Here is a 117,060-nt window from a genome sequence, read left to right on the forward strand (position 1 = left end):
CATCATGAGGCTTCAGAGCCAACACTGCATTGAAATGAATGGGAATAGCTCCCACCCCTCAGAGCTATTGTTTCAAGTGTCTGCAGACTCAGGCAGACATCACTGAATTGGTTTTTACTTGGTTCCTGTTTAAACAGTTACGTCTGCAACTAACGGCTAGGCTTAGGGTCTGAATCTCACCAAGAGAAATGTATCAAGTAAATATATTTTATGCCACTCAAGTGGTGTACAGGAGCCTTACATATACACCCACTTTAAAAGCCCTTGACAGTGTCAGAGCACAGTCTCAATGAGAATCAGACAAAACATCTTTTTATAATGAAAGCTTAGATTGTGAACTACATGCGCCAGGGAAAAACACCAGGTCATTGAGCCACCACGAACTGGCCCGGTCTAACTCCTGGACAAAACCTTCAATAATATGCGACAGAGAACTGCCCCAGGAAGGCTCTATACGATCATTTCAATTTCTGTAAGTCACTTGCTTGTACTCCGTTGTGTCCTTTTCTTCCTTTGCCTCCTTCCCTTGATGCTGTTTTTTCTCTGATGATGCCTTAACAAATGACAGGGGGCCAAAGAACATGGGGCAGATTTTTGAATGTTGATCACCCAACATACTGAGTTCTTGGATATCTGGTTGCGATTGGAGGTGGGGGGCTCATTGGAAAAGTCTGGCTTTAAGGTCACAAGCAGGGTGGGTGGATAGTAGAAATAAAAGGATTTAGGAACAGTTGTTGGATTTGTTGCCCTAGACTCCATGTCCGGTTCCCTGCACTTGCCATTGAGATTCATAGGGGAGAACACCTTGACGCAGAGAAAGCACCTGTACAAACCCCTACGCATGGCAGAATTTCACTTGGCAATGCAAACATCACAGAGGGCTCACGCCCACATCTATCCTGTCTCCTGCCCTCATCTGTCCTGCCTGGTGAACTGTCCTGCCCCTTTACCTCTGAAAACCTCATTTGCCATCTGAAAATGGCAGCTGGCTCCTGGCACAAGCCACAGAGCCCACCTCCGTCCCATGACAGATCTGAATAATGAAAATGTTCACTTGGGCAAAATTCACCAGCTTATTCATAGATTCATAGAAATTTAGGTCAGAAGGGACCATTATGATCATCTAGTCTGATCTCCTGCACAATGCAGGCCACAGAGACAGTAGTTCCAGGACAAGTAACCTGGTTAGTGTTCTCAGTTGACCAGAGGTAGACATGGACAATACATGCCTGTAAAGATACAAATCGACGGCTCCCTGCAGAGGTAGACATGCCCTGTAACATGGATTCTTACAGGAAAAGAACTGGCCATCATTGCAGATTCTGGTCTATTTTTCTCTGCATTTTCACCATGTCTGCAGGCAGATAAAACAGAACTTAAAACTGAGAAATTGCTCCATTTTTGTCCGGATGTGAGGGGAATAGCCACACACTGATTCCCCCAGATATAGCTTGCAACTCCCTTCCTTTCTTGCAGAACTTCTTGGGAACCATCTTACAGTCAGAGAGTTAAGGCCCGATCACTGACTATGACCCTCTGTATGTCACAGGCTACCAGCCCCACCCAGCACCTGCACACTAACCCAATTATGTAACAGATTATTTAAAATGCATTTCACCAATATTAAAACACTTGTGTTATTATTGGTTCATGTAAAACTTTATGTTTGGTTTGCTACCTAATTGATTGTTGGTTTATAATGAAAAACCATTTAAAATTCAAGCATGATGACTTGTCACTGCATTTAATGCAGAAAACCCTTAAAATAAAACTGAAATAATCTATGGGTTTTACAGAAGTATATAGGCAACCTCCTACCCCCATACTCAATACTGCACTGCTCACAGTCTGCCTCCAGGTACCTTTCCATGCATCCCTGATAATATTGCTGTGGCTGTTTCTGTGGGTCACCTTGGCGGCTGCTCAAACTGCTGATTTAGTCTGAGATGGTACTTCATCCTCCCATCCCTCTCTCCCTTGCGCTCCCAAATACTGAGCAGAATACAACATGCTGCTGTAATAGTCAGAACGGTTTCTCTGGCTGCTTCCAAGCTAGTTCACAAGACGTGCCACCTGCCTGTCAAATGGCCCACTGCACACTCCACTACCTCTCTGCAGCTACAGTTCCTTCCTTCCATCCAAGCAGCCTGTGAATGGCTTCATTAACCAGGGAAGCCAAGGACAAGCTGGGTCTCACAGGATAACGGGAGCAATGTCATGCAGACAACTGTCTTTACTCCTTTAATGTAAACTGAGCTGAGTTCTGAAAGACCCTAGCATTGTGGACCCTTCCAGACCACCCAGCATTTATGTCTCTGAACCTGCCACGGTGTTCAGCCACCCCGTGGAGCTATGGACAAACACCCCTCTGCCTGTGAATTCTGCACCCTGACTGGGGGGCAACACTAGGTACGTGAGTTCCAATCAACTGCCCCAAACCAGTTTGGGAATCCAATCCATACAAAGCCATCAATAATCTTCTGAGCATGGGCTGGGTTTAGAATGCAGTGACAGCTCCCGTTCCATGGCATGACGCACCTGCAGTCAATCTCCCTGGGCCAAATTGGTTGGCTCCACACCCGTGGCCAGCTGCCAGATGGCCACGAGCGAGCTGCTTCTCCACAAGCATGAGGCCCCACGTGCTGCTACCCTGCCACTTCCGCTCCAGGCTCCGCACCACACAAATCTCCAAAGGGAGCCCTCCCCAACTGGAAATTCTCTTCCACTGCTGCTCACCCAGGTCTGCAGAACAGTCCTTCCCACAAATCCACGTCAGCACTGCATGGCGGGAAGCTGCTCCTGTGCCAAGTGGATGGTGTCCTCCGTTTCTGCATTGCCCTTGGCCCGTTTCCTCCGTCACTGAAGACCGTCCTGCTGCTGGAGGAGCTGCTGTCGCTGACACATTATCGGCTCAAGGATGGGGCAGGTGAAGGCCATCTCTCAATTAATCCAACTTCGAGTCCTGAAATACTGTCCAATCAGCCTCTGTGTTTGCTACCATAGTGCAGAGGATCATTTCTGGGTCCATGCAGGCCAACCACAACTGGAAAATGGTGCCGCCCCCTCCCCACCCCTACCCCAAGAGGAAGTATGAGTCAGAAACTTGGGATTTTTTCAAAAGTTTAAACCCTCAGTGTGCAGCCAGAGAAATCCCTCGCCATGCCCAGCACGGAACCAGCCTGCCTGGGCATGGCGAGGCTGGTGACAAGCTGTGACTATTCCTCTCTCCTGTCTTTCCTTTCTCTATGCCCTTCCTCCCCAGCTAGAACCCCACTTAACAGAATCATAGAATATCAGGGTTGGTCATCTAATCCAATCCCCTGCTCAAAGCAGGACCAATCCCCAACTAAATCATCCCAGCCAGGGCTTTGTCAAGCCTGACCTTAAAAACTTCTAAGGAAGGAGATTGCACCACCTCCCTAGGTAACGCATTCCAGTGTTTCACCACCCTCCTAGTGAAAAAGTTTTTCCTAATATCCAACCTAAACCTCCCCCGCTGCAACTTGAATATACATGGATAGAGCCCTGCATGGCTACAAAGTTTGTATCCGCATCCGATCTGCGAGCTGCAACCATGGGCTGTGGATACAAAGCGGATATCCACGGATTGCAGGGCTCTATACGTGGAAATAACCAAGCTAGCCAATTCTTCCCCAGTGTCGTTTGCTTGTAGGTTGTAGCCATCTCCTTGTGACTTCAGACTGTTCCTCCTGCCAGGCAGAGTGTCTCTTTTCTGTAAAAACAACGAGGAGTCCTTGTGGCACCTTAGAGACTAATAAATTTATTTGGGCATGCTCTTTTCTGTGTTTGTACAGCACCAGGCACAATGGGGCCCATTCTGAATGGAGCCTCTGGGTGCTACCATCATATCAGTATTTCATACCACAACTACTGCCACTAGATCTGCTAAGCAAACCTTGTCTTTGGCTTTAACTGCCTTTCTCTCTGCTCTTAATAAACCTGGTTTGTATTAGATTACTGCTACCTGGGTGATTTCATGCAGACCTCCCTCCAGAGAAGAGGGCTCCACCATGGGGTTCTGGTCCATGGCTAGGACTTCTAGGCACTAGAATAATACAAATAAATAAATACATAATCATGATCACTAAGGGCAGGTTCTGAAGGATAAAGCCAGTCTGGAACCTCCATCCCTCACTCTCAAGGGACATGGCCAGAGGGGTCCTGTCACCAGGAGCTGGAAGGGGTGATCACCAGGGACCAAGACCAAGTACCAAGCAGGAGCCCAGAGCTGCGGGGAGCGGTGTACAGGTAAACAAGGCCGAAGTATTTCCAGCCTCCCTCATCCAGCCGTTCGAAGGCGCCACGGCAGGGTTTGTGAAGATTACAGATTTGCCTAGGCACTGTTGCCTTTGTGCCTTCCTTAAACATTATGATGAAGGGCTGCAGTTTAATAGCTTGTCCAAGTGTTTGCTCTCTCTGTTTGCAAAGCAACCTGTATCAGAGGCACAAGCAGATAGAGAAGTGAATGTGAAACAGAACAGTACACACATCACCTCGACAGAGTGGCCGCTTCTTGTTTATTGACTGGTAGATTTTTTTTATACACGTGTGTGTGCGTGGGCACGTGTGCGCATGTCTTTGCATATGCCCATGTGTGAGCATGCCCCTGTGTGTGTGTGGTGTATACAGCTCTCTGCTTGTGTACTGTGACATTAGGAGTCAGCTTTTCCAAAAAGCTAAGGACACTGGGTATTGAGCTCTGGTAAAAACTGGTCGTAGTGGGAACTGTTGGGACTGAGTGCTGCTGGAAATTTGGCCTGAGGGTTTCTGTATTTGGTGACACTTGTCTGTGTGTGTGTAAATGTGTCTCTCTACAAAGGTGTGGCTGCATGAATGTGTGTATCTGTGTGCTTGCCTCTGAGTGCGTGTAAGTGTGACTTTGTATATCTGCACTTGTGTGTGTGTCTCTTTCAGGGTGTGAATTTGTGTGTGTGTACATGAGTGAGTTTAAATGTGCTCAGGGGGTGTATGTGCATTGACTCCCGCAGAAGGTATGTTTGTATGATCATGGACACATCCACAGGCACAGACTTTCCAATGTGCCATGGGGTGCTCAAGCCCGGCTCTGCCCCAGGCCCCGCCCCCACTCCACTCCTTCCCCCAAATCCCCATGCCGCCTCTTCCCACCCCCTCCCTGAAACATGCTGCATCCTCGCTCCTGCCCCCTCCTCCCCCAGAGCCTCCTGCAGGCCATGAAACAGCTGACTGTGGCAGGCGGGATGCACAGGGGAGGAGGGGGAGGTGCCGATTGGCAGGATGCACTGTGTGGGGTGGGAGGGAGGGCTGATAGGGGGCACGGACGGTGCATGCTCAGCACTCACCATTTTTCCCCATGGGTGCTCCAGCCCCAGAGCATGCACGGAGTCAGTACCAATAGAGACACCGTACTTCTTCATTCCCGGTTTTACCTTGGTCTGAGATCTTCCTCTGTAAGTTTGCTGCTATATAAAACCAGCAGCCACTGACAGTGCTAAGTGGGGCTCTTCTTAGCTGAACCCGTCACAACAAGGTACTTTTGGAAGTGTTCTTAGTCCCATGATGGGCCTGCTGGGCTCTGCAGTAGCTGCATTTCAGTGCTGTTATGTGTAAATATTACTCACATTGTGACTGTGCTGATGGACTGTACAAATGTCAAGTACAGAGCTGCCTCCTCGCCTGTTTCTTCCTTAATTCCTGTGCATTTATAGATTAGATTGTAAATTAGCAGGCCTCATGCCTTCTGTAACAGACATGACAATATTCTGCAACCTCCTGGACAAACCTTGTTGAATAAAGTGTAAGGATTTTAGGAGTCCATTCATAGAATCATAGAATATCAGGGTTGGAAGAGACCTCAGGAGGTCATCTAGTCCAACCCCCTGCTCAAAGCAGGACCAATCCCCAACTAAATCATCCCAGCCAGGGCTTTGTCAAGCCTGACCTTAAAAACCTCAAAGGAAGGAGATTCCACCACCTCCCTAGGTAACCCATTCCAGTGTTTCAATTCACCACCCTCCCAGTGAAATAGTTTTTCCTAATATCCAACCTAAACCTCCCCCACTGCAACTTGAGACCATTACTCCTCGTTCTGTCATCTGCTACCACTGAGAACAGTCAAGATCCATCCTCTTTGGAACCCCCTTTCAGATAGCTGAAAGCAGCTATCAAATCCCCCCTCATTCTTCTCTTCCGCAGACTAAACAATCCCAGCTCCCTCAGCCTCTCCTCATAAGTCATGTGGTCTAGTCCCCTAATCATTTTTGTTGCCCTCTGCTGGACGCTTTCCCATTTTTCCACATCCTTCTTGTAGTGTGGGGCCCAAAACTGGACACAGTACTCCAGATGAGGCCTCACCAATGTTGAATAGAGGTGAATGATCACATCTCTCGATCTGCTGGCAATGCCCCTACAGATACATCCCAAAATGCCATTGGCCTTCTTGGCAACAAGGGCACACTGTTGACTCATATCCAGCTTCTCATCCACTGTAACCCCTAGGTCCTTTTCTCCAGAACTGCTGCCTAGCCACTCGGTCCCTAGTCTATAGCAGTGCATTGGATTCTTCTGTCCTAAGTGCAGGACTCTGCACTTGTCCTTGTTGAACCTCATCAGATTTCTTTTGGCCCAATCCTCTAATTTGTCTAGGTTCCTCTGTATCCTATCCCTACCCTTCAGTGTATCTATCACTCCTCCCAGTTTAGTGTAATCTGCAAACTTGCTGAGGGTGCAATCCACACCATCCTCCAGATCATTTATGAAGATATTGAACAAAACCAGCCGCAGGACCGACCCTTGGGGCACTCCACTTGATACTGGCTGCCAGCTAGACATGGAGCCATTGATCACTACCTGTTGAGCCCAACGATCTAGCCAGCTTTCTCTCCACCTTATAGTCCATTCATCCAGCCCATACTTCTTTAACTTGCTGGCAAGAATACTGTGGGAGACCGTGTCAAAAGCTTTGCTAAAGTCAAGGAACAACACGTCCACTGCTTTCCCCTCATCCACAGAGCCAGTTATCTCGTCATAGAAGGCAATTAGGTTAGTCAGGCATGACTTGCCCTTGGTGAATCCATGCTGACTGTTCCTGATCATTTTCCTCTCCTCTAAGTGCTTCAAAATTGATTCTTTGAGGACCTGCTTCATGATTTTTCCAGGGACTGAGTTGAAGCTGACTGGCCTGTAGTTCCCAGGATCCTCCTTCGTCCCTTTTTTAAAGATGGGCACTACATTAGCCTTTTTCCAGTCATCCGGGACCTCCCCCGATTGCCATGAGTTTTCAAAGATAATGGTCACTGGCGCTGCAATCACATCCACCAAGTCCTTTAGCACTCTCAGATATAGCACATCCAGCCCCATGGACTTGTGCTCGTCCAGCTTTTCTAAATAGTCCCAAACCACTTCTTTCTCCACAGAGGGCTGGTCACCTCCTCCCCATGCTGTGCTGTCCAGTGCAGTAGTCTGGGAGCTGACCTTGTTCATGAAGACAAAGGCAAAAAAAGCACTGAGTATATTAGCTTTTTTCCACATCCTCTGTCACTAGGTTGCCTCCCTCATTCAGTAAGGGGCCCACACTTTCCTTGACTTTCTTCTTGTTACTAACATACCTGAAGAAACCCTTCTTGTTACTCTTTGTCTGAGAAAAGCAAGTGTTTCTGTACTCTTGAGGGGTTGTACGGAACTCCATGGAAGAGCCCTCCAGGAAGGAAGAACAGTGTGCGGTTGTTAAGACAATTCACTCTGGTCCTTTCAACTCCAGAGAGCTCTCACCACCTGGAAAAAGGCTCACATCTACTGGTTCAAACTGGGTTCTCCAGGGACCAACAGACAAAGAAAGGACTTTTGGTTAAATAGCCTGAGTTAATACTAACTTGGGGCCTGCTTTCTGATCCAGCAAACAGAGGAGGGGCAATCCTCAGCAGCTGTGATGAACTTGTGACCACAGGAAGAATCCCTTGAAAGACTAATCACCAACCAGAGCCCTTACTGGAGTTGGGGGTGATCTCTGGTAAGATATTTAGCATGTATAAAGGTTCTTTTGTTGTTTTTAATGTTTTCCTGTAATGCTTTTACCTACAGAACAAACGTGCTTGCTTAGAAACAGCTGTGCAGTTAGGTAACTACCATCTCTGAAGAGAGAAGCAAAGCAGGCCTGCTTAGGCAGTCTGGCTTGCTGGAGATGTCACACTATAGCCAGAGGACTGTGCAGCCCAGAAATATCCCAGTCAGGATGAAGAGAGATGCAGGTCTCCACCCAGAAAGTGATGGCTGAGGAACCAGGAGCCTAGAGTGGGTGCCCTTGCTGGGCCATAAAGGGGGAATACAAGTACAGATGCCCTGAACTGTGACCTGAACCTGTGACCTGATGCCCTGAACCTTCCTCTCACTGTTTTTATTTATAGGCTTCTTCCATGATTCAGTCCCCTGAATGCCTCACACACATTAAATAGTTTTACAACACCCTATGCCAAATAAGGCAATATTATTGTCCCCATTTTACAAATGGGGCAGCTAAGGCAGTCCCAGAGAGATGGGCGCTCCATAAACGCTAAAGGCATGGAAGGATCGAAAGCTGATTATGTGGGCCTGCTGAATGGAACAGTGGCCGTTCTGCACATCAGAGAGGTCAGCAGCCCTGGTCTTTGGGGTGGGTTATGTGCCTTGGCAGAGATGGAGGGAGGATGCTGGTTATGGCAGCCACTGCCCGGTTAGAGTTTCCAGAATAAGGGAGCATGGTGCATCAGGAAGGAAGGGGATGAGGAGGCCCACACGCAGGGTATGTCTACACTACAGACATTACGGGGGCACAGCTCTGGGGCTGTAGTGTAGACACTTGCTAGGAGGGGGTTTGCCCTCCCTGACTTTAATCCACCCCCTCTAGAGGCAGGATCTAAGTTGATGGAAACATTCTCCGATGAACAGAGAGGTGGCTGCAGCAGGGCCTAGGTCAGCTGAACGGCCTCGCAGGGGTGGAACTGGTCACGGCCCTGAGCCGCATAACTAGGCTGCCCTAAGTTTTAGGTGTAGACCAGGCCTTGGTGGCCCAGGGGCCTGTTGCTGGCTCTTTCTGCTCAGCCCACTGTCTTCTCCGGCCTGCTAGAAACTCCCCCCTTGCCAGACAAAGGGCAGAGGCTCCCCCTCTGCCATGCCAGGGAAGCAGGCTGGGGCTGTCAGAGCCTTTCCCCAACCAGGGCTGTGGGGAGCTTCTTTCCTGGGGACCTGCTGACCCTGCAGCGGGGGTCTCTAGGAGCAGAGCAAAGGGTCAGGCCTGGGCTATGCACAGGCTTGTCTCAGGGCCCATGGAGCTTGGCCCCCATGAACAGGCTGAGGCTCCCCCAGAGGAGCCGCCCGTGGCCGCCCCCGCTCAGGAGCCGGCTAGAGCCAGGCCTCGCGGAGCCTCAGCCCGCTGCTCCCCCGGCTCGGGGCGGCACTGTGCGCTGCAGGGACCCCCGACGGCCCGGGGCCAGCGAGCGGGGCATGTCCCGGCGGCTCCCCGGCCAGCCCGGCGCTACCAGGCGGGACCTGCCCGGGTGGGGCGGGGCGGGGCGCGGGCGGCAGGTGAGCAGCCGCCCCCGGGAACACCCGGCTCCCGCCCCGCCCCGCCGGTTTAAAGAGCCGCGGGAGCCGCAGCCGCCGGCTGCTCAGCGCCATGAAGAGCAGCGCCCGGCCGGCACCATGCGCTCCCGGACCCTGCTGGCCGCCCTGTGCCTCTCGCTGCTGCCCGTCTCCGCCGCCTACTTCGGGTCAGCCCTGCCCGCGGTCCCGTCCCGTCCGCTCCCTGCGCCAGCGGTGGGGTCCGGCTCCCTGGGTGGGACGGGTCGGGTTCGGTGCGCTCCGCTGGGCTCCGCGGGTACATGGCACCGCTGGGACGCCGGAGAGTTCCCGGCTGGGCTAGCAGTAGCCAAGCCGCTGCTGGGGGAGGCAGCCGGCGGGGCTCTGGGGTGCCCCATCCCCGGGCTTGTCAGCTCCCTGAACAGAACCTGGCCGCCTGTGTGGTCAGCGCCGAGCACCCTGCAGCCTCCGGTTCGCCGCAGCGGAACTGTTCCGTGATCATTCCTCCGGCTAGCCTGGTGTCTGTCGCTGTGGGAAAGACTCGTGTGCGCGGTGGGAAGCGGTGACAGTTCCTTGGTGGTGCGGTTAAATCCAGGAACAGGCGTTCAAAGGGTCTGGGTCTCCTCTCTCTTTCCTTGGGGGTGAGGAGGCTGTTGGGGGGTGGAAGGGAATTTGTCCTGCAATACTGTCCTTGGGGGAAGGCAAAGGCTGTTCCTGGGTCTTTAGCAAAGGAAAGTGTGAAAGAACAGTTGTTGTAGGTTGTGGCTTTTCTTGTGAAGTCCCTTGTTCAGAGCTGCGTGTTCAAAAGGGGCCTGAATCCTTCTCACGGTTGAAATCCAAAAGGCAGCAGTTCAGAGGGCTCCTCTGCCCAGCTGGACAAAGTGTCCCCAAAGCACAGTCAGGTTCTTAACTAAGGCAGTGGAGTGAAAGTGGAGGGAATCTGGATGCCCTTGACCTCTGACTTTGCTGGCGGATGACATCCATGGAGGTTTGCCTAGTCTGAGTAGGGGCGTCCATAGCGGGCGACTGGCTTTGGAGGTAGGAGACCGGGAAATGCAAGGGGAATGGCTGCCTCAGCCCAAGTCGCGCTATCTGGGACAATATCAGAGCTGTATGTGTGTGTCAGCCCCTGAACTGAGCCTCCCGAATCACCACCCCCAAAATAAAGACTTTTTTCTATATTGATTTTTAAAGATGCCTGCATTAGTTTTAGAACATGCTAGAGAAATGGAATTTCTCCAATAGAAAAAAGTGGATTATTTCTTTTTAATTTGCCCTGCTTGGTTCTGGGGAAACATTTCCAGGCAACTGTACAAATTACTTTGCCAATAAGATGTTCCTTTCTATGGCCTTGATCCTGCAAAAACCTATGCCCATGACCTCTGACTGAGCAGTCCTGTTGACTTCAGTGGGGCTGTTTTCAGTGCATCCAGTTACTTATGTGCAGAAGTCTTTGCAAAATCTTTTATTTGCAGGTAGGGTGACCAGACAGCAAGTGTGGAAAAAATCGGGACAGGGTGTGGGGTAATAGGAGCCTATATAAGACAAAGCCCCAAATATTGGGACTGCCCCTATAAAATCGGGACATCTGGTCACCCTATTTGCAGGTAGGCGATTCCAGCGTATACCTGTCTATTGTTTTACAGAACATAGCACTCTTAGTACATGTGGTTTATTATGAATGTTTGTGAGATGCAGGAAGATGAATACATTTGAACATTGCGATAACTGTCACTAAAATCCTGAGCCAGATCACCAGCTGAGGAAGTTATGGTAACTCTATTGAAGTCAATGGAGCTACTCTGACTTGCACCAGCTGAAGATCTGATTCACTGTCTAGGCTCTATCATGCAAACACATACATGAGTAGTCCCAATGAAGAGAATACTTGCACGCATAAAGACAGGTTTCAGAGTAGCAGCCGTGTTAGTCTGTATTCGCAAAAAGAAAAGGAGGACTTGTGGCTCACGAAAGTTTATCCTCAAATAAATTGGTTAGTCTCTAAGGTGCCACTAGTCCTCCTTTTCTTTTTGCATGCATAAAGTTACTCATGTCTGCAGGATTGGGGCCTAGGTCACGTTCATTTAACACTTCTTAAAACACTGATTTGGCTACAATTATTTCTTTAAAGAGTTTAAAGGATTCCTTAAATCAGATGGATTTTTAAGTTTGATTAAAGATGTGATCTACATGATTGTTTCACTTTGCTCAGGGGAATATCCCATATATACTAGCACTTGGCAATTGAATATACATCTAAGCACATACCTTGTACAGAGCTAGGAAGTGGTAGCTGCTGTTTGGATTTCTAGTTACAGGAAGTATGTATTGCCGAGTATACAAAGCAAAAATTAAATATTCTCCTATTTCCTTAACACAAAACAAATATTGAATATTACTCTCGGTGGATTCAGTTGTTTGAGCAACATGAATGATCCCTGGCCTCTTAACAATGACCCTGTGGCTAGTGGAATGCCTGTCTAACCTGCCTTGTATTGCCCTGAAATGAAAAACTAGGGGCTGATCTTAGCCATTCTCTCTGTTCCATGTTTGAGGCTGGAATTTTCCTGCTTTGTTGCATTTTGTCCTTGAGGCATAAGCTTTTTTGCAGTGGCACGTGGGGACTTCTTGCTCCTTAACATGGAGCATTTAATTGAAAAGAGAACCTTAAAAAGAATAAAAAAATAAATTGAAGCTGAAGTAACAACTGCATTATTTTGGGCAGTTGAAGAAAGCCTACCATCATTCAACCCTACCATCATTCATAAGAATGGGACGATATTTCCAGGTGCTGGTTGGGGAGATGGATTATTAGGGAACTATAATATTTTAGTGGTGTAGGCAGGAAATGTTAAAATGAGACTCAGCTGTGACAGATACAATCTAAATTGCAATGTGGCTTAATGCGGGGGCGGGTGGTCTTTAACCATCTGTTCCAGTGTTTTGCTGAATAGGGATGGACTTAAGCCGTGTGGTAGCGAGGTGGGAAATGCGTTCCTGCACTTTTGACCTCATGCACTGTATGTGCGAGGTCATGCCTCATGGAGGATGCCATTTTGAACAGAAATGCACTGTGGGGGGGGGGGGGGGAGTGGAGTACTGGCACTTAAAATGAGGGCTACATCCGTGCTTAAATGATTTGTTGAATTGGGGCCTTGGAAAAGGATAACGCAGAAAGAGACCTGATGAACAGCAAATGAGGAGTTTGCACAGTGACGCTTCATTGAAAAGGGCCCTTGTGTGCAGTCCAAAGCAACCCAGAAGTCTCTGGTCCAAAAGTAGCGTTAGGCCAGGTCTACACTACAAACTTACATGGGTGTAACTACGTCACTCACCACACCCTGAGCGGTGCAGTTCTACCAACCTAACCCCTGGTGGAGATGGCGCTGTCTCGGTAGGAGAGCGTCTCCCATCAACCTAGCTGCCACCTCTCTGAGGTGGATTAACTACACTGAAGGGAGAAGCTTGCCTGTTGCTGCAGGAGCGTTTTCACTAACGCTGCAGCATTGTACATGTAGACACGTACTAGGAGGAGCTCTACAGTGTTGAGATAACGGCACCTCTAATGCCGTGTCGGGTTCTGGCTCTGTCAATATCAGAGTGAGGTAAGAATTCTTCAGACAAGCACAACAATGACTAAGACTAGGGAAAGATGATGATTGTCTACAAGTATTAGGGTGGGCAGGTGCCTGGTTTTTGACCAGAAAGTCCAGTTGAAAAGGGGACCAGACACCCAAAGTCTGGTTACTGCATGCAGGGGAGGCGCCGGACCATCACCCGCATGAGTCCCTGCTCAGCCAGGGCTGCCTCCTACCTGGTGGCTCCAGCTCCCAGCCCCAGCTCTGCAGGCGAGTCCCTCCTGACCCAGAGTGGAGAGGGAGAAAGCAGTGAGCGAATGGGGCCTTGGGGGAAGAGACGGAGAGATTTCGGCACTCCTGCTGGAGTGTCTGCTTTTTAAATGTTACCACGTTAGCAACCCTAACAAGTCTATGAAGCAGGAGAATTGTTCAGGATGATCCAAGGCTGCATAACTAGAAATATAATCTTAACAGAGATAATTGTTGTGCAGCTCTTGGGTGAACTCACGCCCAGGGCCACCATTAGACTCACTGGGGCCTAGGGCAGAAACTGAGGCGTGGGTCCCCACCCTGCCTGAGCTGGAGCCCTGCCACCTGGGGCGGAAGCCCTGCTGCCCATAACTTAGCTTTGCGGGGGCCCCTGTGGTGTGGGGCCCCAGACAATTGCCCTGCCTGCTCCCCCACGAACGCTGGCCCTGCTCACAACCAACTGGCACCCAGTATGCTCAGCTCTTTGAAAATCATGTGGGTTGGGTCTCCGTGTATGGAGCAGTTGGCAGGGCTGGGGCTAGAGAATAATAAACTCAGACTTACATTTAAGAAGGGAAAGAGGAGTAGATCAAATGCAGTGTGGCTAAGCTAACACTCCTAGTGCATGTTGGAACTTCCTGACTCATTAAATACCTGATCTTGCAACCTTAATTATAAGTTAGTGAAAGTTTTTTGCAATTAATTTCCTAGAGTTCGTAGGAAAAGAGAAATGAGCTGTGTGGCACAGTATGTAGCAATGAAACGGGTGCAGGGCATCTGTGGGAACACGACTTCTGCAGCAGGGAGAACTGCACTGAAACTCTCCAAAGAAAAGCTATGTGGAGAGGTGGCTCCCTTGCTGTGAACCTCCCAGCAGTGATGCTCGGAGAGCTCAGCTCCCCCACTTTCCCGAAGCCTGAACGCTACCCTAACCCTACCCCTTTTCCACACTGTGGCCATTAGTTCCTCTAGTAGCACCCCTGTTTCCCCCAATATGTACAGCACACATTTGACAGCCCTCTCCTTGCTCATGGTGTCCTCCCATCCACACCCACTTCCCCTGCAACAGCTGCTCTCCTCAGGTGCGTCTTGCCTTCCCCTGCCTCCTCCCTTCAGCCACTGCTCTGTCCCTTCTATGCTGTGCCCCCGAGACCCCTTCTCCCGTGACTGCTGCACAGGTGGGATGCTGGTGCTGAGCTACGGCTCTTCTGGTCCTGGCTGGTGAGGGCTCTCGGCCACCCAGATCCCCCTCTAGCATACTCCACAGCACTAGGGTGCAGGAGGTACTGGGAAGCTCAGAGCTCCCTCCAGGGCTAAGAGGGCAGTGGCAGGGAGGCTCTGAAGGGCCCACTGGAGCAAGGACTTGGTCACCAGGCAGTGGTGTGAGGGAACTGTACAGGGCCAGGGGAAGGAGCCCCAGAACAGCTGGGTTGCAGGAGGGGCTGGGAGATGGTGGATGGGGTGATAATTGAATTTGGGGGTGGGGGTGTCTCAATTCCTTTGGAGGAGGAGGGAGCGGGATGAGAACTGATATGGGGACATGGCCTCAGGGCGAGGGAGTGGTTTGGAATTCTATTGAATCGTGGGCAGGGTACTGAGGCTTGACTTTGGGAAGGAGCAGGATTGCTGCAATGAATGGCCGGAGCAGGGGAGTACAGATTGAACTGATGGGGAGGATTGGGGGCGTAGATCAGAGAACGGTAGGGAGGTGTAATAGGGTGAATTGTGCGTGGTCAGAGATTGAGGGAAGAGGGGCAACATGAAGACACTGGACTGGGGAGGACTGCAAAATGGGGCTGGGGAAAGTGATGACTGGGTGCTAGGCAGATGTGCGCTAGGGAGGCTTTGAGGGGAATGAGGAGGATCTTGAGGAAGGGAAGGTAATGGGGGAGTGATGATGTGAGAAGGAGAGCAGTGGGGCGGATATGTTTGCAGATCTGTCACTCTGGAAGTACAAGCAGGTATTTGGGGCCTTGTGTGTGCACTGCATTGGTAATTCAATATAATTTGCCAGTGGCAAGTTACTCTGCTGTGGAATTCCAGAGAAACACCGACTGGAATTGCTGCTTTGAAACACTTCTCAATCTCCTGAAATGTGGGAATTGCACCTGGCACTCCAGAATGTCCTGCAGCACAGGCCCCTGGGCCTCTCCCCTCTCACTCCCCACTTAATGTTTTTGGGTGACTCTGCAGTTTTTTGAAAGTTTCCCCTTTTTGTCTGGCTTGTTCCAGACCTGGGCAAACTCTGAACCTGTGAAACTCACAAATAGGAGTGGTTGAGAGAATTGCGAACACGTGGGATCTTTTTTCTCTTTGCCATGCATTATTCAGATGCAGGCTAGACTCGCTGCTGTACGAGGAGCAATTGGCTTTTTTAGCCTCCGCATTCATCTTGGTGATCAAAACTTCCAGTGCCTCTTGGCGCCCAGTAATTCTGCAGTGAATGGGCTACTGCAAATGTGGACTATGGGCCAGTTTGTCTGTGGTGCCTCACAAGTACATGTCAGGAGCTGCTTCAGCGCTTCTCTGTAACCTCTCCCAAGAGTAAAATCCTGACCTATGCAGGGAGCACTGAGGTACCCTGGAGTTTCACTCTGTGCTGATACACAGCTTCTCTGCCTGTCCTCCTCACTCCGTGGCCTCTGGAGATGTTGGATCTTTTGTATGGCAAAGCTCCAGTCATGTTCCCACTGAGGTTAATGGGACTTGTGCATTGATTTCAATGGCAGCAGAATTTGGCCTTTAACTTGGTTTGTGCTTGTCTTTCCTTTTGGAAATGTCACATGACAAAAGCTCTCCTCTAGCCCAAGCCGGCCTAAGGTTTTGTGGGGGTCTTGTTTGCCTTACACCACACAGGGACTTAAGAATGTTTGTTACCTACATTGCACCCTGGAGGAGGTAGGTCCTGGGGTAGTGTTGGGGGTGAGTGAGAATAGCAGTCCTCTTTCAAGCTTTCCTTATAGATTTTAAGGCAAGAAGGGACTATCCTGATCATCTAATCTGCCCTCCTGCACATTTTAGGCCACAGAAACTCACCCACTCCCTCCAGTAACTTAGCCAGAGGTTATGGGTCTATTGCAGAAGTCCTCAAATCATGACTTCAAGTTACAGAGAATCTACCATTTTACACTAGTTTAAACCTGCAAGTGACCTGTGGCCCATGCTGCTGAGGAAGGTGAAACACCCCAGGGTCTCTGCCAATCTGATCTAGGGGAAAATTCCTTCCCAACTGCAAATCTGGCTATCAGTTAGACCCTGAGCATTCAGCAAGACTCACCAGCCAGACACCTGGGAAAGAATTCTCCATAGTAACTCAGAGCTCTCCCCATCTAGTGTCCCATCTCTGGCCATTGGGGATATTTGCTACTAGCACTTGCAGATCAGCTATGTTCCATTGTTGGCAGTCTCATCACCCCATCCCCTCCATCAACTTACCAAACTCAGTCTTGAAGCCAGTTAGATTTTTTGCTCCCACTGCTCCACTTAGAAGGTTGTTCCAGAATTTCACTCCTCTAATGGTTAGTGAACTTCATCTTCTGCCTCCCTGGTATTTATCCCTCTGATGTATTTATAGAGAGCATTCATAGCTCCCCGCAGCCTTCTTTTGGTTAGGCTAAACAAGCCAAGTTCTTTAAGTCTTGTCTTTCCATTCCTCTGCTCATCCTAGTAGCCCTTCTCTGCATCTGTTCCAGTTTGAATTCATCTTTCTTGAACACGGGGGACCAGCGCTGCACACAGTGTTCCAGATGTGCTCTCACCAGTGCCTTGTATAATGGCACTAACACTTTATTATCTCTCCTTGAAATACCTCGCCTGATGCATCCTAGGATCGCATGAGCCTTTTTCATGGCCACGTCACACTGGCAGCTCAGTCATCCTGCGATCAGCCCATGCACCCAGGTCTTTCTCCTCCTAGGTCGCTTCCAACTAATGAGTCCCCAGCTCATAGTAAAAATTCTTGTTAGTCCCTAAATGCATGACTTTGAACGATTACATTTCATCCCATTTCTATTGCTCCAGTTTACAAGGTTGTGCAGATTATGTATGAGATTCCAGTCCTCTTCCCTATTGACAATATCTCCCAACTTTGTCATCTGTAAATTTTATTAGCACATTCCCGCTTTCTGTGCCAATGTCACTAATAAAAATGTTAAATAAGATTGGTCCCATGACCAAACACAGAGAATCCACTAGTAATCTGCCCCCAGCCTGACAGTTCACCTTTCAGTATGACCCACTATAATCTCCCCTTTTAACCAGTTCCTTAGCCACCTTTCAATTCTCACATTAATCCCCATCTTCTCCAATTTAGCTCATAATTTCCCACGTGGAACTCTATCAAATGCCTTACTGAAATCCAGGTAGATTAGATCCACTGCGTTTCCTCTGTCTAAAAAAAGTTATCTTCTCAAAAAAAGTGCAGCAGACCAACCTGATCTATCTACCTTTTGTAAAACCATGTTGTATTTTATCCCAATTGCCATTTATCTCTGTCCTTAACTGCTTTCTCTTTCAAAATTTGTTCCAAGACCTTGCATACAATTGAGGGCAAACTAATTGTAGTGTGACCTCAGTTGTATGTATGCCTGCAGTTTCCTTGATCACTTCCACCCCTCGTTTCTTAAAAATAGGTACTATGTTAGCAATTCTCCAGTCATAGGGTATGTCCCCTGAGTTTATAGATTCATTAAAAATCCTTGCTATTGAGCTTGCAATTTCATGTGACAGAACATAAGAACGGCCATACTGGGTCAGACCAAAGGTCCATCCAACCCAGTGTCCTGTCTTCTGACCATGGCGAATGCCAGGTGCCCCAGAGCGAATGAACAGAACAGGCAACCACCAAGTGATCCATCCCCCGTCGCCCATTCCCAGCTTCTGGCAAACAGAGGCTAGGTTCACCATCCCTGCCCATCCTGGCTCATAGCCATTGATGGACCTATCCTCCATGAATTTATCTAGTTCTTTCTATGCCCACCCCCCACCCTACTTTAGTCTGATTAAGCTGTTTGAGTTTGACTTCCACCTCTGATGTGGTAATTTCTACTTCCATGTCCTCATTTCCATTAGCCACCCTGCTACTATCCCTAAGCTCCTCATTGCCTTTATTAAAAAGTGAAGCAAAGTATTTGTTGAGGTGTTGGGCCATGCCGAGATTATCTTTAATCTCCACCCCATCCTCAGTGCTTAGCGGTCCCACTTCTATCCTTGATTTCTTTTTATTTATATGGCTAAAGAACCTTTTACTGTTGGTTTTAATTGCCTTTGCAAGGCCCAACTCTGCTTGGCTTTTGGCAGTTCTCACTTTTCATAGAATCAATCATAGAATCATAGAATATCAGGGTTGGAAGGGACCTCAGGAGGTCATCTAGTCCAACCCCCTGCTCAAAGCAGGACCAATCCCCAATTAAATCATCCCAGCCAGGGCTTTGTCAAGCCTGACCTTAAAAACTTCTAAGGAAGGAGATTCCACCACCTCCCTAGGTAACGCATTCCAGTGTTTCACCACCCTCCTAGTGAAAAAGTTTTTCCTAATATCCAACCTAAACCTCCCCCACTGCAACTTGAGACCATTACTCCTTGTCCTGTCCTCTTCCACCACTGAGAATAGTCTAGAGCCATCCTCTCTGGAACCACCTCTCAGGTAGTTGAAAGAAGCTATCAAACCCCCCTCATTCTTCTCTTCTGCAGACTAAACAATCCCAGTTCCCTCAGCCTCTCCTCATAACTCATGTGTTCCAGACCCCTAATCATTTTTGTTGCTCTTCGCTGGACTCTCTCCAATTTATCCACATCCTTCTTGTAGTGTGGGGCCCAAAACTGGACACAGTACTCCAGATGAGGCTTCACCAATGTCGAATAGAGGGGGACGATCACGTCCCTCGATCTGCTCGCTATGCCCCTACTTATACATCCCAAAATGCCATTGGCCTTCTTGGCAACAAGGGCACACTGCTGACTCATATCCAGCTTCTCGTCCACTGTCACCCCTAGGTCCTTTTCCGCAGAACTGCTGCCTAGCCATTCGGTCCCTAGTCTGTAGCTGTGCATTGGGTTCTTCTGTCCTAAGTGCAGGACCCTGCACTTATCCTTATTGAACCTCATCAGATTTCTTTTGGCCCAATCCTCCAATTTGTCTAGGTCCCTCTGTATCCTATCCCTGCCCTCCAGCGTATCTACCACTCCTCCCAGTTTAGTATCATCCACAAATTTGCTGAGAGTGCAATCCACACCATCCTCCAGATCATTTATGAAGATATTGAACAAAACCGGCCCCAGAACCGACCCCTGGGGCACTCCACTTGACACCAGCTGCCAACTAGACATGGAGCCATTGATCACTACCCGTTGAGCCTGACAATCTAGCCAACTTTCTACCCACCTCCAAGAGGTAGTTTTCCTTGCTGATCCAGCCCATCTTCCATTCCTTGTAGGCTTTCTGCTTTCTCTTCATCACCTGTGTGAGATGCTTGGTCTGCAACCCTTCTCTGAGGGTTTTTCCCCCCTCTTGTTTGGGATGCAGGCTTCAGACAGCTTCTGCAACTTTGACTTAATAATTCCAAGCCTCCTCCACATTCAGTCCTTGTTCTTCAGTACAGTCCACTTTCCTAACTAATTCCCTTAAGTTTTTAGAGTTTTCCCTTTTAAAATCAAGGACCCTCATTATGGATCTATTTTTTTTTAATCCTTCCATTTAGTTTAAATTGAATTAGTTCACAATCACTCGAACCAAGGTTGTCCCCTTCAAGAAATATTATGGGGTCCTCACTACTTACCAATACCAAATCTACAATCACATCACCCTATGTTGGTTTGGTGCATATTTGGTAAAGAAATCTGTTGGCTATTGCATCCAGGAAAATCTTGGGCCCTGCCATTGTTAGTAGCACTTGTCTTCCAATCTATATCAGCAAATTAGTCTCCCATAATCACACAATTCCCAGTAGGATTTATTTAATTAAAAACACTAGAGGTCTCTGTCCATACCCAGATTGGATCATAGGGTCTGTAGCACACCCCAAGCTCTATCCCAGGGGAGCCTCTGGTAGCTTTCTTCCTCAAAGTAATTTTGACCCAAACACGCTTTTTTTATCCATTCAATCACTTCTAATTTTCTTAAGTCTCCCTCAACACTACTATACAATGCTACTCCATCACCTTTCCCTTTTTTGTCTTCCCTGAACAGCCCATACCCTTCAGTCCCTGTGCGCCAGTCTTGACTCCTATTCCACCCTGTTTCTGTTCTCCCTAGAATATCTGGTTTCGTTTCCTGCACCAGTAGCTCTAGCTCCTCTGTTTTCTTACCCAGGCTCCTTGACCTGGTGAACAAACATCCGAGTTGTTTCTGCTTGGCTTCACCTAGGTTTCCTCACCCAGCTGGGAAGTCATTCTACTGCCAGTAGCTCCTATCTGACTGTTAGCATCATTGGTATAGGCACTATCTTTCCTCTTAATGTCCATTCTCCTACTCCCTGCTGTTGCTTTCTCCATTTCTGTATTCTCTATTTTTTTTTTTTTATTTTCTTCCTAGTCAATGTTAGAATCAGGTATGGAGATTACTTGATCATCTCCCCTGAGTTCCTAGTTTTTAATCCGTTGTGCTAACCTCTATCCCAGAAGACTTTCCCTCCCTACTCAGGTGGAATACATCCCATTTGAACAGTCCTCTGTTGTGAATGAGGATCGCACAGGTGCTTAAATGTTGAACTTTGACTCTTAACTGCCAGTGTAGGTTCCGAAGTCCTTTTGTTGTACCTCTAGACCTTGGTGACTCTAAACATTAGCACTGAAATACTGACAGCTTCGAGAAGTACCTGTGCCAGTCCCAGAGCAGTAAGCTCTGGCCTTCATTATTCTGAGGTTCTGTGTACGCTCTTGGATCTGGCCTTTTAGGGGGCACCTTTAAATCAAGATTATATGGGCATTAGATTGTGGCTCCTCTTATGAAAGGAGTTTGTACCAGTTGTAATGATTGGGACTGCTGAGTGTGGAGTGCCCTATGCCCCTGAGATGCCAGTACTGTGCCAGATGTACTGTGACTCAGAGGCAAACACTGTAGGTGATTCAGGAGCTAGGCCTTGTGGGTTCTGTTAGGTGCTCAGGATATTTTACGAGGGCTGGTAGGAAAGGTTGCAAATACCCTGGGTACAGAAGCTGAAATAGTTCTGGTTGAAGTGAGCAATAGAGGTTCCTGTTTGGGTCCCTGGGGAAGTCCCATCCAGTGTCAGGGTCCTTCAGGCCTAGGGCTGGGAGTTTTTAGTCAAGCCAATAGGAGACTGAGGGTTTCCAAGCCAGGCTCGGTTAGCATCTCTGCCTGGCTTCTTCCCCAGCCATTGCTGCTCCCCCATAAGTCCCACACAGACCTTCATCCAGTGGTAATGTGCGAGAGTCACAGCCTGTTCCACACACACCTTCTGCATGGGGCTTTTCTGCAGCTCCTGGCTTGCCATGCGGCTGCTGCTTCACCGCTCGCCCACCTACCCACCCAAGCCTGGGCATTTCCTGGTTCAGGACCCTTCCTCTTACCTGGCCTGGGGAAGTGCAGTGGGGAAGGGGCTGATAGGAATTGTTCTTAGCAGATCCATAATACAGGCTCACAAGGGCAGTGGGTAAAGACATAGGCACTGCAGATCCATTGCGTATGGCCCCAGCTTATGGAATATATATATATATTTTTAATGAAAGTTTAGTCCTCGTGACTGGTAAGAAAAGCTTGAAAACATGACCTGAGTATAATTGATATGATGACCTCTTTCAGAGCATGCAAGGAGCCTGAAACAACAGCACCTGGGGCCGTGAAGTGCCCTGTATGTTTCTCTGGGTGTTAATGTCAAGCCCCACTGCTCTGGGGAGTCAGGCCAACGCCACCTCAACAGAGCACTCTGGCAGGAGGCCCTACCCAAGCGCATGCTTGGCAGCAAGCGGGTACATACCGTGGGTCACTGCTTCTACCATTCTTGCCTTTTGAGGGTAGAGAGGGAACCCTTGCTGATATTTCCCTGTTGCTGCTCTTGGAAGGATAAGGAGCCCTATGCCACTGCTCTCTCAAATAGGGGGCAGAATGGCAGGGGGCCCTATGTTGTGATGTACGTAGGGTCCTGAATTTCCTTATTCGTCCTGGGCTCCTTGGCCAAAACTCCCTTTCTCGGTGTTGTGTTTTTCTGTGCACTGGTTGGCTGTTAGCCACACCCCAGAGGCAGCTGCATTTGAGTGGGAAGTACGTATGTAACATGGAAAGCCCTTTGAGGTAAAACATATAACGTTGTGGCTCCTCTGCTTTGACCTTTCTTGTGATTCTTGCTTATGCAGAACTCTTTCTGGGAGGAGTGGGGGAAGGAAGGAGAACTCTTCCTAAGAGATTTAAAGACCTTGATGAGCCACCTGGAACTTGGGGAGCCAATTCTCTACCCTGCCCCTGTTGCATGAAACGAACCAACAAATCCTGACTAGAACTGAATTGCTGAAGTTAGACCTTCTCCCCCCCCCCCCGTTTATATTATTAAATAACCAGAGCCATTTAGAAAAGTCATGGTGACGACTACATAGCATTGAACTTCCGGAAGGTAGTACCCAGATTTTCCTGCTGCAAAAGCTTGGGCCTTTGCTAAATAAGAATCTCAATGAGCAGTGAGGGGACTATGACATATGTGGTTCTGTGCCCAATGGGTGGCATCGGTGGTACACTACCACAATGGCAGTTCTATATAGCCTACCATATAGTGTCTGCTTGCTGATTCATGTAAACCATCTGGAAGATCATCATCTGATAGGGTCTAACCAGCACAGATTTTGAAAAGGGAAATTGTGTTGCTAATCTTTTAATTTTTTTTGTCAATATAGTAGTAGGTCAACCAGTTCTCCTTTATCCATCTTATTTAGACTTTCAAATGGTCTTTTGACAGAATCCTGTATGAGAGGTAGTAGCAGCCATTATGGTCATGGATCAAAAATTGGCTGATAGGTGAGATACAGTACAATTACATGGGCAATTTTCATCAACATAAGAACAGAGGGAGACCGGAAATAATTAAAAGATGGCAAGTTCAAAACAGATGAAAGGAAATATCTCCAAGCAATGTGTAATTAGACTGTGGAACTCCCTGCCACAGGAAGCAATTGAGGCCAAGAATGTAGCAAGATTAAAAAAGATTAGACACTTGTATGGATAACAAGAATATGCAGAGTTACAATAGTTAATGCTAACAAGCTTTTGAAGAGCTATAAAACTTCATGCTTCAGGGCTGGAAACCAATCTCTAACTATAGGGGTTAGTAGGAGACCTAATATGGGCAGGTGGGAGTGGATTATCCCAGATCTGCCTAATAAAGGTTTCTTGTACTTTGCCATTGTCAGAGACAGGATACTGGCCTAGATGGACCACGGGTCTGATCCAGTCTGGCAGTTCCCGTTTTCACTGGCTCCTCCTGAGACAGGCAGTTGTAGGTACTGAACTCAGCTGGCACTACTATGTCTGTGTATAAACTGATGCTGCTCGACTGTCCTGTTGCAACATTTTCACAAATGAATACCGTTCATGACGTGCTCATCTCCTATAAAATCTGAAAAATCATACCTTAACAATGGGACCAATCTTAATGCAGGTCAGGGAAATGGCACCACTGGCTTGACTTTGCATGTAGCTGTGCAGAAGTGGCCTTGAGACTCTGACAAACTCCCCTGCATGTAAAAAGAAAAGGAGGACGACGGGCACCTTAGAGACTAACCAATTTATTTGAGTATAAGCAGAAATCCTCATGAGAAAAGCAGTCCTAGTAAGAGGTGATTCCCCCCTGCACCCAGAAAACTGAAATTTGGAGACTTCTCTAAAGCTCCCTTTAACCCTTTTGTAGCTGGCCAGACCAAGGGTTGGTCCCATAAGTTATTGAACATGCTTCATGCCTGCTGATGTCAGCAGGGATGGAGATCACTTGGCACCTCACAGGATCAGGCTCTCGTTTAAAAAAAAATCTCTTGTAGCTGGAATGTGCCTGGAAAGAAATTAAAGCAAATTGATGCATTTAACAAAGTGCTCAGACAGACAAGCAGAGAAACGGAGTTGAGATCTTTCTTGTTTTTCAAAATTGTTAACAGATGTGAATTAGTGTGAAGATCTTTGCTTTTTGCTGTATGATCTGGTCTTCGATTATAAATAGGTCTGCCAAGCAATTAAAGGTTTCAGAGTAACAGCCGTGTTAGTCTGTATTCGCAAAAAGAAAAGGAGTACTTGTGGCACCTTAGAGACTAACCAATTTATTAGAGCATAAGCTTTCGTGAGCTACAGCTCACTTCCTCAGATGCATATCGTGGAAACTGCAGCAGACTTTATATACACACAGAGACCATGGAACAATACCTCCTCCCACCCACTGTCCTGCTGGTAATAGCTTATCTAAAGTGATCATCAGGTGGGCCATTTCCAGCACAAATCCAGGTTTTCTCACCCTCCACCCCCCCCACACAAATTCACTCTCCTGCTGGTGATAGCCCATCCAAAGTGACAACTCTTTACACAATGTGCATGACAATCAAGTTGGGCTATTTCCTGCACAAATCCAGGTTTTCTCACAGGAAATAGCCCAACTTGATTGTCATGCACATTGTGTAATTTCCTGTGAGAACTCCTTTTCTTCAAGCAATTAAAAAAACTAATCGTGATGAATAGTGTGATTAATCACACTGTTAAACAATAATAGAATACCACTTATTTAAATATTTTTGGATTTTTTCTACATTTTCAAATATATTGATTTCAGTTACAACACAGAATACAAAATGTACAGTGCTCACTTTATATTTCTTTTTTGATTACAAGTATTTGCCCTCTAAAAAGCAACAAAAATAGTATTTTTCAATTCACCTAATACAAGTACTGTAGTGCAACTCTTTAAATGAAAGTTGAACATACAAATGTAGAATAAAGTATGAAAAAACTGCATTCAAAAATAAAACCATGTAAAACTTTAGAGCCTACAAAGTCCACTCAGTCCTACTTCTTGTTCAGTCAATTGCTCAGGCAAACAAGTTTGTTTACATTTGCAGATCATGCAGCCCCCTTCTTGTTTACAATGCCACCTGAAAGTGAGAACAGGCACTCTCCTAGCACTGTTGTAGCCGGTGTAGCAAGATATTTATGTGCCAGATGCACTAAAGATTCATATATCCCTTCATGCTTCAACCACCATTCCAGGGAATATGCATCCATGCTGATGACAGGTTCTGCTCGATAACAACACACAGCAGCGTGGCCCAATGCATGTTCACTTTCATTATCTGAATCAGATGCCACCAGCAGAAGGTTTGTTGAGGCTGATTCCCCACTCTGGCACTTCGAGAGCAGATGGTGGGGGCCCGCAAGGATTTTAAAAATTAATACTGGCCACTCCAGGCTGGTATTAAACTCCCAAGGTCACAGCTTCTCTCTGACCTTGGATGGGTAGATGCTGCCACTATCCAAATGCAAAAAAAAACCCTTTGAACTCTCCTGTATAATAGTTTTCAGAGTAACAGCCGTGTTAGTCTGTATTCACAAAAAGAAAAGGAGTACTTGTGGCACCTTAGAGACTAACCAATTTATTTGAGCATAAGCTTTCGTGAGCTACAGCTCACTTCATCGGATGCTCAAATAAATTGGTTAGTCTCTAAGGTGCCACAAGTACTCCTTTTCTTTCTGTATAATAGTGTGACCCAGGAACCTCTTAATCCTAACTGGCAAGGGGCTGCATAGGGGTTACAGGAGTCTCCCATCTCTAGTATTTATGGTCTTGCTTACCAAAAGAGTCATGTGAGATCTTGAATAAAAGCTTGTCACATCAATATCCTTGTGAAATGTATGTATTGATACTATGGAAGGAGTTGTGTGTATTTAGTGAAGATATGTTCTTAACATCTGTGTTTGAAGGACTGGTCATCAGAACAGGTGGAAGACAGGCCTTCTGTCAGATGAGATGTTGATCCATCTGTCTGTTTACATGTAAATTGAGTAGTGGCTCATTTGCACTGGGTCTCCCATCACCCGTCTGAACTGAATGCAAATGAAGGTTTGTGGAGACTTCAGAAAGAAACTAACAGGAAGGGGAAAAACAGCAGGGGAGAGAACCCTATCTGGAGGTGTGGAGCAAGCCCTTGATTTACTATATTTGGGAGGCAAGAAAGATACTCTACCACCTTTTGCTGAGTAAGTAAAAGGATCGTGACCTTGCTTCATGAAAAAGGGGTCTCAGTCGGGCTTGGTTGAAAAGCTGGTGTGGACTTTGGGTGACAGAAGCTCCTTTAGATAGAAGGATAACATGTTAGTTAAGTTTAGTCCCTAGAAAGCATATTATGATTTTGTTTTATATGTAACCATTTGTTTCTAATATTGTTACCCACCATCTTTTGAATATCTGTTCTTTGATACTCTTGCCTATATTTATAGTGACAATAGGAGTAAGTGCTGTGGTGTGAAGCAAAGTGGTGGTACTGAGTTGACTCTGACAAGTTGGTGTGTACTGTTCCTCTGGGAACAGCAGACCTGGTAATTCTGTGAGCATTCAGGGCTCTGGGGTTGATCACCACCGGGAATGCTCCAGAGGCTATAGGGCTGGTGTGCGCCTGTTGGTACCTGTACAGAGAGAACAAGGCCTGGCAGGTCAGGCTTGTCCTGCCAGATGCTGGTGATTTCAGGGAGCTGACCCACACCAGGCACAGACAAGACTGCTTCATGCTAAGGGCAGGTGGTGGTGAGGAGTGTCTCAATGCTGGGTACCCTTGAGGAGCGTCACACTTGAGCCTTAGGATTTCCCTGAATTAATCCCTCTTTGAACTGCCAGTATCTTTTTTTAGAAAAACACCCAATCGTGGTTTTAAAATTTCCAGTGATGAAGGATCCACCACAGCTCTTGGTAAAATGCTCAATGGCTTATTACCCTCACTGTTAAGATGGTTTTTAAATTTTTTTTAAATTTTTATTTCTAGTCTGAATTTTCTAGCTTCAACTTCTAGCAGTTGGATCTTGTTATACTTTTTGTCTGCTAGATTGAAGAAACCTTTATCAAATTTCTGTTCCCCATCTAGGAATTTATGGACTGTTAGTCACCCCTTAACCTTTTTGAGAAGCTAAATGGATTGAGCTCCTGGAATCTGTCACTACAAGGCATGTTTATTCCTAAGGCTCTTCTCTGACCCCCCCAATTTATCAACATCCTTCTTGAATTGTGGTCGCCAGAACTGATACAATATTCCCTCAGCAGTCACATCAGTGCAAAATAGTTGCTGTAACCTCTCTACTCTTGATACTTCCAAGGACTGTTACACTTTTGGCCACCACAACCCACTGGGAGCTAATGTTCAGCTAATTATCCCCCATGAACTTCAAGTGTTTTTCAGGGTCACTGCTCCCAGGGTAGAGTCCCCCATCCTGCAAACATGGCCTACATTCTTTGTTCCTAGGTGTATGACCTTTACATTTGGGTATATCGAAACACACATGGTTTGCTTACACCAAGTGACCCAGATCGCTCTGAGTCCCTTTATTATTTATCACTCCCTCAATCTGTCATCTGTAAACTTGATTGGTAATTTCTTTTTTCTTCCAGATCTCTGATTAAAATATTAAATAGCGTAGGGCCAAGAACTGATCCCTGCAGTTAAGGTCAAAAGTCTCCACTAATTTTGGGTGCCCAATTTGAGACACTTGGGACCTGATTTTATATAGCTCTTTATATATTCAAAGCACTGTTCCCACTGTCTCTTCAGCTCAGCACCCCACAGTGTCAAGACCTGTAGAGTTCTACTGAGTGTTTTGAAACCTCCTCTTCCCAGACCTCACCATTGTCTTGGGGGAGTCCCTGTGGAGTGGGGCACTCCCCCTTGCCATGTAGGGTTGTGTTTGACTTGCTGCTAAAGAAGGGAGACCTCCATGACCTGAGGAATTGGTGCCTAGTAATGCTACTTGGTATGGACTATACGGTTCATCATGTCTCCCAGCATGGATTTCAGCTGCAGACATGATCTATCCCAACCAGACCTATGATGTCCTGGACAGACTATTTTTGACAACTTGTGTCAAGTCCAGGACCTTCTCCATCCGGTGTGTAGGGATGGTCCTTCAGCCAGGGGAAGGAATTTGACAGGGTGGATGGCAGGTATCTCATGGTCACTCTGTGGGTGTTTTGGGTTCACTCCTCATTTTGTGGGGTTCCTCCAGGTGCCATATGCCTCTGCAGAGTGTCTTCAAATTCAACTGGGCCCTGACTGAATCTGTCACCTTTGCTTATGGAGTGTGTCAGGGCTGCCCTCTGGCTGTTGTCGCTAAGCCCTTCCTCTGTCTTTTGTAAGAGACTGATGGGGTTGTAACTCAGCAACCTGGCTATGAGTGACCTGTTGCTATATGCCAATAAGCTGCTGCTCATGGCTCAGGTCTGGATGGACCTGGTGCATTTGGAGGCCTACTAAGCCATCTGTTTGGTTTTCTGGCCTCCATCTGGGTCAAGAGCTCTGGCCTGATGGTCAGCAACGGGGGCAGGTGGGTTCCCTCCTACCCACAATCCACACCATCCAAAGGGATATAGGTCCATTGTTTTCTCTGAGAATCTACCACTTTGCCACTGACCCTTCTCCATTAGTCAGTTGGACAGACTTGGAGGCCAGGGTGTCTGTCTGATTTTATGTGTGGCTGCTCTGGTGCCTTTTCCCTTCAAGGGGAGTGCTGGTAATCAACCAGCTAGTCCTGCCCATGGTCTGGTACTGGTTCGGTGCCCTGGCCAGCCTCCAGAGAAAGGTCTTTGTGTTCTTCTGGCCAGGAAAGCAGTGGGTCTTTGTGGGTATCCTGAGTGTGTCTCTGGGAGAGGTTGGACAGGGCCTGGTTTGCATTCACAGCCAGGTCCATATGTTTCCCCTCTAGGCCCTGCAGAGACTTCTTTATAGTGCTTGTAGTCTGGCATGGAGCCAGTAAGGGCCCGACTGCCATTGCCTCCTTCAAGGGTTGCAGTAAGACTGTCAGCAATTTTATCTCCCTCCAAAAGGTCTCCTCTGAGACTTCTTTGAGCTGCTGGTCTTCTACCAGGACCTCCTCAGGTCCTGGAAATTGGCATAGGTCTGTTGTAGCTGCTGAGGGTGTAGGCTCCTTGCTGAACTTGCTGCATAATCCACATCTCATGGCGCAGGTGGCAGCCCCTTCATGCACTGGAGGTTGGTCCCAGCTGGTGTTTCCAGAGTCCAGCCTCCCACTATGCTCTGTGGGACTGAGTGGAGTGTGTGGTGCTTGCTCAGTGCATGGGATTGCCCATCCCTTGTCTCTCCACACCATGTTCTCCTGGAGGTGAAGGCTGCCTTCTCCCTGCTTCTCTTGATTATCCAGGGAGGATGGTCTCTGCCTGCCTTGGCCCTCTGAAACTTGATGTCAGACTTCTGCCCTGTGATTTTTTTTTCCCCCTGCCCTCAGCTGCCTCCAGCACACTGCCCAGTTGGGTTTGCTGAGATCCAGCCTGTCCACCTATGAGCCACGTTACAAAAACAGCTGTACATGCTTGTGCTCCAAAGCATACATTTTTGTCCCTAGTGTCCTGTCTTGATACTAAGTGGCAGATCCTCCTCCCACTTGTGGATGGCAAGGGCACTCAGAGGGTGTCAAGGTTCCTCCCCCACTCTGAACTCTAGGGTACAGATGTGGGGACCTGCATGAAAACCTCCTAAGCTTACTTTTACCAGCTTAGGTTAAAACTTCCCCAAGGTACAAATTAATTTTATCCTTTGTCCTTGGAATAACCACTGCCACCACCAAACTCTAACTGGGTTTACTGGGAAATGTAGTTTGGACACGTCTTTTCCCCCCAAAATCGTCCCAATCCTTGCACCCCACTTCCGGGGAAAGGTTTGGTAAAAATCCTCACCAATTTGCATAGGTGACCACAGACCCAAACCCTTGGATCTGAGAACAATGAAAAAGCATTCAGTTTTCTTACAAGAAGACTATTAATAGAAATAGAAGTAAATAGGAGTAAAGGAATCATTCCTGTAAAATCAGGATGGTAGGTACCTTACAGGGTAATTAGATTCAAAACATAGAGAATCCCTCTAGGCAAAACCTTAAGTTACAAAAAAGACACACAGACAGAAATAGTCATTCTATTCAGCACAATTCTTTTCTCAGCCATTTAAAGAAATCATAATCTAACACACACCTAGCTAGATTACTTACTAAAGTTCTAAGACTCCATTCCTGGTCTATCCCCAGCAAAAGCAGCATATAGACAAACACCTTTGTTTCTTTCCCTCCTCCCAGCTTTTGAAAGTATCTTGTCTCCTCATTGGTCATTTTGGTCAGGTGCCAGCGAGGTTACCTTTAGCTTCTTAACCCTTTACAGGTGAGAGGATTTTTCCTCTGGCCAGGAGGGATTTTAAAGGGGTTTACCCTTCCCTTTACACTTATGACAGAGGGTCAACCTCTAGCCCACCTTTGTTCCACAGCCCGCTGGGGACATAGGTTGGTACTACCTTCACAGAGCCATGAGCATAGGGAGGGGAGAGGTTGGCATTGTTTGACAGATACAGAATGTTCCTGCAATATCTTTAGGAGATCTTCTTGAATTAAGTTTAAGTATCTGTGGAGTCCATTGTATTAAATGTAAAGGGTCTGTATTAGGTGCCTGGATGATCCAAAGACTTTACTGAGCATTGTGGCAGACAGAAGTGAACTTATGGCACAATATGCATGAAATGGATTTCCTGGCAAAACCCAACCCTTTGAAACTACAACCTAAGGAGAGGGTGATTGTATTCTGATTACCTATTCCTAGGGTCCCACGATCAAAGTCCCAAATTGTATAAAAAGCGACTCTGATTCATGGGGATGCTTGTTCTGAGCTAACAGCTGTTATGAACTTGTACCCACAGAAAACCTCCCAAGTGGGGTTTGAAGGACTGATCATCTGCCAGTCCCTTTGTTGGAGTTGGGATGATCTTGGTAAGCTGATTAGCATGTATGAAGGTTTTTATTGTTTTTAATGTTCTCCCTGTAATGCTTTTACCTTAAAAATAGACATGCTTGCTTAGAAAGGGCTTTGTGGTGACTTCAGGCAGCTTTGCCTTCTCCTCAGAGGCAATAAACTGCCCGCAGGTTAGGTCATCTGATTTAGAATCATAGCGTTAGAAGGGACTGCAAGGGTCATCTAGTCTAACCCCCAGCCAAGATGCAGGATTTGTGTGACTTGCTAGGAAACTCTGTGTAGGCAGGGAATTGTGCAGTCTGGAAAAACCTCAGTCAGGAGGGAGAGACTCCTCTGTTTGCCAGAAACTGAGAATGGGCAAGAGGGGATGGATCACTTGATTACCTGTTCTGTTCATTCCCTCTGAAGCACCTGGCATTGGCCACTGTTGGAAGACAGGACACTGGGCTAGATGGACCCTTGGTCTGACCCAGTATGGCCCTTCTTATATTTGAGAGATGAAGGCTGAGGAGCAGGTGTCCTAGAGTGAGTGTCCTTGCTGGGCCACAGAGGGGGAATACAGGTGCAGTTGCCCTGAACTGTGACAATGTTTACACAATCTCTCCCCCCGCCCCGTCGCCCCCCAACACTTCCTTCTTTGACAAGAGAGGGCTGGCGCATTTGCAGTGTGCCAGGTTGCACCCTCCTGAGCCTTATGAGTCCCGATTTTGATCCGTTGACTCCTCTTCCTGTTCATTAGTCTACCCCTGTAATCAACTGCATTCTGGGTTCATTTTTGTTGTGGGTGGGTCTAGGCCCATTTCTACCTAAAATTCAAAAAGGCCTGAATGAGGCATTGTCCTGGCGGGGGGAAGGTGACCATTTAATTACTCTAATACTACATATGCACAAGCGGGCCAAATTAAGGTTCTACAGTCAAATCTTAATTCTGGCACTTCCTAACTTTAAGCGCAGCACTAATAAGCAACCTTAATGGTCATTTAACATAGCTTTTTGTGTGCAACTTACTAGGCTTTTTGAAAAAGCAAACAGAAAAAACAAATTGTATCATGTGGCATCATATTGACGCCTGCATGAGCCAACGGCGGGGTTGGAACCTTTTATCCATCTAACAGACCTCAGTCACTTTTTCATAGATTCCAAGGCTAGAAAGGACCATTGTGTTAATCTCGTCTGACCTCCTGAATGACACAGACCAGAGAACTGCTGTGAAATATTTCCTACAGCAGATCTTCTAGAAGAACATTCTATCTTGACTTTAAAAATGGTCAGTGATGGAGCTAAAGGAGTAACTGATAGTAGTAGGTTGTCCTACATGGACCAGCACTAGAGGGGGATGAGTCCTATGCTTTGCTAGTAGGTTTCATAGATGTGCTGACAGCAGAGGAATGGTGACTCAGGAATCTTGGGTTTTATTCCAGACACTGGAGGGGATTGTGTCCTAGAGGGCACAGATGCTTCTGCCAAAAACTTGATACATTTTGCACAATCCTATCCATCCTATCCTAGTCCTGTGTCTTTCTCACCCCTGGCTCTTTGTCCCAGTGTTCATTCCTCAGGCTTCTCATTCCAGGGGAATCTTTGAATAGGAGTAGAGAGTTGATTTTACCTCTGTGTGACACTAGTACAATCACTGTTGGAATACAATGTCCATTTCTCATGTCAACAATTCAAGAAGGATGTTGAAAAATTGGAGAGGGTTCAGAGAAGAGCCACAAGAATGATTAAAGGATTAGAAAACCTGCCTTATAATAATAGACTCAATTAACTCAATCTGTTTAACAAATAGAAGGTTAAGGGGTGGCTTGATTAGTCTGTTAGTACCTACATGGGGAACAAATATTTAATAAAGGGCTGTTTAGACTAGCAGAGAAAGGGATAACACAATCCAATGGCTTGAAGTTGAAGCTAGACAAATTTGGGCTGGAAATAAGGTATACATATTTAACAGTGAGTGTAATTAACCATTAGAACAACTTAACAAGGGAGATGGAGGATACTTCATCACTCATAATTTTTTTAATCATGATTGGATGTTTCTCTAAAGGATTTGCTGCTGTAGGAATTGTTTTGGGGCAGTTATCTGGCCTGTACTAGACAAGAGGTCAGACTAGATGATTTCAATGGTCCCTCTTGGTCTTGGAATCTATTAATCAATCCCCTGTCCAGCTAATTCCCATTCCCAGCTCCTCACCAGAGTTCAGTGCCCTTATCCCCTTCCCTCTCCAGAGTCTGTTCTCTCCCCACACTCCAGTCCCAGTTTCACCAGGCTCCTCCCAATCTACTCCTTTCACTCCCTTCCCTGCATCCTGCCCAGGTTGACTTTTTTGTTCTCTGCATTTGGATCTGGTGACTTCGTCCCTCATGCTGGCTGGATGCCATCTGGGACCTCATTCTGAGCACAGCTCTGCTCTGATGTCCATGTCCATCCCCGTCCTGGCCCACAGCGACAATTGCAGGGAAATCTGGCTTCCCCCTGTAGCTTTGGCATATGCAGATGCCCTAAACAGGGAGCATGCACAGTCCACTCAAAAGTGAGAGCTGTGAAGAGGTGAAGCATGCTCTGTGGGGATCACATATGTGCAGCTTGGCTTGGACCAGGAGCTGTGAGGGGCTAGAGCATGCCCGATGAGGATTGATTCTTCAGAGATTTTACCTGTCAAACTCTAACAAGTCTCCAGTGAGCATGTACAAACAAATATTACAACAAAAAGACTTTAAAAACAGACTTCAATGAGAGACTGCTGAATTGGAACTAATTTGCAAACTGGATACAATTAACTTAGGCTTGAATAGAGACTGTGAGTGGATGGGTCATTACACAAAGTAAAACTATTTCCCCATGTTTATTCCCCACCTCCCACTGTTCCTCAGACATTCTTGTCAACTGCTGGAAATGGCCCACCTTGATTATCACTACAAAAGGTCCCCCCCCCCCGCTGGTATTAGCTCATCTTAAGTGATCACTCTCCTTACAATATGTATGGTAACACCCATTGTTTCATGTTCTCTGTGTATATAAATCTCCCCACTGTATTTTCCACTGAATGCATCCGATGAAGTGAGCTGTAGCTCATGAAAGCTTATGCTCCAATAAATTTGTTAGTCTCTAAGGTGCCACAAGTCTTCCTTTTCTTTTTGCGAATACAGACTAACACGGCTGCTACTCTGAAAGAAGATACTCATTCATCAATCAGGCATCATTAGGCTGCTGTCTGTCAAACCCTGGAGGTGGGACTTTTCATGGTCTGTGTCTGCAGAGGGTTGTGGGAAGTGGACTGCAAGCTTGTTAGAGTAACTTCCAGGTGGCAGCCTGGAGATGTCAGCTTCCTGGCAGCTCTACAAGCCTGGACTCTTGATGAGCAGGGCCTTACATGATCACTCTGACAGCCTGGATTTGTCAGGATGAGCTGCATGGAAGGCTTCCATGATGTCAGGGGCATGGATTTGGGATGCAGCCTCCCAGAATTGCTTTCCTGGGCCGTAACCTGCCCATTCAATAAGGTACCAGAGACCACATCTGATTTTCGAGTCAAGTATCTCATTGACCTTGTACTCCTCATGTCCTTAGACCTGTACTCGGGGGTGGGGTGGTTGAGCCTGGTGGGAGAAAGGGTTGTCAATGTAAGGTTTTAACAAGCATACATGAAACACTGGGGTAATGTTAGTCTCTAAGGTGCCACAAGTACTGCCCCAAAACAATTCCTACAGCAGCAAATCCTTTAGAGAAACATCCAATCATGATTTAAAAAATTATGAGTGATGAAGTATCCTCCATCTCCCTTGTTAAGTTGTTCAACTTAAGTTGTTCTAACAGTTATCTGTCTACAGCCAAGCTCTACGATACAACTGCATTTGCTCTAACGCCTCAGACAGAGACAGACACCTAAAAGATCTCTGTCAAGCGTTCTTACAACTACAATACCCACCTGCTGAAGTGAAGAAACAGATTGACAGATCCAGAAGTTACCTACTACAGGACAGGCTTAACAAAAAATAACAGAACGCCACTAGCCATCACCTTCAGTCCCCAACTAAAACCTCTCGATCAAGGATCTACAACCTATCCTGAAGGACGACCCATCACTCTCACAGATCTTGGGAGACAGGCCAGTCCTTGCTTACAGACAGCCCCCCAACCTGAAGCAAATACTCACCAGCAACCACACACCACACAACAGAACCGCTAACCCAGGAATCTATCCTTGCAACAAAGCCTGTTGCCAACTGTGTCCACATATCTATTCAGGGGACACCATCATAGTGTGGCTGATGTGATTATGCACTATCAGAGGCTCATTCCCCTGCACATCTACCCATGTGGTATATGCCATCATGTGCCAGCAATGTCCCTCTGCCATGTACATTGGCCAAACTGGGCAGTCTCTATGTAAAAGAATAAATGGACAGGAATCAGACATCAAGAATTATAACATTCAAAAACCAGTCGAAGAACACTTCAATCTCTTTGGTCACTCGATTACAGACCTAAAAGTGGCAATTCTTCAACAAAAAAACTTCAAAACCAGACTCCGAGAGACTGCTGAATTGGAATTAATTTGCAAACTGGATACAAATAACTTAAGCTTGAATAAAGACTCGGAGTGGATGGGTCATTACACAAAGTAAAACTATTTCCCCATGTTTATTCTCCCCCCCCCCCCGAACTGTTCCTCAGATGTTCTTGACAACTGCTGGAAATGGCCCACTTTGATTATCACTACAAAAGGTTTCTCCCCCTCACCCCACCCACTCTCCTGCTGGTAATAGCTCACCTTACCTGATCGCTGTTGTTACAGTGTGTATGGTAACACCCATTGTTTCATGTTCTCTATGTATATAAATCTCCCCACTGTATTTTCCACTGAATGCATCCAATGAAGTGAACTGTAGCTCAGGAAAGCTTATGCTCAAATAAATTTTAGTCTCTAAGGTGCCACAAGTACTCCTTTGCTTTTTGAGAATACAGACTAACACGGCTGCTACTCTGAAAGCTAAATCACTTAGGTGCTTCTGAACATTTTACCCAGGAGTGTATTTTATGACACTGCCTCACCTAGATCTGACAGTGCCTGGATCTAGACTGTTCTCAGTGGTGGCAGATGACAGAACAAGGAGCAATGGTCTCAAGTTGCAGTGGGGGAGGTCTAGGTTGGATATTAGGAAAATCTTTTTCACTAGGAGGGTGATGAAACACTGGAATGCATTACCATGGAGGTGGTGGAATCTCCTTCCTTAGAAGTTTTTAAGGTCAGGCTTGACTAAGCCCTGGCTGGGATGATTTAGTTGGGGACTGGCCCTGCTTTGAGCAGGGGGTTGGACTAGATGACCTCCTGAGGTCCCTCCCAACCCTGATATTCTAAGACTCTATGATAACTGGAGCCCTAAGGGATGGCAGTGTCACTGTATGATAGGAGCAGAACAATTATTTACTCCTAGGGGAATTGTGCACCACTGTGTGCGCGCAGAATTCATGTTCCCCACAGATTTATTTGCTTCCCGGTAGAAAGATGATTTTCTGAAGGGGAATCAAAGGGAAGCCACAAGTGTGGTCATGTGCCTCTCCCCAGCAATGAGGGTACATCATTTTGGGCACCTGGAACAGCTGGCGGAGAGGTAAATCACTGCAGAGGGTGTTGGGGTGGGTGGGGGGGGAAGGCAGGGCTGGGGATGCCCTGGCCAGTGGCTCCTACTGTGTGCCAGGCTCAGCTGCTAGCCCCAGCTGGACAGGGGCGGACGGGACTTGCTCTTCCATTGAAAGGAGTGGCCTGGACCAGGTCAGACCCACCCCCAGAAACCTCCCCCGGCCGCAGGAAGCCAAACCACACTGTCCCCCATTGCTCCTCAGCAACTAGGGAAGGGGGTCACTGTATGGGGAGCTGCTCCACTGTCCATCCAATCCCTGTGCATCTGGACCCCCACATACCCAGACCTCCCCACACCTGAACCCATGCCCCACTGAGCCTTACCTCTTGAAGTTGGACCCCCCCCACTGAACCCCAACCCCCTTCACCCAGACCCCCACCAACACCTGGACTCCTCTGCTAAGCCCCCAGACTCAGCGTTAAGCCCCATTCCACCTCACCCAGATTCCCCTACTGAGCCCCAACCAACTTCACCTGGACCCCCCTGCAGAGGGGCAAAATCCCATTGCCCCTGTACCTGGAACCCTGCAACAAGTGCCTGTGCAGGGGAAATCCACACATACACACCCAGACTCTCCACTGAGCCACCTGTACCCAGATTGCCCCACCGAGAACCCTCTCACCCCACACCTGGATCCCCCCCTCACACTTTGGTCCTGCCAGGCTGAGCCTGCCTGCCCACACCTGGTTTGCCTGGCATGGAGGGGCAGGGCCCTGGGGTTTTTCTAGGGCAAACCCAGCCCTTGTGCTGTGTCAGGGTTGGGTACAGCCTCCCCATCAAGTCAGCATCCTGGGAGGGGCAGAGGGGGATGGCTGGAGGCTGATCTCCCACCTCAGTACAGCCAGTGGCCTGTGCTCCCCACTACTATGCTGGAGCCTCCACATTTATTTATTGACAAAATTTGCAGAATTTTAAAACTGCAGAACTTTTAATTGTTTGGCGCAGAATGCCCTCAGGAGTGACCATTTCAGGCTGAGCTAAACTGTGTGAGGTCAGGTCTGGAGCTCAGGAGCTCCAGACAAAGCCTGCACCTGCTAAATAAGATCAACTTTGCCAACAGAGCCAAACTCCAGGAAGGGGATAACTCAGATGATAACAGAATAGGTGCCTGTCATTGCCCTGTGTGCCATTTTCCTTTGTGGTAAAGCTTATCAAGAAGGTTGTGTTGATCCTATTCTTCCAGTATCTGGATGCCTCTTGTCAAACTGGTGCAGAGACTGCTGTGATGGCAGGTGATCTCCTGGCAACAGATCAAGAACCTTTATTGGTATAGTTGGGTCTATCAGCTGCCTCTCCAACACCACTGATCATGACACAAGGCACATCCTGGACACCTGCCATATCTGCTGATTCCCTACAGACCTCTGCAATAGCTGGTGGTGCTGCTTTGAGCAGGAGATCTCTTCCAACCCCAGTCTTCTCTGGTTCTATGATAGCTGGTGCTGCTGCTTTTAAGTGGCTTGGTTCTTGTATCTCCGGAGATCCCAGAGGACCACAAGGATTCTGTAGGATTTCACCTTGTCCTCAATGTTTTATATAATGCTATTAGGAAAGGCCAGTGAGAGAGCATGGACTGTGGCATCTCCAGTATGCTAGTGGCCTACCTGTTTCTACCTCTTCTGATCCAGACACTGAATCTGAGTGACCTTCCCAACTTCTTACAGAGATTGGAGTGTTGGTAAGAATGGTCTGGCGGGAGCTCAACTCAGGTAAACCAGATGATGATGGGCTGGGGAATGCAATTGGAAGGAACAGACCTAATTAAATAGCTTTATTAGTAATTGAGGCTGCAGCTCAATTACTTCTGTGGTCCATTCATATTAGCCTCACAGGAGTCTGGTAAGATTCCCAACTATCGCTGAGTTAGAGGTCCTAGCCAAAGGAAAACCATGGCTCCATTATGCAGGATACTGCACAAACACGTAGTGGGAGACCGTCCTCTCCCAGAGAGTTCACAATCTAAATAGACAAAAATGGGTAAAGGAAGGACCGCTGTTCCCATCTCACAGCAGAGGCACAGAGTGCGGAAGAGATTCACCCAAGGTCTCAGACGGAGTCTGTGGCAGAGCCAGGTCTTAAGTCTAGTTCTCCTGACTCTCAGAATGATCGTGGCTGTAAGGCACAGGTCTCTCTCTAAAGGTCTTCTCTTTTTGGTAGAGCCCTTGGCACCATGAGCCAGGCTTTTGTCACTTCAGGGCTAGATTACAGTAAGGTGCCTGTCTGGGGGGTGGAGGAGAGGGTGCATTAAAGCATGCAGAAACTGGAGCTGCTCATTTAAGTGGCATGTCCTGTTTCCGTCTCTCCTCTCCACCCACCCACCCCACCCCCAGCCCCCGGTGCATATTACACAGGTGCTCTAATCTGCCTGTGGGTTTTTGGCTGGTTATAGGTGGTGGTGGTGACCTATAAAAGCCCCAGATGAGCTAGAACCTGCCTGAGACCAGTGCTCTCTCTACTCCTTCCTGCCATAGCTAAGCTCTGGGGCTCCTCTGGTATACACAAAAGGGAGCTGCCAGCAGAATGTTCTCCGGGAGGCCTCTTGGCTCTGGAATCCACTCCCCAAACCTTCCCCGCCTAAAATTTCCAGAATGTCCTGAGAGTCAACACTTAGGATAATGCTTCCTCTGAAGAGGGCAGCTGAGGAAGGGAATGCAGATTGAGGGACAATGCACAGGGAAAGTGGGGGCTCCTAGAGCTGCATGGTTATTTGTTTATTGCCATGTCTTGTGGGCCTGCTGTTTTCCTTCTCTGGTTAAGGGATTGTCTATAACTGGAGGCATCCAGAGAGTAGTACCATAAATCCCACACCCCACAAGTCTGTCTAGTCACAGGGAGCTATGGATGCCCAGCATCTCTGGAAACGAGGCCCTGAAGAATTTGCTGATCTCCAGAGCAGTGCTCAAGTCCTATGGACTTAAGTGGAGTTACTCACATGCTTCAGTGTGTTGCTCTACCAGAGCCTAAATGGACAAATCTGGGCACTGTTGACCTCTGAAGGTGGAATCAGTAGCGTAACCGGGGGGGAGCGACCACTCCCCCTCTGAGCACAAGTGGCGCCTTTGTAATTTATAGGCGCCTTTTTTAATTTTTACTGACCCGGTGGCGCCCCGGGTCTTTGGCGGCAGGGGCCTTGAGGCGCTCCAGCTCGGGTGGAATCAGTCTGGCTGAAGAGCAAGGGATCATGCTGCACCCTAATAGCTGGAGCAGGAGCAATAAGCTATGGTAACACTTGAAGAGTCTGCATTAGCTCATGAAGTATTGGGGCAGGGCTGGGAGCTGTTTGGTGGTTAGAGCTGTGTGACTAACTGGCTTATTTCCCAAGCTGGCAGTTCCAAAACATTGAAAAAGAGTCTGTTTCCATTACAAATTGTACTGACACTTGTTTTTCAATCTTCAACCATTGGTCTAGTGGTTGGGACATTCACCTGGGAGGTGGGAGACTGAGGTTTGAATCTCCACTCTGGAGCAGTGACTTAAACACAGGTTTCCCTCTTCTGGGTGAGTGCCCCAACCACTGGGATCCTGGCTCAGAGAATCATAGAATATCAGGGTTGGAAAGGACCTCAGGAGGTCATATAGTCCAACCCCCTGCTCAAAAGCAGGACCCATCCCCAATTAAATCATCCCAGCCAGGGCTTTGTCAAGCCTGACCTTAAAAACTTCTAAGGAAGGAGATTCCACCACCTCCCTAGGCAACGCATTCCAGTGTTTCACCACCCTTCTAGTGAAAAAGTTTTTCCTAATATCCAACCTAAACCTCCCCCACTGCAACTTGAGACCATTACTCCTTGTCCTGTCCTCTTCCACCACTGAGAATAGTCTAGAACCATCCTCTCTGGAACCACCTCTCAGGTAGTTGAAAGCAGCTATCAAATCCCCCCTCATTCTTCTCTTCTGCAGACTAAACAATCCCAGCTCCCTCAGCCTCTCCTCATAACTCATGTGTTCCAGACCCCTAATCGTTTTTGTTGCCCTTCGCTGGACTCTTTCCAATTTATCCACATCCTTCTTGTAGTGTGGGGCCCAAAACTGGACACAGTACTCCAGATGAGGCCTCACCAATGTCGAATAGAGGGGGACGATCACGTCCCTCGATCTGCTTGCTATGCCCCTACTTATACATCCCAAAATACCATTGGCCTTCTTGGCAACAAGGGCACACTGCTGACTCATATCCAGCTTCTCGTCCACTGTCACCCCTAGGTCCTTTTCCGCAGAACTGCTGCCTAGCCATTCGGTCCCTAGTCTGTAGCTGTGCATTGGGTTCTTCCGTCCTAAGTGCAGGACCCTGCACTTATCCTTATTGAAGCTCATCAGATTTCTTTTGGCCCAATCCTCCAATTTGTCTAGGTCCCTCTGTATCCTATCCCTGCCCTCCAGCGTATCTACCACTCCTCCCAGTTTAGTATCATCCGCAAATTTGCTGAGAGTGCAATCCACACCATCCTCCAGATCATTTATGAAGATATTGAACAATACTGGCCCCAGGACCAACCCCTGTGGCACTCCACTTGACACCAGCTGCCAACTAGACATGGAGCCATTGATCACTACCCGTTGAGCCTGACAATCTAGCCAACTTTCTATCCACCTTATAGTGCATTCATCAAGTCCGTACTTCTTTAACTTGCTGACAAGAATACTGTGGGAGACCCTGTCAAAAGCTTTGCTAAAGTCAAGATACAATACATCCACTGCTTTCCCTTCATCCACAGAACCAGTAATCTCATCATAGAAGGCGATTAGATTAGTCAGGCATGACCTTCCCTTAGTGAATCCATGCTGGCTGTTCCTGATCACTTTCCTCTCATGTAAGTGCTTCAGGATTGATTCTTTGAGGACCTGCTCCATGGTTTTTCCAGGGACTGAGGTGAGGCTGACTGGCCTGTAGTTCCCAGGATCCTCCTTCTTCCCTTTTTTAAAGATTGGCACTACATTAGCCTTTTTCCAGTCATCCGGGACTTCCCCCATTCACCACGAGTTTTCAAAGATAATGGCCAATGGCTCTGCAATCACAGCCACCAATTCCTTTAGCACTCTCGGATGCAACTCGTCCGGCCCCATGGACTTGTGCACGTCCAGCTCTTCTAAATAGTCCCTAACCACCTTTTTCTCCACAGAGGGCTGGCCATCTATTCCCCATGTTGTGATGCCCAGGGCAGCAGTCTGGGAGCTGACCTTGTTAGTGAAGACAGAGGCAAAAAAAGCATTGAGTACATTAGCTTTTTCCACATCCTCTGTCACTAGGTTGCCTCCCTCATTCATTAAGGGGCCCACACATTCCTTGGCTTTCTTCTTGTTGCCAACATACCTGAAGAAACCCTTCTTGTTACTCTTGACATCTCTTGCTAGCTGCAGCTCCAGGTGCGATTAGGCCCTCCTGATAACATTCCTACATGCCCGAGCAATATTTTTATACTCTTCCCTCGTCATATGTCCAACCTTCCAGTTCTACTGTGTCCCAGAAATTCTTATCTATGTACCTCTGTCTCCCTGAGCTCCTCCAGTTCAGCCACTCTGGTCTCCAAAGCCCGTACTTGGTCTCTGAGGGCCAGGAGCTCTTTGCACTGAATGCACACATATGACATCTGCCCATAGGGCAGGTAATACATACTGCATTGGGTGTAATAACCTGGATAGCCCCATTCTGTTGCTGGACTTCTGCATTATCTTTTTACTCCTGAAGCTCATTCCTTTTTTGTTCTTTGGCTTTTATGAAGGGGTGTTTTTGGCTTTAAGTGTAAAGAATCATAGGTGTATCCAGCCCCCCCCCCCCCGCACACGCGCACACATACTCCCTGTATAAAATACTTCAGCAGTTGTTGGGCCACAGAGAAAATTAGTGATTTGATGCTATAGCCTGGGGGTAGCGCTCTTGTCTGGGAGGCAGAGGTTGCCTCGTTTCCAGTCCCTGCTCCAATGAACATTCTCTGGAGTAGGGACTTGAACCCAGGTCCCTCCTTCTCAGGTAAGTGCTTAAACCACTGCTCTAAAGGCTATAAGGTGGGGGGGACACCCCCATCCTCCTGTCAGTTGAGCCTGAATAATCAAAATGTTTGCAGTGGAGTTGTAGCTGTGTTGGTCGGGACAGAAGATCTAGACTCCCTCATAAATTTCTACGGCTTCTAGAGTTTCATGGATGGGTGGTGGTGGTTGAACACTCTTAACAACTCCAGCTTCCTGGACACCATGCTCAGCTTCGAGAATGGAACCTTACAGACAACTATATACCAGAAACCCACCGATCACCACACTTACCTCTACAGATCCAGCAAGTACCCCAGACACACCAAAAAAAAGTTATCTACAGTCAGACACTCGGATACCACAGAACTTGTTCCAAACTTAAAGTCCAGGATACACATCTTGACACACTTAAAACCACCTTCACCAAACAAGGGCACTCCACCAGAGAAGTAGAGACCACACGCCTCCTGTTTTCACTTGCCACACTGAACTGGACCCCATATAGGGTATTGTCAAACAATTCACAACCCATATTTGATGGGGACCACATCCTGAAAGACATTCTTCCCAAGCCCCCTTGACTTCTTTGCAAACAACCCAACCCAGTCTCACCAAGCTCATCATCAGGAACCAAGCTCCCCTCATACCAGGACCCACCAACTCAGTGGCACCAGGTCCTGGCAGAACAACATATGTAAAACTTGCAGACATCTCTCCACTTCTACGATGACCAACACCCCCCACACTATACACTTCAAGATTCATGGGTTCTACACGTGCCTATCACATAGGGTGTACCTCATCCAAAGCCCAAAATGCCCCCATAACTATGTGGGTGAAACCAGACCATCACTATGCTCTCAAGTGAACTTACACGGAAAAATAATGCAAAAACTTCATCTTACCTGTGGGCAAACACATCTCAAAAAGCAATCACTCCATATGTGATCTTCCAATATTTGTCCTCCAGGGAAACCTGCGCAACACCTTCAAAAGGTGAGGCTGGGCACTTAAATTCGTAACTCTGCTAGGCCAGGTCAACGCTAGGAAATCAGGTTGGTATAACTGTCGCTCGGGGTGTGAAAAGTCCACCACTCTGAGTGACGCAGCTACACCAGTCTAAGCCGTGGAGTAGACAATGGTATGTGGACGGGAGGGCGTCTCGCGTGGACACAGCTACCACCTCTTGGGGAGGCAGAGTCCCGATGCGATGGGAGGAGCCCTCCTGTCGGCATCGGCAGCGTCTTCACGGAAGTGCTACAGCTGTGCCGTTGCGGCATTTTAAGTGTAGACCTGTCCCGAGACACCAAAATCCATGGACTTAACAGGGACACAGGTTTTATGGCTCATTACAGCCATTTGTAACACGCCACCCTTCCTGCTCCCCTCAAGTGCTCGTTTCAAACCCTTTATGCACAACAGTCTAACTTAGAATTGTCCACTTCATTGCAAGCGACCACCTCCCACGTGTATTACAAATTGGGAGAGATTAAGTGAAAAGTGTATTTACTCAGACACTAGAAAATTAGGTTGGCATAACTAGATCCCTCAGGGGTGTAAAAAATCCACACCCCCGAGGGGTGTAGTTAAGCTGACCTAAATTCCCATGTAGACAGTGCTATGTGGATGGAAGAAGTCTTCTGTAGACCTTGGGCATATTTACACTACACAATTATGTCAACCTATGTTACCTCCGCATACATCTGTCACAATCGTCATGTCACTCGTGCATGTGCACATCCTCACCAGGAACGCCTGTATCGATGCAGAATGCATTGCACTGGGAGTAGGTTTCCCACTGTGCAACTGTCACCATCCAGTGCAGGGTGTTTTGGGTAACTTTTGCATTGCCCGATGAGGCCAAAATGAGTTGCTTAATGGTGACTGGGCGCATGGGGTCAAGTTCCCATAGTGCAGTGTTCTCCATCCTATAATTTCATCTGCATCAGATAATATTTTGGGCCTTCTTTTCAACATCCCCTGCAAACCCACATGTCCCTCCTCACTGTCCATCATCTCTGAGAGAAGCATGGAGCCTGCCTAGCTCTGCGCTATCGTTCTGAGTATTGCAAGTACAGGGTCCATGACTCTGCACTATTTGCTACTCCTGCGGGAATTCTGCACCAAAAAAAAATTCTGTGCACAATATTTTAAAATTCTGCAAATTTTATTTATCACAATAACCCCACATAATCACACCAGTTTCAATTATTTTGATAAATTATTTCAAAATACCTGTCAGCAAGTATGTTTGCCTGTATTGTTACAGACAGACAGACACAAAAATTCCCTCAGGAGTAGAGTTAAAGAACCCCTACGACAATCCAGTTCCTTCTTCTCTGCCCTCTCCACTGTGGGGCCCAGCCATGGGGCCTCCCCTAGCTGATACACTACCCCCTCCCCTTGCCCCAGCCGAGCCCAGCGTTGGGACCTCCCCCCAGCCCAGACACCCACCCGTCTACCCCTCAGAGTCCAAGGCTCCAGAGGGAGAAACAGCCTGATGCTTGGTCATAGAATCATAGAATATCAGGGTTGGAAGGGACCTCAGGAGATCATCTAGTCCAACCCCCTGCTCAAAGCAGGACCAATCCCCAATTTTTGCCCCAGATCCCTAAATGGCCCCCTCAAGGATTGAACTCACAACCCTGGGTTTAGCAGGCCAATGCTCAAACCACTGAGCTATCCCTCCCCCCCCAAGTGTGGAGTGGCTTGTGTGGAGTTTCCTACACATCACTGCCTCCTTCCCTCTGAGCGTGCCAGGAACTGCAGCTGCTGGGAACCCTCCTGCTCCCTCCTCCAGCAGTGTCTTCTATAGGCTCCACTGAGTCCAGCGGCCCCTGGTGGTGGCCAGCAGCATTGCAGCCTGTTTCTGTAAAGGAAAAGAAATTCTGCATGCACAACCTTAATTTCTGCAAAATTCTGCATTGTCTGGGAGTAATTTGAAGAGATGCAAGAGGAGCTGCAGGGAACATGAAGATTCCTTGAAGCCACTTTGCTGGGGGAACTAGAAAGAAATAATTCAAGGTTGCTGGTGGCAGTGACGGAGTAGCTGGAGATGGTGAAGCGCCATTTCTGGAGCTGAGAAATAAACACCGACTGGTGCAATCCCATCGTAATGCAGGTTCAGGATGATGGGAGATGTCTGATGCACTTTTAGATGTGCAAGGCCATGTTCCTGGATCTGTGTGCTGAAACTCACCTCACTCCTGTGGTGGAGGAACACAAAAATGAGAGCCATGCTGACAGTTGAGAAGCAAGTGGCAATTGCGCTGTGAAAACTTGCCATGCCACATAGCTATTGGTCAGTCAGGAATCAATTTGGAGTCGGAAAGTCCACCACAGGGGCTGTTGTCAAGCAAGCGTGCAGGGCCATTAATCACCTCCTGCTATGCAGGACTGTGACTCTGGGCAATGTGCAGGACATAATGTATGGTTTTGCAGCAATGGGCTTCCTGAACTGCAGTGGGATGATAGCTGGCACACACATCCCTATTTTAACACCCTTCGCAGAGTAGATCAATAGAAAGGGCTACTTTTCTATGGTAATACGTGCAGTGGTTGATGTCGGTAAAGCATACCTGGTGATCCATGCGGGCTGGTCAAGGAAGGTGCATGAGCATGCATTTTGAAGAACACAGGACTGTTCAGAAAGCAGCAAGCAGGGACTTTCTTTCCTGACCAGCGGATTACCATTGAGAATGCTGAAATCCCAATAGTGAGCCTGGGAGACCCAGTCTATCCCTTGCTCCCCTGGCTCATGAAATCCTTTGTGCTGTCATGGTGGCCAGTCTAGGAGTTTTTCACCTTCGGCTCAAAAGGTACAGACTGACAGCTGAATGTGCCTTTGGTGGTTTGAAAGGTCGCTGGTGTTTTTTACTTACAAGATTGGACCTCAGTGGAGGGGGGGAATCGCAATGGTTATAGCTGCCGGCTGTGTCTTGCATAATATCTGTGAAGCAAAGGGGGAAAACTTGCTGCAAGGGTGGAGGTGGAGCAGATCTCTGCTGAATTTGAATAGCCAGATACAAGGGCTATTAGAAGAGCTTAGCGTAGAATGTGATGGTTCAATGAAGCATTGAAAGAACATTTTAATAGTGAGCCAGAGTGGTTGTAGTGTGCTGAACTTGGCCTTGCAATTTTGCAGCCTGGTATGATTCTTGCAGTGATTGCTGTGTATGTAGGAATAGAACAGTGCCAATGCACCTATTAATACTGTCTGTGCACGACGTTGTAGGTTCTCGAACAAAATGAAATAGGAAATTTGTGCATGTCAGACCTGCTCAGCATCAGGCAGCATATGTTGTGAACTAACAATGATGACTCTTGATCCAAAAATAGAAATTTATTCAGTAACATGAACCAGGCAATTTAAAAAAAACATTTAAAATTTAGTTTATTAAGGGAACAGAATGTTTGAAGGGGAAAGAACACACATTTCCATTTCAGGTACACATACACCAACAGTATCTTTCACAGGTCAGTGTATGTGAAGCTGTGATTGTTTTTAATGTCGTCCCCCAGGGTGGAGTGGAAGGGGTAATCCAGTGAGCCCTGATGCCATGTGGAATGTTGAGGGCGGGGTGTAAGGAGGTCCCTCTATTGAGATCTCTGTGTGCTCCAGAGAGAGGCAAGTACAGGATTGTTGAACCTGCAGGTCTATCAGAGTCTACAGCAGCTGTTTGTCTGAGAAGCCCTATTATGTCCTGGTGCATCTCCCTCTCCTTTTTTCCTGCTTGGAATCCTGGGTCTTTCTCCTCTCCACTCTTTCCTTCTCCATGCTGTCTTCCAGGATGATCCTCCAGGCTCTGGTCTCATCCCCTGATGCAGCACAGGCTTGCAGGATCTCTTGGAACATGTCATCCTGAGTACTCTTCTTTCTCCTCCTCTAGTTCCAACATTCCGCGGGTGTGGAGGGGGAGACCCTGGAGACCACAATGGCAGCAGCCGTAGATACAACACAGAGAGGTACTGTTGTCAGTGTAGTCATGATGGAAATAGAAGAACTCACTCCTCTTGATTCCCCAGAAGTTGTAGGCACTAAGTTCTCACTTTTCGTTGGGATAAATACAGCACCAGCCATGGTGAGTATGGCCCTCGGGAGTGGGGGGGCAGTTGTGTAGAGCAGTGGCAATGAATACTGGCACTGTTTTCCACAGTCAGTGGTGACTTTAGCTGATATCTCACTCCTGAGGGTAACGGGCAGAGAGAGCACAGCTGTTGCTGGGGTCCTTTTGCTGCCCTGGCCCATAGGCTGCTAGCCTGCTGAAGTAATCACTGAGTGGCATGAGAAAGTATCCTCCCATGGCAGAAGAAATAAGGCAACCTGTGATGCTGTATGATTGAATATGTCCATCTATGTTGTTGATATTGCCACTATTCTACAATTGCAAAAAACCTGGTACAGAGCATGTCATGGACACAAACTAGGGAAATGCAACCTAGATGGAGCTACTGTAAGGTAGGGGCAAAACTGTTTGGAAAACCATTTCTAGAGAGTAGTTACCAGTGGTTCAGTCATGCTGGAAGGGCATAACAAATGGGGTCCCGCAGGGATCGGTTCTGTGTCCAGTTCTGTTCAACATCTTCATCAATGATATAGATAATGGCATATAAACTTATACAGTTTGCAGATGATACCAAGCTGGGGTTGCAAGTGCTTTGCAGGATAGGATTAAAATTCAAAATGATCTGGACAAACTGGAGAAATGGCCTGAAGTAAATAGGATGAAATAAGGACAAATGCAAAGTACTCCACTTAGGAAGGAACAATCAGTTGCACACCTACAAAATGGGAAGTGACTGTCTAGGAAGGAGTACTACAGAAAGGGATCTGGGGATCATAGTGGATCACAAGCTAAATATGAGTCAACAATGTAACACTGTTGCAAAAAACAAAAAAAAATCCTTCTGGGATGTATTAGCAGGACTGTTGTAAGCAAGACACAAGAAGTAATTCTTCCGCTGTTCTTCGTGCTGATTAGGCCTCGACTGGAGTATTGTGTCCAGTTGTGGGTGCCACCTATTGGGAAGGATGTGGACAAATTGGAGAGAGTCTGGAGAAGAGTGACAAAAATGATTAAAGGTCTAGAAAACATGACTTATGAGGGAAGATTGAAAAAATTGGGTTTGTTTAGTCTGGAAAAGAGAAGACTGAGAGGGGACATACTTTTTCAAGTACATAAAAGGTGGTTGTTATAAGGAGGGAGAAAAATTGTTCTTAACATCTGAGGATAGGACAAGAAGCAATGGGCTTAAATTGCAGCAAGGGGGGTTTAGGTTGGACATTAGGGAAAAAAAAAACCTTCAAATCACCAGGGTGGTGAAGCACTGGAATAAATTGCCTAGGGAGGTTGTGGAATCTCCATCATTGGGGATTTTTAAGAGCACGTTAAAACACCTGTCAGGGATGGTCTAGATAATACTTAGTCCTGCCTTGAGTGTAGGGGACTGGGCTAGATGACCTCTCGAGGTCCCTTCCAGTTCTGAGTCTATTAAAGGTGTAAATGGAAAAGTTATGATTGATTATCCTGTTTATATGCATGCATCATCTTTGTATCTAAAGTTATGAATATTTGCTATGTACTGGTGGCATGCCTGGGTTGTATTCCTGGCTAATGCCCACCAAGTAACATTTACATTAAGACTAGACAGCTGTGTGTTGATGGCCCATCCAGGACACTTAGTTCTCACAATGGGCCATAGAAGAAACTCATTCTGCCCAGATAGCTCTTCCTGTGGACACCTCAGCAAGAATATGGGTAATGGCTGCCGCTAAGAGTCCTCAAACTATGTAAGAACATGTGATATGCTATGCTCATGTGACCCTGGACTCCATCTTGAGTTAATAACTTTCTACAGACTGGACTGGGAGCTTTGTTTGAAACAGTAAATTTCTGGGAACATGGCAAAGGATATAGAAGACCCCTGAGATCACCATTTTGCCTCTTTCCTGCCCTGAGTATCTGGACTGTGGATTTACAACCAAAAGGAGCATTTTGAACTATGGACTGAGGGTCTTCCAATCTTTTGGAAGCTACCAGAGAGACTTTACTATCCAGCAATCTATACCATCACTGCTACTGGAATAAAGGTAGCACAACCGGAAATAAGGACTTTGCAATTATTTGTATGTATATGATCTATTAACCATTATTAACTCTTTTTTTCTTTTATTATTAAACCTTTAGCTTTTACTTAAGGATTGGAAACAGCGTGATTATTGGGTAAGACCTGAATTGTATATTGACTTGACTATGTGGCTGATCTCTTGGGATTAGAAGAACCCTATGTTTGATTAAATTGGTTTTCAGTAACCACTCATCAGTCTAGGATCTGGGTGGTGAGACAAAGGCTGGACAGCCTAAGGAGACTGCATCTTTGGCTGCCTGTTAACCAGGGTGGTGAAACAGAAGTTTACTTTTGTTACTGGCTTGGTATAATCTAATGAGAGAATAACCACCTGTTTGGGGTGAGCCTGTCCTATTTCTCAGCAGTTTGTCCTGAATTTGGCATCTTCAGCTGTGACCCACTGAGGCACAGTGACTCAGCCCTCCCCAGAAACCTTCAGCAGAGGATTGCAGAGCAGCTCCATGAAAGTTTCGTCAAGATCTCTATGGCAGATTCACAGGACATCCCGCTGCACTAATTCTAGCGGGGAATGAAAAGCAGATAGCAACTCCACCTCTTGCTTGTTTCACTACCTCTTCTACCACAAGTCTAAATGAGTAAATCAACAGATGTCCGGCTATTCTGGGGGTTCCATCCCTGTAATGTCAAAGCAAACCGTGTACTTACCAGATGCGCCTTCCCCTGCATCAGGCTTGCCTATGCTCAACTGGCTGGACTCCGGTGGAGTCAAATACATGCCCTGGCTTGCTGTGCTACTGGATCCCCGGTCATTTGTCCCCCACACTCCTCCTCCTCCTTGCTGTTCACAGGAGGGGGCTGTGACTCTGGTTCCTCTGAAGTATTCACAGAGCTCTTGGGGGTGATGGTGGGGTCTCTGCCAAAGACAGCTTTCAGCTTTTTGTAAAACCAGCAGGATTGTGACTCTGTACCTGATCGATTGTTGGCCTCCCTGGCTTTCTGGTCTGCCTACCACAGCTCATTGACTTTCATGTGGCGCAGCCATTCCTGCGGGATCCTTTCTCTGGCATCCCCTGAGCAATCTGCTCATAGATGTCCACATTTCTACAGACGGGTCGGAGCTGGGTCTGCACGACCTCTTCTCCCCACAGGCCCGGGAGATCCAATACCTCTTGTTTCAGAGTAGCAGCCATGTTGGTCTGTATTCGCAAAAAGAACAGGAGGACTAGTCTCTAAGGTGCCACTAGTACTCCTTTCCTGTTTGCGAATACCTCTTGTGTATTCCCAGTAGGAGTGTGTCTGCAGTGTGTAGTTGGCCTGGTCAGCTGGGCAGTTACACACACAAAATGGAGATGCTTGGTGTGCTCACCAAGCCAGACAACTATGAAAAGGAATTTCAAAAGTTTTCAGGGCTCTAAAGGGGAGGGGCGGTTCATGTCCACATGACTCCTGGGCAGTGGAGTTCACAACAGTGACCAGAGCCATCAGGGTGGGGCCTGGAGGACGTTTCCTGAAGGCCAGTAACCTTCGACCTACGTAATGCAGTGTCTTTGCTAGCACTGCGTCATTTTAACTACATACACCATGACTCTGCTGCTTGGGAAGGCGGAGGTGTTATGCCCATGTAGTGGGGCACTGACACTGGCAGGAGTGACATTAAGTGTAGACCCATCCACAGCTCAGCTGACATACACTGCCTTGCATTAGCCTAACCGTGCCGTGCAGACCGGCCCTAACTAGCCTTCTGTTGCCAGAAGTGATGTCTACACAGCAGCTGCACCAGTGTAGTGTTTCCAGTGTAGACAAGCCCTCTGTTTCTTGTCCCAGACCTGGAGAGGAGTGTATCTCTTCCACCAGCAGAAGTTGGTCTAGTAAAAGATATTACCTGACCCACCTTGTCTCTAATCAAAATGTGCCAGTCTGATAATGTTGTAAATGTTTTTTTCAAAAAAAAATATAGTTGGCTGAAACAATTTGGCAAAATTAACCCAAATTTGTTGACCCAAATCAGCATGTTTTGGTAAAAAAGTTTACTCTGAGAGATGTCGCCAGCTGTATTGATGATTTGGTTTAGTTCTCTGCAAGGCCTGTATTTGTCCTGATAAACATGGCTGCAAAGTCCATAGGACAGTGTTGTGGGATTGTAACAAACTCCCCATAACCTCAGCCGTGCAGAACGCAATGCCATCCACAGCCTCAGAAACAACTCTGACATCATAATCAAAAAGACTGACAAAGGAGGTGCTGTCGTCGCCATGAATAGGTTGGAATATGAACAAGAGGCTGCAAGGCAGCTCTCCAACACCACTTTCTACAAGCCATTACCCTCTGATCCCACTGAGGGTTACCAAAAGAAACTACACCATTTGCTCAAGAAACTCCCTGAAAAAGCACAAGAACAAATCCGTACAGATACACCTCTGGAACCCCAACCTGGGGCATTCTATCTGCTACCCAAGATCCATAAACCTGGAAATCTTGGACACCCCATCATCTCAGGCATTGGCACCCTGACAGCAGGATTGTCTGGCTATGTAGACTCCCTCCTCAGGCCCTACGCTACCAGCACTCCCAGCTATCTTCGAGACACCACTGACTTCCTGAGGAAACTACAATCCATCGGTGACCTTCGTGAAAACACCATCCTGGCCACTATGGATGTAGAAGCCCTCTACACCAACATTCCACACAAAGATGGACTACAAGCCATCAGGAACACTATCCCCGATAATGTCATGGCAAACCTGGTGGCTGAACTTTGACTTTGTCCTTACCCATAACTATTTCACATTTGGGGACAATGGAGACCTTCAAGTCAGTGGCACTGCTATGGGTACCCGCATGGCCCCACAGTATGCCAACATTTTTACGGCTGACTTAGAACAACGCTTCCTCAGCTCTCGTCCCCTAACGCCCCTACTCTACTTGTGCTACATTGATGACATCTTCATCATCTGGACCCATGGAAAAGAAGCCCTTGAGGAATTCCACCATGATTTCAACAATTTCCATCCCACCATCGACCTCAGCCTGGACCAGTCCACACAAGAGATCCACTTCCTGGACACTACGGTGTTAATAAGCGACTGTCACATAAACACCACCCTATACCAGAAACCTACTGACCACTATTCCTACCTACATGCATCCAGCTTTCATCCAGACCACACCACACGATCCATTGTCTACAGCCAAGCTCTACGATACAACCGCATTTGCTCCAACCCCTCAGACAGAGACAAACACCTACAAGATCTCTGTCAAGCATTCTTACAACTACAATACTCACCTGCGGAAGTGAAGAAACAGACTGACAGAGCCAGAAGAGTACCCAGAAGTTACCTACTACAGGACAGGCTCAACAAAGAAAATAACAGGATGCCACTAGCCATCACCTTCAGTCCCCAACTAAAACCTCTCGATCAAGGATCTACAACCTATCCTGAAGGACGACCCATCACTCTCACAGATCTTGGGAGACAGGCTAGTCCTTGCTTACAGACAGCCCCCCAACCTCTAGCAAATACTCATCAGCAACCACACACCACACACAACAGAACCGCTAACCCAGGAACCTATCCTTGCAACAAAGCCCATTGCCAACTGTGTCCACATATCTATTCAGGGGACACCATCATAGGGCCTAATCACATCAGCCACACTATCAGAGGCTCATTCACCTGCACATCTACCCATGTGATATATGCCATCATGTGCCAGCAATGCCCCTCTGCCATGTACATTGGCCAAACTGGTCAGTCTCTATGTAAAAGAATAAATGGACACAAATCAGATGTCAAGAATTATAACATTCAAAAACCCATCGGAGAACACTTCAATCTCTCTGGTCACTCGATTACAGACCTAAAAGTGGCAATTCTTCAACAAAAAAACTTCAAAACCAGACTCCAACGAGAGACTGCTGAATTGGAATTAATTTGCAAACTGGACACCATTAAATTAGGCTTGAATAAAGACTGGGAGTGGATGGGTCATTACACAAAGTAAAACTATTTCCCCATGTTTATTCCCCCCGCCCCCACCAAACTGTTCCTCAGACGTTCTTGACAACTGCTGGCCCACTTTGATTATCACTACAAAAGGTGTCCCCTCCCCCCCCACTCTCCTGCTGGTAATAGCTCACCTTACCTGATCGCTCTCGTTACAGTGCGTATGGTAACACCCATTGTTTCATGTTCTCTATGTATATAAATCTCCCCACTGTATTTTCCACTGAATGCATCTGATGAAGTGATCTGTAGCTCACAAAAGCTCATGCTCAAATAAATTTGTTAGTCTCTAAAGTGCCACAAGTCCTCCTTTTCTTTTTGCAAACTCCTTTCATGTGGCTGTTCCATTGCATAGAAACAGCTGGGAGCTAGCTGTGATCTTGGGAGATCTAGGGTCAGTTTCCTGCTCTGGCACAGGCTTCCTGTGTGACTTTTAAAAAGGAAGAGCCAGGGAACTATAGACCCATCAGCCTGACCTTGGTACCTGGGAAGCTCCTAGAGCAATGTACAAAACATTCAATTTACGAATACCTGGATGATGGAGTCCTCATGTATTTACTGTGAACAAAGCAGCTTGATTTCTTTCTTTACAAGGTAACCGGTTTGGTGGTTGGGGGAATGTGGTAGACATAATATACCTGGGCTTTGTCATGTGGGATTGTGTCAAAAGCCATGCTATTCTCCTAAGAAAGCTGGAGAAATGGGGGCTTGGTAGAACTATCATTAAGGGGATAGATCATTGGTTTAACAACCACAAAGAAAGAGTAACTATTAATGGAATTATGTCAGATTGGAGAGAGGTCTCAAGTGGAGTTCCACAGAGTTCGGTTCTGGGTCTGGTGGTGTTTAACATCTTTATTAATGACCTGGATGTAGGACTAGAGAATATACTGATCAAAGTCACAGATCACACAAAGCTAGGGGGAGTTGGAGGACAGAGCGAAAATTCAAAGGTATCTTGATAAATTGGAGAACTAAGCTATAGACGACAAAATGAAATTCAACAAAGATAAATGTAAGGTGCTACACTAAAGGAAGAAAAAACAAATGCACAAAGACAGAATGGGGGAAAACAGGCTTGGCAGCAGCACCGCTGAGAAGGATCTGGGAGTTGTGGTGGATCACAACCTCAACATAAGTCAACAATGTGATGCTGTTGCAAAAAATAGCAAATGCATGCTATGCCTCTGTTAATGCAACCTAAAAGTGCAAGTCATGGAAGCTGATAGTTCTGCTCTACTCAGTGCTGGTTAGGCCTCAGCTGGAGTACTGTGTCCAATTTTGGTTATAAATGTATAGAAAGGATGTAGAGAAACTGGAAAGGATCCAGAGGTGAGTGACAAAGATGATCAGAGGGGTGGAATGCAGCCATATGAGCAAAGGCTGAAGGAACGGGGTATGTTGAGTTCGGAAACAAGGAGATTAAGCGGGGAAATGATAGCCACCCTCAGATATTAGGCTGCTGTAAAAAAGATGGAGAAAAGTTGTTCTCTGTTGCCACAGAGGGCAGGACAAGAGGCAATGGGTTCAAACTGCAGCAGAGCAGATTTAGATTAAATTTCAGGAAAAACTCCCTCCCTGTAAGAACTATAGGACAATGGAACAGATACCTTGGGAGGTCGTGGAAGTTCCTTCACTGGAGCTTTTCAGAAGGAGGCTGGATCTGCCTTGGCTGGTTTAGATACAACAAATCATGCATCTTGGCAAGGGGTTAGACCAGATGAGCCTTGTGGTCCCTTCTAGCCCTGTGGTTCTATGACCTTGAACAAGTTGCTTAGACTCTGCCTCCATTTCCCATCTGAAAATGGGGAGAACAGCACTGCCCTGCCTCGCAGGGCGTTGGGTGGACAAATCATTAAAGCATAGGCCACATGTACAACTTAGGTCTGCCTAGCTCCATTGCTCAGGGCTGTGGGAGATGTCATGCCCTTTGCAACATGGTTAGTTTGACCTAGCCCACATTGTAGATGCTGCTAGGTCCGGGGCAGTTTTACTACAAGGGTGGAAAGCCCCTTCTGTCGCTCTTGTGTGTACAGTGGTGCAGCTGACATACCCTGAGACTGTGAGGTGCTCAGGTCCTGTGGGGAATAGGGGCCAGATACGCACCATAGTCAGTCAGACCAATGGTCCTTGCAGTCCAATAGCCTCTCAGATGCTTTGGAGGAAGATGTAAAAGCTGAATTAATGAATAGCTATGCAGTAACGTGTCCATGGGGGATGCTTACTCTTAACCCCTGGCTTGTGCCCTAAATCATGAAGGTTGATATCCCTCTACTGTGTCTATCCTAGCTGGGATAATTCAGGAAGATATTCCTATAGATCTAATCCCTTTTTAAAAAAAAAAAACTTAATGAGATCTTTGACTTGGCATGTTGTGGCAATGAGTTCCACAGGTTAACACAGCTCTGTGCTTGTGCTGAGCCAGAACCTGATGGTGGGGATGGGGGGTGGATACCCATAGTACTCACTGTTCTGGAATTCCCACTGTTTGTGTCAGTAATCTTGGAGTATATGCAGGGTCTCCTCTGTCGGGGAAACGCGTGCACCTGGCCAGATAGTCTGCTCGGCAAAGGCAAAGCTTGCTGAGGGACCCTGCTGCAGGAAGGAGCGTGGGTGACTGTGTAAAGATGAGAATGCTCTCTCCCTAGGCTGCTGCTGAGAAAGACCTTTGGGTTTGATAGACTGGAAACTTACCAGTTTCCCAGCCCAGTTTAATGATTAACTAGTGTCTCCCTCTGGCTGCCAGAGAGAGCTCTGGGCCATGATTGAGAAGGAGTGTTCCATGTTTACTCCTGAAACTCCTCATCCATCAGCAGATGCTATCATTCCCCTGCCTGAGTCCATGCTGCTGAGGCTGCTGCACAGCTTGCTAGTTTCTGTGGACACACCTCATGGCTTAGATCCTGCTGTGCAGCCCCCAAGGGTGAGCCCAGCAGCTGCTCGCTTGGCTGATGTTGAGTGACCTTGCAGAGGCTTGGTCTGGGAATTGGTGAGATGTAGCAGGGTGTGTGCTCTGGGGGCAGGAGCGGAGAGGGAAGCTCGGACTGACCGGCCGTGTACAATGATTCTGGAATCTCCAAGGGTTAATGTCGGCTGGAGATACTTGTTGGGACTCCAGGTATTTATAAAGCACTCGCTGCCCTTATTGGCAGACTCTGAGAGACCCTGGAACTCTCCCCTGGGCTCGTTAGCAGGGTCCGGACAGCCCTTAGCCATAGTCTCTTCTTTCATGCTGGCCATATCCTATCGCAGCACTGTAGAGGTTTACAAATGGCCTCTGTCAATGTGATCAATATGCCTATGAGTAAGTACAGTCACATGAATTGTGACATGTAGCAACCTGCCACATCCTCGTGCAGTAACCGGTCTATGAGCATGTAGACAAACAGTGTGTGATTGTGAAAATGCTGGGTATGCCAAACACAGGTCCTTGAGCTAGGGTTGCCAACCCTCCAGGATTGTCCTGGCATATCCAGGAATTAAAGATCAATGTGATATACTGTAATCTCCAGGAATACATCCAACCAAAATTGGCAATCCTAACTTGAGCTGCAGGCTTGATGCATAACCTGATGCATTAGAGGGCTGTGAGGAAGCTTCCCTGTTGGTGCTCTGCAGTGGGTGATGATGGGTGTGTTATGGGGGTGTGTATCTTCTGTTTACTCTGCAGCATCAGGCCATTGGCCCATCAGGGCCTGTACTGGCCTTAATCAGTTCTGGAGATGGCACACCAGATCTGATGAGCCAGTGGCTTGAGCTGCAGTGGCCTGGGGAGCTGGGTGAATCATTTTTACCTGAAAAATGCATTTTCAGTGGACTCGAAACAATTTGTGAATCTGATGTGAGTTTGCCAAAAAGTGTTGGTTAAACATGTCAGGGAAGTGGGCACCATTCCCAAACTAGAGAAGAAAATGTGGGGCTGCCTTCTTACTTACAGCTCTTACCCTAGTGCTGGGACATTCACCCAGGACGGAAAAGACCCAGATTCAATTTGCCTCCTGTCTGATGCGGAGATGGCATCTGAACTTGTTTCCCACATTGCAGGAAAGTGCCCGAACCTCTGGGCTGTTGGCTATTCTGGGGCAGGTTCTCTGTCTCTCCTGCTGAAGCTGTATAAAACACTTGACTGGTCATTGGGCCAGAGAGAGCGGAGCTGACTCTTCAGTCAGGGCACGCTCGTGGGGGTGGGGAGACCCATTTTCATATGCCTGCTCCAGTGACCCTTGCATTATTTATCTGCAGTGGAACTGCTTCAACAGGAGAGTGAGAGGCACACACCAGTGTACCTCTTAGCCCAGTAGATAGGCCACTTCCGTGCAACATGCGAGGCCTAAGTCCAAATTCCTTCTCCACATCAGACATGGGGGAATTGAACCGGGATCTTCCATGGTCCAGGTGAGTGCTTGAACCATTGGGCTAAAGATTATAAGGTGGTTGGTGATGTCACTTCCTCTTCTGGCTGTTTTGTGACTCTAGCCCTTTGCTTTTATGTGAATAAGTGCCCAAAAATCAAACGAATCTGTTAATTTCTGGTTGAACAAAATGGTTGACATTTGTCAACCATTCTGATTCGCCAGCGTCGCATTTGGTTCCACCCAAACCAATTATTTTTAATTATTATTTTTAGTTTTTAGATCAGTTCTTCACCAGCTCTACTGGCCAGTTCTCTGAGCTGGTAACTGAGCCACGTTCTCACTGACAGCTTTCGGAAGCTCCCTCCAGTCAGTCCGTTGGCCACGGTCCATGGGCTCACCTCTCTCCCTTTCTCCCCTCTCAGCCTGACCGGGAAGGAAGGTCTGACCCATCTTCCCTCACTGGGCCCCTCCACGAACCCTGCCCAGGGGAAGGCACACCTGAAGCAGTGTGACTTGCTCAAGCTGTCCCGTAAGCAGAAAAGGCTCTGCCAGCGGGAGCCAGGGCTGGCGGAGACCCTGCGGGATGCCATCCGGCTCAGCGTCATGGAGTGCCAATACCAGTTCCTCAGTGAGCGCTGGAACTGCAGCCTGGACGGACGGACCAGCCTCTTGAAGCGAGGTACGCAGCAGCCGCTGGCCTCTGGTACAGAATCCCATTTAGGGCAGTAGCTGGGCCTCAGCAGGGCAGGGAACCAGGCTTTAGCTTAGAGAGCGTGAGTCTTTCCTGGGACTGGCGAGCTGGCGAGAGGGCAGGGATGATGCTCTTTCCCACAGAACAGGCAGTGACCAGGCCACTGAGTTTCAGCCCACTCTCTAGGTCCATTCCACCCTTGGCCCCTCTGCTGAGGACAGCTATTGTACTGTGGATTTCTGACCCCTGGGAGCAGGACTGAGACTAGAGTCCTTTCATGCAGGCTACTGAACAGACCACCTGAGAGGAGCCGTCAAGAGCAGCTGCTAACCGGGCTGGCTTTGAACCAGTCACTGCGGGGTGAAAGGTCCCTTAAACTCTGAGATCAGACCCTGAATCTTTACCTTAAGAGTGTGTGTGTGTGAGTGTGCGTGTGCTCATTGCCTACCCAAATGGTGACTTGATCACACACCACAGGTACTGAGACGAGAAGATTCCTGACAGCCAAGGACTCTTTAAACGAGCAGAAAAGGGCAGAACAAAATCCAATGTCTGAAAGCTAAAGCTGGAAAATTCAGACTAGCCCTAAGGTGCCAGTTGTTCCGGGGGAGGAATTAACCACTGGATTTGCGTACCTGGAGATGTGGTGGATTCTGTCACTTGGAGTCTTTAAATCAAGAGTGGAGGCCTCTTTCAGAAAGATCTGCTCCAGCTCAACCAGAAGCTGAGCGGGATGCAGGAATTAGTGGGGCAGGTCTCCGGCCTGTGGTCTGCAGAACGTCAGACTAGGTGATCATAATGGCCCCTGCTGACCTTAGAATTGAAGAGGGATTCTCCTTCCTGCTCTGGCAATATAATGGATTTCTGCCTTCCCACCCCCAGAATGCAAGAACTGAGTAACACCGGTGCATGCTGTCATGAGGCCCTCTTTGAAAGGGGCGTGTGCATGTCTGGGACAGGGGCGGGGCCTTAGCAGATGCCTTGGCAGTAATTCTGTATAGTGCTGCTGCCCGCAGGTAGCTAGGCTTGGGTTGCCTAGGTTCCCCAGGGATCACATCAGCCTAGAATTAAACAACCGCAAAGGTGGCTTAAAATCGCATTGCCTCCCTCTGTCCCTGGGCTCTGAGGGCTGAGCCGCTGCTCTAAGAACCAGAACGTCAGCCTGCCCTATGAACATACAGGACCAAACCTGGCCTTGGCATAAGTGGGTGCAAGCCGTGACATTTTGGCTGCTCACTCTAGCATAGAGCTTGCTGCATGGTTTGTAAATGTGCATAATGTGGCAAATAGGATGCTTAATCACTCCAAGCTGGGTAGTGATCAATGGCTCCATGTCTAGTTGGCAGCCGGTGTCAAGTGGAGTGCCCCAGGGGTCGGTCCTGGGGCCGGTTTTGTTCAATATCTTCATAAATGATCTGGAGGATGGTGTGGATTGCTCTCTCAGCAAATTTGCGGATGATACTAAACTAGGAGGAGTGGTAGATACACTGGAGGGCAGGGATAGGATGCAGAGGGACCTAGACAAATTGGAGGATTGGGCCAAAAGAAATCTGATGAGGTTCAATAAGGATAAGTGCAGGGTCCTGCACTTAGGACGGAAGAACCCAATGCATAGCTACAGACTAGGGACCGAATGGCTAGGCAGCAGTTCTGCGGAAAAGGACCTAGGGGTGACAGTGGACGAGAAGCTGGATATGAGTCAGCAGTGTGCCCTTGTTGCCAAGAAGGCCAGTGGCATTTTGGGATGTATAAGTAGGGGCATAGCGAGCAGATCGAGGGACGTGATCGTCCCCCTCTATTCGACATTGGTGAGGCCTCATCTGAAGTACTGTGTCCAGTTTTGGGCCCCACACTACGAGAAGGATGTGGATAAATTGGAGAGAGTCCAGTGAAGGGCAACAAAAATGATTAGGGGTCTGGAACACATGACTTATGAGGAGAGGCTGAGGGAACTGGGATTGTTTAGTCTGCAGAAGAGAAGAATGAGGGGGGATTTGATAGCTGCTTTCAGCTACCTGAGAAGTGGTTCCAGAGAGGATGGTTCTAGACTATTCTCAGTGGTGAAAGAGGACAGGACAAGGAGTAATGGTCTCAAGTTGCAGTGGGGGAGGTTTAGGTTGGATATTAGGAAAAACTTTCACTAGGAGGGTGCTGAAACACTGGAATGCGTTACCTAGGGAGGTGGTGGAATCTCCTTCCTTAGAAGTTTTTAAGGTCAGGCTTGACAAAGCCCTGGCTGGGATGATTTAATTGGGGATAGGTCCTGCTTTGAGCAGGGGGTTGGACTAGATGACCTCCTGAGGTCCCTTCCAACCCTGATATTCTATGATCACTGGGCAGACAGATATCCTTGATTATAGATGATTTTATTCCTTGAAAAAGTTTTTATCTCAAAAGCATTCTACAAACACACATCAGCTTGACTATAGCTGAAATGCAACCACCTCTGGGGCAAAGCCTGGCAGAAATGGAACAGCTGCACAGTCATGCTATGGAATAATTTTGGACCGGAAGTGTGGAAGAATCCTATCTCCAAGTGAAACGACCAGAGGCCTTTAGGAGGCAGTATAATTAAGGAAAATGGGAATTGGGCACCAAGGTTAACACTCAGACTCACTGCAGGTGCCATGGAAGCTTTAGTGATCCCAAACAGTCAGGACTGCAGGTAAATTTAATCTACAAGGTAGCACTTCTGGCAACACCATCCCCTTTAGCACCCTCTGAGGTAGATTCATAGATTCTTAAGGCCAGAAGGAAGCACTGTGACCATCTAGTCTGACCTCCCACACAGCAAAAGGCCATAACACTTAACCCAGGGATTCCTGCCTCAAACCCATCACTTCTGGTCAAGCTAAAGCATCCTTTAGAAAGACATGCAGTCTTGATGTAAGACCCCAAGCAAAAGGAAATCCACCACATCCCAAGGCAAGTTGCTACAATAATTAATTAGCATACTTTACAAATAATATGAGCCTTATTTATAGTTAGAACTGGTCTGGTTTCAGCTTCCAGCCATTGGATCTTGTTCTGCCTTTGTCTGCTAGGAGGGTTGCCAACTTTCCAATGATACAAAACCGAACACGCTTGCCCTGCCCCTTCTCCAAGGCCCCACCCTGCTCGCTCCATCCCCTCTCCCTCTGTTGCTTGCTCTCCCCCACCCTCACTTTCACTGGGCTGGGGCAGTGGGTTGGCATGTGGGAGGGGTTGAGGGCTCTGGCTGGGGGGGCAGCTCTGGGCTAGGGCAGGGGGTTGGGGTGCAGGGAAGGTATGGGCTTCAGGGTGTAGGAAAGAGCTCAGAGCTGGAGCAGGGGGTTGGAGTGGGGGTGGTGGCTAGGGGTGAAGGCTCTGGGGTGGGCCCGGGGATGAGGGGTTTGGGGTCCAAGAGGCAACTCTGGGCTGGGGCAGGTGGTTGGGGTATGGGGTCCCAGCGGTGCTTACTATGGCTCCCAGGAATTGGCCATGTGCACGGGCCACATGCTGCCCCCATGCCCACAGGTGCCGCCTCCGCAGCTCCTATTGGTCATGGTTCCTGGCTAATGGGAACTGCAGAGCGGCACTAGGGGCGGGGGCAGCGTGTGGAGCCTCTGTGGCTGCCCATTGGCCTAGGGGCCACTAGGACCTGGTGGCTGCTTTTGGGAGCCACGTGGAACTAGGGCAGGCAGGGAGCCTGCCTTCGCCATGGGCCCCCGCTGCTCCACCAACTGGACTTTTAACAGCCCGGTTGATGGTGCTGACCGGAGCCAGCAGGATCCCTTTTTGACTGGGTGTTCCGGTCGAAAATTAGAAAACTATCTGCTAGATTAAAGAGCCTTCTGCTATCAGAAATCTTTCCCCAGGTAGGTACATGACTGCAATCAAGTTACTACTTTACCTTCTCTTGGCTATACTGAATACACCAAGCTGTTTTAGTCTCACTATAAGGCAGGTTTTCCAGACCTTAAATCATTCTTGTAGCTATTTTCTCATCCTATTCCAGTTTAACATTGTTTTTGCCCCATGGACACCAGAACTGGACAGACCAGTGATGGTCTCACTAATGCTATATGCCATGGTGCTAACCCCTTCATCTTATTCGATATTCCCATGCCTATGTTAAACATCCAAAGTTTGCATTCTCCCTAAGCCACAGCTCATATTCGGTTGGCTATCCACAATGACCCCTCATCCTCTTCCGAGTCACCTCTTTCCAGGATCTCATAAGGGTGACCTACATTCTTGGGTCCAAGATGTCTCACCTTGCATTTTCGCTGTATTAAAACACATTGTTCACGTAAGCCCGGCTCACCAAATGATATAGATTGCTCTGTAGAATGACCTATCCTCACCATTATTCATCATTCCACCAGTTTGAGTTGTCTGCATAGTTTACCAGCCATGATATTTGACTGTCTTCCAGATCACGAAGAAAATCTTGACTAGTAGTTGCTCAAGAACAGGTCGCTGTTGGATCTTACTAGAAACACCCATTTAGTTAGCCAGTTTTTAATCAATTTAATATATGCTGCATTGATATTCTTTTTTCTTTCAGAATGCAATGCAGGACTAAGTCCAATGTCTGCTTTTGTCAATTGAATTTGTAACTGCCTTAGAACTGTATCAAGTTTAATTAACAGGACCTATTTTCTATAAAAACATGCAGGTTATTAATTACGATGCCATTATTTATCCTTTACTAGTGCTGTGGGAGTCAGAGAGGTCTTATTTTGGTTCAATGGCAATTCTGAAAAATTGAAGAAAATTGTTTCAGGATGACTCGAAACTGTAATTTTTCAAAATGTTTGGCAAATTGAAAAGTTGAGAACTTTGTTTTGGGTCGAACAAGTATTGTTTCGATTTTGAGCATTTTTTACATTTAATTTTTAGAATAAAGGAAATTTCAGAACAGACCATTTTTATTGCAAATGAAATATTTTTTTGATTGGCAAAACAAAACACTTTGATTTTTTTTCCTGAAATTTACTGAGATTTTTTTTTCTTCAACCAAATCTGTTCAGTGAAATTGACACAGATTTGCAAAATGTTTCAGTGACCCTGAATCTGAATTTTTTTTTTCCGCTGAAAAGTTTTGGTCAAAAAATGTCATTCAACATTGTTCTTAAATTGTTCCTTCCAGCTGATTTGGCTCATAATTGTTTTCACTTTTGTGAAATTGGCCCTATTAAAGCACCAAGTATCTATATCCTGTTGTCTGGAATTTATTCTGCTTGCACATTATAAATGTGATCAAGCCATGATCATTTGTACCCCAGCTACCATTTAATTTTTAGTTCTGTGATCAGTTCCCCTTTATCTGTTAGGACAGTGGTGCTCAGCCTTATTACACAGTAGGGCCACATAAATCTAAGTACAACCTTGTGTGAGTCAAACAGATTCTACATATTTAAAGTCACCTGTATTGATTTATATTTTAAGTTCTGCTTGTTTCATATGTATTTAGAATCATAGAATCATAGAATATCAGGGTTGGAAGGGACCTCAGTAGGTCATCTAGTCCAACCCCCTGCTCAAAGCAGGACCGATCTCCAATTAAATCATCCCAGCCAGGGCTTTGTCAAGTCTGACCTTAAAAACGTCTAAGGAAGGAGATTCCACCACCACCTCCCTAGGTAACGCATTCCAGTGTTTCAGCACCCTCCTAGTGAAAAAGTTTTTCCTAATATCCAACCTAAACCTCCCCCACTACAACTTGAGACCATTACTCCTTGTTCTGTCATGTGCTACCACAGAGAACAGTCTAGAGCCATCCTCTTTGGAACCCCCTTTCAGGTAGTTGAAAGCAGCTATTAAATATTTAGATAGGTTGTTTCTATGTACAGTATTTTCTACTTAAAAACCAAAGAAATTGGTGCATAAAATGTGTGCCAGAATGATAGAAAATAGTGGCGGGGGTGGGGAAGAACATATAACCATCTCCCTAATCACAAAGAGTGCACTTTCTGAGTTAGTGACTCTATTGTGGCTTTGTTTTCTGTCTTACTATCTATCCCTTTGCTAGTGGTTCCTAACATTCTATTAGCTTTTTTGACCACTGCTTCAAATGGAGTAGATGGTTTTTAGGGAATTATCTATGATGACCCCAAGGCCATTCCTGAGTGGTAACAGCTAATTTAGACCTTATCATTTTGTACGTATAACTTGGATTGTTTTCCAATGTGCATTACTTTGCACTTATCAACATTGAACTTCATCTGCCATTTTGTTGCCCAGTCACCCAGTTTTGAGAGTTTCCTTTGTAACATTTTGCAGGTTGCTTTAAATTTATCTTGAGTAATTTTATATTGTCTGCAGGCTTTGCCACCTCACTGGTCACCCTGTTTTCCAGATCATTTATGAATATGTTGAAAAGCACAGGTCCCAGTACAGATCCTTGGGGGACCCTGCTATTTATGAAAATATGAAAACTGTGAAACTTTTCATAGTTTCTCCACTATGAAAACTGACCATTTATTCCTACCCTTTGTTTCCTTTCTTTTAACCAGCTACTGATCCATGATCAGACCTTTCCTTTTACACCATGACAGCTTACCTTGCTCAAGAACCTTTGGTGTATGATCTTGTCAAAGGTTTTCTGAAAATCCAAAAGCACTTATCAGTAGAATCACTACTGTCCACATGCTTGTTGACCCACTGCCATAATTCTAATAGATTGCTGAGGCATGATTTTTCTTTACAAAAGCCAAGCTGACCCTTTCCCAATATATCGTGTTCATCTGTGTGTCTGATAATTCTGTCCTTTACAGTAGTTTCAACCAGTTTGCGTGGTACTCAAGTTAAGCTTTTTTTTCCTGATTTGTTTGTTTTTTGTGTATTTTACTATTGGCTTTTCAAATTCTGTTTTAGTCTGCCAAATTAAACTTGGCTAGCCAAAGTTTATGGTCCTGTCTATTTTTCTCACTAGGATTTGGCTCCTAATTTTTAAAGGATTTCTTTTTGCCTCTAACTGCCTTGTTTACTCTGTTTAGCCAGGTAGCATTTTATTTTGGGGTGGGGGGGGTTCTGTTTCTTTGGGTTTTTTTTTTACACTTGGGATATACATTTAGTATATTAATAGTAAGGTATAGTAATATATTAGCTTCTATTATGGAGGGTTTTTAAAGTTTCCATGCAGCTTGCAGGCATTTCACTCTTGTGACTGTTTCTTGTAATTTCTGTTCAACAAATCTCATTTTTGTGGAGTTCCATTTTTGAAGTTCAGTGCTATTGTGGTGGATTTCTTTGGTATTTTACCCCCTACAAGGTTATTAAATTTAATTGCATTAAGGTCAGTATTACTGAGCAGTTCAGCTATATTCACCTCTTGGACCAGATCCTGTGTGCTGCTTAGAACTAAATCAAGAATTGCCTCTCCCCTTGTGGGCTCTAGGACTAGCCGCTCCAAGAAGCGGTCTTAATGGTATCCAGAAATTTTATCTCTGCATCCCATCCGGAGGTGACACATACCCAGTCAGCATTGGGATAGCTGAGATCCATCATTATTATTTGGTTTTTGCTTTTGTAATCTCCCTCAACACTTCTGAATCACCTAGTCAGGTGGTCGGTAGCATATTTCTATTGCTGTACTCTTCTTATTCAAGCATGGAATTTCTGGCCTTAGAGATTCTATGGTACAGTTTGATTAATTTAAGATTTATACTGTATTTCACTCTGTGCGTTCTTTCACACACAGTGCCACACCCCCACCAGCACAACCTACTAAATCATTCCTATATATTTTGCATCCTGGTATTACCGTGTCCCACTCATCATCATTCCACCATGTTTCTGTGAGGCCTATTACATCAATATCCTTATTTAATACCAGGCACTCCAGTTCACCCATCTGAGTATTTAGACATCTAGCATAGGTATAGAAGCACTTAGAAAATTTGTCAGTATTTAGTTGTCCGCCTTCATGTGGTGTAATTGAATTTGACTCTTTTTTGTTTGAATGGTTTCAGAGTAACAGCCGTGTTAGTCTGTATTCGCAAAAAGAAAACGAGTACTTGTGGCACCTTAGAGACTAACCAATTTATTTGAGCATGAGCTTTCGTGAGCTACAGCTCACGCTCAAATAAATTGGTTAGTCTCTAAGGTGCCACAAGTACTCGTTTTCTTTTTGTTTGAATGTTTCTTTTCAGTTCCTACCTGTACTTTATCAACTTCTATGCTATCCTCTTACTTGAATATAGAGCATCCCCTTTAATAAATCCTCCACTAATGGGTATGTCTGTCTGAACTGTGTGTTCTTCAGCACTTGCTGGCTTTCTCCAAACCCTTTAGTATAAAAACTCCTCTGACCTTTTTAATTTTACATACCAGCAATCTGGCTCTGTACTGGTTGAGGAAACGGGAATCTTGAGTAGGGAGTAGATGTTATTTCTGTATCTTGCTCTAATGTGACTGTAGCCAGTATATGTGTGCAGTTCTGGTGTCCACAATTAAAGAAGGAATTTGATACATTGGAGAGGGTTCAGAGAAGAGCCACAAGAACGATTAAAGGATTAGAAAACCTGCCTTCTAGTGATAAGCTCAATAGATTGAGCTCTGAGTCTAACAAAGAAACTTAAAGGGTGACTAAATTACAATCAGTGCCTACATAGGGAACAGTTATTTAATAATGGGCTGTTCAGTCTGGCAGAGAAAGCTCTAACCTGATCCAAGAGCTGGAAGTTGAAGCAAGCCAAATTCAGATGGGAAATAGAGTACATTTTTAATAGAATAATTTACCAAGGGTCATAGTGGATTTTCCATTGCTGACCATTTTAAAATCAAGATTGCATGATTTTCCTAAATATCTGCTCTGGGGAGTCTTCTGGGGAACTTCTCCAGCCTAGGTCATACAGGGGGTCAGACTAGATGATCAGTGGTCCTTTCTGGCCTTGGATTCTATGCATCTTCTAACCCAGCGTGTCCAGTGACTAACATTTTGCTCAGTTTCAGGAAATTCAGTGATGTCTAACTTCTTTTTATAAATGGATGTCTGTGATTTCTCTTATCCCCCAGGCTTCTAGAATCCATGTACAGGCACCTGAGGAACCTCTTTCCTTTCTGTCTCTTGACACCTGGGTTCTTTACATTCATGATACCCAGTGTCAGAGTTATGATTGTGTGTTTACCCCATTAGCACACTCCCTTCCTGTTGCTCGTTGCGCTAAGCTAGTCTGGAGCATGATAGTCTGTCACCCAGAAGATTGAGATGTAGGCCATCCAAACTGTACCATCCCTTCTCCCCATAGAATAGGGCCCAGTATTTCTTTGTGTGGATACAGCAGAGAGCCCAGTGATGTGTGTGAATGCCTGTTCCTCATTCCCAGCCCCTCTCAACCTTTCTATCTTGTGCAGGTTTGAAGGAAACTGCCTTCCTGTATGCAGTGTCCTCTGCAGCTCTTACCCACTCCCTGGCCAGGGCGTGCAGCGCTGGACGAATGGAGCGCTGCACCTGCGATGACTCTCCAGATCTGGAGAATCGTAAGGCCTGGCAATGGGGAGTGTGTGGCGACAACCTCAAATACAGCACCAAGTTCCTTAAAAAATTCCTGGGCCAGAAGAAAATTGGCAAAGACCTGCGGGCGAAGGTGGATATCCACAACACCAACGTGGGCATCAAGGTGAGGGGGCAGGGCACCTGGCCCAGAAAGGGTTCAGGGATCAGATGCAAACATCTTGACTTATCCTGCGCCATCATGTTTTCTACAGGGGAACTGGTGCAGTGAGGGAGAGAGGCCACTGCCCCTCTGACTAGTCAGAACTGCTTACCTGTGGCATAGGCCCTGTGCTACTGAGAGTTAACCAAAAATTCTCCTTTTTGCTCAGGTGGCAGGGGCCTGTGCTTATAGAGAGAAGTGATTTCTGTATGCCCACTGCTGTGAAACTGAGTGCCCCCTGTCAGCAGCATAGTGACAGCTGTGAAGTCTGTGTACGACTCTGCACTTGGTAAATCCGTCAGTGTTCATGTGGCCATTCAGGTTTTGAGTATGGCTAGAGATGCAGGGCTGGCAAGTGGTTAGAGAAAGGGGCTGGGAGTCAGGACTCCTGGCTTCAACCGCAGCTCAGCTGCTGCCTTGCTGTGACCTTGGGCCAGGCTTGTCATAGATTCATAGTTTAAGGCCAGATGGGACCATTAGATCATCCAGCCATCGCAGGCCATTAAACGTCACCCCTGTGCCAAGCCTAGTAACTTGCTTGACTAAAGCATCTTCTAGAAAGACCTCCAGGCTTGGTCTGGAGATGTTGAGATGAAGAATCCACCACTCCCCTTGGTAGCTCATTCCAGTTTTAATCACCCTCCCTGTTCAGTTTGGGCCTAACTTCTCATTCGGATTTGTCTGGCTTTGGCTTCCAGCCACTGGTTCTTGTTCTGCTTCTCTCCGCTAGATTCAAGTGTCCTTTAATACCTGTGCTTTCTCTCTGTGAAGATCCCTAGCTGCTGAATCAAGTCACCTCTCCCTTTCTTTTTGATTGAGCTCTGTCAGTTTCTCACTCTAATACATTTTCCACCCTTTGAAACATTTGTATGATGTCCCCTCTTGGTGCGCCTTAGTTTCCCTATCTGTAACACAGGACTGGCATCCCGCATGGAAGTGCTTTGAGATCCTCTGGAGGGGCAGCGTACAGTGTTATCTATACCGAGAGCTAGGCCCATGGTCCTGGCAAATACTAACTGGAGTTTCTTCCTCCTCAGGCCGTGAAGAATGGTCTCAAAACCACGTGCAAATGCCATGGTGTCTCAGGCTCTTGTGCCGTGAGGACCTGCTGGAAGCAGCTCTCCCCTTTCCACGAGACTGGCAGGATCCTCAAGCTGCGCTATGATGATGCTGTCAAGATCTTCAGTGCCACGAATGATGCTGTGGGGCACTCTGAGCTCGTGGGCACGCAGAGGCACAGCCACTCCCACAGCAGCCCAGCTACTCCACGCCCCACAGATCTGGTGTACGTGGAGGACTCTCCCAGCTTTTGCCGGCCCAGCAAATACTCGCTAGGCACTGCCGGAAGGACGTGCTCCCGGGAGGCCAGCTGTGACGGCCTGTGCTGCGGGCGAGGCTACAATACCCAGAGCCGGATGGTCACCTTCTCTTGCCATTGCCAAGTGCGGTGGTGCTGCTATGTGGAGTGCCAGCAGTGCATGCAGGAGGAGGTGATCTACAGCTGCAAGCAGTAGGGCCGGTGCAAGGAAAGCAATCCAAGCAAAGGGCACGAGTGAGCCAGGGCCCCTTTCTGAGGCAAGGCAGAGGCAGGCACTGCTGGCTGCAGGGCGCTCAGCAGGCTTCGCTCCGTCTCCCTCTGCACGCAGAGGGGCCATGGCGCAGGATATGCTGGATAGTCCCGTAAACCAGGGGTGCGAACAGTGTGCATTTTAATGTGGCTAAATGTCTACCGCTAGGAACAAAGAATATAGGCCATAAATACAGCCTGGGGGACTGTGTCCTGTGACACTCTTTCAGAGTCAGGAGTCATGGTGGATAATCCGCTGAACAGAAGCTCCCAGAGTGATTCTGTGGCCAAAAGAGCTAATGCGATTCTGGGATAAATGGGGGAATCTTGAGTAGGAATAGAGTTTATTTTTTCCTCATATTTGGCACTTGTGTGCCCACTGCTGTAATAATGTGTCCACTTCTGGGATCAACAGTTCAAGAAAGGTGTTGATAAATTGGAGCGGGTTCAGTGAAGAGCTACAAAAATTATTCGAGGATTAGAAAACATGATAAACAGATTAAGTCAGGCTCAAGGAGCTCAGAGAAGGTTCAGGGGGGACTTGATCAGTCTGTCAGTACCTACATGGGGAATAAATATTTAATAATGGGCTTTTCAATCCAGCAGATAAAGATGTAACACGACCCAATGGCTGGAAGTTGAAACTAGCCAAATTCATACTGGAAATAAAGCACACATTTTTAAGGGTGAGAGTAATTAACTAGTGGAACAGTTTACCAAAGGTTCTGGCATGGTGGATTCTCTATACCTGACTATTTTTAAATCCAAACTAGATGTTTCTCTGATATCTGCTCTAGGAATTATTTTGGGGCAGGTCTCTGGCCTGTGTTTCTCGCCCGGCAGAGCTGAGAATAGAACCCAGTCTCTTCACTCCTAGCCCACTGCCCTACCCCGCAGTTCTGCTTGGTGATTTTTAGATGTTAGCAAGATGCTGCTGTGGGGGGTTCCCCAGGCTGCAAGTGTTTAAATCTTCCACTTGAGAGGAGTCAAAACTGCAGCCTCAAATCCAAATCCCTGAGAAATTGGAGGGTCGGGGGAGAAAGAAAGTGGGTTTGAATTCTCCAATCTGAACTGGCCCCTGTGCAAGGGGGCTGCAGATGAGCTGAACTGGACAGAGTTTGGGTGCAGCTGAATTCTCCCAAGAGGCTGGCACCATCCTGGTGCTGTTAAATAGACCTGCTAGCCAGGGCTAGACCTCGAGCCCAATCGTCTAGTGTCTAACCTTGGTGTGCGTCCAAGTTGTAACATTCGTGCTGTGACATGTGAGGACACTCAAAGAGCTTGGCTTGTTTAGCCTAACCAACAGGAGGCTGAGGGGAGATCTGATCGCTCTCTATAAACACATTAGAGGGACAAATGCCAGGCAGGACAGGAGTTATTTAAGTTAAGGGCCATTGTTCGCACAAGAACAAATGGCTGTAAACTGGCCATCAGGAAGTTGAGGCTTGAAACTAGGCAAAGGTTTCTACCAATCAGAGGGGTGAAGTTCTGGAGCAGCCTCCCCGGGGGGACAGTGGGGCTCCCTTCTGGCATTAGTTTGTGTCTCAGACAGGTTCATGAGCTCACTTCCATGCAGTATTAAATGGTTTTGGAGCTGTAAATTAATGCCCGTGTGTCTATTCATATTAGATCTTGTGACCATTTAGTGTAGACAAAACAGATGTGTTCTGTTTTTTGAAAGGAGCTGACATTGACTGGCTCAGAGCAAATCTAGCTATTTCTTAATTGATAGTTGGAGGCCACTAAAATGTTTCTTTGGCTAGCAGTGGGTTTGTCCCTTACACTAAGTCAGCATTAGCCAGAATAGGGAAAGTCCTCCCAAAGTGCTTATGACCTGCACATTACTGCCAATGAGGATAATCTGCCTTAATTTTTTACCACCCTAAATATCTTAGGAATTAATAATGAACAGATCATTATTTACGTGTTACTGCTAATCCTCCAGGAGCGTGAGCTTTCCAGGTTCCTCGGACGGGAGGTAAAAGGGGGGAAGCAACAGTAGGAGTTTTCCATGAAGGGCTAAAACCACCAGGGATGGGTGTGGGGCCTGGCAGAGAGGGGGGTTGTGAACTGCCCTCCGTACTATGATCCACCACCAGAGCCTGGCCCTGGTCTAGGCACTTAATGCAGAGGTTCAGTGTTCTAGGGGGGAACAGGCCACTGCTGTTTTGCCAGCTCTCCTGCATTGATCATGAGCCCTGTGATTCCTCACCTCAGCAGGCAGTTTTGGGATAGTGACAAGCTGCAACTTTTGGGAAGTAAAACCAGAAGGGGAGTCCCCCAAGTAGGACATGCAGTAAACTGAGTGACCATGAGTTCTAGTCCCAGGTCTTCCACAGACTGCTGTCTAATATTTCTGTGCCCTCCGTGACCCTTAGGTACCCCCAAGGTAGGAGACCTTGGCTTGTAATAGCATTCACCCATTTCACAGATCAACATCACTGCGGGCACAGACCCCAGTTTCTAACTGAAATAAAGCCTAGCATCTTCCACTTTGCCACAAAGCCTTCCAGAAGGAAAACTTGCTTCTGTAACCCACAGCAACGTATTGTGGCTCTGGTGCCCTCCAGCTAGACCACAGAGAGTGTGACAACTCTCCTACTATTGCCACGCCAAAATCTGGCTCTTGCTCTTGCATCTAGAGGGCCGCCCAGATGACCCAAACAGGACCAGTGTGCTATTTGGCTGTGCTGTCTATAACCACTAGACCACAGTCTGCTCCCAAATGTGGGACTAGAAATCAAGAATCCTGAGGCTTAGCACCTGACAGATACTGAGGTAACCCACTGGCCAAGTATATGTTGTCTCTCTGCATGGGATGGTCCACAGATAGCAGGTGTCCCAGTTACTCCTCTTGCAGAAATGGAAGTGGTCTGTGCTGTGGTGCTGCAGGATGTGGTTCAAACTCTAATCCAGGGATGGACAGAATGCTTCTATGTATAAGTTATTGTAAGGGTCTGGATTTACTTTATATTGCAAGCCAGTGCTTAGAAGTGAACTCGGCGGTGATGTTAGTGGCTGTATCTGATTAATGGGAGCCTGGGAGACCAGGGTGTCTGAGTGGGAGCGCAGTGTCTGGGAGAACTTGTGGGGAGTGGAGGGGAGACCTAAATGTGGTGTGGAAGCTCTGTCAGGAGATAGGCATTGATTATGTTTGAAGTTTGTTCTTGCCACATAGTATGCCACCTGGCATATTGAAGTTCCTTTGCGGAATTGTCCAAGAAGGTTGCCTTGAACTGAAATGGTGGGTCGGTAGATTAAACCAATCTTTAAATGGGGTACTTATGGCATGTCTTGCACCTTAAGGAGCAGATTCGTCAGGGTGACTGGTTGCCTGATGTCTGGAGGGCAATGCTGGACAGGACCAATGGCCAGGCCAGGTTGGTCAGTCTTGATACCTATTATTACACCCCTGCTTTCATTTCCGCTGAGTGTCCGCTAGTCCTGTGTGAAAGGAACGGAGTAATACATTGCTATGGAATAGCATGAGGCAGAGTCTGCATTGGCTCCCCAGGTAGAATCACCTAATTTGCTGATCGGGTGGTTTCTTGTCTTTATTTTCAGTTAGGCCTTGGTGAGATGTTCCTTGAAAGTAAAGGTAGGGTCTAGTGAAACACCGAGATACACAGGCTTCAGGTCGTGGTCCAGAAGTGTCCATTCAGGAAGGTGTTGAGCTGTTTGTTGGCCTCGATGTGGCATCAATGGAAGCAGCTGGAAACTGTCTTTTTGGTGCAAGGTTTAAGTCTCCATCTTCGGCAGTAGTGGGCCATCTCTCATGTCAGCATTCAGAATGTCTTGGTGACTACAGTGCTGGTCCTGTACTGCTTGACAGAGGTCACTGCTTGACAGGGGTCACCTGCTGAGTAGATCAAATCCTTGGCAATGATGTTGGGAAGAACACTGTGAAGAGGTTGAAAAGTGTTGGTGGTAGAACTGAGCCCTGAGGTAGACCATTCCTCTGGGACCCCCAGGAGCAGTTTTACTTGGCCAGACAACCAAACAAATAAAACTACTATTTGAAACCAGCAGCCTCTCAACAGCATTTCCACAGCCATGACAACCCTCTTTGGTAGGACCAGTGACGGTTGGTGCCGTTTGTTTTACTTGGAGGAAACACAAGGAACTTCGGGAACAATGAAAGAGCAACGCTCTCTTGCAAGGAGGTGAGCATGGAACAGCATCTACTCTGGAAAGGTTTAACAGGAAGCAAACGTCCAGGCTGGGAGCATAGCTCCCGCCAGGTGAGCCCTGGGACACGGCTATGACTGAACAGACACACTATGGGAAAGGCAGTGACTCAGGTCCAGGTGGCCTGGCCAGTGCTGGTCCTTTTGGCCATGATTCTCAGAAATGATTAGCAGTTGTGGAGCCTCACTATTTTGGGGTCCAATTTGATATACTTTGGGGAAGTGCTGAGCACCTGGCCTCTGAACATCAGGTGCCTTTGAGTGTGGCCCCCAACATCCCTAGTCACTCTTGAAAATCTTGGCCTCTCCACAGTGTGCAGGGGTTTCATAGCTGCTCCCACCACTGAGGTTTTTAGCTCATAACTGAGGCTACGTTTTAGTTATGGGTATTTTTAGTAAAAGTCATGTACAGGTCAGGGGCAGTAAAGAAAAATTCACTGCCCGTGACCTGTCCATGATTTGTACTATATACCCCTGACTAAAACCGGGGCCAGGGGTGGTCTGGAGGCACTACAAGTGTTGGGGGTGGTCTGGGACCCCACTGGTGCTGGGGGGGAGGTGGGTGGCAGCCTGTGGCCCTGGACGCCTGCTGGTGCTCGGAAAGGGAGGGTTGGTGGGGCTGGCAGGCTCCCGACCCAGCTCCGCATGTCCCTGCAGCTCCTAGAGGGAGGGAAGGACAGGGGACCTCCCTGTTGAAATTTTCCATGAGATTCCAATGAGCTGTCAACAGGGTCTCTGGTTCCCTGCCAGGAGGTCAACCAGAACGAGGCCTAGTCTGGTTATCAGCTCAACGCTGCGTGGAAGCAAGGACTGAAGGCAGATGCACCATTGGCTGTTTCCTTAGCATCTGCAGAAGCACCTGCCCGTAGCAGACGTTCAAATTGCTCAGAAAGAGATTGCATAATTGGCCAACCCAAGAACCTACTGTTGAAAGACTGTTCTGTTTGTACTGCAGTAGCTCCTAGATGCTCCAATGCGGAGTTCATGTCCCATTGCACTAGGCATTGTGTGCACACAATGAAAAGATGGCCCCTGCCCTAGTGGCCCCTTACGTTCCATTAGACAAGTGACAAGGCCAGCACAGGGTGAGGGGGAGACTGTTATGAGAAGGGTAATAAGTGGCAACCACATTCTGACTAATCACCTGAGCTCTAGTTCATGTTACAAGTAGAGGGGATGAGTTTGGAACTATTCGGGTAATGAATTAATGGTGCAAAACCAAATATTGCTTTGCTACAATAGCTTAGTGCTCTAAGGGAAATAAAGTAGTTCTCTACCTCAAAATGTACAGCATTTAGGGCAAGGAAAGAGAGCTTTCTTATTTATATTTGTTGATCTCCCTGCAAGAAATAAGCTTGTGTGTGTGTTTTTTAAATTGCATTCCGCTCCTTGTACATTTTCCTAAATTGTACATAAGTCTCTCTCATAACATTTAATTTATATATTTTGTATGGCTGTTGGTTTCTGAGAAGTGATTGCACTAATGTCCAATCTGCTTTGGTGTCCATAAATACCAATTCTTTCTAAAGACACACATCTTTATGCTTTTTATTGGGAATATCATTTTCAAAATTTCAATTTTTTCTCCAACTCTATGGTAGAAACTTCACCAATATCACATCCAACTATTTAGCCTCCCCCGCCCCTCCCCCCAAGACAAAGGGAAGTGACAGCTATTTTGACATTCAGAAGCTGATGAGCAGTGTACAGCTGGCCCTGTACAGAGGCTCTGAGGACAATGGGCCACAAATCAGCCCTGAATAATGTGGATAGGGGGCACTGGGTTCTTCCTATTTCCTCTAACCAATCCATAATGTTCTCCTAGGCAAACAGCTGGCCTGGTTTCAGAGTAGCAGCCATGTTAGTGTGTATTCGCAAAAAGAAAAGGAGTACTTGTGGCACCTTAGAGATTAACCAATTTATTGGCCTGGGTGTCCCTAGATAGCACAGACCCCATCCCTCCTCTGGGGGTGGGTCTCCGTATTGTTATCACCATGTTCTCACAGCCTGCACTCGCGTGCCCATTCTGGCACCGCTTCCTGTGTCCAGACCTCAGACAATGGACCCTCCCAGAACAGCCCAAAGCATCCCCTTCGCCTTGGCGGCAGTGAGTTCTCCCCACCACTCCCTCCCCAGCATGTTCGGTCGGCCAGGGATAGGGAGGGAGGCATTTGCCCAGGCCCAGGTCAATACATCCCACTCTGATTTGTGTTTCCATAGCACCAGGAACTGCAGCAGGAACCACGGCTCTCTTGTGCTGGGTGCCGCACATGTCCGCAGAGAGCGAGCCAGGCCCTGCTCCAGTGGGCTACAGTCTAAATAAACAAGGCAGATGGGTGATTTAGCCTTGTTTCACAGGTGGGGAACTGAGAGATTGAGTGAGTGTCCCAGGGTTACACAGGGAATCCGTTGCAGACCCAGACATTGAACTGGGATTATCAGACTCCCGCTCTAATACCCAATCCACAAGGCAAGTCTTTCTCGGAGCCTGGAGCCCTGCTCAAAATTCCAGGCAAAAGGTTTCAGCTGCCTCCTGCTGGAGTTTAGAGCACTGTGATGAGTGAGGGGCCTCAGCACCCACAAGAGCTCAGTGCCCCAGCTGGCCTGCCCATTTCTTTAGATGCCAAAATGGGAGCTGAGCTCTCTCAAAAATTCTGGCCTTGTTGCTGCTCTATGGAGTCTTGAGCCTCCAGTAAACCCAGCACTGGGGGAGCCCAGGGTAGGTCCCTGGGGAAGATTTATGCTCCATCCCAATAGCATTGAACTGCTGAGGCAGCTTTAGGGAGCCTCTTTTCAGTACTTCTGAAAGTGAGGGAAGGGACTGATTAGCCCCAGATACTGATGTGGGCAAACAGCTCTTGTGGGCTCAGTTAGGACCGCCAGCCTCCATTCGCTCTGGGTCATTTGAAGCTAGGTTTGGAGAGGTGCGAGGCGAGAGGGTGTCACCTCTCTGCTAGCATGAACTGCTCAAGGCATGGCAGTAGTGTGACATGGCATGTGCAGCCACTTCTTGAGTTCAGACACATGCCATCCTGCATGGAGACTGCTAGAGTCCTATTCACTGTGTACACCTCCTTTTTCTAGTCTCAGACAAAACCGATGTTAAAATAGAGCTAAAGTACAGTTAAGCAACAGGCAGTACAGTTCTTTGCAGAGAAGTTGTAATTATCCCCAACCAAGCATTACAAACCCAGGAAATCCAGCATGAAGGTTAAACTTAAAAAGAAATTCAGGCATGGTATGGTGTGCAAATGAACAGCTAAGGCTCCCTTACAACCATTAACTCTGCCCTGTAGTGACACCAAGCAATAAAGCAGGGTAAGGACCAGGTTAAGCAGACACCAAGCAGGTTAAGGACTATTTAGAAAAGCTGGACATGCACAAGTCTGTGGGTCCCGATCTAATGCATCCAAGGGTGCTGAGGGAATTGGCTGATGTGATTGCAGAGGCATTGGCCATTATCTTTGAAAACTTGTAGCGATCGGGGGAGGTCCCAGATGACTGGAAAAAGGCAAATATAGTGCCCATATTTAAGAAAGGGAAGAAGGAGAACCTGGGGAACTACAGACCGATCAGCCTCACCTCAGTCTCTGGAAAAGTCATGGAGCAGGTCCTCAGTGAAACCATTTTGAAGCACTTGGAGGACAGGAAGGTGATCAGGAACAGTCAACATGGATTCACCAAGGGCAAGTCATGCCTGACCAACCTGATTGCCTTTTATGATGAGATAACTGGCTCTGGGGAAAGCGGTGGATGTGATATATCTTGACTTTAGCAAAACTTTTGATACGGTCTCCCACAGTATTCTTGCTAGCAAGTTACAAATCTATGGATTGGATGAATGGACTATAAGGTGATAGAAAACTGGCTAAATTGTTGGGCTGAACAGGTAGTGATCAACGGCTCGATGTCTAGTTGGCAGCCGGTATCAAGCACCCCAGAGGTCAGTCCTGGGGCTGGTTTTGTTCAACATCTTTATTAATGGAGGGTAGGGATAGGGTTCAGAGTGACCTAGACAAATTGGAGGATTGGGCCAAAAGAAATCTGATGAGGTTCAACAAGGACAAGTGCAGAGTCCTGCACTTAGGATGGAAGAATCCCATGCACTGCTACAGGCTGGGGACTGACTGGCTAAGCAGCAGTTCTGCAGAAAAGGACCTGGGGATTACAGTGGATGAGAAGCTGGATATGCGTCAGCAGTGTGCCCTTGTAGCCCAATATGCCGTTGGCCTTTTTGGCAACATTAGGAGGAGCATTGCCAGCAGATCGAGAGAAGTGATTATTCCCCTCTATTTGGCACTGGTGAGGCCTCATCTGGAGTACTGTGTCCAGTTTTGGTCCCCCCACTACAGAAGGGATGTGGACAAATTGGAGAGAGTCCAGCGGAGGGCAATAAAAATTATTAGAGGGCTGGGGCACATGACTTATGAGGAGAGGCTGAGGGAACTGGGCTTATTTAGTCTGCAGAAGAGAAGAGTGAGGGTGGATTTGATAGCAGCCTCAACTACCTGGAGGGGGGTTCCAAAGAGGATGGAGCTCGGCTGTTCTAAGTAGTGGCAGATGACAGAACAAGGAGCGATGGTCTCAAGTTGCAGTGGAGGTCGTCTAGGTTGGATATTAGGAAACACTATTTCACTAGGAGGGTGGTGAAGCACTGGAATGGGTTAAGGAGAACTATTTTCCCTCTCCTTTGTATAACCTTTTACATATTTGAAGCCCGTTATCATGTCCCCCCTCAGTCTTCTCTTCTCCAGACTAAACAAACCCAATTTTTTCAATCTTCCCGCATAGGTCATGTTTTCTAGACCTTTGATCATTTTTGTTGCTCTTCTCTGGACTTCCTCCAATTTGTCTATCTCTTTCCTGAAATGTGGTGCCCAGAACTGGACACCATACTCCAGCTGATGCCTTATCAGTGCTGAGTAGACCAGAAGAATTACTTCTCACATCTTGCTTCCAGCACTCCTGCTAATACATCCCAGAATGATGTTTGCTTTTTTTGCAGCAGTGTTGCGCTGTTGACTCAAATTTAGTTTGTGACCCACTATAACCCCCAGATCCATTTTCTCAGTACTCCTTCCTAGGCAGTCATTTCCCATTTTGTGTGTGTGTAAGTGATTGTTCCTTCCTAAGTGGAGTACTTTGCATTTGTCATTATTGAATTTCATCTTGTTTTGCTATTTCAACATTCCATTCCAATTTGAAACAGACTAATTTTTAAATGTCAACATTTCCTGTGGGATAAAAATGTTACATTCCAAACCTCTTTCCTGATGCGTGATTTCATCCTTAACTTCATCTCCATGGACTTCTGGGCAAACTTTTGGAAAGTGTTTGTTTAAGGTACATAGGAGCTGCCATCTCAGTGAGCTCTAGGAATCACAAGAGGGATTAAGTCTAATTTTTAGGTGGTGCTGCCATTCACAAAACCCCTGCTCAGCTGCCATCTAACACTGTAGGTGCCCTAAGTTCCCACAGTGCCTGAGCTTCCATTGCTAAAGTCCCCACACCTGGGCATGCACCCAGCCACCTAAGTGCTGGCTCCTCTGAGTGCCGGTGAGATTCACAAAGAAGGTGTCCCCCTGCCTCTCTTGGCTTCAGGGCCCAATCAGAGCATGCCTGCATGGAGGAGACAGGTGCCTCCTTTTATAACCTTTAGCCCAGTAGTTTGAGCACTCCCCAAGGATATGGGTGATCAAGGTTCAGCTTCCCCCTCTGCCAGATGTGGAGCAGGGACGTGAATGTGGCTCTTCCTACCTCTAGGAGCATGTCACTAGGCTACAGGTTATAGGGAGGCACCACCACCTCCTCCTTTCTTTGTGAAAAATCACGAAGTTTCAAGGACAGGTTCACAGCCGTGTATCCAGAACACAAGGAGGCACCTCCCATGGGCCTGGAATTAAGGGCCTAACTCCTTTTGAGGGGTGGGGGTTAGGCCACACCGCTCTCCTCAGCATGTCCTTTGGCTAGCCTAGGTGGCTTCCCACTTAGGCTCTGCACTGCTGAGCACCCTGCCACCTCGTGGAATCCACAGCCCTGAGTAGGCACCTCGCCTCCCTATGTGATGCATGGGGAAAGCTATGCACCTATGCATGGGATCCACAAAAGCCAGCAGGCTGAGCGCCCATTCTGAATCCCTCCTTAAAGTCCCTTTTGCAAACAGGATTGACTTAGGTGCTTTTGAAAATTCTACCCTTGTCTGGAAATTGCTGTGAACTTAAAAACATCACACAATACACAGGAACCGAAAAGAGACTGTAACGACGTGATATTTTAATGATTGGAAGATACAAAGCAGTGATACTTGCTGAGCCTTGCAAGCCACAAGTGGCTCTTCAATGTGTCTCCTGTGGCTTTTTGCAGCATGATATTAAAACACTGTTTGATGGAATTATTAACCCATCGAAGTTATTCACCAGTGAGGAGGCTTTTCTGATGTTATTAACCAACTGTAGTTGATAAAATAATAATACTTGGTCAGTCATTTGCTCTGAAATTATATCAAGATAACTAATTATTTCCCTGGCCATACTGTTTAAATATGACTAGATAGCACTATAGTAAATGAAACAATGAATTCACATGACTGTGGCTCTTTTGGGGAATGTTGATCGTTAATTTGGGTCCTGAACCACTGAGGTCTGAGGGTCACTGATATAAAATATTGACCTGAATAAATGTTTACTATTAACTGCTATGGCCAGATTTTATGGCTGCTTTTATAGGCCCTGGAGCAAAAGAAAGCTCTAAGTTGCTCTGCGCACACAACCCAAATTCTCCCTCCTTTCTCCCCTCCACATACACCCTCCAGTTTGCCCTCCCTTTTGCACCCCACTTTCCAAAACATACCTAGACTTCCCCTTCCTCCTGTGCCTCCTTTGCACATACACACACAGATCAGTTTCCCCGTCCCTTGCACCCTTGACATTCCCAGCACATGCACACAAACCAGCTTCCCACTCCCTGCTGCACCTCTCCAAAGCAGCACTTTTAACACAGCCTTTGGCTGGTCATATTCTCTGTTATCTGGCAAGGCTTCTGTGTACCAGTTCACTGGGGCCAGGGGCTGGGGAGGGCCTGGTGGGGGTAGACTGGACTGTAATCAGTTGTCTGTTCTCCAGCAGCAGGCCGATGTATTTGGATCACTGGGTCACCAGAGGAGGGTTCAATCATTAAAATATCACACATTGTCACATCAAATACTGTTTAAAAGGCTTAAGAACAGTCATTCTGTGGGTGGCTCTGGCGGCCATGATATTGGGGCTCTGTGCACATGCTTTAGGGCATTAGTCTAATCACTGAAAGGGAGCAGAAAGGAGTTTTTGCTCATAAAGAGCATTTTGCAATTGGGAGTGAGGGGAATTCCATGCCTCTCAAGTACCAGCTATTGCTGGGCCAGATACATTCTTTACAGCTGACCCAGGTAACAGGTTTGTTTAGGATGGGATCAGTGTATGATGCAGGATGCCACTTAGTGCCATGTAAGTGCTTGAATGCTGTAGACCATGGGATTGTGGCCCATTCATGTTGTTAGCAAGCTCCAGGCAGGGAGGCAGTGTGGTCTACTGGATGGCAGATTGGACTAGGACACAGAAGACTTGGGTACTATGTTCAGCTCTGCTACTAACCTCCAGTGTGACTGTGAGCAAATCACGTCCCTTTTCTGTGCCTCAGTTTCCCTCCCTTCCCTTTGTCTCTGTAGATGGTGAGCTCTTTGTGGCAGTCTCTCACAGTCTGTGCAGTGTCCTGGTAGCTGAGGCCTCTGGGTGCTACTGGACTGCAAATAACAATTAGCAGATTTAATGATGCTAAAGGCATCAGAAGAGCAGAATTCAGTGGCTCAAAAGACTGAAAGTTGGTGCCTGGGTTTCGCAGGGGTGCTTGGTGTCAACCCTGTTGCCCAGCTAAGGGGAGAAGAGATGCATGAGGCCACCTGGAGGGCAGCTATGACTTCGCCCAGTCTCTGAGTGGGCCCTGAGCCCCGCCAAGCCTCTCTCTGTCCACGCAGGGAGGGGGATTTTCAGCATGGCTGCCCAGATAAGCAGGCATCCCGCGCGCTTCATTTGCCAGAAGCCATTTCCCATGACATGTTAATCCCGCTGTGCCTGGTTCAGGCAGCACGAGGGAGGGTCAGCGCAGCTCCCCCAGGCCCCGTGCACGTCCTTAGCATGAGCGAGCCGGTACCCCAGCTGGGGGAAGAGAGCACCCCGGCCAAGGCAGGCCAGGACAAAGGCTGAGAGTGAAAAGAGGAGGCCCCATAACGAGCTTGGTTTGCTCATCTTCTGGGCAGATTCTTGAAGTAAAAAACAACATGGGCTATTGGACAGACAGCTTGACTGACAACTGGCTTCCCTCCCCCCATGCTCTTGTGCCCTCTTTGCTCCTCCTCCCACCCCCCTTTGCTCTTTTTTCTGGGCTCAGGGCTTCTATCCGGATGTACGTTGCTCTCTCTCATCTGGGTGCAGCCCGGCTCGCTCTCATGACAGGCCTTGGCCCCTGCCTGGAGCCCACCCCACCCCATCCCCTAAAGGCCCCACAGGCCCTGAGTGCATGAAGGAGCTGACTGAGAAAACAGCCGCTAAAGGTGTATTCAGGCTCAGCCTGCCCCACCCATGCCAAGAAGCCCCACCACCGGCCAAAGGCCAGTCCTGGCTTCTCCTGCAGCCCTGGCAAGCTGGAGAAACGGTGCTCCGCCTCCTCCCCGCCCCGCCACATCTGTCCAGCCCTAGAGCAGGACCAAAGCATGCGGGGTATAGGGGGACCATTTTCTAGCCACAGAACAGAGAAGGAGGCAATGCTCTGCCTCAGGTTGCCTCTTAGGGTGGCCAGTTGGCGTTGGACATATTCCTGGAGGTTTCATCACATGGCATCATTCCAGGACAATCCTGGAGGGCTGGCAGCTCCGTCCCCTCTCCCCACGCCCGGGGAACCAGGCTGGGCCAGAGCTATGGCCAGCGCGCCCTGGCAGCATTTCCCTGACACGCTCAAGGCCCAGGTGTGGATCCTATCGGGAAGGGTGGAGTGGGTTCTGCTGAGTCACTGAGGCAAGGCCAGATAGGAGTGGCTCCCTGGGTCAGAGACTCTGGGGAGCTGGCTAGGGTGACCAGGTGTCCAGTTTTTGAGCAGAACACCCGGTCAAAAAGTGATCCTGGTGGCTCCGGTCAGCACCGTTGACCGGGCTGTTGACTGTCCGGTTGGCAGCGCCACACAGAGGAACTCAGAGCAGCCAAGCCTAGGGCAGTTTGAGCTGGTCTTTTAATGATCTTATTGTTAATTTCTGTCTTAACAAAGCCAAAACTTAAACAGGGAGGTGAACTTGAAGGCCACGCTGTGCACACGTGCTGGCTGCCATCCTAGTTGACACTGAAGATTGCAGCAGGGCCCTCCAAAGCTCAAAGCACAAGTGGCTACAGCTTGAGCTAGAATGCCAGCTCTGCAATGAGATCTCATGTGCTCTGGTTCGGGCATGGAGTGGGACACTCACCACACACTGACCCAGGGATTACAGATTTCCTCTGGACACACATCTGCGATCTACAGCAGTCCAAAGGCCAGATCTGTGCCGGGTTCTGGGATTACCCCCATGTTGGATGACAGCAGGCACTTCCAATGTGAACTGCACAAGTCTCTAGACTTCAGCTACTGAGCCAGCTATGTAGCAGGGGTCGTAACATAATCCTGTGTGGACTGGTTGGGGGGACATGAAAACATGGGAAGGTTTATACTCCCCTGATGAAATATGGAGACTCTTCATTCACATAGCCAGCCCCGTTTATTATAAATTCAGTGCAAGGCCCACATGTGGAACCTCTCCTCTGCAGTGAAGAACACATAATTTCTGGGTGGAATATGGTAGATTTCAAGGTTGATGACTGTAAGTAACTAGTGCACCACTAAAAATACCCCGCTTGTGAGACCGAGAAACAAGAAAACACTGTCGAGGCTAAAGTTTTTTACTCCACTGGGTCTGGGGGATTTGGGTGAGGAGCTCATGAGGTCAGGTGGCTGGGGCCCTGGATTTGGACTCAGGACATATGGGTTCTGTTCCTACCTGGGGCCAATCGCTTCCAATCTCTCTGTCTCAGTTTCCCTTCCTATAAGATGGAGCTAATTCTTGTGACAGTGTTTGTAAAAAGGCTTTGAAATCGATGACTGAGAAGTGGTTGGGTTTTAGTGCTATTCCTTCACCACACTCTTCTTCATGTCCCTCGTGTTGTTTCTGTTCCTGCCGTGCTCATTCCCCACGTTTGAGTGCCAGCAAGCCCAGAGCACTTGACCCCATTGCTTCCATTCATCCGGCCAGCCAGCTTGAGCCCGAGAATGCATGTGGCTCCCTGCAATGTAGAGCCTGAGGCTACAGTGCTCCAGCAGAATTGCCTGCTCAGGTCCCCCCAAAAGCAGGGCACACACACACTGCTGACAGGATGGGCAGGGTCCCAAACACTGCAATCCCAGCATGCCGTGTCAGGGCAGCTCCTTGACGTCTCCTCCGGAGCTGGGGCTAGACCGTGCTTTGAGGCCAACATATAAATTCAGCCCAGGTTCATCTTCTCTCAGCTACTGGGCTTCCCGTCCATTTGATGCCTGAACATCCAGTTTGGTTCTTCCCCTTTCAAGTGCTCAGCCTGTTACTGGTGGCTGTAGACACCCAGTTTAAATCCTTTATAACAACGAACACCTTCCCCAGCATCTTTCATTTGAAGGTCTCCAAGTACTTCAAAAACATGAAGGAATTTGCCCACCCAACAAGGTGCAGATGGGGGACAAAGGCAGCGGGCATTTAAGTGACATGCTCAAGGTCACAGAGGAAGTCAGTGGCAGCGCTGGGGAAAGAAGCCAGGCCTTCAGATTCCACATCCTGTATGCAAGCCACAAGACCACATCGCTCCCCATACATGCTCAATGTCTGAGGCAGTCCTTTGGCTATCTGACACTGCTGTCTATGTCTTGTCTGGAGCAGTCCATCTCTGTTGGTAATGCCCAGCGTGAGTCTTTGTGACAACCTGCTAGCAGATCCTAAGCCCAGCTCAGCATGCCTCTTGCTAGAACACATTTTGGTTAGTCCCAGGTGCAGCCATAGAGGTACGTGTGTTTCTCTCTATTCTCATGTTTCACTACTGTCCCACCCTAATAGACCCCTGGCTACATGGCAGCTGCCGGAGCCCTTTCCAAAGCATTACCTAACAAAGCTGCTGCATTCCACTCGGCTCATAATTACCTGGCTCAGGACTCTGCACCTCCCAGCACTCACACTCTTACAGGTGTGTGGCCTTGGGAGTTTCCCGGGACGCCTCTCTTGGCTCTAGAAAGGGCAGGCGATTTTAACACTATGTGCTGATGGGATGGTGAGGCTGCCCATGCAATGTGCTACAAAGTTGGCCTTTCGCGGTTTAAATTCTCACCTATTCAACATATTTAACATTGCCCAGGCCGTTGGCTGCTCCCAAGAGGTGCTGGTATATCGGTGACAGACCGTGGTTGTCGGTAGGCAGGATTGAACCGGGGACCTCTGGAGCTTAGTGCATGAGCCTCTACTGCATGAGCTCAAAGTCAACTGGCTGTTAGCTAAGGCTGTAGAGCAGACTCATTTTATCTCTCTCTAAGTGGTCTAGGTGCCACTAGATGGGACAGAACCCCACACCCAGGAGGTGTGTGAGTAACACTGGCAGCCTGGCTCCCTCTGCTGTGGGTCACAGAGCCGTGAGCTCGTGGATTGTGATAACCTCCACGCCACATCCCTGATAATTGTCACCTTGCTTTCTCTCCCTCAGCTCTTCCCCTTCCCCTAACTCGCACCCCCTCCCCTCCCTCTGCCTCTTTCTATCCCCCGACCTTTCCTCTCTGGGTTTCATCCTGGCCCCTCTGTGCTGCTCTGGCCTAGAAATCAGCCAGCTCAGCCGACTGCAGCTTTCCCCTGAAAGGAGGACATTTTGGTGCAGAGGCCTGCGCTGCCCCTCTGGTAGGGGCATACTGAAGGCATGGCTGGGGGGTAAGAAGCTGCATCACTGGAGGGCACAGGTGGGTGGGCTCTTATGGAGTGCTACAACCAGCGTGTGAGCTTGAGCAGCTGCTGCAGCTGCTCCAGTTTACACCGGGGACTGACCTAGCATCTAACAGCCTCGGAATCCAGGAGGAGCAGAAATGGCCCAGGACCTGTGGTGTGCCATGGCCAGGCCGTTTGTTCTCCCTCTCCCACTTTCTTCGGTCGGAGGTCATTTCTTCCCTTATGTCCCTTGCAAGCTCATTGAAGCTGGCATGGTTACATGGGTGTTGGGGGGGGGGGAGAGATTTTGCTCCTTCACTGAAGAAGAGTATAAGGAGTCAAGGGTTTGGCCAGACTAACAGAGAAGCCAGAAAGAAGGGAGATGGGCAGAGAAATAATTTTTCCCTTGACCTCCTTTGCCAGCAAATTCCTGCCCATTTGCGTGGACAGGCCCAGTAGCACAGGAGGTGGATAGTTAATATTAGCAGCTTGCTTCACTCCAGCTTCCTGGGGCTCAACCTTGCAATTGACATGCTCTGATCTTGGAGTGAGAATAAGAAAATCCCCAGGGTCACCTGAAAGTAACATTTTTATTTCAATTCTTTCCTTAAACTCTTTTTCACCTTCTCTGGGCTGCATGGTTTCCAGCCTCGCTTTGCCAGAGGCACCGAAGGCAGCAGCCTGTGCAGGTGTTGCAGGGGACAGAGTGAGCCTCTCCCACCCTCACTGCAGAGAGGAGAGGCTGGAGGAATTGCTGAAGGGGGAGGGTGACACATTAGCAGCCAGAGCAGCCAGCTTTAGTTCTCACATTTCCTCCCGCTCAGGCTGGGGAAAAGCTGGGTCAGGTTGGAACATGAGGCTTTGGCTGAGAATCCTTCGGGACAGATGTTGGCACATCATATCAGAATGTTTTTATAGTGCCAGCCATCCGCTCTCGGCTCCAGGCTTGCCGGGGTACGTTTTCACAAGCGCACAGGGGATTTGGCCACCTGCCTCTCTGGGGCAGTGTAATCACAGAATCATAGAATCATAGAATATCAGGGTTGGAAGGGACCTCAGGAGATCATCTAGTCCAACCCCCTGCTCAAAGCAGGACCAATCCCCAACTAAATCATCCCAGCCAGGGCTTTGTCAAGCCTGACCTTAAAAACTTCTAAGGAAGGAGATTCCACCACCTCCCTAGGTAACGCATTCCAGTGTTTCACCACCCTCCTAGTGAAAAAGTTTTTCCTAATATCCAATCTAAACCTCTCCCACTGCAACTTGAGACCATCAGTCCTTGTTCTGTCATCTGCTACCACTGAGAACAGTCTAGAACCATCCTCTCTGGAACCACCTCTCAGGTAGTTGAAAGCAGCTATCAAATCCCCCCTCATTCTTCTCTTCTGCAGACTAAACAATCCCAGCTCCCTCAGCCTCTCCTCATAACTCATGTGTTCCAGTCCCCTAATCATTTCTCTTGCCCTCCGCTGGACTCTTTCCAATTTTTCCACATCCTTCTTGTAGTGTAAAAAGAAAAGGAGTACTTGTGGCACCTTAGAGACTAACCAATTTATTTGAGCATAAGCTTTCGTGAGCTACAGCTCACTTCATCGGATGCATACCTACACTTTCCACAGTATGCATCCGATGAAGTGAGCTGTAGCTCAAATAAATTGGTTAGTCTCTAAGGTGCCACAAGTACTCCTTTTCTTTTTGCGAATACAGACTTACATGGCTATTACTCTGACACCTTCTTGTAGTGTGGGGCCCAAAACTGGACACAGAGGCCTCACCAATGTCGAATAGAGGGGAACGATCACATCTCTAGATCTGCTGGCAATGCCCCTACAGATACATCCCAAAATGCCATTGGTCTTCTTGGCAACAAGAGCACACTGTTGACTCATATCTAGCTTCTCATCCACTGTAACCCCTAGGTCCTTTTCTCCAGAACTGCTACCTAGCCACTCGGTTCCTAGTCTGTAACGGTGCATGGGATTCTTCCGTCCTAAGTGCAGGACTCTGCACTTGTCCTTGTTGAACCTCATCAGATTTCTTTTGGCCCAATCCTCTAATTTGTCTAGGGCCCTCTGTACCCTACCCTACCCTCCAGCATATCTACCTCTCCTCCCAGTTTAGTGTCATCTGCAAACTTGCTGAGGGTGCAATCCACACCATCCTCCAGATCATTAATGAAGATATTGAACAAAACCGGCCTCAGGACCGACCCTTGGGGCACTCCACTTGATACCGGCTGCCCACTAGACATGGAGCCATTGATCACTACCCGTTGAGCCCGACAATCTAGACAACTTTCTCTCCACCTTATAGTCCATTCATCCAGCCCATACTTCTTTAACTTGCTGGCAAGAATACTGTGGGAGACGGTGTCAAAAGCTTTGCTAAAGTCAAGGAACAACACATCCACCGGTTTCCCCTCATCCACAGAGCCAGTTATCTCGTCATAGAAGGCAATTAGATTAGTTAGGCATGACTTGCCCATGGTGAATCCATACTGACTGTTCCTGATCACTTTCCTCTCCTCTAAGTAATCTTGTGGACTGGGCACTGGGGTGGGATTCAGGAGACTTGAGTTCTTCACTTGGCTCTGCCATTGACCTATTATGTGATTCTGGGCCAGTCACTTCCCTTCCCCCTTTTGTCTATCTCATCTAGCGCTTTGGAGCAGGGCCTTGTCTCTGACTGTGTATGTGCAGCGCCCGGCACAGCGGGGCCCAATTTCAGCTGAGGCCTCCATATGTTATTGTGATACCAATAATCCTATTCTTTTTAATAGAGATTGGGCAGCCAAATCCCTTGGGTGATTTTGACAATCTCAGCCTCAGTGTCAGAAGATGCTCCGGCCCCATCCAAGGCTGGAAATTGGGGGCATATATTTGTGCAGAATTCCCATTCAGTAGCCCCCCTTAAGAACTTCCCCGCTAGGGCTGGGCTGCTGCATTCAGATGCACTCGGTATTGGCTAAATTGTGCTCTGACTGGGTTTTACCATCAACTTCAACAGGAGCAAATTAGGCCAGTGCTGAGCACCCACCAAAGTCCCACCCCACCTGTCTCCACAGAGCAGAAGTGTTGGCTCCACGGTCAAGCCCTTTTCTCTTAACATCAGCCCGCTTCTCCCACAGTATAGGGAAGCTATTCATTAGTAATAGGATTACGATAGCACCAAGGTGTGACTGGGCTGAGTGCTGGACAGACATGTAGTGAACAACAGGCCCTGCCCCCAACGCTCACAATCTAAGTAGACCAGCCATAGGGTGGAAGGGGAAACTGAGGCACAAGGCGGGTAAGTGACTTATCTAAGATCATGGAGCAGGCCAGTAGCAGAATAGATCCAAGGCCTCCTAACACCCTGTGGAGAGCATTAGCCACTAGACTGCCTTTAGCCAAGTGCAACTAGCCTCCCTTTCAGGGTATGCCTACACCTCCGCTGGTCAGGGTAGCTTTGACTGAGCTAGCCACAGCAGTGCAAGCCATGGGAGTGGCGAGCCAGCCCAAATACAGCCCCACCTGGGACCCTGCCTTTGTACGCAGGATGGCTAGCTCATCCCACCACTCCCACCACTGCAACTACAATTCTGTTGTTACTGCCCTAGCTTGATCAGAGCTTGTGTGTGTGTATGTCCACCTGAGTTGGAATTACACCTCCCTTATCCTTGGAGTGCCTACCCGAAATTCCGCTCAGCTCAGGGCCTGAGGAGCAGTCCATTGTTGACAGGAGCTGGGGCTCTTGTCTCGATGACAGCAGCACACTGCTGAGTTCTGCCTTGGGCATAATGTGGCAGTGGGCAAAATTCATAGCCCTTATCATATCACTGACCCCCAGAGAGGAATGTTATGCTTTGAGTTTAAAACATGTTGAGAAGAAGAATGGCTTAGCACCTAAAGCCAAGGACACAGGGATTAGGCTCTTTGGAGTCTATGCCCAGCTCTCTCTCTCGGTGATTAGCTGCGTGACCTTTGGCCATTCACTTAATATAGCTGTGCCTCAGTTTCTCCATGTTTAACAGGGGATCATGATAATAATGACTCACTCACAGAGGGGATTTCGAGCCTTAATTAACAAAAGAAATCCTAGCACTGTCATAGGTACATTACTAGATGGGGATGGCAAAATTGTCAACAATGATGCAGAAAAGTCAGACATTTTCAGTAATTATTTCTGCTGTGTATTTGGAAAAAAAGCAGGATGATGTATTCATATCTTAAGGTGACAATGAAATGCTTCCTAGTCCAACAGTAACTAGGCAGCATATTAAATAGTAATTACTAAAATTAATTATTTTTAAATCTGCAGGGCTGTGTAACTTCCACCCAAGAGTTTTAAAGGAATTGGCTGAGAAGCACTGAGCCATAGATGTTGCAACTTAATAAGTCTTCGATAACAGGGAAAGTTCCAGAGGGCTGGGGGGAAAAGCTACTGTTGAGTTGTAGGCCTGTTAGTTTGACAGTGATCGCAAGCAAAATCATGGAAAGGCTGATATGAGATGCAAGCAATAAAGAATTAAAGGATGGCAGCATAATTAATGTCAATTAATGTGTCAGTTAACATGGATTTCTGGAAAATAGGTCTTGCAAACAAACTTGATGTCCTTTACTGATGTGGCTTACAGTCGTGACTGAAAATGGTAACTGTGTTGACGTAATATACTTAGCCTTCTGTAAGTCTTTTAATAGTTTCATAGATTAAGGCCAGAAGCAACCATTTTCAAAATCTAGTCTGACCTCCTGTGTAACACATGCCAGAGAACCTCAGCTACTAATTGCTGCATCAGAATGTCTGGTTGACTTGTAACAGATCTCTGAGAAAGAAACTTCCAATCTTGAGTTAAAGACTGTAAGTGATGGAGAATCCCCCTCACCACCATATATATTGTGCTAATAGTTCACCACTCTCTCTTACAAATTTGCATCTTATTTCTAGTCTGAATTTTTCTAGCTTCAGTTTCCAGGCATTGGCTCACGTTATTCCTTTTTCTGCGAGATTAAAGATCTGTCTGCTGCGATAAAGCTCATCCCCATGCAGGTACTTTTAGCCTTGATAGTCATCTCTTAACCTTCTCTTGGGTAAAATAAATCGATTGAGCTTCTTTAGTTTCTCACTATAAGACCGGTTTTCCAGCCCTCAAATTATTCAATGACTTAGTACTGCAAGACATTCCGACTAAAAATTAGCATTATTCAAGCTCAATGTCATCATCATGACAGCAAATCCCAGTGGAATGCAGCCGCTTTGCAGGTCGCATTTCATCCAGATCCATCTCTAGCTAGGTCCTTAAGGCTGTGTATTCAGTCTGTGTTCATCACGGGGGATCTTACAGCACCACTGATGCCCTTGGTACCCACATGATCACTGACCATGTAGCCGCATTCCATGGTAAAATCAGTGCAGCCCATATTAAGCTGATTAAAAGCTGGCTATTTGTAGCTATAAAAAGTAATTGAAAATGGGAATCCTCGTCTGGGGGGAGGGGTGGGGGGAGGTGTTTCTAGTGGGGTCCCACAGCGATCAGTTCTTGGCACAATACTATTCAATATCTTTATCAATGATCTGGCAGAAAATAATAAAATCATTGCAGTTAAATTTGCAGATGATTCAAAAATTGATGGCGTTGTAAATACTTATAAGGCCAGAGTGACCTGGATTGCTCAGTAATTGGGGTCTTTTGAACGTGTCTTTTTTATTACAGTATGCAAGGTCATACATCTAGACACAAACAATGTAAGTTGCCCTTACAGGATGCTGGACTGGCTCATGGAAAGCAATGACTCTGAAGGGGAGGACTGTGGGATTGGCAGATAAACAGCTGACTATGAGATCCCCATGCAGTGCTGTAACTAGAAAAGCCACAGCTATCTTTGGATGTATAAGCAAGGAAATACCAGGTAGGACTAGGGAGGTGATATTACCTTTGTATACCTCTGTGACACAGGGTCTGTCCCACTGTCCAAATTCATAGACAAGATCAAAAAATGCATAGGGAGTTTAACAAGAGGTCTGACTAAAACCAGACAAGGTGGCCTGTGGAAAGCCATAGGTGAGGTTGGTTGTTAAAAACCTTAAAAAAGCTGTTTAAATCCTCATGAAAGAGTCTGTGTATCCTTGATGGTCCATGTCTTAGGGAATTCAGGGTATTCCCAAACCCTACCGTGTGCATGTATAGAGATGGAGTACGGTGGTTTGGAAACTGGGTGCAGTTGGTTTGGATTGGTGGGGCTTTAATAGAAGGGTCAGGGAAGGAGCCAGACCGCTCTCTAGACTGCAAGTGATGCAGACAGAGGCCATGTCTACGCTAGAGAGCTTACAGCGGTGCCGGAATGTTGGCTTTCTTTCCTCTGTAACTCAGCTGAGAATGTGGTATCTACTTTACCTTCAGAGAAGCATAAATCTAGAGATGTGAAGCAAATTGATTCTTTTGTTTGCCTCCATGTTCTGTTTGTAATAATTTTTTTGGTAAAGATTGCTGCTGTCCAGGTGATTTCATGTACATGCCCTCAAGAGGTCCCCATGACCTGCTAGGAGACCTGTCAAAGGAAAGGTAGAGAGTTTCTGAAACCTGTATCCCACACAGACAAAAGGATTGAACAAAGGTATTCACTTCCTGTGTTGTCATCATGCCATGGTTGGAAAACATGACGAGAGAGACCAAGGCCAACCAAAAGACAACAATTGGTGATGGTGTTAGTCACAATGGCATTGGTAAGACCATTCCTAGGTATTGTGCCTAGTTTTGGTGTCCATATTTCAAAAAGGAGGTTGGCAAAGGGTTCAGAAAAAAAATACAGGCATTATCTGAGAACTGGAAAACCTGCCTTATAGCTAAGAAGCTCAATCTATTTAGGTGAACAGTTAGAAGGTTATGAGGAGACTTGATCTTGGCCTACAAGTACCTACATGTGAAGATGATTTTTGATATTTCTTTAAACGAGCAGGAAATGGTGTAACAAGAGCCAATGTCTGGAAGCTAAAGCTAGACATGTTCAGATTGGAAATAATGCACAATATTTTAACAGGGAGGGTAATTGAAAAAACTTCCTTGGCATGGAAGTGGCAGATTCTCCATTGCATGAAGCCTCTAAGTTAAGATTGGCTGTCTTTTTAAAAACACGCTCTTACTCAGCCAGAAATTGTGGTTTTGAGGCAGGAATCCCTGGGTGAAGTTTTATGGCCTGTGCTGTGCAGAAAGTCAGGCTAGATGATCATAATCATCCCTTCTGGCCTTAAAATCTATGAATATACAATCCGTTCCTCTAGGGAAGCATCATACCTACATGATGCTACCAAACTGAACCTAAAGAGTAAGATGGAAGTTGGCTGACACTTGAATTTAACCACTGTGAAGGTCATGGTGCATAGAGCTGTAATGTTCCTTGTGGTACGGAAGAATCTAGTCTTGGCTCTAATGAACACAAAAGGAGATTCTTTGTAGAGGCTGCTCAACACAGATAGGCCATGTGGTTTGCTTTGCTGGTCCAGGTCCTAGACTGAGTCCCATGCCACCTCTCCCCCTCCCCTTTCCCCCTAGCCTCATTGTTAGAATGGTGCAGTAAAAAGGTCTGAAACTCAGGTTCTTGCACTTCTGTTAAGGAGGAGAAAGGTGCCTATGGGGTATCTACATGGAGCTCTAAGCCATATGTTGCCCTGTAAACTAGACTCTTCTATCTGCCTGCTGCGCCCCATGTCTTCCCATGTGGGCTGGCAGCTGTGCATGGAGGTCAGCCACCAGATGGAAGAGGAAGCCCCCACAGGCAAAGGATGTGGAAATTACAACGTTTTATATGAGCTGGTGACACTGGTCAATTCAGGAGGGACTTTCACCCAGAGAGGCAGTGTTGTCAAGTGGCTGGAGCACTTAACTGGGAACCATAAGAGCTAGGGTCTATTCCTGGTTCTGTCAGTGACCTGCTGTGTGACCCTGGGCAAGTCAGGTCTCATCTCTGCTTTGCCTCGAACAGTTTGTCTATTTGGCCAAAGGCAGGAACTGTCTCTTGCCATGTGCCCGTTCAGCTCCTAGCACCGGAGGACCCTGATTTCACTGGGCCTTCCAGGGGTTCTGTAATACAAATAATAACAACAATTCCAGCCGGAGCAAAAGGGAATGCTGCTTTGGTCTTGCATAATACCCCTACCCAGGACCCTGTTTGTCATCTGAGCTGGATGGTTGGGGTGGGTGTGAGACCTAGTGAGATGGTTGTAACTCTTCTGCCAGATGCCGTCAGCAGCCATGAGGGCCAGGTTCAAGCAGCTATGGGTCCTGCTGAAGACTAACACACACCATCAGCACAAGTTCACCCATCTCCCTCTACCCCCCACTGTCCAGAATTCCAGCGATCACTAAATACGTTTCCTGAGCGTTTTTATAGGCAATTCTGCCCCACTTGCAAGCACTGAGTCTATGTATGAAATAAGGAAAACTATTAGGTGGCGAGAGAACACGACACACCCTGAGAAATGTAATTCTACTGACCTAATTTGCTAGTGCTGACCTGGCCAAAGTAAACCTCTGCCCACAGTAATGTTGGCAGTACTCTGTTCACTCAGTTCCCCCACCCACTGGGGTGAATAGCCAATAGACAATCTCCCTTGAACACAGGGGTGGCCAACCTGGGGCTCCGGAGCCACGTGCGGCTCTTCAGAAGTTACTATGCGGCTCCTTGTCTAGGCACCGACTCCGGGGCTGGAACTATGGGTGCCAACTTTCCAATGTGCCGGGGGGTTCTCACTGCTCAATCCCTGGCTCTGCCCCAGGCCCTGCCCCCACTCCACCCCTTCCCCACCCTGCCCTGAGCCTGACGTGCCCTCGCTCCTCCCCTTCCCCCCAGAACCTCCTGCACGCCATGAAACAGCTGATCAGGAGATGCTGGGAGAGAGGGGGAGGCGCTGATCAGCGGGGCTGCCGGTGGGTGGGAGGCACTGGGAGTGGGGGTGGGGAGCTGATGGGGGGCTGCTGACGTATTACTGTGGCTCTTTGGCAACGTACATTGGTAAATTCTGGCTCCTTCTCAGGCTCAGGTTGGCCACCCCTGCTTTAACACATCCCAGCCCCATCTGCTAAATCCCACGCACAGTTTGGCATCAATGGCTGTTTAGTGCAGAGTCCGGCGGCCAGTTGGACAGGTCTGTCTCCAGCCTCTTGCGCAGTGCTGCCTGGTTCTGTCCTGAGGTGCCATTGCTCAGCTGGAGCAATTTCAGCTTTATTTAGTGGCTGAGTAGGAGGAGCCTCAGTGCAGTTCACTCAGCTCTCCTCCTGTTCACTCACCAAGCCTTCTCTACCAGCTGCAGAAGGGCACTTTTTAGGCTGCATCATCTTTCATGATAGAGTTCTATCAACAGTCCAGAGCCCTCAGGAGGCGGCCTGAGGAGAGCCAATAGTATAGAGAACTTTTGAGCAAAGTACACATTATAAGGAATACACACATTTCCACAGAACAGAAGTATTCTTTCATTTCTCTTTTCAGATCCACTACCCAACCAATTATAAGTTTGTGTTCAGTTAAAGTGGCTCCCAAAGTGTCACTGAGGGAATTCTGGGTAGAAATCTTATGCAAATTAGGCTGTTTCTGTAACTGTATGTCCCGCTGTTTACCAACAGATGGGGGCAGAGGGCTCTTTACCCTAGAGCTTAGGCCACAGGTCTTATATATGTTTTCCTTCTGCTTTCCTGGAATTTGGATCAATTCAGGCAGCAAGGGGATGAATGTGTTTAAAAGGCCCCCCTGGGAATACCAGGTGTGTCAAACATTCATGGCTTTTCCTTTGGACAGAAAAGCTTCACATGATGCCACCTGCTGAATGAATTTATTGCTGGACTGAGAGCCCTGGAAACTTCTGTGTATAGCACATGCACAGGTAGGGCAAGCTCTTTCAATACACTGCCTAATGAATGAGGCTGGGCCCAGATCTGCAGGGATACCCCTCTAGGGGTGAGAGGGAAGATTAGGCTCCGTGCTCCAGTCAATCCTGCTGCCAACTGCAATGTCGAATGTGATGGTGGGTCGTATCATAAATAGCTTCTGATTAAGGGGTGTGATTGTAGGCTTATGTATAGGGAAGGGGCTATTCCACCCGCCACTCAAAGAGCCTTGGGGAGATGGAAAGACAGGCAGAGGCTCCTGGAGCAAGCTTCATCCTCATGGCTGCCACCCCCACCATCTCCTGGAATCCCTGGCCAACATCATCCTGATCCTGTGGGATGTCCTGATCTGACCAGGCCAGAGAGAGAGGGAGCCAGACGACATCGCCACCCTGACCAGCTCCAGCTGAATCCCAGACAGTATCTGGGATGAAACGGGATTGGACTTTAATAGCAGCAACAACAGCTCCAGCCCCTATGAACTAACTTCTCTCCTCCCCCTACCCCCCAGGACAGTTATCACTCTCTGGTACCATCTAAGAGACTGTCGGACAAGGGGGTTTTCCTTCTACAACTCTCTGCAGTTCAAGGGAAAGGGAACCAGGGATGTTGTTGTAATGAGAGCCTCACGCAATACTTGACATTTCAAAGGCTTTAATTGTGTTTCGTCTTTTGTGTATCTTTAAGAGAAGGTTAAAAGGATTTTTAATGTGGTGTTTGCCATGACACTGGGGAAGCTGAGGTCTCTAGATACCAAAGCTGGGACCTTGTTTACCACTGGTTAATGTGGGACAGTGACTAGGTGATGTTAATACCTTTGGCCCTTTTATTCCATCTAAATTAATACAACAGACCCCATTGCATTAAGAGAAAAAATATGAGGGCAATAAAGCAAATGGAAAAAGAAGGTATTGTTAAAGTTACAGAGCCCACAAGCTGGATAAGCATCATGGCAGCCACAGAGAAGGCAGGCTAGCTGTGCATTTGCAATTTAAACACAGCACTAAAAAGCACTCACTACCAAATACCTACAACTGAAGAAATATTATCTGATTTGGCAAAAGCAAAAATAGTCTCAGTACTTGATGCCAAAGGTGGATATTGCCAATTGCTACTGGATAAAAAGAGCAGCTGCTTAATCACATTCTAGATACCAGTAGATAGATACAGATGGCTAAGAATGACAATTAGGATGAAACCTGCAGTGGAAGACTACCAACACTGCCAGCAAGATGTACTAACAGGAATTTATAATTTTCTGCTCTATACTTGGGGGAAAAAACAGATGATGTAGTCATGTAATATGATAACACTCTTTCCATTCTACTAGTATCTCAGGAGGATGTTAGATAGCAGCTACTAAAGTCAGACATTTTTAAATCATCAGGTCCAAATAACTTGCATCCAAGAATTTTAAAAGAGCTGGCTGAGGAGCTTACTGGACTGTCGGTGTTGATTTTCAATAAGTCTTGAAACACTGGGGAAGTGCCAGAAGGCTCAAAGAAAACTAATGTGCCAATATTTTAAAAGGGTAAATGGGATAACCCAGATAAATATAGGCCTGTCAGTTTGATATTGATCCTGGGAAAGATAATGGATTGCCTTACATGGGACTTGATTAATAAAGGAAGTTAATATAATTAATGCAAATCAACATGGGTTATAGAAAATAGATCCTATCAAACTAACTTGATATCTTTTTTGATGAGAGTATGTAGTTTGGTGATAAATGCTAATAATGTTGATGTAATTTACTTAGACATCTGTAAGACATTTCACTTGGTACCACATTAAATTTTGATTAAAAAACTAGAATGATATAAAATTTACATGGCACACATAAAACAGATTAAAGCTGGCTAATTAATAGATCTCAAAATGTAATTATAAATGGGGAAGCCTCATAGAACAGATGTATTTCTAGTGGGGTACTGTAGGGCTTGGGTCTTGGCCCCACGCTATTTACATTTTTATCACTGACCTGGAATAAAACATAAAATCATCATTTATAAAATTTGCAGATGACACAAAAATTGTGAGAGTGGTAAATAATGAACAGAACAAATCACTGGTACAAAGCAATCTGTATTGTTTGGCAAACTGTGTGCAAGCAAACAAAAGGTATTTTAATATGGCTAAATGTAAATGTATGTATTTAGGAACAAAGAATGTTGGCCACTTAGCTAGCAAGAGATGTTAAGAGTAACAAGAAGGGTTTCTTCAGGTTTGCTAGCAACAAGAAGAAAGTCAAGGAAAGTGTGGGCCCCTTGCTGAATGACGGAGGCAACCTAGTGACAGAGGATGTGGAAAAAGCTAATGTACTCAATGCTTTTTTTGCCTCTGTCTTCACAAACAAGGTCAGCTCCCAGACTGCTGAACTGGGCAGCACAGCATGGGGAGGAGGTGACCAGCCCTCTGTGAAGGAAGAAGTGGTTTGGGACTATTTAGAAAAGCAGTACAAGCATAAGTCCATGGGGCCGGATGCGCTGCGTCCGAGAGTGCTAAAGCAGTTGGCGGATGTGATTGCAGAGCCATTGGCCATTATCTTTGAAAACTCATGGCGATCGGGGGAGGTCCCAGATGACTGGAAAAAGGCTAATGTAGTGCCAATCTTTAAAAAAGGGAAGGAGGATCCTGGGAACTACAGGCCAGTCAGCCTCACCTCAGTCCCTGGAAAAATCATGGAGCAGGTCCTCAAGGAATCAATTCTGAAGCACTTAGAGGAGAGGAAAGTGATCAGGAACAGTCAGAATGGATTCACCAAGGGCAAGTCATGCCTAACTAATCTAATTGCCTTCTATGATGAGATAACTGGCTCTGTGGGTGAGGGGAAAGCAGGTGGACGTGTTGTTCCTTGACTTTAGCAAAGCTTTTGACACGGTCTCCCACAGTATTCTTGCCAGCAAGTTAAAGAAGTATGGGCTAGATGAATGGACTATAAGGTGGAGAGAAAGCTGGCTAGATCGTTGGGCTCAACAGGTAGTGATCAATGGCTCCATGTCTAGTTGGCAGCCAGTATCAAGTGGAGTGCCCCAAGGGTCAGTCCTCAGGCCGATTTTGTTCAATATCTTTATAAATGATCTGGAGGATGGTGTGGATTGCACCCTCAGCAAGTTTGCAGATGACACTAAACTGGGAGTAGAGGTAGATACGCTGGAGGGTAGGGATAGGATACAGAGGGCCCTAGACAAGTTAGAATACTGGGCCAAAAGAAACCTGATGAGGTTCAACAAGGACAAGCGCGGAGTACTGCACTTAGGACGGAAGAATCTCATGCACCGCTACAGACTAGGGATCGAATGGCTCGGCAGCAGTTCTGCAGAAAAGGACCTAGGGGTTACAGTGGATGAGAAGCTGGATATGAGTCAAGAGTGCCCTTGTTGCCAAGAAGGCCAATGACATTTTGGGCTGTATAAGTAGGGGCATTGCCAGCAGATCAAGGGACGTGATCGTTCCCCTCTATTCGACATTGGTGAGGCCTCATCTGGAGTATTGTGTCCAGTTTTGGGCCCCACACTACAAGAAGGATGTGCAAAAATTGGAAAGAGTCCAGCGGAGGGCAACAAAAATGATTAGGGGACCGGAACACATGACTTATGAGGAGAGGCTGAGGGAACTGGAATTGTTTAGTCTGCAGAAGAGAAGAATGAGGGGGGGATTTGATAGCTGCTTTCAACTACCTGAAAGGGGGTTCCAAAGAGGATGGATCTAGACGGTTCTCAGTCGTAGCAGATGACAGAACGAGGACTAATGATCTCACGTTGCAGTGGGGGAGGTTTAGGTTGGATATTAGGAAAAACTTTTTCACTAGGAGGGTGGTGAAACACTGGAATGTGTTACTTTGGGAGGTGGTGGAATCTCCTTCCTTAGAAGTTTTTAAGGTCAGACTTGACAAAGCCCTGGCTGGGATGATTTAGTTGGGGATTGGTCCTGCTTTGAGCAGGGGGTTGGACTAGATGACCTCCTGAAGTCCCTTCCGACCCTGATATTCTATGATTCTGTGATTCTATGAAATGCAAAGCAGTCTCCTGTTGCCACAAGAAATTCACACTAACTCCAACATCAAACTGCCTGCAAAGGATACATAAGATTTTGTGCAACACAAAGGTGTCAAAGCACATCCCTCCCAAACCCAGCAGAAAATACTGAGGTTCCCAAGCAAGTTAAGAGTTAGTTAATATTTTTTCAGAAGCTGGTGTTGTGATCTAAATGCTGTGGAGGGTATAATAGAAAGTTGTGTAAGTAGTCTGTAGAATTCATGTTTAATTTTACTATCTCAAATAAGCAGCTCCCCAACAGGGGGTGACATAGCATGATTTTGTCTAGGAATCCAGAGAACACGTCTTTCAGGACGTGCTTGACAGGAGAGGACAGCACATGCGCATGGAGGAATAAAGCCTCAGTGCTGCACTCTTTGCATGCTTGAACACTAACCTGTGAGTTCTGCAAGGGGGATACAAACTGGTCTGAGACGAGTCCAGCTTGTGTCACAAAGGCCCCCAAATGTTCAGTAAGGCCAGAATTTCCAAGCTGATTGGGTGCATGTTCCGGGCTGAGTTCTTGTGAAAATCTGGCCTCGTGTGAGTGCTACACACTCAAAAACCTGGCCCTGAGCCCTTTGGAAAATGTGCTTTCCCCATGGCAATCATTAGACCAGGCTCTGGACCAGGCTCTCCAGACTTTGAGAACAGGTGCATCTTTCAGAACCAAGTGGTCCTGTCTTACCCCCTTTCTGCTAACAACTTTTGATGGCTATTGACTGGGTGATCTCAAGGTGAGAGGCTCTGTATCCCGTCCCCATCGCCTAGAACCAAGCCGTTCCCTCTCCCAACATTGGACTGGTTCTTGGCTCTGGGAGCAATCTGCTCTCTGCAGCCTTCTCTCCTCACTGATTAATAATGTTGCTGTCAGTTTGGATTACAGACCACTACTTTCTTCATCTCAGCTTAAAATACTTGTGGTTTCAGATTCTGTCAGAAGAGTTACATAATAGGAGAGTTTTGCCCAGAGTGAGGATGATGGGGGGAGAAGGAATGCATTGCTGTGAATTCCTGCAGGAGTCTTTACTGGATTCCTCGCGGATTATCAAAGGGCAGGAACGTGGGGAGGGAGGGGATGGGAAGCTAGACAAATTCAGACTGGAAATAAGGCATAAATGTTTAACATTGAGGGTAATTAAGCATTGGAACAACTTATCAATGCTTGTGGTGGATTCTCCATCACTGACAATTTCTAAATCAAGATGGGATGTTTTTCTAACAGATCTGCCCTAGTTCAAAATGAATTCTTTGGGGGGCAGTTCTCTGGCCTGTGTTATCCAGGAGATCAGACTAAATACTCACAGTCGTCCCTTCCGGCCTTGGGATCTTTGACGCTACCACATAGGACCTCTGGGCTCCCCTTTCACACACCTGTCCCTGCCCTCCAGCTCTTGTCTGTGTTATTCGGTGCTGGCTGCACACGTACTGGCTGTCCTAGCTGGAGTTCAGGGAGATTTTCAGTTGCTTTCTCGAGGTAGTATTTGACTCGCTGTCATTGTGGTTTAATTTATTCAGCCACTTTTTCCACTACTACTGGCTGCAAAAGTGTCTTTGCTGTAGGCAGTGGAGTGACCGGCTGCCAAGGCCCTTAGGTGATGTATTTTTTTGGAAAGGGTAGGGGACAATTTCCTGATGCAAGCGGTGGAGGAACCAACTAGGGGCAGAGCTCTTCTTGACTTGCCGCTCACAAACCGGGAAGAATTAGTTGGGGAAGCAAAAGCGGACAGGAACCTGGGAGGCAGTGACCATGAAATGGTCGAGTTCAGGATCCTGACACAGGGAAGAACGGAGAGCAGCAGAATACGGACCCTGGACTTCAGAAAAGCAGACTTTGACTCCCTCAGGGAACTGATGGGCAGGATCCCCTGGGAGAACAACATAAGGGGGAAAGGAGTTCAGGAGAGCTGGCTGTATTTAAAGAATCCTTATTGAGGTTACAGGGACAAACCATCCCGATGTGTAGAAAGAATAGTAAATATGGCAGGCAACCAGCTTGGCTTAACAGTGAAATCCTTGCTGATCTTAAACACAAAAAAGAAGCTTACAAGAAGTGGAAGATTGGACAAATGACCAGGGAAGAGTATAAAAATATTGCTCGGGCATGCAGGAGTGAAATCAGGAAGGCCAAATCACACCTGGAGTTGCAGCTAGCAAGAGATGTTAAGAGTAACAAGAAGGGTTTCTTCAGGTATGTTAGCAATAAGAAGAAAGTCAAGGAAAGTGTGGGCCCCTTCCTGAATGAGGGAGGCAACCTAGTGACAGAGGATGTGGAAAAAGCTAATGTACTCAATGCTTTTTTGACTCTGTCTTCACGAACAAGGTCAGCTCCCAGACTACTGCACTGGGCAGCACAGCATGGGGAGGAGGTGACCAGCCCTCTGTGAAGGAAGAAGTGGTTCAGGACTATTTAGAAAAGCTGGACGAGCACAAGTCCATGGGACCGGATGCGCTGCATCCGAGAGTGCAAAAGAATTGGCGGCTATGATTGCAGAGCCATTGGCCATTATCTTTGAAAACTCATGGCGATCGGGGGAAGTCCCGGATGACTGGAAAAAGGCTAATGTAGTGCCCATCTTTAAAAAAGGGAAGAAGGAGGATCCTGGGAACTACAGGCCAGTCAGCCTCACCTCAGTCCCTGGAAAAATCATGGAGCATGTCCTCAAGGAATCAATTCTGAAGCACTTAGAGGAGAGGAAAGTGATCAGGAACAGTCAGCATGGATTCACCAAGGGCAAGTCATGCCTAACTAATCTAATTGCCTTCTAAGACAAGATAACTGGCTTTGTGGATGAGGGGAAAGCAGTGGACGTGTTGTTCCTTGACTTTAACAAAGCTTTTGACACGGTCTCCCACAGTATTCTTGCCAGCAAGTTAAAGAAGTATGGGCTGGATGAATGGACTATAAGGTGGAGAGAAAATTGGTTAGATTGTCGGGCTCAACAGGTAGTGATCAATGGCTCCATGTCTAGTTGGCAGCCGGTAACAAGTGGAGTGCCCCAAGGGTCGGTCCTCGGGCCGGTTTTTTTCAATATCTTTATAAATGATCTGGAGGATGGTGTGGATTGCACCCTCAGCAAGTTTGCAGATGACACTAAACTGGGAGAAGTGGTAGATACGCTGGAGGGTAGCGATAGGATACAGAGGGTCCTAGACAAGTTAGAATACTGGGCCAAAAGAAATCTGATGAGGTTCAACAAGGACAAGCGCAGAGTCCTGCACTTAGGACGGAAGAATCCCATGCACCGCTACAGACTAGGGACCAAATGGCTAAGCAGAAGTTCTGCAGAAAAAGACCTAGGGGTTACAGTGGATGAGAAGCTGGATATGAGTCAACAGTGTGCCCTTGTTGCCAAGAAGACCAATGGCATTTTGGGTTGTATAAGTAGGGGCATTGCCAGCAGATCAAGGGACGTGATCGTTCCCCTCTATTCGACATTGGTGAGGCCTCATCTGGAGTACTGTGTCCAGTTTTGGGCCCCACACTACAAGAAGGATGTGGAAAAATTAGAAAGAGTCCAGCGGAGGGCAACAAAAATGATTAGGGGACTGGAACACATGATTTACGAGGAGAGGCTGAGGGAACTGGGATTGTTTAGTCTGCAGAAGAGAAGAATGAGGGGGGATTTGATAGCTGCTTTCAAGTACCTGAAAGGGGGTTCCAAAGAGGATGGATCTAGACTGTTCTCAGTGGTAGCCGATGACAGAACAAGGACTGATGGTCTCAAGTTGCAGTGGGAGAGGTTTAGGTTGGATATTAGGAAAAACTTTTTCACTAGGAGGGTGGTGAAACACTGGAATGTGTTACTTTGGGAGGTGGTGGAATCTCCTTCCTTAGATATTTTTAAGGTCAGACTTGAGAAAGCCCTGGCTGGGATGATTTAGTTGGGGATTGGTCCTGCTTTGAGCAGGGGGTTGGACTAGATGACCTCCTGAGGTCCCTTCCAACCCTGATATTCTATGATTCTATGATTTCCCCAGGCTAGTAATGCTGTCCAGGGGTCCCACTATGGCTTTTTAAATGGGTTTCTTGGCAATCTTGACAGCTACTCCTGCTTTGCCATCAGACTGGCTGTGATGGGGGAATGATGCGATATGTGCTCAAATTCTGCTGCAGCTGAAAACTGGGCAAGTTGCTGATGGCCAAACTGAAGTAATAACAGTGTCTGGCATTCCATGTCAGAAAATTGAGCATTTCAGTATTCAATGAGAGAGGCTGCTCTTGCAATCTCTATGATATCCATTTCCCAAAAATTGAAATACCAATTAACATCACAAAGGATACTGGAATTTGTTATAGATGCTTCATTCGCTTATGGAGTCTTTTGACCTCACTCTCCATCTTTGGATCTATAGAGAACATCTTGGATATTTAAAACAAACATAAGGAAGTTTTTCCTCACACAACACATTGTCAGCCTGGGGAACTTGCTGCCAGGGGATATTGTGAAAGCCAAAAGTATAACTGGGTTCAAAAAAGAATTAGTTACATTCCTGGAGGACTGGTCCATCAATGGCTATTAGCCTAGAAGGTCAGAGACATAACCCCATGCTCTGGGCATCCCTAAACCTCTGACTGCTAGAAGCTTGGAGTGGACAAATTGGGATGGATCACTCAATAAATGGCCTTGTTCTGTTTACTCCCTCTGAATCATCTGGTATTGGCCACTGTCAGGAGACAGGATACTGGGCTAGATGGACCATTGGTCTGACCCAGTATGGCCGTTCTTATGTATTTATTTATCTTGTGTAGAATCGCTATAGCACAAATATGGCTTGAGTGCATATGGATTAGTAGGTTTCAGAGTGGTAGCTGTGTTAGTCTGTATCAGCAAAAATAACAAGGAGTCCTTGTGGCACCTTAGAGACTAACAAATTTATTTGGGCATAAGCTTTCGTGAGTTAGAACCCACTTCATCAGATGCATGGAGTGAAAATACAGGAGCAGGTATAAATACATGAAAAGATAGAGGTTGCTTTACCAAGTGTGAGGTCAGTCTAACAAGATAAATCAATTAACAGCAGGATACCAAGGGAGGAAAAATAACTTTTGAAGTGGTAAGAGAGTGGTTCATTACAGACAGTTGACAAGAAGGTGTGAGTAACAGTAGGGAAAAATTAGTATTGGGGAAATTAAGTTTAGGTTTTGTAATGACCTATTATGATCTATTGAGCAGGACTATCAGGTTACGATCATGATCAACATTAGCCTCCCCATGGAAGTCTCCACAACCAAACACTGAGATGCATCTGCAATAACATCAATCCTTGGAGTGCCTCTAGCACTGCATGGCGACTCTCTGCAGTTCTCTGTCATCAAAATGGCAGTCACAGCTATCTATACCTATCAATGTCTATATCTGCCAAATGAAGTCCAGAGGGTCATCAAAGAGCTGCTTTCTTCATCTGTTGTTTCCTGCCAGAAACCATCTTAGAGACACAAGGTGGTTGAGGGAATATCTTTTAATGGACCAACTTCTGTTGATGAGAGAGACAAACTTTCAAGCTACATAGAGCTCTTCTTCAGGTCTGAATATAAGTTGGTCCAATAAAAGATATTACCTCACCCAACTTGTCTATCAATACCCTGGGACCAACACAGCTACAACAGCACTGCAGAAACCATCTTTGCCATCTAAGAAAAGGCATTTGTGATAGGATCCCTTCAATTGTTAAGAAAGGATAATGGGAACATTTTAGGGCTTTACTGAGGTGGAAGGGATCTCACGGCCCTCAATACCAAGGGGCTCACAGAGACTGAGTATGCCCTTTTGACACCAGACTGGCTGTACTGGAGGAGCTACAGGAGACAGAGAGGTACATAGACAAGACTTTCCGGGACACGGTAGAGAGGTCCCAACCCCAGTCTGACAGCGTCTGTGCTGTTGAAGAGGATGAAAGTCTTGGGGACGGAGAACATCAAGCTGGAGTGGAGGGAAATGATCCCATCGTTGGGACCCTCCTTCCAGATGACAGCATGCACTGAGGATGTCACTCTGGGGGAGGAGTCCTCAGTTATCAGGAAGAGAGAGGTAATAGTAATGGGGGATTTGATTATTAGAAATATAGATAGCTGGGTTTGTGATGACTGGGAGCACTGCATGGTGACTTGCCAGCTGGGTGCAAAGGTTGTGGATCTCTTGAGACATCTGGACAGAGTTATGTGCAGTGCTCAGGAAAAGCTGGTGGTTGTGGTACAAGGAGGTACCAATGACACAGGGAAAGGTAGGAGAGAGGTCCTGGAGGCCATATTTAGGCTGCTAAGTAAAAGATTAAAGTCCAGGACTACATGGTAGCATTCTCTGAAATGTTCCCAGTTCCATGTGCAGGGCCAATTAGACACAGAGAACTGCAGAATCTCAATGTGTGGATGAAACGATGTTGTTTGGAGGAGGGATTTAGGTTTATTAGGAACTGGGGATCAATTTGGGAAAGGAGGTGCCTATACAGGAAGGATGGGATCCACCTAAACCAAAATGGAACCAGATTGCAGGCCTGTAAAATTAAAAAGGTTTAAACTAAGGGCTGGGGGAAAGCCAACAGGAGCGCATGGTTCAGACAGAGACATCCCTTATAGGAATATTTATTAAAGGAAATTCACTTTACTAGCCTATTAAAGAGGAGAGGATAGAAGTTGATAAAGTACAAGCAGAAACTGAGGAGAAACAGTCAAATGCAAAAGAGTCTCATTCAATCACATAAAGGCAGACAACTAAATATTGACAAATTTTATAAGTGCTTGTATAAAAAAGCTAGAAATCTAAATACTGAGATGGGTGAACTTGAGTGTCTGGTTATTAAATGAGAATATTGATATAATAGGCCGCATAGAACTTGGTGGAATGATGATGAGTGGGAAACGGTAATACCAGAGTGCAAAATATATAGGAATTATTTACTAGGTTGTGCTGGTGCGGGAGTGACACTGTATGTCAAAGAACACATAGAGTGAAATACAGTAAAAATCTTAAATGAATTAAATTGATATCTATAGATAAAAATTACATGTTTGAATAATAAGCATATAGCAGTAGGGATATAACACCGGCCACCTGATCAGGATTGTGAAATGCTCAGGGAGATTAGAGAGGTTACAAAAATAGAAAACTCAGTAATAAGGGGGATTTCAACTATCCCCATATTGAGTGGGTACATGTCACCTCAGGACAGGATGCAGAGATAAAATTGCTAGGTACCATGAATAACAGTGTGACGTTACACTCTATATTCTTCATAGAAATATTGTTATGATATGAATATAGCATAACTAAGATATGTTCTATGCAAGATGGATCATGTGAAATATCATTAGAAAGGTTATGATTTGATGAATGTGATTATTCAATTTGTATTCATGTATCATTTCTGTATCTGGAGTTAGAAATATTAACTATGTAACCATTACAACTGTGTTTTCACCTGGGAAACACCCACCAGACAGTAGGCAAAGAGCCTGGATGAGCCATTAAGGAGAACAATAGAACTTTGAAAATGCTAATCTCACTTCCTGAGAAGTTTCCTGGGATGCTGCATTGACACTGCAGGGTCAGGTGACCGTGTCACCTGGTACTTGACAATGTCTTAACTTGCTGGTACTTTTCCAGTGTGGGGGGATGGAGATCAAACAAAGGATTCCTGCCTTAGGTAAATCCTTTTTAAGGCTGGGGAGGGGGTTAATCTTGGTCCTTCTCCATTGCCTGCCCAGGAAGGAAGCCTGCTAAAAACACCTGGAAGGAAAGACAGGATTGAGTCCAGCCTGAGGCAGGGGTCAGTCTGTAAAGAGAAATAACTGGAACTCTAAGCTACAGAAACTCTGCAACTTGCCTAAAACAACATTGAGGGCGAGAAATTACATTTTGTAACCTGTTTCTTGAATGTATTAAGCCTAGTTTGTGTGTTTTGTTTTATTCGTTCAGTAATCTGCTTTGTTCTGTTTGCTATCACTTATAATCACTTAAAATTTACTTTTTGTAGTTAATAAACTTATTTCCTGTTCATTTCAAAACCCAGTTTGTACAATTCATACCTGTGGGGAGCAGCGCAAAAAGCTGTGCATATCTCTCTCCACATTGAGGAAGAGGGTGAATTTTTATGAGCTTGCACTGTGCAGATCTTTCTACACAGCGCAAGACAATATTATTTTGGGTTATATCCTAAAGGAGGTGTGCGCATCTGTGCTGGGTGAATCCCCAATCTGATTCCTCCCACACAGAGCTGATCTCAGTGTCTCTGTGTCCAGTTCCAGCTGGGTGTGTTCCTACCTGTGTGTGTGCCAGAGAAGGCTTGAGGGCCTGACAGAACTAAGACAGAGTGAGGAAACACAGGCTGGTGGAAAGGGCAGAACCAGTGGGACCCCAGCACAGACAGTTTCTCGGAGCAGCTAGTCCTGAAACCCACAAGGGGAGAGGCAATTCTTGATTTAGTTCTAAGTGGTGCACAGGATCTGATCCAAGAGATAAATATATCTGAGCCGCTCAGTAATAGTAACCATAATGTAATTAAATTTAACATCCTTGTGTGTGGGGGGAAATACCAAAAAACCCCATCAAAGTAGCATTTAACTTCAAAAAGGGGAACTACTTGCATCACAGCAGCCCCCACAGTAGATTTACCCACTCTAAATTGATTCCCAACTGACCGGTAGCTGTCTGGCGTTGCAAGCTTCCACAAGGCTATTGCCACTCGCTTCTCAACTGTGAGGGCTCCTCTCATCTTGGTATTCTTGCGCCTCAGGGCAGGGGAAAGCAAGTCACAAAGTTCCATGAAAGTGCCCTTACGCATGTGAAAGTTTCGCAACCACTGGGAATCATCCCAGACCTGCAACACTCTGCGGCCCCACCAGTCTGTGCTTGTTTCCCAAGCCCAGAATCGGCGTTCCACTGCATGAACCTGCCCCATTAGCACCATGATGCCCACATTGCCAGGGCCCGTGCTTTGAGAGAAGTCTGTGTCCATGTCCTCATCACTCACGTCACTGTGCTGACGTTGCCTACTCGCCCGGTATCGCTTTGCCAGGTTCTGGTGCTGCATATACTGCTGGATAATGCGTGTGGTGTTTAATGTGCTCCTAATTGCCAAAGTGATCTGAGCGGGCTCCATGCTTGCCATGGTATGGCATCTGCACAGAAAAAAGGCGCGGAACGATTGTCTGCCGTTGCCCTGACGGAGGGAGGGACAACTGATGACATGGCTTACAGGGTTGGCTTCAGGGAATTAAAATCAACAGAGGGGGTGGCTTTGCGAGAAACTGAATGGCCCCCTCAAGGATAGAACTCAAAACCTCAAGGATAGAACTCAAAACTGGGTTTAGCAGGCCGTTGATTTCACAGAGGGAGGGAGGGAGGGAGAAGAAAATGAATAAAAAACAAATCTGGTCTATTTCTTGTTTTGAGCCACTTCATCTATCTTTATACATCTTGCTGGCAGCAGATTGTGCAGTACAACTGCTAGCCATCGTCAACACCTGGGTGCTCGGCAGAAGAAGGTGCAGTATGACTACTGGCCATCATCTTCTGCTAGCTGCAGATTAAAAGACAGTGCGGGACTGAATCGCCACGAGACGAAACAAGGGAAATGACCTGGCTGAGTCACTCCCATGTTTGCCCAGGTGCCCGGTTAAAAGAGCACCCAGGACTACGTCGATGACGGCTACCAGTCATACTGCACTGTCTGCTGCCAAAAGGCAATAAACTGCTGCTGCGTAGCAATGCAGTACCGCATCTGCCAGCACCCAGGAGACGTACGGTGACGGTGAGCTGAGCGGGCTCCATGCTTGCCGTGGTATGGCGTCTGCACAGGTAACTCAAGAAAAAAGGGGCAAAATGATTGTCTGCCCTTGCTTTCACGGAGGGAGGGAGGGAAGGGGGGCCTGAAGATATGTACCCAGAACCACCCGCGACAATGTTTTAGCCCCATCAGGCACTGGGATTTCTACCCAGAATTCAAATGGGCGGCGGAGACTGCGGGAACTGTGGGATAGCTACCCACAGTGCAACGCTCCGGAAGTCGACGGTTGCCTCAGTACTGTGGACACACTCCGCCGACTACATGCACTTAGAGCATTTGTGTGGGGACACACAAAATCAACTGTATAAAACCGCTTTCTACAAAACCGACTTCTATAAATTTGAGCTAATTTCATAGTGTAGACATACCCTGAGACAGGCGGCTATTCAGCCTCCTTTTGAAAACCTCCAGTGAAGAAGCTTCCACGACCTCCCGGGCGTCTGTTCCATTGTCCTCCTGTTCTTACAGGGAGGAAGTTTTTCCTGAGCTTTAACCTAAATCTGCTATGCTGCAGTTTGGACCCACTGACTCTTGTCCTGTCCTCTGTGGCAAAAGAGAACAACTTTTCTCCATCTTTTTTATGGCAGCACCAAGTGCTGTGAAGAACTATCATTCTATTGCACTGAAAAGATCATGTACGATCAGGAAGCCTTCTCAGATACCATTGATCCACTCTGCCTACCTACAGCAACCAATTCTCTCTACATGCAACCACTAAATGACCTGGTCAGAAGCTATAGACTCAAGTGCTAACAATACACAGATGACACACAGCTCTACCTTTCCTCCCCACACAACCACACCATTACCACCAAGATGGCCCAGTACGTGAATGAGATCAGCTCCTGGATGGAAACCAGCTGGCTAATGCTGAACACCCGTGTCATAACCATACAGCTAAGGGTAGCTTAGAATTCCTCCTTACCTGTAAGGGGTTAAGAAGTTCAAATAACCTGGTTGGCACCTGACCAAAAGGACCAATGGGGAAAGAAGTTATTTTCAAATCTTGGGCGTGGCAGGAGGGAGGCTTTGTTTTTGTGTGTTCTCTTGGGAAGCAGAGAAGCATCAAGTCAGAAAACTCCTTCTCCTATAAACCATCCTAAAAGTCTCTCATATTACAAAAATTGTAAGTAAATCCAGGCAAGGCGTGTTAGATTATTTTTTGTTCTGCTTGTGAATTTTTCCTTTGCTGGAGGGAGGTTTATTCCTGTTTTTTGTAACTTTGAAACTAAGCCTAGAGGAAGTTCTGCTCTGTTTTTGAATCTTTTGTTACCCTGTAAAGTTATTTTCCATCCTGATTTCACAGAGGTAATTTTTATCTTTTTTTAAAAAATAAAATCCTTCTTTTAAGAACCTGACTGATTTCTCTATTGTCCTAAGACCCAGGGGTTTGGGTCTGTGATCACTTTGCAACCAATTGGTTAGGATATTATTCTCAAGCCTCCCCAGGAAAGGGGGTGTAAGGGCTTGGGGGGATATTTTGGGGGAATAGGAACTCCAAGTGGTCCTTTCCCTGATTCTTTGTTAAATCACTTGGTGGTGGCAGCAACAAAGAATTTGTGCCTTGGGGAAGTTTTAACCTAAACTGGTAGAAATAAGCTTAGGGGGTCTTTCATGCGGGTCCCCACATCTGTACCCTAGAGTTCAGAGTGGGGAGGGAACCCTGACACCCTGTAAAACAGAGTTGATGCCAGTGAACAGGGGAAATCTGTTTCATAGCATTTACAGCCAGAAAGGAGCACTAGATTATCTAATCTGATCTCCATCACATTCCACCCAAATACCCTTATGTTGAGCCCAATGGCTTCAGGTAAACCAAAGCATTTCAGTCCCCAGGAGACTAAACTGTTGTGAACACAGGCAGAAAACTGGAGAGACTGAGGTGCCACTATGCCTGAGGCTCCAGCAACTGCAAGGAACTGATTAGGGGAGCCATGCCCAGATGATCAGTCCAGGAGATCCACACCTCATGCTGCAGAGGAAGGCAAAAAAAATCCCTCAGGGTCCCTGCCAATCTGACTCTGGGGAAAAAAATGTCCTACCCCAAATCTGGTGATCAGTTAGATCCTGAGCATGTGAGGAAGACACACAGCCAGACATGGAAGACAGAAGATTTTCTGTATCACCTCAGACTACCGGCACATCCCAGACAGTATCCCATCTCTAGCCATGGCAGACCAAGTCAAACTCTTCCCTCATTATAATTGTGCATCAGGGGAAAAATTCCTTCCTGACCTCTGCAGGAGACTGGCTGAAGCCTTGAAGCATGAGATTAGATTATAGTCACTGTTCTAATGCAGAGCTACAAGTGTTATGAACATGTTGGGCAATCCTGTTCTCTCTGTGGTTCGTGAAGAAAGGGGATGAGCAGGGGGATTCATAGACACAGATTCCAAGGCCAGCCGGGACCACCTTGACCGCCCAGCCTCATCCACCGCACTCACAGGCTGTAGAATTTCTCTCTTAAACTCGATTAAAACATCTTTCAGATAGAGATCTAATTTTGTTTTAATGACTCCAAGCAATGGTAAATCCTTATAAGCTGTTCCAGCATTTAACCACCCTCCCTCCCAGACATATTTCAGGACTAAATTTGTCCAACTTCAGCTTCTGGCCATGGAATCTTGCTATGTCTTTATTGGCATGACTGAAAAACCTCCCTTCCCCATCAGATGTTTGTTTCCATGTGTAAGTACCTATACACAGTCATCACACCACCTCTCAATCTTCTCTTCGATAAGCTGCATAAATTGCATGCCTTAACCCTCACATCATATGGCTTGTTTTCCAGCTCCTGGATGGTTTTAGTGGGCCTCATTGGAACGCTTTCCAATATTTCCACATCCTCTTGAGATACAGACATGAAAACTGGACGCAATATTCTAGTAGTGCTCTTACCAATGCCATGTGCAAAAGCAAGATCACTTCCCTACTTCTTGATATTCCCTTTTTATACATCCAAGGATCGCTTAGCCCCTTTTGCCTCTGCCATGGCTTGAGAGCCCATGTTCAGTGGTGGTCTATGATGACCTCCAGGTCCTTCTGAGTCACTGCTTTCCAAGACAGTCTCCCACCCTGTACTTATATCCCGCATTCTTTGTTACCAGGTGGATTACCTTGCACTTGTCCGTGTTAAAACATATCTGGTTAGCTTGTGACTGTCAGGGCCCCATAGCTGAGCCCAGACACATTGCCCTCAGCTGATTCACCTAGACATGTGATTGGCTGAAGACTCCAGCAGGCACATTCTTAAACCCTGCAGGCAGCCCTGGGTCTCTCGCTGCTCTATAGCACTCCAAGCCCAGAGCTGTGTGTCTGGTCCTGCTCTCAGCTCCTAGCCCTCACTGCTGACACCTGCTGCTGTCTCCTGCTCCATGGTCCTGGATCCTGGTTTCCTCCCCCGCCTCCTGGTTTCCACCCTTGGCTTCTGCACCTGCTCCGGATGATACTCCGACTCTGATCCTTGGCTCCTGATTCCTGACTATCAGCTCCAGCTCGCTGCCTGGACTTGGTATTCAGATTTTGACCATGGCTCTGACTCTTGACTCCTGATTCCGTGCCCCAGTTCACACCCTGGACTTGGTAACTCACCTCCTGATTCAGGCTCTGGCCACTAGTCCTGGTCACTTCTGCTCCAACCACTAAACCAGCCTCCTGCCCTGACCTTTAAGCAAGACCGCCCATAGCCTGATCCTTAACAGTGACCATTTAGTCAGGCAATTCAGATCACCAGATAGTCGCTACCCCCACCAAACTCTGTGTCATCTGCAAATTTCACCAGCAAAGATTTAATATCATCATCTAGATCATTGATAAAAATATTAACTGGCCTTGGACCAAGAACCAATACCTGGCAGACCCAGCTAGAAACAGCCCCACTCACTGGTATTTCCTCTTTAACAACATTGTGAGATCTATCTGTAAACCAGCTTTTAATCCATCTCCTGGAGATCCTGTTCATTCCATATAATACACGATTTTAAATCAAAATGGTGGTATTAAGTCAAAGGCCTTGGAGAAATCCAAGTAAGCTATATCAACACAATGATCTTTATAAATCAGATCTGCAATCCTGTTGAAAAATGACAACATGGTTTCTTTGTCCTTCCATGAAACTATTCTGACTGGCATTAATTATCATTTTAGTCTCTAGTTCCCTGTTGACAGAGTCCTGAGTTAACTATTCCATTATTTCATCCAGGATCGGTGTCTACTAGTCTGGGTCATCCCTTTTATCCTTTTTAAATATTGGAATTCCATTGGCAGTCCTTCAAGCCTTGGGAATTTTCCTAGTTTTCCAAGTTTTATGAAAATGTAACATTAGTGGTTCAGAGAGCTCCTCAGCTAGTTCCTTTAAGACTCTTGGGTGTAAATTATCCAGGTCTGTTGATTTGAAAATATTTAATTAGAGCAGATGCTGCCTCATGTGCTCTTTTGTTACATATTGTAAATCTTCTGCTCCGTCCCTAACATCAGGGATGGATACATCCTCCTGCTTCATTCCAAATACAGAACAGGACTATCTATTGAACATTTCTGCCTTCTCTTTGTCACCATTTTGAAGAGTTTGCAGCCACCGTGAAGTCTCCTTTGATGGAAGGTGCCCACCCGCAAGTGGTCAATTCAGTCCACAGCTAAGGGCTACTCTTGGAATCCTCGATGATGCTGAGCACTTATGTAGCAGCTTCTTCAAGTAACTTTCTATCATCTCTGGTTGGCTAGGAGATTCTGCCCCTTCTTGGTGGACAATGACCCAGCCTTGGTTTTTCACACCTGTGTCACCTCTTGGTTGGACTACAGCAATGAGATATACCTGGTGTGACAGGGTCAGGCCAGATGGCTACGGGAGAGTAATAGAAGGCAGATATATTAGCCCCAGGCTAAGTAGGTCCCTTTTCCCTGGGTAAGGTAACAGGGAAGGTTCCAGAACAATCAGGAACCTTCTGGAGACAATTAAGACAGACAGGCTGGTTAGAACACCTGTAGCCAATCAAGAAGCTGCTAGAATCAATTAAGGCAGGCTAATCAGGGCACCTGGGTTTTAAAAGGAGCTCACTTCAGATTGTGGTGCGTGTGTAAGGAGCTGGGAGCAAGAGGCGCTAGGAGCTGAGAGTAAGAATGCAGACTGTTGGAGGACTGAGGAGTACAAGCATTATCAGACACCAGGAGGAAGGTCCTATGGTGAGGATAAAGAAGGTGTTGGGAGGAGGCCATGGGAGTTGTAGCTGTCACACAGCTGTTCCAGGAGGCACTCTAGACAGCTGCATTCCACAGAACCCTGGTCTGGAACCCGGAGTAGAGGGCGGGCCCATGTTCCCCCCAAACCTCCCAACTCCTGGTCAGACACAGGAGGAGTTAACCTGGATTGTGGATTCACAAAAATGGCCAAACTGAGGGCTGCCATGAAGCTCCAAGGCAAGCAAATCCGCCAATAAGTGCAATACCCACCAAAGTAGAGGAGGAACTTTTTCACACTGGACATGAAACCTTCAGCACTTTGGAAACTTCAGCTAGTACAAACACTTCAATGTGTCTCTTCAGCAACACAGGCTGCTGCAAGCACATGAGACCCGTCTTCCGTTCTCTATACTGGCTTCCCATAGAACATCAAATAAATTTAAAGATCTCAGTCCTTCAAGGCACTCCACAGCCTGGGACCAAGATATCTAAAAGACCAAATGATACTCTATAATGAAGACCATTGGCACAATGAAACTCTCTATAATAAGGGTAAAACATGTCTGTGCTGGAGACAAGAATTTGCGTGAGGGCTGGTCTGAGACTGTAGAATGAACTCCAACGGGAATTAAGTACACAAAATTTCCATGGCGCATTTCTTTGACTTTGTACTAAGTTTTGGCTAAGTTCAAAACTTAATCTCTCTTTTGCCACCACCAAAGGCATTACTTAAATAAAACTTGGGCATAGCTTCTTCTCTAATGCATGCTCTAATGACTTGTGGTCTTTTGAAGAAAGATGTATGAAGAGGGATTTTGCGGTCCCTTATTTAGGATTTAAAGTTGTTTCAGTATCAAAGGCACTAGACAGTCTTGTCACTCTTGACGTTCAGTTTCCATTCCAGCAGATCTCTTAGCTGTCCTGTTCCATTTTGACAGGTTTCAGAGTAACAGCCGTGTTAGTCTGTCTTTGCAAAAAGAAAAGGAGTACTTGTGGCACTTTAGAGACTAACCAATTTATTTGAGCATGAGCTTTCGTGAGCTACAGCTCATCCGATGAAGTGAGCTGTAGCTCACGAAAGCTCATGCTCAAATAAATTGGTTAATCTCTAAGGTGCCACAAGTACTCCTTTTCTTGTTCCATTTTGTTTTCTCTCCTTTGAGGTCCAAGTTCAAATGCTGGAAAGTCCCTGGTACAGAAACGTAGTAGTATTGTGTATTAGTGATGAGGTAGACTGTAAGAAAATTAGAAGTGATGGAAAGGATAAAACAGAGTCTGTTTGGGTCAAAATCATTTTGGGGAAGAAAGCTACCAGACGCTCCCCTGGGATAGTGCTTGGGGTCTGATACAGACCCCCAAGATCTGATCTGGATATGGACAGAGATCTCTTTAAAGTTTTTAATTACATAAATATTACTGGGAATTGTGTGATTATGGGAGACTTTATCTCCCCAGATATAGACTGGAGAACAAGTACAATTAATAATAACAGGGCCCAGATTTTCCTGGATGTGATAGCTGACAGTTTTCTTCACCAAATACTCGCCAAACCAACAAGAGATTATACCATTTTAGATTTGGTGTCGGTGAACAGTGAGGACCTCATAAAAGAACTGGGTGTAGAGATCAACCTTAGTTTGAGTATCATGAGCTAATTCAGTTTAAACTAAATTGCAAACCCAGTAGCAAGGCTTTTTAATAAATCCATGAACCCGGGGGTCATACTCTATGACTGGAGAATTCCTAATACAGTATCTATTTTTAAGAAAGGGGGAAAAGTGATCA

At 47.1% G+C, this 117,060-nt stretch overlaps 1 protein-coding gene across 1 annotated transcript; it reads left to right on the forward strand.

Moving 5' to 3' along the window:
• Nucleotides 1-9,654: 9,654 nt before the first annotated feature.
• WNT9B (Wnt family member 9B) lies at nucleotides 9,655-70,832 on the forward strand. The gene is made up of 4 exons (XM_084616012.1): nucleotides 9,655-9,743; nucleotides 58,790-59,046; nucleotides 68,380-68,645; nucleotides 69,719-70,832. Exons 1-4 carry the CDS (start codon nucleotides 9,676-9,678, stop codon nucleotides 70,193-70,195), a joined length of 1,068 nt encoding a protein of 355 aa, XP_084472138.1. The 5' UTR covers nucleotides 9,655-9,675; the 3' UTR covers nucleotides 70,196-70,832.
• The last annotated feature ends 46,228 nt before the right edge of the window (nucleotides 70,833-117,060 follow it).

The sequence above is a fragment of the Lepidochelys olivacea genome (assembly GCF_965140295.1).
Source record: "Lepidochelys olivacea isolate rLepOli2 genome assembly, chromosome: 27".
Classification (NCBI taxonomy): domain Eukaryota; kingdom Metazoa; phylum Chordata; order Testudines; family Cheloniidae; genus Lepidochelys; species Lepidochelys olivacea.

Excerpts from the sequence above, each read along its gene's own strand:
- WNT9B (XM_084616012.1), top strand. The coding sequence starts at position 9,676 with ATGCGCTCCCGGACCCTGCTGGCCGCCCTGTGCCTCTCGCTGCTGCCC. Across the intron at positions 9,744-58,789 it reads GTCTCCGCCGCCTACTTCGG|CCTGACCGGGAAGGAAGGTC; the intron begins GTCAGCCCTGCC and ends CTCCCCTCTCAG. Across the intron at positions 68,646-69,718 it reads ACACCAACGTGGGCATCAAG|GCCGTGAAGAATGGTCTCAA; the intron begins GTGAGGGGGCAG and ends CTTCCTCCTCAG.